Here is a 144,179-nt window from a genome sequence, read left to right as displayed (position 1 = left end):
AAAGATTTGTTACATATCAAAGCCAGAACTCTGAGTTCCCTATCATGGGATTAATGTCCCTTGCTCATGGCCTTACCCATTGTTGGCATGACTGTTGATTGATGAGAAGTCATTAGGCCAAAGCTCTTGGGGAATTTGTAGAGATTATAGTTTAATGTACATTTAGATCTGGGCCAAGAACTCAGACAACTCCTGAACTCATCTAGAGGAAACTCCCTCTGAAGGTCAGGACCAACTGATTAAAGACTGGAAGTGCTTTATCCATAGCTGAAGCCATTATCTTTCTCCCTTGCCAATGATCAGCTTGGCCTGGAGTCTGGATGTGTCAATTAGTACATACTTCAGCTTGATTGGGAGCTCTGGGATTTGCAATGGCATTATTTTGGTGTGGTAAAGGAGAAGGAAATCTTGTACCCATGGGAACTATCCACTGAAGGGGTTTGTAGATCTATAGGTGCAAAATATCACATCTCTAGTAGGAGTAGAGCAGCTCAGGACCACTAGCAATTTACACCAAGGCAAATGTAGGTCTCACTTGGTTCAGCCAAGTCATATTGAGTAAATAGGAAAAGCAAGACCTGAGAACAGAATTTCTGATAAGGAAAGATGAGAAACTGGAGCTGAAATCCAACGATTTAGACATCAAATTAATGAAAACCAGGAATTTTAATCTTAAGTGATTTGCTAGATTTGTCAGCAACAGGGATTATGAAATATTCTGGGAAATATAGACTACTCCTGCCCATCTCTGCCTCTACTAATACCCTATAGTTGTGCCAACAGTAATGCCTAGATATTCTTCAGTGGGCAGAAAATATGGTGGACCATACCATTGTGCACAGAATTTGGAACCTGAAGATTTGGCTTCTAGTCCTATCCACCTTTTACTCCTGTCTCTGTGAGGAAAGGCACTTTGCTTTCAAATCTTTAGTTTCTTTTTTTTGGTTACAATTTATTTCTCTTTTATATTTAAAACATAATATGTAACATAATATAATACATATGATTTGTTATAAATATGTGATAAAGCATAATAAAAATGCTTAATCAAGAGAAACCAATTCTCACATTAGCTATGTCTAAAAATCTAAATCTCATTTTTTTCCCTTCCTCCCACCTCTCCCTCTCCCCAAGAAGGCAGGTAATATGATACAGATTGTACATATATTATCATATAATACATATTTCAATATTTTCTCTGTTGTGAAACAAGACACATAATGCTTACACTAGAGAAACATTCATGGAGGAAATAAAGCAAAGAATGGTAAACTCCAATCTGTATTCAGACTTTGTCTATTCCTTCTATAGCAGTGGATATCCTTTTTCATCATGAGTTCCTTGGAATTGTCCTGAGTGCTTGCCTTGTTGATAATAGTTAAGTCATTCACAGTTGATCATCATCCATTATTATTGTTACTGTGTACAACATTCTACTGGTTCTGCTCACTTCACTTCTCTTCAGTTCAAAGAGTCTTTCCAGGTTTTTTTGTAATCATTTTATTTTCATTTCTTATGGCCCAAGAGTATTCTATTACAATCATATACCACAACTCATTCAGCTATTTTCCAATTAATGGGCATCCCCTTAATATCCAGATCTTTCATCACCACAATAAGAATCACTATAAATATTTCAGGATATAAAATTTCTTTTCCTTTAATTCTTAATCTGTAAAATGTAAGTGATCGTCTTTTACAGCCCATCTCAGTCTCAAGGATCAAGTGAGATGATGTATTTAAAGCACTCTGTAAATCAAATAATCCTCTATAAATACCAGTCCTTTACAGTTGTTTTCAGTAGTAGTTTCATTTTCATTTCCTAAATCAGGCTGCATGGTGTAGTGAAGAGAGAGCCAACCATGGAGTCAGGAGGACCTGGGTTCAAGTTCCACCTCTGCTCTATGACTCTGGGCAAGTCACTTAACCTTTCTGTCCCAGTTAACTCTTTTGGACTCTTAAACTGTAGAAAAAGGGCTGCTTTGATTTGGTAGAAGGTATTTCTCACTGGCCCTCCTTGCACTAACTAAATTATAGGTCCAACACTCCCTCCTCCCCACCAAAAATGTATTCCTGCTACCTATGTGAGCTTGGGTAAGTCATCAGTAGGTATTTTTATACTCATTTTACAGAGATGAAACAGCTAACAATGGATACCCTTTCTTTTCATTCACACAGTCACCATGCACTAGTACAGGTTTCCATCACCTCATGCTGACTGCTGGGCTTCTGTGAGGTCCAAACAGGTTTGATGTTTTTCCTGAAACAGTAGCTTTCAATCCGGTCTCCTTGACTCAAGTCCTTCCTCAAGCCAGTTCATCCTCTACTGATCTTTCTTACTGAACCTCTCATAAATACCAGTAGTTCCCTATTCCCTCCAGGATCAAATACAAAATCTGTTCAATTTTTAGTGTTTCCTTAGGGCAGCTAGGTGGTTCAGTAGAGAGAGAGTCAGGCCTGGAGATAGGAGGACCTGGATTCAAATGTGACCTCAGATACTTCCTAGCTGTATGACCCTGGGCAAGGTACTTAACTCCAATTGCCTAACCCTTACTGTCCTTTTTTGCCTTAGAATCTACACTTAGTATTGATTCTAAGATGGAAGATAAAAGTTTAAAAATAATAATAAAGTTTCCTTAAGAAAAAAAGAAAATGCCTTTATGCATAAAATTATGTCTGGCAATTCTTAATGTGGTGGCAAAGAATTGTAAATTGAGATGTCCACCAGTTAAGGATACTATTGTGCTGGAAGACAAAAGAGACGGGTTCAGAAAAATCTGGGATGACTTATGTGAGCTGATACAAAGTGAAGTGAGCAGAACCAGGAAAATGTTGTACATAGAAACAGCAATATCATAACGATGATCAACTATGAAAGACTTACAACTCTAATCAATATAATTATCCAAATAACCTCCAGAGAGATTACTGATAATTCTGATTGATGCATATTTTTTACACTTTTTTCTTTAATTTTTTTTGCAACAAAGATAATGTGTAAATTTTTTATTTTTTTAAATTTTTGTTTGTTTTTTAAACCCTTCTTTTAGAATCAATACTGTGTTTTGGTTCCAAGGCAGAAGAGCAGTAAGGGCTAAGCAATTGAAGTTAAGTGACTTGCCCAGGGTCACACAGTTAGGAAGTGTCTGAGTCCAGATTTGAACCCAGGAACTCCCATCTTCATACCTGGCTCTCTCTCTGCTGAGCCACCTACCTACTCCTTGGAAATGTTTTATATGACCTCATATGTATAATGGGTGTCAATTACTTGTTTTCTCAATGGATGAATGTAGAGCTGGAGAGAGGGAAAGAATCTGGAATTCAAAATGTCAAAATGAATTTCAAAAAAATAAAACATAGATAAAGCATTTTCTTGCCTTCTCCGGTCTTCTTCCCTTTTCATACTGTTTGATTTGTTGATTCATCAACATAACCTCCTTGCAAATCCTCCTATACAGCACTCTATCTCTCTACTCTTTGCCTTTTCCTGGCTATATCCCATGCCTGAAATGCTCTTCCTTCTTATCTCTGCTTTCCAGTTTCCTTCAAGACCCAGTTCAAATCCTGTCTTTTGGAGGAGATTTTTCCTAGTGCTCCCCCACTGCTAGTGCCACCCCCATAGGAGATTACATTCCATATATATTGCAGATATATTTTGTATAGACAGAATTCTTGCAGATTATCTCTCCCATTAAGGCGTGAGTTCCTTGAGGACAGGAAACATGAATTTTCTTTGCTTTGCATCCTCAGCATCTTGCATCATACATGTCATGTAGTAATTCCTTAATAAATAAATATCTATTTACTGACTGGATGCCATACCTATCTCCTAGGTCGTTGGTTCTGAAGGACCTGACATCATGTTGAGGAACATGCTTTGACTTTGTAGATGGAGATGCTCAGAGAAATATAAATTTATCATCAGTATAGTAGGGATAGGATATGACAACACACACAGAAGTCATGCTCTCTCTGGGCTCTTGTATGTTGGGTTTCTAGGGCTCCAATTACAGCCTCTGCTTGAGAAAATAACATAAAGGAGCTTCCCTCTGCCCCAAAGTGTTTTGTCTTAGGCATTTGAGTGATGACCTTTGCATCACACAACCATAGATTTAGAGGGGATCTTAGAAGTCATCTAGAAATCACTTCATTTTTTGGATAAGGAAACTGAGTCCCAGAGAGGTTCCATAACTTTCCTAGGTCACACAGCTAGCAGTTAACAGAGCCAGGTTTCAAACTCAGATGTTTCTACCCCAGATCCAGTCTTCTTTCCATATCACTATGGTGCATGGTTGATTTTAGTCTCTTTTACCTTGGGAACCTACCTGGCCATGTTGGTGGGGACTGGCTGTTGGACCTTGCCCCAGAAAGAAATGTAAATTGAAGGTGGCAGGAGGGGTAAGAATTTGTTCTCATCTAGGAAATTTGAAAACTTATGAGCATTTGCTCCAACATATCACCAAATAGGGAAGCTTGTTCAGGTAGGTAATGGTAGTATCAATCTATTTTTTTAAACCTTTATCTTCTGTCTTAGAATTAGTGCTAAGTACTTGTTTCAAGGCAGAAGAGCAATAGGGGTTAGGCAATGGGGGCTAAGTGTCTTGCCCAGGGTCACATGGCTAGGAAGTGTCTGAGACTAGGCTTGAACCCAGGACCTCCCATCTCCAGGCTTGACTCACTATCCACTGAGCCACCTTAGCTGCCTGCTGGCAGTATAGATTTTAACCCATGCTCATCTGTCTGTTCTGTATGAATCTTGTTCATATTGAGAGGCTGAGAAGAAAAACTATCTGACTGATCTTTTTTAAAACTTTATTAAAAGAAAAAAAAACTCACCAGAGTTCCCTTGCTGAAATTAATTGGAGCCCCCAGGTTATTCTGAATCTTGTCAGATTCAAAGGTCTCTCCCAGGCATTGGATTGGTCCTTATCTAAATCAATCCCCCACTGGGAAGTGGGGGCATGGTGCCTCCCTGGCATAGATAGGATTGGTCCAATTCAAGACCAATCCCATGCCAGGAAGCAGGGGGCGTGGTCCCTCCTCCAGCATGGGATTGGTCCATTCAAGACCAATCCAGCACCAGGAAGTAGTAGGGAGGAACCACTGAGGCACAGGGATGCAGTTCCCCCCCCTCCCCTCCACATTTTGAAACTCACAATATCCTCAGTGGGTTGATATTGTATAGCTACCATGAGCGCATTCAGGCTGTGCCTCATTCACCTTTACATCCTGCTACACGACTCATTCACCTTTTCTTTTCTTCTGGTCCTTCTCTGATGACATCGCTGACACCATTTCTGCATAATTTCTCATTTCTAATATGTTGCAGCCTGCTCACTGTGCACCCTTCCATTTCCTTTTGGGTCATCACCATCTTTGGAAACCATAGCATGCCATGACTCACAAGCTTGCAATTACACTAGACGAATATTGTTTCATGAAATAAGAGACTGAATTTTGTTTACTTTTTTAAAAAAACCTACCTTCCCAACAGGGGATAAGAAGAAAGAATCAGCAGAATTTCTTTCCTTTCTGGGAATGAAGCAATTTCCTCACAACACTCTGATGAGGTCAGTTGTACGATTCATAGGTTCATAGACTTGAAACTGGAAGAGACATCAAAGAGCATGTAGTCTAAACCTACCATTTTACTAAAGGGGCAATTGAGGCTAGAGAGGGATTAAGTTACTTGTCTATGGTCCTGTTAGGACTAAGTAGTAGAATCAGGATTTAAATCTATGATCTCTGCCTCTAAATCCAATAAGACTCAGAGAGGAAAAATGGCACAAGGAAGAGGGGGAGGGAGCTAAGTGGCTCAGTGGGTTGAGAGCCAGACCCAGAGATTGCAGGTCCTAGGTTCAAATCTACCCTCATATAATTCCCAGCTATGTGACCGTGGGCAAGTCACTTAACCCCCATTGCCTAGCCCTTACCACTCTTCTGCCTTGGAACCAATACACAGTATTTATTCCAAGACAAAAGATAAAGGTTTAAAAAAAAAAACAACTTTACTTGGGACCAAATCCGAAGGGGTGAGGCCCTAGAATCATAGATTTAGGGATAAAAAGAACCATAGAGTCATCAAATTCAATCACCTCATGTTACAGGAAAGGAAACCAAGTGCCAGAGAAGGAAAGCGATATAGGAAGGGACCTGAAGTCCTAGGATCTTAGATTTAGCCCTGAAGGAGACCGCAGAGGTCATATAATTCAGCCACCTCATTTTACAGATAAGGAAACCAAAGCTGAGCCAGTGGCTTGCTCAAGGTCACACAGGGGATGTCAGAACTAGGATTGAATCCCAAATCCTCTGAATTCGTATCCAGCAGTGTCCCATCCTGTCTCTAACCATCGCTGTCAGAGGAAGAGGCACTGACGATAGTGAATTCATCAACTCTATGTAAAATCACCAGTAGAGATAAATTCGACCTAAAGTTATTGATTAATGATATTATTAGTATAATTACTCTTTATCCATTTTGTCTCCTGGAATTTTACAGTAGGGAGGGATCTTAGGGAGTCTCTTGTTTTCCAGATGAAGAAGCTGAGACTCCGATAAAGGACAAAACTTTCTCCAGGTCTCAGAACTGGTAAGGGGCAAAATTGAGAATCCTTCATCTCCCACTCAACCCAGGGCTTTCTCCCATTCTCTCAGCATGCTCACGTTCCCATAGCTATTTGAGACAGATGGGGGCTCGAAGCCAGGCCTGCCTTCCAGGGTTATCCATGGCATCACAGAGGTGAACACATCTTATCCACTATAAGACATCCAAAGAAATGTGAACATTTGGTGGGTCTGGTGAAAGCAGGGCAAGGAAAAAGGAGAGAAGGGAAAGAATCAAGGAGTGTCACAGGCTGAAAAATCTGGGTTCTGAGCCAACCTCCTCCCTCCCTATCTGTGTTCCAGTGGGTGTCATTTCATCCTCCCTCCCCAAGACTCTTTCCATGACGCCATGTTGCCTCTCAGTTGAAAGTAAGTAAGAAGGTCACAATCATATTAGAGCTCTGGAGGGCACTGCCCACTTAGGAACATTCAGAGTCCAGATAATTCCATTTCTGAATGCCCCAAATATTATTTATTTGGTTTTTTACCCCAGGAACTCTTCAGCACAAAAGTCTTACCTATAATCAGAAGTCCAGTAGATTACCAGGGCTTGAAGTCTGAGTGGATCATATAAAGAAAGGTGATATGTAGTACTATTTGTCCTAGTGCTAAACTTAGCTCGGTGGTATAGTGGTCAGAGTGCTGGGCCTGGAGAACGGAAACCTTGAGTTCAAATCTGACCTTAGACATTTGCTGGTATGACTCTGGGCAAGTCACTTAACCTCCGTCTGCCTCAATCTCTTCAGCTACAAAATGGGGATAATAGTAGCACCTACCTCCCAGGGTTGTTGTCAGGATCAAATGAGATCATAGTTAGCACTGTTCCTGGCACATAGTCAGTGCTATTTAAATGCTTGCTTCCTTCCTTAGGACAGGAGAAGAGGAAAGGTCTGGAAACAAGAGGGGGGATACAGATGATTAGGGGAGGGGGGGAATGAGGGAAGCAAAGAAGAAATACCACTTACAATTAGGAGCCTGAGAACTTGGTAAAACCTGCCCAGAGAGCCAGCTTGCTTTCAGATTAATTAGTGAATGTCTGTACAGTACTTTGAACATGAAAAGCACTGTATAAATGCTAAGTATTATTATTAAAAAGTAAAAAGTTCCCTAAGTACACCAGGCTGGATAGCCCAGGGCTAGTTTAAATAAAGTGAACGAATGGAGAAAATTAAGCAATTAAAAGGTGATATTTCAGGATTTGCAAAAAGCTGAACAGATGCTGAGATTTTATTAAATTCTCTCCCCACTCCCCTTCTGCCTCTGCAGTGCCCTTTACCAAATTCTCAGCCTGGGACTGTCCCCCCCACATAGACAGTTGGCAGATGGTTTAAATGTCCCAAGAGGACTATTCTTTCCATTCAGTGGGCTTGGGAAAACTAGGTTAGGAAAACTAATAAGGAATGGGATCCAGAGGAGAAAATGGAGTATTTCCAGCCAGAAGTGAAAAGGTCTAGATTCAGGTTCTAGCACCATCCATTCCTAACTCTGTGTCCTTGAATTCTAGGTGTAGTGAAAAGAGATCCAGATGAGAAGTTGGGAGGCCTGGGTTCTGGTCCAGGTTTGGCCATCAATTTGCTTTGTGACATGTAACAGAACACTTGGAGAGGCAACACAGTACAATGGAAAGAGCTCTGACCCCTGGAACCAAAGGTCTTCAGTTCAAATTCCTTACTCTTACTCCCTATATTTTATTATCATTGAGTCTTTTTCAGGAGAGTCCAACTCTTCATGACCTCATTTGGAGTTTTCTTGGCAAAGATACTGGAGTGCTTTGCCATTTCCTTCTCCAGCTCATTTTACAGATGAGGAAACTGAGGCCAGCCAGGTTATATGACTTGCCCAGGATCACACAGTAAGTATAAGGCCAGATTTGTACCCAGAAAGAGGAGTCTTCCTGACTCCAGGCTTGGCACTCTATCCACTGGGCCACCTAATTGCCCCTTATATGACACACAGGACCTTGGGCAAGTCACTTAATCTTTCTGCACCCCACTTTTCTCATTTGTAAAACAAAGAAGTTGAACTAAATGTCTAACAGTGACATCTGAGTTCCCCTTGAGAAAGATGATCCAGTTCCCTGTCCTTGACGAAGGTATGACAACTCTTTTTCTGGGTCTTACTTTTCTCCTCTCTAAAATGAAAAGGTGGAACTGAGTCATTTCTAACGTCCTTCCCTATCTATAAGGCAGAGGAATGCCAGCAATATGACAGAGGAGTGCAAGCCGGAGCCTCTGCTGAGGACTAGAGAAAAGGCCAGTGAAGTTGTTGATGTCGATCCCAAAATGGTGGTATGTTCACAAGGTGCTCCTGGTTGGGAAATGGACAGGCAGGGGATCATTTTTTTTTAAACCCTTCCCTTTCATCTTAGAATCACTACTGTGTCTTGGTTCCAAGGCCGATGAGTGGTAAGGACTAGGCAATGGGGGTTAAGTGACTTGCCCAGGGTCACACAGCTGGGAAGTGTCTGAGGTCAGATTTGAACCCAGGACTTCCCAACTATAAGTATGGCTCTCAGTCCACTGAGCCATCTAGCTGTCCCTGAGAATAGTTTTAATAGTAATAGTTGACATTTACATGGTACCATAAGGTTTGCTAAATGCTTTATATACATGATTTCATTTGAATCTCACTATATCTTTGAGAGAAGTCCTGCCATTATTCCCATTTTACCGGTGAGAAAATGGACATTCAAGAGAGGTTAATCATCTTGTCCAGGGTCATATAGCTATTATCTTAGGGTTCCAGCCCAAGGCTTCTGATTCCAAATCAGATTTTCATCCAGTGTGCCAAATAAGAGAAACGAGGAACACAATAACAATAAACAACAACTACGAGGTCAGGTCGTGGGTAGAGCACTAGACAAGAAGTCAGGAAGAACTGAGGTCGAATCCAGCTTCTGGCACTTAGCAGCTATGTAACTCAGTAAATCACTTAGCATCGATTTGCTTCCGTTTTCTCATCTGTATAATGGGGATAATAGTCATTCCTCCCTCCCAGGGCTAGTGAGAGGATTCAACGAGATAATATTGGTAAAATAGTTTGCAATTGTTAAGATATTCTATAAATGCTGACTAGTATCAAGATCCTTTTCAGGAAGGGCATTAAGCCCATTGGGAAAGTGGTGCTTGAGCTGAGCTTTGGAAGAAACGAAGAATTCAAGGGAAGGGAAAAGGATTTATTAGACACTATGCTAAGCACTTCACAAATATTATCTTGCTTTGTCATTCTGTCCAAAAGGCAGAGAGGTCTGGAGAGAAGGGAGCTTGGCAAACAGTAAAGAGATGGACCACTTACTACACGTCTACAGGATCAAAAGCAAACTTTTTAGCATGGCATTTAAGGTCTTCCACAATCTGGCCAACTGGCTACAACCTTTCTTCCCAGCCTTATCCATGATCATTACCCTGCTTTATTGCATTCTACATTCCAGGTGAACAAGACTGATAGCTGTTTAGGAATCAAGTCCTGTTTTCTCTGGTCTGCCAGACCTAGAATACATTCTTTCTCCATTGGCACCCCTTGAAATCTTTGCTTCCTCTTCCATAAAACTTTCCCTGAGTCATCTCCACCTAAATACACACACACACACACACACTTCCCCCATCCCCACCCCTACCTGGAAAGGATCTCTTCTCCAATTTTCCAAGAGGTGGAAATCTTCATCTGAATCTCTCCTTTGACCCATTCTGTTCTAGCCAGAATTAGCTTTACTTGTATTTATGCCATATCCTGATCATCCCTACCCTGACCAGAATGGATTGTTAGCTCCTTTAGGGCAGGGCTTGCACTGTTTTTCATCTTTCCTATCTCTCCCAAAGCTTTTCATTGAATGTTATCAGTTACCCACTGAAAAGGAGAAAGAGAAGTTTTTTTTTTCAAAAAAGCACTTTCCTATCCCACCTCAGGTGGTCCCCACCAACATGACTTTGGACTTCAGTCTGTTCACCTGTAACATGAGGGGATTGGATCAGATGGCCTCCGAGGCCCCTTCCAACTCCAGAGCTATGATTTTCCCAACTACCCAGTCCTAAGACTGAGATGGCAAAAGAAGAATAACCCCTCACTTGCTTAAGGCATTTCCAAGTTTACCAAGCTTTTTGATGTCCATCATGCCCCATGATCCTTACAACAAGCCTATAAGGGAGCTAGAACAAGGCTAATCATTCCCCCCATTTTACAAAGGAGAAAACTGAGGCTGAGAGAAAGATAACTTGCCCAAGATCATGCTAGTTCTTGAAAAAGAATTCTAGAACTTTTTAGCTATTCATTCAAAAGATCAAAAACCAGAAGGAGCCGTGAAGATTATCTTGTAACTTGTCCAGGGTCACATAGTAAGTTTGACTGAGGCTGGATTTGAATTCAGATCATCCTGACTCTGGAGAAGGAAATGGCAAACCACTCTAGTATCTTTGCCAAGAAAACTCCAAAAGAGAACACAAAGAGTTGGACATGACTAAAACAAGTTAACACGATCTATACTTTGGAAAAAAGTAAGACACATTCTGAGGAACCAGTCAAGGAAGGAGACATTTTTAAGGTGTGAATCAAGAGAGGAGCCAGCTATAGAAAGAGAGTCCCAGCCCTGAGGAGGAATCCTTCCTCAACTTGGGAGGGAGGGAATTTCTCTCTTCTCATGTCACTTCCCCATCAAACACTGCTAGGAGCAGTTCTAGAGGCATTCAGCAATCACTTAAGGCAGAAAACATAAGGAAATGTGTGATTCCAGAAGGAGTGAACTGCATCTCTTAGGAGAACTGAAGAGTTACTGGTCCAGAGATCTCAGCTAAGCAAACCATCCAACAGTGCCACTGCACCGAGGGCAACATCACGAAGATTTACTAACACAAGAGACAGAGGACTACTTCAACCAATTACAAGAGGCAAAAAGGCATGGGGACTCAAAAGTCTGGGAGCTATGAATTGCTGAGCTCATTGTTGTGGTTCAGTTTTGTGACCACCCATTGGGGATTTTCTTAGCAAAGATACTGGAATGATTTGCCATTTCCTTCTCTACCTTGTTTCCAAGATGAGAAAACTGAAGCAACAGGGTTAAGTGACTTACCCAGGGTCACATAGCTAGTAAGTGGCTGAACCCAGATTTGAAATCACATCTTGATTCCAAACCTGCCTCTCTATCCACTTAGCTACCCATATGCCTTCCCTACCTGTTTGTCTCTCTTTTGGTAAAATTTTCCTATGCATCTACTCTTCTGACTGGTTCAGAACATATTTGTGGGAGATTGGACCCCAGATTTATGGAGGAGATACTTCATAGCTACGGTTCTTAAAATATCATCAAAGTAAATGTCTGCTTTGGTTTAAGCAAATCTGGCTATTAATGGATAACATGAAGGTAAATAGTTGTGAGCCATAATTTTAAGAGTGTGGAACTACAAAGCACCTTAAATCCTGGCTAGTTATGTTCCCAAAGAGATACAATCTGCGACTCTGAATTGAGTGAACAAAGATACAATATTTCCTTCCACATTCTCCATTCTGGTTTGGGAGAAAGAGAAGACTTGACCCAGAGAAATACTTTTCATCCAGAAAAGAATAAACCAAATTTCTCTTCCCCAACTGCCACCAAGTAAATGAAAATCTCTTCCTTCACCTCCTCTCTATCAACTCACCCTCTCCAGGAAGCCTTCTAGCCTCAACTTGACCAATTTCACTTCTCTATTGAGTTGGAATCATATCATTGTGCTCTTGATGACTCGCCATTCTATAACTGTCGTAAGGTCTAACCATGAAGATATTTTCTCTCTTCCTAGGAGACTGTCTCTAACACTTCTTTATCTGAGTGACCCTGTAGAAGTCCCTTAGTCTCTTGGAGTCTTAATTTCCTTGTCATTAAGATGGGTTTAGTTGTTATTATTGTTGAGTCACTTTTCATACTCTTCATGATCTCAATCAGAGTTTTCTTAGCAAAGATACTGGAGTGGTTTATCTTTTCCTTCTCCAATTCATTTTAAAGATCAAAATTTTGAGGTAAACTGGGTTAAATTAAATGACTTGCGCAGCATCAAACAGATTGCATGTTTCTGAGGCTGGATGTGAATTCAGGTCTTCCTAACTCCAGGACTCTCTCCACTGAGTCACCTAGCTGCTCTTCAAACAGATGGATCATCATACTTATCTCACAAGGTTGTTTTAAATCCTATGGTCTATGGAAATATGTATCACTACTGGTTTATTGTCATTGTCTCCATTTTTTTTAGTCTTTCCTCTTCTCTCAAATATGACAATCCCAGCAAACAGTAGGGCCTTTGGATAAATGCTTGCTAACTGCTCTGACCTTTCAAAGGCCTAGGCTGCCAGTCTTATGAATGGAATGAACATTTCAAACACACCTATCTCCTGGCTGTCTGGGTAGAACTCTTATTCGCACTAGGAGACATTCTCCAGGATCCTTGGGAGGACACAAGGTCCTACAGAGGGTAGAAGCAGTTTGCTGTCTCTGGTGTCAGCAGATCTTTCATCCCCTGTATTCAACAAACTATGAATTCCCTCTTGGTCCAGCATACAACTTCTCAAAAAATGTGTTTGGATTACTATTATTAATGCTAATGATAGGAAGGTTCACTTTCAATTTACATCATTTAAGAGGCTGTCATTTATACTCATTTGAGTGAATGCAGGGCTCCTCCCAGGAAGACATCAAAATGGACAGAAGAGGAGAATCTGGCATGTTCTATCTAGCAAAGTCAAGGGTGTTTCTGGCCTTGAACTGGGGCAGGTGACACAAAGTTGTCATTTGTTTTCCCTTCCCAAATAATCATCTATGGTCACCAAAAATGCAACTTGGCTTGTTCATTCAACAAGCTTTTATTGCCCTGGTTTATCCCTTCAGATGTCAGGACCACCCAGCTCTGGGGACCACAGGGCACACAGAGAAGGAGAAGATCCCAGCTTCTTGCTCCCAGGAACTCACAATTGTGGAACACAGGAATGAAATAAAGAGAAATATAAGACAAAATTCACTTTACTAAAATCATAGGATCCTGGATTTAGAGATGGAAGGAATCTTGGAAGACATCAAGTACCATCCTTTCTTTTTTGTTTAACAAATGAAGAAACTGAAGCCCTGAGAGACAGTAAGAAGCAGTGCAGCAGGGAAGTCTGGCAAATGTTTAGCAGCTCTCTCTCCCTTTTTCTTTTCTCCTCCTCTCTCCCTCTCTCCTTCTCTCTCTCTCCATCTCTCCTTCTCTCTCTCTCTCTCTCTCTCTCTCTCTCTCTCTCTCCCTCTCTCTCTCTCTCTCTCTCTCTCTCTCTCTCTCTCTCTCTCTCTCTCTCTCTCTCTCTCTCCTCTCTCTCTCTCTCTCTCTCTCTCTCTCTCTCTCTCTTTCTCTCTCTCTCTCTCTCTCTCTCCTTCTCTCCTTTACTCTCTCTTAGAAAAAAATTTGTTTATGATACTTTTAAATTTATTTTGCATTAATAAAAATTTTCTCATCATTTTCTTAAGTCTAAACAATCAACAAAACAATGAATCAAGCCCTAATTTGTAGTATTTTCCAATTTCTGAGGTGTAAATGTTCACAGTGAAAATGTAATAGTCAGCTGGTCCCAGCATACACACCCCTGCAGTGTGATAGCATGAATAGGGTTTTGGCTATAGAGTCATTTACTAGCTGTGCAAACCTGGGCTAACCAGTTTGTGCCTTGATTTCCTCATCTGTTAAAGGGACAGGTAAGACTTGATGGCCTATCTACCTCTAAATCTGTTGTGCTATGGCAATTAGATGGTACAGCAGATAGAGTGTCAGGCCTAAAGTCAGGAAAACTCATCTTCCTGAGTTCAAATCTGGCCTCAGACACTTAATATCTGTATAACCTTAGGCAAATCACTTAATCCTGTTTGCCCCAGTTTCCTCATCTTCGAAATGAGCTAGAGAAGGAAATGGCAACCCGCTCTAGTATCTTGACCAAGAAAACTGCAAATAAAGTCAAGAAGAGTTGGACATGACTGAAAAAACTTTAGAACAAAAATTATCATAAGATAATGTAGCCAGAGTCACACAGGTAGTGTCAGGGGTAGGATCTGAACATCTGGGTCCTCCAACTACAAAAGTGATATACTGTCCCCTGGGTTTTCTCACTGTGGCTTAAGGTGACTGGATTCTCAAAGGTTGGGCTAGCTGAGGACAAGCTCAAGATAGAAAAGACTTGAGTTTAGGCCTGGTGATGGCTAATGCCCATTGCCAAAGGACCAATCTAGCTCTATTCACAGAGGCTCCTCCCCAGATTGGCTAGGAGTGAGGGAGACAATGAAAGAGAGACTTTTTGACCACAGTGACTCTCAAAGATCATCTTAATATAGATTGACTGAAGGATAGTGGTCTATGTTGGTGAAGGAGGACCCAAGTCAATGGAACCACCAGTCACTGAAATACTTATAAGAGAGAAGAGAATTATACAGGAATAGAATTGGGGATTCCTCTTGCATTGTCATCAACAAGAAATAAAAATTCTTATCTTCAGATTAAGGGTTGGCATTGCACATTTTTATGTGTGGAAGGGTTAGAAAATGGAGGGAGTAGACAATATGGTGCAGTGGAAAGAGCATTGGACAGGAAATCAAGAGATTTGAGAATGGGTTCTACATCTGACTCACTCATTCTCTATTTGATCATACCATGGGCAAGTCACTTTCCAACCCTGGGCTTCTGGTTTTTCCTTTATAAAAGACGGTAAACAAATGAGAAAGATGAGAATATTCAGGCACAATGCTACAATAATGGTTGGCTGTGAAGTGTGCTGAGCATTCTAGAAAGCAAATTATGGGAAGAAAATAAGATTTTCATGGATCTTTTAACCCAGAGATCTCACTATTAGGCATATACCCCAAAAGAGGTCAAAGACATCAAAAATGGCTCTTTAAATGCCAAAATGTTTATAAAAGCACTGTAGATAATAGCAAAGAGCTGGGAACAAAGTAGATTCCCATCAACTGAGAAATAGCTCAAAAAATTGTGATATGTGAATGTAATGGAATGTTATTCAGTCTTGTCCAGCTCTTCATGGCCCCATGGACCATAGCTATCCATGACATTTTCTAGGCAAGGATACTGAAATGGTTTGCAATTTCTTTTTTTTTTTTAATTTTATAGTATTTTATTTGATCATTTCCATGCATTTTTCATTAAAGACAAAGATCATTTTCTTTTCCTCCCTCCCACCCCCCCGTGGCCGACGTGTGATTCCACTGGTATCATATGTGTTCTTGACTTGAACCCATTGCCATGTTGTTAGTATTTGCATCAGAGTGTTCGCTCCGAGTCTTTCCTCTGTCATGTCCCCTCAGCCATTGTAGTCAGGCAGTTGCTTTTCCTTGGTGTTTCTATTCCCTCAGTTTGTCCTCTGCTTTTGGATAGTGTTTTTTTCTCCTTGATCCCTGCAGATTGTGCAGGGACATTACACCACCACTAATGGAGAAGTCCATTACGTTCGATGATACCACAGTGTGTTTGTCTCTGTGTACAATGTTCTCCTGGTTCTGCTCCTCTCGCTCTGCATCACTTCCTGGAGGTTGTTCCAGTTCACATGGAAATCCTCCACTTTATTATTCCTTTGAGCACAATAGTATTCCATCACCAACATATACCACAATTTGTTCAGCCATTCCCCAATTGATGGGCATCCCCTCATTTTCCAATTTTTGGCCACCACAAAGAGCGCAGCTATGAATATTTTTGTACAAGTCTTTTTGTCCATTATCTCTTTGGGGTACAAACCCAGCAGTGCTATGGCTGGATCAAAGGGTAGACATTCTTTTATCGCCCTTTGTGCATAGTTCCAAATTGCCCTCCAGAATGGCTGGATCAGTTCACAACTCCACCAGCAATGAATTAATGTCCCTACTTTGCCACATCCCCTCCAGCATTCATTACTTTCCATAACTGTCATGTTAGCCAATCTGCTAGGTGTGAGGTGATACCTCAGAGTTGTTTTGATTTGCATCTCTCTGATTATAAGAGATGTGGAGCACTTCTTCATGTGCTTATTAATAGTTTTGATTTCTTTATCTGAAAACTGTCTATCCATGTCCCTTGCCCATTTATCAATTGGGGAATGGCTTGATTTTTTGTACAACTGATTTAGCTCTTTATAAATTTGAGTAATTAAACCTTTGTCAGAGGTTTTTATGAAGATTTTTTCCCAACTTGTTGTTTTCCTTCTGATTTTAGTTACATTGCTTTTGTTTGTACAAAAGCCTTTTAATTTGATGTAGTCGAAATTATTTATTTTACATTTTGTGATTCTCTCTATGTCTTGCTTGGTTTTAAAGTCTTTCCCTTCCCAAAGGTCTGACATGTATACTATTCTGTGTTTACCCAATTTACTTATGGTTTCCTTCTTTATGTTTAAGTCTTTCACCCATTTTGAATTTATCTTGGTGTAGGGTGTGAGGTGTTGATCAATTCCTAATCTCTCCCACACTGTCTTCCAATTTTCCCAGCAGTTCTTATCAAATAGTGAATTTTTGTCCCAAGACCTGGGATCTTTGGGTTTATCGTATACTATCTGGCTGAGGTCGCTTTCCCCCAGTCTATTCCACTGATCCTCCTTTCTGTCTCTTAGCCAGTACCAAATTGTTTTGATGACTGCTGCTTTGTAATATAGTTTGAGGTCTGGGACTGCTAGGCCCCCCTCATTAGTGTTTTTTTTCATTATTTCCCTGGCTATCCTTGATCTTTTGTTATTCCAAATGAACTTTGTTATGCTTTTTTCCAAATCAGTAAAGAAATTTTTTGGGAGTTCCATGGGTATGGCACTAAATAGATAAATAAGTTTGGGCAGGATAGTCATTTTTATTATGTTGGCTCGTCCTACCCATGAGCAGTTAATGTTTTTCCAATTGCTCAAGTCTAGTTTTAGTTGTGTGGAGAGTGTTTTGTAGTTGTGTTCATATAGTTCCTGTGTTTGTCTTGGGAGGTAGATTCCTAGGTATTTTATTTTGTCTAAGGTGATTTTGAATGGGATTTCTCTTTCTAGTTTTTGCTGCTGAGCTGTGTTGGAGATATATAGAAAAGCTGATGACTTATGTGGGTTTATTTTGTATCCTGCAACTTTGCTAAAGTTGTTGATTATTTCAATTAGCTTTTTGGTTGAATCTCTAGGATTCTTTAAGTAGACCATCATGTCATCTGCAAAAAGTGATAACTTGGTCTCCTCCTTGCCTATTTTGATGCCTTCAATTTCTTTTTCTTCTCTAATTGCTACTGCTAGTGTTTCTAGTACGATGTCAAATAATAGGGGTGATAATGGGCATCCTTGTTTCACTCCTGATCTTATTGGGAATGCATCTAGTTTATCCCCATTTGGTTTGCAATTTCTTTCTCTAATAGATGATGAAAATGGAGATTACAGAGAAGCATGGGGAAACTTGCATGTTGTATATGAACTGATGCAAAATGAAGTGAACAGAAGCAACCATATAATATATAATTTATATTATATACAAAGATAGAATTTATATAATACATAATTTACATTATAATAATGTAAATCGAGACAACAACAAAACAAACAACCACTGAATGCTTGAATTATTATTATAATGCCCATGATTGGTCACAGAAATGAGAAAAAGAACTTCTCTCCCTTCTTTGTAAAGATGGAGGATGGTAGGTATGCAGCACTGATTGCAGATACTCTTGAGTTTATTTGTTTTACAGAATTGCTTTTTTTCTCTTATTCTTTGTTACAAGGGTTAGCTCTTTGGATAGGGGAGGGGAAAGGATATATATATATAAATGAAAACGTCAAAACAAAAAAGCTATTAATAAAAAATAAATGATGGTGAGAGTTAGATCAGACTAATATTTCTCAATGGAACTCTACTGTAGAGGAATAAAATGACCAAATCTTCTGCAGTAAAACAGTTTATCTTTAGGAGGTCATGGAGGTGGGTTAAGGGAAGGAATGTTTGGTGGTTTAAGCAGCCTGGCATATAGAGGAACTGAATGCAGAGAGGAGAAATCATTAATAGCTCATTTTGCAGATGAGGAAACTGAGGCAAACAGGGTTAAGCAACTTGCCCAGGGTTATAGAGTTAGTCAATTGTAACTGAGGTCAGGTTTGAACTTAGGTTTTCTTGACTCCAAGTGCAAAAGGATATAAAGAAGAAAAAGAAAGATAGTCTTTACCCTAAGAAGCTTATAAATTTATAGGAGCAGGGAAAGACAACATAGGGGGGGAAACAAGCTGAAAAGAAAATGGGGGTTAAAATCAAGCTGAATTTCTGATAGAAAATGGAAAATTATCTGGAAATTTCTGAAAGTCCTAAGGGAAGGCAGAGGAAGGAGTTTACCACTCTGCCCTCCACCCCAATGAGAAGAGAAGCAACTAAAGGACCAGAGAAGGGGCGGAGAATCAAATGTTGAGCCAATGGCATGGTGGTGAGATTTCAGGTGGCCAGCTTATCCCTGATGTTCTCAAAAACTAGCTGAGATGTCAATAGGAAATTGAGGCTATTTCCCTCTGTTGTAGCCTCCTTCTTCCATTGGCAAGTTGCCTCAGGGGTCTCATATTTGGAAAATTCCCCTTCATTCCCCTCCCTGCTGTGTTTCTGGCTCCCCAGACTCGGCCACCACACTGGCACCTTCTCCACCCCCCTTTTCAGCTAGCTTTTATGTACTTGTCTTCTTCCCTCAATGGAATGTGAGATCCTTTGAGGGCAGAACTGTCTTACCTTTTGCTTATACTTGCATTTTTGAAACTCTTACTTTCTGTCCTAATAACCACTCTGAGACAGAAGGGTAAGGGTTAGACAAACAGGGTTAAGTGACTTGCCTAGGGTCACACAGCTAGTATCTGAGACTGCATTTGAACTCACATCCTCCTGACTCCATTCCATACCCCCCATCACTATTGGCAGAGGGGCTTTGTAGGATCTAAAATTAATGTCCAATACTTCAATTATTATTTTTATATAGTTTATTATCTAACAAAATAGGAACAAGTGACTTTTTTCTACCTGCTCAAAAATCCCCGCTCTACCAAAGCCACAACAGGAAGGAAAAAGAGCCAGAGACAGAACTACACCCAATTTATATCCTGTCTACGTCAGCATGTAATGACAAGAAGTGAGTAGGGTGCTGGGAATTATAGTTTTTCTGGGGATCGTAATTTTTGGGTAACAGATAATAATTGCACAACTTGAAGCCATTATACACGGAATCTGGGAAGGATCTGGGTATATTCCACCAAGAGAAAATTTAGTGGGGAAATGCTCATTGTTTTTAAGTCTGGGACAAATTTATACAGAAGAGAATGGGTGGAGGAGGGAAAGAAGGAAACAAGCATTTATTAAGCATTTCCTTCACGCCATACACTTTACAAATATTATTTTGTTTGATCCTCACAACAGCCCTGGGAAGTAGATTCTATTATTATCTCCATTTTATCATTATCCTCATTTTACAATTGAGGAAACTGAGGCAGACAGCAGCTAAGTGACTTGGTCAGGGTCATGCCTAGCATACTAACCATCTAATAGCCTTCTGCTTATCCTAAGAGAAATGAGTAAGAACAGAGGAAAATGATAGGAAAAAAAAACAGGTTTTAGCTCAATATGAGGGACAACTTCCCAATGATTATTCTCCACTCTGTGCCACTCAAGCTGGCATAATTCTGCAAAGCAGCCTGGGCAGATCAAAGTGATGATGCTGGGACTTGGGTTCTGGGCTTCAAAACTGCCTCTGAGGGTTAAAACAAGCATTCCCTGGTGGGTTGGAGATGCAGGAAGCAAAACTCCCAGAGAGACAGTCTTGCCTGGAATTAAGATGAGCATGATGCAAATAATGACTAAACTCAGGAGAAATGGAAATCCAGGGCCCAAGGCCCACCTGGACAGATTGCCTGGGGCTTAGTTTGCATTTTGCCCAGATGGGGACAGGAAAGAGGGGACAGGCAACCATCCATGCCCTTGGGGCTCCAATGGGCCTTTTCTGCTTTCAAAGCAGACAAATTCAAGTGGCATTGCCTATAGGGGCCTGATTCAGTTGGTATGACTTCAGTATCCCCATTTTCTGAATGGAGCAGATAGGTGGCATCATAGATAGATGGGGTCACTGGGGCCCAGAGAGAGAGTGACTTATTGAAGGTAAGTTGACTGGCATAAGAGGTGTTTAAGTAGAGTTATGTAATAAAAGGGGGAAAGGGGAGAGATTTATATTAAAGGAAGAAAGGGTGAAAAGGGAATGGAGTCTTCTTTCTTCTAGGCAAGGACAGAGTGAGAGGAGGTGTTGTTGTTTAGCCAGAGGAGAGGAGGATGGATTTAGTCTTTCCCCCCTCAGCCCTCTCTGACTAGACCCCCTAACTATGGCTGCCTTCAACTCCTCCTGCCAGGCTCTCTGGGATCTCTGTTGGAAGAGGCTTCAGTTGGTAAGCCTCTTTCTTCTGGAGAGAGAGAGACCACTTCTCTCCCCCCTCAATTCAGGCTGTCTTCTAATAAAGCTGGAGTCAGTTCTGGGTCCTAATGACTTAATTTATTCAAGGGAAGCAGGAAAGGGGCAGGGCTGGTGAAGGGTAAAAATTGAGATTCTGGAGGGAAAGAGGGAGACGGGGTCCCTATCTAACACTTCCCCCCAAAAGTTAGACAGCTCAGGTCTGATAACCTGAACCCCTGAAAGGTTCAGAGTAGAGAAACCCTGGTTTCTTGGCTGGAATAGCAAATGTCCCCAAGTTCAAGGTTCAAAAGGAGCTGTAGAGATCTTCTTTGTGGACTGCTTGTCTCTCAAAGTCCTTGTCCATTGGCTGGGGTTCCGGAGGATCTGGGATCAGGCATTCTGGGAGAGAAAGATCACTGCCTTTGAGATTCAGTCAGAGTCCAAAAAAACAAACCCTGCTCAGGTACTCTCTGCCAGGAGTCCTTTTCAACTGCCTGGATGAGCTTTTTCTCTCCCTCCAAGGTTCCAAGTTCCTTTTTGCTCATCCCCCTCTTTGCTGCTTGCAGGATTCTTGCAGCTCTTCCAGTCTTATTCCCAAAGTTTCCAGATTTCTCTCTTACAGTTAGCTTAGCCTAAAGTGGAACTGCTTTCATGGAGAAGATTCCTGCATGGTATGGGAGGCTCCATGGCATGACCCCAAAGTCCTTTCTGACTAACACCAAACATCTTCACTTCTAAGTATTAAAATGAAAATTAAAGAATTAAAATAAAAATGATTGCGATTTTCTCCTTTCAAAGCTCACTGGTTGACAGTTGTTGTTGTTTGTTCTCCTTTTTCTTTTTTCTTTTCTCTTAAACCTCTACTTTCTGTCTTAGAATCAAAACCAATTATTGGTTACAAGGCAGAAGAGCAGTAAGTGCTAGGTAATGGGGGTCACACAATCAGGAGGTGTCTGAGACCAGATTTGAACCCCAGATCTCCCCTCTCCAGGCTTGGCTCTCAATCCACTGAACCACCCAGCTGATCCTTTGTCCTTCATTTCCAAAGAAAACCAATGACATCATGGGGTGATGTATTGACTTGTGCATGAATTGGATTTAGGAGAGGCAGAATAATCTAAAGCCATCAACCTCATTCTCTTTTCAAGAGTCATTAGAGTCCATGGCAAGACAAAAGTCAAGAGGTGGCCCTTGCATGTGCTATAGCTTCTGGGAGCCACAGATGAGAACTGGGTGAAAGGTAGACAACAAAGGTGGATGAGCAGTCTTGAAAAGGTCTTGGCAAGCCCTGGCACCAGAGGTGCTAGTCATCCTGGAACACCCATACACCTCAGGGAAAATGTAATCATTGCCAAAGCCATTGGTTTCCAAGGGTCTTTGGGAGTCATGACAAAGTGGGGGGGTATAAGTAAAGGTTGCGGTCTGGTGGGTGGGGGAAGCAGGATGGAGAAATATAAGGAATTCCCTAAAAATGCTGGGAGAGTCTGGGAGAAAAGCAGCTTCTTTGATTGTCCTACAAGACAGAATCTGGAGTTTGGAAAAATGGAACATGGGAGAAATAGGCAATGGGAGATCTGAGAAGAATGGGAAACAGTTACTGCCAGAAAGTAAGGAAAGCTAAAATACATGTATGAGGTGGTACAGCAGGAAGAGCACAGGACTTGGAATGAGGTGGACCCAAATTCAAATCCTGTCACTTACCCAGCTGTGTGACGCTGGGTAAATTCCTTAATCTCTGTTAGCTTCAGTTTCCTCAACTGTAAAATAGGGATAATAATTGAACCTACCTGAAAAGGTTGTTATGAGAATCAAATGAGATATTTGTGAAACATTTAGTACAGTAATTAGCACACAGTAGACACTTAATAAGTGCTCATTCCTTTGAAACAACTCTGTCAGGTAGGCAGTACAACTATCATTCTTATTTTATAGATAAAAAACCAAAAGCATAGAGATTAAATGATTTGCTTGAGATCTTACAGGTTTCTTTTAAGGAAGTGAGGCTCAGGGGTAGACAAAGGATCTCAGAATCTCCCAGGGTTCAACACAGGAAGGTCTGAGATTGAGGTATTGGGAGAGATTTGTGTGTGGGCACATAGAGATAGAATTACTAGTTATTTTTGTTTTAAGTGACTTGCCCAGGGTCACTTGCTAAGTGTCTGAGGCCAGATTGGACTCAGTTCTTCCTGACTCCAGACCAGTGTTCTATCCACTGTGCCACCTACCTGTTGCCTTGAGCGGATTACTTTTTTTTAAATTGTACGCATCCATTTTTTTATCCCTAAATTGGATTTGTAAGCTTCCAAGATCTCTTGAAGTTCTAAAACTGTGATCCTCCGAGCCCATGATCCCTCTTAGCCTCAGTTTCTGGGGCGTATTGGAGAGGAGGTAATAATGATCATGCTACCTGTACTCTTCCCAGGATTGTTTTGAGGACACCGGTTGTTAGCATACAGTTCCTCTGGAAATGTGAGCTATCATGATTATCATTATTAGTCAAGTGCTTTTTCCACTCTGGTAGAATGCTGGTGTGAAATAAAAGTCATCATTTATAACTCTATTCCAAAGCTTGATACACCCTCCCTCTTCTCCACTCCCCATGGAAAACATCTGTTCTCCATAAATCATATCTTAAGAATCCACAGAGATGATGAAACCCAAGAATCCCGTCTGAAGCAGCCTCGCTGGTGGGTCTCTTCGTTACCTCAACACTAGCAAGTGAAGATGCTGAGACATCCCTCCCATCTCGAGGAATCTGCTCATCAGCATGACGTAGCTGGTACAGATGGGAAGAGATGCCAGCAGGACATCTGGGGGAAGGCAGTCACGCTCTTTGCAGCAAGGTTCCACCAGCCACACTCACCATCCATCCTGTATTTTGAATGTGTCTCTCAATTCACATTAATATTTTTCTTCTTTTATTTTTTAACCCTTATCTTCTGTCTTAGAATAAAAATTTTGAATGTTTCTCAATTCACGTTAATATTTTTCTTCCTTTTTTTTAAAAACCCTTATCTTCTGCCTTAGAATCAATATTGTGTATTGGTTCCAAGGCATTATAGCAGTAAGTGCTGGGCAATGGTGGTTAAGTGACTTAGGGTCACACAACTAGGAAGTGTCTGAGATCAGATTTGAACCCAAGACCACCAGTATCTAGGTCTGGCTCTCAATACACTGAGCCACCAACCTGTTCCCCTATGTTAATGTTTTTCTAGGGCTTTATGGTTTACAAAGCATTTAATATTCAGTATCTCATTTGATCTTCACAATAATCCTGTGAGACAAGAACTATGGCATTATTATCTCTTTTTTACAATGGGGAGGGGTGGATTGAGCTACTAGTGAAAGTCCCAACTAGTAAATCACTTGAGTCAAGACTCGAACCCAGATCTACCTGACTGCCAAGTCCAAGGTTCCTTCCAATACGCCACACCTTCCTTCTGGTAAGTAGGTCTAGGTAGTGATTTTCCATAGTGTGTAAATAGAAACCACTGGTCCGTGTGGGCACAGGATGTAGATTCACTGAAGCATGACAACTCTTTCAAACAGAGAGTCTTGCTGGGTGTTTCTCATAAATCCCTTATCTACCACACACCACCCCTACCAGCAGCTTAACAACAGTTACCGGCAACCAAAATACCTCCATAGACACAAGGTTAGATTTTCCTTTTCCCTGTCTCAAGAGATGGGAAGAAATAACAAAATAGCTTCAAATAGCTAAGCATAATAGTTTTGTTTAATCTGCGTGTGAATTGTAGAACCTGGGACAGACCTCCATTTAGGAAAAAGCCCTTTATTACCAGTGTAATAATTTTTTTAAGAATGATTTTTTTTAAGTGTATGGAATTGGCCACCTCAGTCAAGACGGTCAAGAACCTTCAATGATTCCCTATTTCCCACAGAGTAAAATTCAGACTCTTCTACCTGGATTCTTTATTTTTTTTTTTAACTGTATCTCATTTTACTCAACTCCATACACTCTTTTAGCCAAATCAATTTCATCTCTAATCATCCTCTCCCCTAAAACAGAACAAAATCCAATACCTTGAGCTTTCTCTTCTTTGAATCTTTACTCCAACTTCTCTCTGCCTAGAACATTCTCCTTTCTCCACTTCGCCTATTGCTGAGTCTTAAAGCTCAGCTTAAAAGGCACCTCTTCCATGAAGCTTCCTCTGATATGCCTAATGTGAACAGCAGCCTTGTGAAATAGAAAAACAATATATCATGATTCAGGAAAAGCATAGGTTGGAATAACACTTCTTATACTTGCTAGGTGTGTTAGCTCAAATTTAATCACTTTACATCTCTGAACACTTGCCCCCAGCTGTAAAATGGGGTTAATAATACCCATCTTCCTCAGCTGTTGACCCCAGTTCACATAGTTATTGTGAGGAGCAAATGAGATAATGTATTCAAAGGTTTTGCTATTGTTAGCCCTTACACACACACACACACACACACACACACACACACACACACACCAGTAATGACCTTTCTCTCTGCCTGTATTGCAATTAACTAATTAACCTATCCAGTAAAATTGGTGTTTTGGTTATCTTTGCTCATGTCTTCTGTTCTCTGTTGAAAGTTAGGAGGATGGCGAAGGAGAAAACATCACTCAAATTGTCAATATGGTATCACTGATGACCTGAGAGAGCAGCTCCAGTAGAAGAGTGAGAATAGAATCCAGCCTGCAAGGGTGAGTGGGGGGAGGTAACGAGTGGTGACTTTCTCAAGATGTTCAGACAGGAGGGATGGAGAGGGTTGGGGTGGGAGATGGATAGTCTAGAAGAATCAAGGCTCTTTGGGGGACCAAGAAGATCTAACACGTTTCTAGGAAGATGGAAATGAGTCAATAGAGAGGGGGAGAATTAAAATGCATAAAGTGGAGGGGAAAAGAGGAATGATGGCTAAAACAATATCCTTAGAAGATGGGGGCTCCTCAAAGGGATGATATCCAATGTACAAGTAGAAGGATTCTCATTCTCAAAGAGGAAGGATACCTCTTCTTTAGGATTTTGATTGCTTAGCTATGATGTTGAAAGCACTGTCATTGGTACCATCAATCCTCACTCCAACCCAAAAGTCCTGGGGAAGTGTGCTTAGAATTCAGCCTGCTTTGCCATTTCTGGCAATATTGTCATTAATGGCTGAAATCCAGCTTGCTATTTAGAATGGTAGAGTGGGGTATAATGTCTCGCCCTTCCAACAGTTGGCTGCAGAGGAGCTATTAATATGCCATCGTAGATAGAAAGCCCAACCTGGAGCAAGAAAGCTGTAGGAAAGATTTGGTTTTCAATCCTACCTCTGCCACTTCTCATAGACAAGTCAACCTTGGTTTAATCACTTATAAATGGGAGATAGCAAAAATTGTGGTGTTTATTTCATATGGAAGTTGTGAGGCAGTATTTTATGAACTATTTATTTATGCTATTTAAATGCCAGCTAATATTATAATTATTAGACTAACAAGAAGAACCTGGAATCCTGACTACGTTTAGGTAGCAACTTTCAGTCAAGAAGAGGGCAGGACTCCCCTTGAATCAGACCTGCCCTAACTCTTAGGAAAGCCAGGGAACACTGATCTCCAGCTCTGGAAGAGCCTGATGTGTAGGAGATATGCAGGGTTGCCTCCTTTTTTCTGAAATCATCTTTTTGATCATTTCTCATAGTATAATGGAATTCCGTCTTCAGTATGTGCCACACAAGTACCTCAGGATTGAGTGGACCAAGATCCTAGCAATAAGGAACTTGTGTAGGAACATGTAGTCTGACCATAATGGAAATACAGATGAGGAAGTTTCAGGCTCAGACTTTGGGAGGTCATCTTCCTCTTGACCTTTCTCTTTTCTCTGCTACAAGCTGAGGAACTTCAGAACAGATGCTACAGCAACCTATTTCTCCTCTTTCTGCCCATGTGGGTATCCTTCCCACCTCTCCCTCATATATTGTTTTACCCATTAGAATGGCAGATTTTTGAGGGCAGAGGCTGTCTTGTTTGCTTATATTTGTGTCCTCAGAACTTAGCATCATACCTGGCACAGAGTAAGTATTGAGTAAATTCTCTTCTGCTTGCCTGTTTATCTATACTTTCATCTAGGCAGAAGACCAAATGGGGTTCTTGCCTCTGTTCTGCCTTGCCTCTCCTTTCTCCCAAAGGAGAGATTAGAAGGGAATAGCATCTTATCTATGGGCAGGGATGGATGGAAGGCTACTCTTCTGACAGTCAAAAGAGTGATCTGAAGTCTTTTTCTTTTCATATCTTCCATTTTTCTCTACCTGTGTAGATTCATGTCAAGAGAGATCCCAGTGGGTCCAATAGAAATACCTAATGCCATTCTCATTTTAGTATATCTCATATATTTTCTGTTTTTTTGCTTCGAAACCTAGTTTCCCCTATATTGGAGCTGTTTTTTAATGTAGTTGTAGGTTTTATTAAGCTAGGAATTTCCTATTATGTTCTATTTCTCTGTCTATCTCTCCCTAGCTAGATGATGTAATGGATAGAGCACTTGGGTCTCCTGTCAGGAAGCCTTGAGTTCAAATCTGACCTCAGATACTTACTAGATATGTAACCCTGGACCCATTAATTATGCAACCCTATTAATCCTGTTTGCCTCAGTTTCCAACTATAAAATGAACTGTAGAAAGTAAAGGTAGATTTCTCCAGCCTCTTTGCCAAGAAAATTCCAAATTGGGTCATGAAAAATCAGACATGACTTAAAAAATAACAGTGGTTAAAGTAACTCTTTGGGTTCCCATGTCCTCTGGGCAGCTGAGTGATGCAGTGGATAGTGTGCTAGGCCTAGAATCAGAAAAACTCATCTTCTTGAGTACAAATCTATCTCAGACACTTACTAGCTGCGTGACCTTGGGGAAGTCACTTCATCCTTTTTGCCTCCATTTCTTCATCTGTAAAATAAGCTGGAGAAGGAAATGACAAACCACTCCTGTATCTATGCCAAAAAATCCCAAAGTGGATCACAGTCAGACACAACTGAAAAACAAAGACAATTCTCTCTTGTTCTTTTCTGCATGTGTGTGTGTGTGTTTCTCGCTTTCATTTCCCTCCCCTACATAAAATTGTTTGTGCTTAATTAGTAGGGTCTCGTCCATCTGCCACTATTTCCCAATACCCAAGAAGAACCTCAGGTTCAGAAGACTGATGATGAAGTGTGGCAGAGAGATGATGAAACAGAAGTGAAGAATGACATCCACTTTTCTGACATGGCCAATGAGTTGATTGTTTTGTTTGATTCTACTTATTTTTTCCAATGGAGGGCTTCTATTACAGGGCAGGCAGTGATAGAAAAGAAAAAAAGAAGGTAGTGTCAATAAAAAATATTTTTAAATATATAGAAGAAAAAAAGAAGTGTAGTTGGGAACAAACGGAAATCTTATTAAATTTAAAACATACCTTAAAGAATGAACTATATGTAAGTTCAGTTTCACATGCAGTTTTTTGATTCTTCTTTGAATATTAAAATGATTGTGCTTCAGGATGATGATATTCAAAAGAACAATATTTAAGAGAAAAAATAAGCATTAAAAAAAGAAAACCCCATGAGTACTGAGTGATCCTTAAGCCAGGTTGGAAGCATGAAAGAATGGAAGATAACACTAAGAATTTTGGAGAAGTGGAGGACAACTGAATGAGGGTACCTCTCCTGTAATGGTCTCCATATTCTCAATGCAACAGTGGCCTAACCCATATACTATCAGGATGTGATGGGGTCAGAGGAGAGATTGATTTGGGGATTTGAGGAGGGGGGAGAGGCTTGGGACAGTCAATGTAGGGAGTGAGATAGGGACATAATGAGAGGTGAGTAGAAGAAAGATTTGGAAGGGTCATGCTGCTATCTACATGTTATAATTTGTACAGGGTAAGAGCAACCAATACCATGACTTTCTCCACTTATGTAAAGTAGCAAAGAAATGGAAACAGAAGAATCAACTAATAAGAGTTAAAAGAATGTCAGGAATGGAGGAAATCAGGGAAGCAAGAATTTCTAGAATGGTGGCTAATACATTAATCATGTAGGGCTCATCATGGGGTCATAGGATCACAGGTTTTAGAGTTGGAAGAAGTCTTAGTAATGATCCATATCCCCTCCTTCTTTTAAGAAATGAGGAAACTGAGGCATAGGGATTAGAAGAAACTTGCCCAAGGCCATACAAATTTAGCAGAATCAGGATCCTCTGACTAAATACCATTGTCTTTCAGCTACAATATGCTGCCACTTGAAGCTATGTAATGAGTCAAGTCAACAATAATTTATTAAGTACTTTCTTCACTGAGCTCTGTAGATAAGCAAAGAGAGCTCAGAATTCAGAAGATGGACTGGAAGAATAGGTAAGAATAAAAGAAACAGAGATCGGACAAGGGTAAAGAGGAGTTTTAGTGGGAAGGAGTTGGAGAGGTAGAAGGATAAAAATTTATTGTAGAAGAGGAGAATTTCAAAGTTCAGGACTTTGGGAATGGTATAGTTAGTCTAAGATGGAAAACCTAAACTGACTTCTAGAATTCCAAGTTGGAAGACACTTCAGAAACCATCTAGTCTAACTGGGACCAAAGGAAGAGCCTACCATTTTGAACAATGTCTAGCCAAGCTCATGTGTGGCTAAAGTGTGTGTGGGGTGGGGGGGAACAAGATTGATGTTGGAGTTGAGGAATTTGAAGAATCAGGTAGTCAGAGGATCTAAGGGATGGGATGGAGAAAACTAACATGAGTCACAGAGGAATCATGGCCCTTGCCCCGCCTACTTCCCGGGGTATTTTGATCAATAAAGACACATATGGAAAAGTTCTTTTAAAAGCACTAGGTTAAATGACCAATGTGGAAATATGTTTTGCATGATCAAACAGGTATAACTTAGTTCAAATTGTTTACCATCTTAGGGAGGAGAAGAGGCAAGTGGAAGAGAAGGGAGACGGAGAGAATTTGGAATTCAAATTTTAGAAAATTAATGTTAAAAATTTTTTACATGGAATTAGGAAAAAAGAAAATATATTTTAAAAAAGAAAAAACTCTAGGTTGAACTGAATACTATGTAATTTAAACAATCATCCTTAGCTCCAAAGAAGAGACATGGGAAGGAACTTTTCCACCTCGATCTAATCCTTTGTAGAAGCAGACATCTAATGTTATGAAACATTTCATATAAATTCAGACTTTTTCAATATATTGGTTATTTATTTTGTTGTTGCTGTTGTTTTTTAACTCTTATCTTCTGTCTTGGAATTAATACTGTGAATTGGTTCCAAGGCAGAAGAGTGGTAAGGACTAAGCATTGGGGGTTAAGTGACTTGCCCAGGGTCACATAGGAAATGTCTGAAGCCAGATTTGAACCTAGGGCCTCCCATCTCTAAGGCCTGACTCTCAATCCACTGAGCCACCCAGATGCCCCCACATTGGTTAGTTGCTAAAGATTTCCCCTTTACTTTTTATTTTCTCTCATAAGGGATGGGTCTCTGGGAGAGGGAAAAGAATACATTAGGAAATTTGATGTAAAAAAAAGAGATCAATGAAAATTTACTTTTCATTTTCATTTTTAAAAATTTTTTACCAATTACATGTAATATTGATTTTCCACACAAGTTTTTCTAAGTCATATGAACAATCTTATCTCCCTCTCTGCCTTCCCTTCCCCATTCCAGTGCTAGCAGGTGATTTGTCAGATTTATACATGTATTATCACGCAAAGCATCTTTCCAAATTGTTTGTTTTTGTGAGTAATCTTGTAAAACTAAATCCCCCCCAAATAAACCCAAATAAACAATTGAAAAATGATATGCTTTGATCTGTATTCTGACTCTTACAGTTCCTTCTCTGGGGAGGATAGCATTCTTTGTCATAAATCCCTTAGAATTGTCCTGGATCATTGTATTGCCAATAATAGCTAAGTCTATCACAACTGATCAATATACAGTATTGCTCTTACTGTGTACAATGTTTTTCCAAGTTCTGCTTATTTCACTCTGCAACAGTCCATAAAGATCTTTCCAGCTCTGAAAATTTATTTTTAAAAAAGGTTAAGAAACTACAAAATTTTTTGAAGGATTATTATTATTTAGGGCAAATTTCTCATTTGTTTTTCCATATTTTTTTAACATCTCCCAGGAGGGAGATGTTTACCAAGTATGAATTAAGAGCCAAAAAATACTTTATAGGGGCCAATGTTTGAATGGCCTCACTAGACTATGCCACCTAGATGGACATGGAATCCCTATTTCTTGATTGACTATTAATTCTTTATTGGTTCCCTACTAACTTCTCCAGAAGGCAGCTGCCTTCCAGTTATCTGTGGATATCTTTTATCTTCAAGGCAAAAGACAATAGAATAAAACAATTATCTTCCCTAAGTGCAAGTACATAAATGCTCTTTCCATGTAGTCAACAGGAAAGTATTAGGACAAGTCACTAAAGTCGCGAGAGCTTTACCTCTACATCAGGCCTGGCTGCCCTGAGAAATCGGTGTTCCCCGTAGAGTGGCATTGTGAAATATCGATTTAGAAGGAAGGAAGACAAAGCTCAGAGGTAAACGATGAATCAACTGGCAAGCAGGTACATTTAGGAGACTCTGAAAGAGGGTGGGACCCTCTGACTCACTGTGGTGACCCATTTATGTATTCTTAGTGACCAATCTTAATTTTTCCATTACACGGCAATGATTCACCATTTGCTGTCAGGTCTTATGTAACCGATGTTTTGATCTGTTTGGGTGTCCACAGCTATATTTATGTATCACCTCTGTGCAACATTAAAAGATCTCCTTTCAAATGCTTTGACACTTACTAGAAAAAAAGATAGGGTCAGTCCCTCTGACCAAGAAACTATAGTTTATCATTCTCTAAAAACAGAATAGAAACCACAGCTGTATATTTTCTTTAAGGTTCCAAAGCACTCTACTTACGTTATCACACTTAATCTGCAAAACAAACCATATGAAGTAAGCAAGGAATATTCATTGTCGACATTTTGCAAATGATGAAACTGAAACTCAAAAAGGCTAACTGATATATTCAAGGTTGCAGAGGTAATAGGTGGTAGGAATCCTCCAAATTTTCTGATTCCAGGTCCAAAGTGCTTCTCTTGGCACCATGATGCTCTTTACCATAGGAAGGCCTTGATGGGTCTCTTCTTTTAAGTGGACACTCAAAAAAATTTGTCATGATTGTCCTCTCCTTACAATCTTTGGCAAAACATCATCAAGCTGGAAAGGCTTGAGTAAGGGCCTAATGATGGAAGATAGTTAAGAGGCCATGAGAAAAGAAGTTTAATTCAACTTCTAAAACTTGTTAGGATAAAACACAAAATGATCCTTCTACTTGTACAATGCCAAGAGTGAAGAATTAGAAAAGGCAGAAGATGGTTAATTATGCCCACAGTTCTTAGACAATTTACAAATACTAATTTAACTGATAGTGGCCTAAATATATAATCTTTTGTCCATTGGTCAATGAACAGATGTTTTACTGGGGGGTCTGAACCAAATCCATTTTGGTCCCATCACTACAAATCAAACTAGAAGACAAGAAGAAATCACAGCAAAATGGAAGAATGTTCAAAAGCTCTCTTTGGAATAAAACAGTTGGTGGAATTGGTTTCAAGCACCCAAAGACAACAAGAAAGAGATTTTCATGGAGGACACATGCTGGTTTCATTTTAGTGAGTTCAAGATAAGCATAAGCAAATGGACCACCAGGAAGATAACTGTAGCTTACATGACAACATCTGTTACAGAAGATGAAGGAAAAAAATTAATAAAAATTTTGAAAAGATATTTCAAATTAAATCAGCATATGCTTTGATACTTGCTGATTTCCGTGCCAAAGAAAACACAGGGGAAGATAGAACTCTCGGAAAATGTGTTTTGGGATCAAGAAATGAACATTTTCCAAGCTTTGTAGACCATTGAGAAGCCTCAAAGAATCACAGAATTGGAAGGGGCCTCAAAGACCACCATCTAGTCTGACCCTAACTTGAATGAGAACAACTTCCAACAATATCCCGTTGCTTAAAGACCTGGAGAGTGAAAAACACCAGAACTGCCTAAAGCATTCCATGCCATTTTTGCTCACTCACTATTCCAAGGTCAGGTAATACTATATCTGGATCTCTGCCCCCTTCACCACTTTAGGTGTTGGCCACCTCTGGGGACTTGTATTTCCTCTCCTGGGGTGGGATATAGTCCTGGGAGACATAACCCTCTCTTAGAGCCTGTGGTCTTCTAATGTGTAAATTTCCTCAAGATTTCCCTCTTATAAAATTCTTGTTTCTTATCATAAACATTCCCCTTTCTGACCTCCATGGAAATGTTCTTTAGTGTCAATCTTTCCCTTCTCTTTCTGGGGTGAGATTCCTCTTCCATTCTCTCCATCCCTGCCTACCCCTTGGATCATTTTTTGTGCTATTTTCCCATAATCTTCCCTCCTGTTAAAAGACGGAAGAAGTCATCTATGGACTTTGTCAAGGTACACCTTCAGCTCCCTTTTGTCTCTTACCTCCTCTCTCCTCATCCATGCATCTTCTAAATACATTATTCCTCTCATGAAAGATATTGATTCATTTATAGGAGGCTTTGAGGTTTAGTTGATGGAGTGTTAATTCAGCTCTTTCTCTTTCCCTTCTCTAAATTCATTAAGTTCTGCTTAAATCTTTGGCTTCCAGGAAATTTTTGTCCCACAATAACATTACTTTGTTTTCCTTGTACTCCTCAGTTCAGCCTTTTTTCTTTAAAAGGTAGCTAAAATATATTACTTCATGTTGACATTTCATAATTTAGTCTCTGAAATAATTATGTTTATTTACTTTTCTTTTTCCTTTTTCAAGGTGTTTACAAATTAAATCTTCAGCTCAACTGTTTTTACTCTTGTTTTGCAAATATACTTCAAATAACTTACGGAAGGTTCATCTTATATCACTGTATCTAAGATCATATTTTCAGGATGTTCTTTTGTATTGCAAATAAGCCCTTCATCTCTCTGTAATATAATATCCCATTCTCTCCTTCAGTTTCTTATGATTGTGAAATCATTCTGGATTATCAAAAATAGCTTCAATTCTTATTTAAAAGGCTTTCTCTTTACTGTTTGCAAGATTTGTTGCTTGTTATTGAAATTGCAAAATTTACTTTATAAAAGCCTTGAAGTTTCAGTGTGGGGGCTTTTTTCCTACAGTGGTTTACGGACTTGATAGACTAGTGCTTTTTCAAAAGTTTTAGATAGTTTTATCATATTATTTTCTACAGCATGGAATTCACATTTTAACAAATTTGTCATGTTCTTCTTGAATACTTTTTATCATTATGTTGTTTCTATACAGCTATTTTTTATCAGTTGTCTTCCCTTAAATAACATTCATGTGTTCTTTTATTGCCTTTCTGTTCTTTATTATTAAATTTTCTTTCACTTCTGCATTTTTGTTTCCATTTTATAACCCCTATATCTCTGGGCAGCATGTATATTGTGTCTTCTTAGTTCCTTGTTCTGCTTTCATTTTGAAAAATTCTGATGTCTAACAATTTGATTCCTATTATTTTCTTCTAACCAAAGCTATTCTCATTTGAATAACTTTGGAATTTCTTGCTGCTTTTCCATGATTTCAGGGAAGGTGGAAGAATTCTCTTTTTGATCGGAAAATTTGGGTTCATTTATCTTCAAAGTGTAAGGTCTCATCATTTTGGCCTCTTCTAGTTTTTATTCATCCTTCCCTCTGTCTTTACATTTCTCTCTGTTGGTTTGTATATTTGCAAACTTGATTTTTACTTGGGTTTTCTCCCTTGGCATTTTAGACTTTGAACCTTTACTTTATACTCTTACTCAATTTTTTTCTAGTTTCCTTCTTGCTTTTTGCTCCCACTCTATTTTACTATATGGACAGATCCACAAGTCTGAGTGTCCTCAGTTTACTCTTATTGGGGGATTTGGGGACCTAGTGATGGTCCCTGCCTAGACTAACCTCTAAGGAGAGATGCTTGAATCCAAGTGTGTTTCTAGGCTTCTTTCTCTTTGGCAGAAGGTCTTTTGTGATACTGATACCTTCTATGATATCTGTCACCTAGGCAGGTCACCTCTTGTCTCTCACTATTTCAGTTTCCTCATCTGTAAAATGAAGCAGTCAGATTAGGTGATCTTTAAGTTCAAAACTGGAAAGGCTTTGAGTGTAAATTTAAAACTCATGGCCATGAGCAAGTCTCTGAGACTCATTTTCTTCATCAGTAAAATGGAAGTTATAGTATCTGTAAAACCTACTTCACAAAGTTGTTGTAAGGATCACATAAGGTGGTATATTGTTTTTTGGCCACCTTAAAGTGGTACATAAACATTACCTACTCTCAACTGTATGTTATCTCCCTTAAACCCTCAGAACAAATTTATGAGGTAACTTGTCCATTGACATTTATGACCACCACAGAAGATGGGGTAGTCACATTGTGAAAAAGAGTAGGAGGCCTGAATATTATATTGCCATCTGCCAGATGCAAGAAATATCCGTGGATGGCTCCACCTCGATTGGTCTATATCCTGTGGGGATTTGGGAGGAAATATTACACAAAACAAAAATTTTGGAGTGGTTGTCATCTACCCCAATAATAGAAATATCCCTCCAATGAGATGATGTCTCCATCAAAGGAAAGAGTAAACATTAGTTTCTATGTGAGAGGGTGTCATTTTCATTCTATAATCACTTATTTTTATTTGACAGTCTCAAATGTGGGTGTGATCCTGTGTTCTTGAAGATTATGCCAGTAGAGAACAAGCTCTGGTAGCTTCTAACAAACTGGAAAAACTTTTGAGTATGAGTTGACAACATCTGTCATACAAGGACCAGCCTAGTTGAGTTAATGAAAGCTCATCACCAGAAATTTGGCTGCCAGGTGATGATTCTTTTTTAACTATAAAGCAAGTCAGGAAAATAATATATTCAGGTGTGGATGCATTACAACCCTTGGTAGGGAGAACATCCACAATGATGAAATCTCATGTCTCTTAAAGTTCTAGTTGTTGACATTATTAGTATAGTTTAACCTTTTCTCCAAATTCACAGAATCACTAAATGTTAAAATTGAAAGACTGGCTGTCTTAGTAACAAGATCTCTAAGGTCCTTTCTAGATAGCTCCTAAATCTGTGATCCTATTGTAAAGGAACCATAAAGCTATATTACCAAGCTCCTTTAAGAGGTCTGAAGAAGTTTCTTAACCAAATTCACAGAATTATGGCTCACCATTGACTGACTAAAGAACCAACCGTGTCTCAGGGACCATTAAAAAGTGAGGTATAGTTCTGAGGAGAGTAAGTGGTATTGTCCCTTTCTAGTGCAGAAGATAGACAGCCATGGAGAAGAACTCAGCTCTTTGTTTTTTCCCTTGAGTTTCTTCCAGAGTGCATAAGGCATGGAAAGTCTGGGAAGAGGAAAGGAATTCTCTCCCTCTGTTCCCATTTTTAGTGTTGTCTTGCAGTGACAAAACTTTCCCATTAGGATTTTCCAAACCCAATAGGGAGTCATTTGAGAGTCCACCTATAGAATTAAGTTGAGGACCGTCTACAAGGTCCATCAGAGTAACATGCACAGCAGAAACGGTGAGCTGAAAAGGAGCTGGGTCCTGGGTCTGTATCCCAGAGATAATAAAAAAGGAGAAAGGATCTCCTTGTACAAAAATATTTATAGCAACTCTTTTTGTATTGGCAAAGTACTGGAAATTGAGAATTGGAAATGGCTGAACAAAATGTGGTATATTTTGATGATGGAATATAATTGTGCAAAAAGGAATGATAAACAGGATGATTTCAGAAAAAAATTGAAAAGATCTATAAAAACTGAAGCAAAGCAAAATAAGAAGCACTGAGAGAATATTGTACACAATAACAGCAATCAATCCTATATGATGATCAACTATAAAAACTTGACTACTTTCAGCAATGCCATGATCTGCGACGATCCTGAAGGACTCTATGACAGGGAATGCTATCTACCTCCAGAGAAAGAACTATTGGAGTCGGATGGATGCAGATCAAAGCATACTAGCAATGTATTTGTGCTTTTATGTTGGGGTTTGGATTGTATATGAGTGTGTTCTTACAACAATGACCAAGATGGAAGTGTGTTTTACCTGCTAATACATGTATGGCCCAGATCAAATTGCTTACCATCTCTAGGAGGGGAGAAGGAAAGGGGTGAGGGAGAAGGTTTCGATTTTGGAAAATATATGTTGAAAATTATTATTACATGTAATTGGGAAAATAAAACATCTTTGAATTTAAATAAAGAAAGTTACTTGGCCTCCAAAAGGAGCAGTGTAAGGATGCCATGAAATGAGAAAATAAATTGGAAGCAATGCCAGAGGTGGGAGTTGCCTCGGTTATATGTTTTCTGTAAACACACACACACACACACACACACACACACACACACACACACACATATATATATATATATATATATACCTATATATGCATCTCAAGTAGTGTATAAAGACTGTCTCTTCCCACTAGTTCTTTGGTTTTGTTTTGCTTTTTAAGCCTTTACTTTGTTTTAATATCAATCATAATACAGAAGAGCAGCAAGGACAAGGCAATGGGGGTTAAGTGACTTGCCCAGGCTCACACAGCTAGGAAGTAGCTGAGGTCAGATTTGAACCCAAGACCTTTGGACTCCAAGCTTGGTGTTCTCCACTGCTTTTATGTTTAATTTTGGTAGAGTGTACACCAGGTTTAGGAGGGGAATATCTTAATGCTATGGTGCCTGCTATGCTATTTCAGTTAATATCTTTGTTTTGAGTGAATTTTGTCCTCTGGCTGCCTAGAGTAAAAGTAGTCACATCTCTGGGTGACATAAGCTATAGTTTTACAAGTATGAGCCCACAAAGAATTTTGAACCTAGGGTATTTGTCCCAAGGGATTACCTTGCATATATTCCATAATTAACATTTTTTTTAAACCCTTACCTTCCCCGTCTTGGGGTCAATACTGTGTATTGGCTCCAAGGCAGAAGAGTGGTAAGGGCTAAGCAATGGAGGTCAAGTGACTTGCCCAGAGTCACACAGCTAGGAAGTATCTGAGGCCACATTTGAACCCAGGACCTCCCGTCTCTAGGCCTGGTTCTCAATCCACTGAGCTAACCAGCTGCCCCCTCCATAATTAATCTAATTTAATTTAATACCTAAAATTTAGGTATTGTAATGGAGAAAATGGAAATACAAGATGGACCAGCTGAAAAACCAAGAGGCTTGGAACTTTGGGAACTGTCAGTCAACTGAGATGGAGTCACAGTTCCATGGAATCTTGAAGGGAGTAGTTAAGCAGCTTGAGCTGTTTTGAACCTCATTTCCTTCTCTGTTTTGAAGGGAAGGTGGAAAACAAACTCTTTGGTCATTGCTTATTTCAGGAGACTGAGTGCTGAGAAGACTTTTGGGATTTAGCTCAGAAGAAACCTGTCAGCCTCTTGCTGTCAACATCTCTCTTTAGGGAAATTAACTTTGTTTCTTAAATTTAAATTTATATCTCAAATCTTCAATCAACAGGGATAATTTATAAGATCAGGGAAACCTATTTTCCTCTCACCCTCTCCCCTTTCCTTCTACCTAAAAGAATAAAATACCTCTTAGTTAAAGATTTGAATTGATTGTGGGATCTAGTTATTAGGGGAAGTCTTTAAGTTTACCGTTTGGGGAACACTGCAAGACCATTGAGAAGGGAACAGGAAGTAGAGTAAAGGGAGGGGCTCAAAATCCAGTCTCCCCCTAGCTTCTTTCCTGGTGTTAAGGCTCCAACACTTCATTACTACCATCATTCTCCTAAGAGTGATATCTACTACAGTATAGATTGCCTCTCTCTAGAATATTAGCTCTTTGAGGGCAGGAACTGTCCCCCCCACCTTTTTTTTTGTATTCTTAGAAGCTAGCACAGTGCCTTACATGTGATAGGCATGTAATAAAGGCTCATTGAATAAAAGAAAACTATCATAAATCCCTGCCAAGTCTTCTTTCTTCCAAACTAAATATCCCCAATTCCTTCAACAAGTTTTCCAATGGTGGAAGGGTCTCCATTCCCATCATAATCTTGGTCATCTGCTAGATTTACTGTAGACTGGATTTATGGGTTAATTGATATAGTAGGGGGAAAATGAGGAACATTCTTCTACCAAGAGAACATTGGCACCTTCTTTGCAAGGTCTTATAGTCCAAGAGAGTGGCCTAGAGTAAGCACTAATAAATAATAAAAAGTGTCTTGTTGAGGGTCAGTATCTTTTGGAGGCAAGTTCTGCACACATGATGATGTCCCCCTTTGTCAAGGTCCTTCCTAAAAGTGGTTCCTGGCAGGTAAGCCTCAAGACATGGTCTGGCCAGGGTCTGGAGAAGGCCAAGAGCAGCCCTGGAGTGCTGATGGATCCATAGAGCCTGTCAACAGAAGCCTTTCTGTCAAGAAAAGAAGAGATGAATGAGCAGAGTTGTGAGGCATGGCTGTCATGAGAACCAAGCTGCTACTTTTTCTGACTCCAGACTCCCTTCAGAACAGAGTGAGTGGGGAGAAATCCTAATAAAATGTTTACTTCAGATATCAGAGTTCTCTTTTTTTCTGAAATCCATCCAGAGTAAGGACTCTTGCACAAAGTTCCCATCAAACTGTAGCAGTTCTTCCTTGGTCATCTTCACAAAGATGAAACTGAAGAATCGTCAAGGAATCCAGCAAGTTTCCAGTGTTTGACATTTTTTTTTTGTTCTTGTTATAACTGTCTTAGTAATAGGGCTAAGTAGCCTTGCCAGGGTCACACAACTAGGAAGTGTCTGAGACCAGATTTGAACCCAAATCCTCCCTACTCCAGGCCTGGTGCTCCATCCACCATGCCAGTTAGTTGCCCCAGATTTGTTCCAATTTCCAAATTTTATGGAAATATACTCTTTTTTTTTCTTTTTTAAACCCTTACCTTCCATCTTGGAGTCAATACTGTGTATTGGCTCCAAGGCAGAAGAGTGGTAAGGGTAAAACAATGTGGGGTAAGTGACTTGCCCAGGGTCACACAGGTGGGAAGTGTCTGAGGTCAGATTTACCAGCCTACATCTTTAAAACTGGCCAGATTGGGACCACACTTCATCCTGGCTACTTTTTCTTTCTGTAGACAGAGGATAAAGATCACTTTTCACTCACAGGGATGGAGCCAGGAACTGTTCTGGCTGGTTCTGAAAATGAGTCTGAGGATCTCTCTTTCTCTTCCCTTTCACTTCTTTCCCAGTTCTGGTACCTGAGTTAGTCCCCATCTGACTAGGAGTCTGAGCCATGGCCACCTTTGAGCCAGAATTGTAGGCAGAAAGGTGGAACCAGGCAGCCCAGCATGGAAGCCTTGAGAAGCCAGGATCCTTGGGATTCAAGCCCAAGGAAGGGCTAGGGAATTCTTAACAGTAACTGCTATGTAGGAACTGAGCTAAGCTATGAATTCAATTTCTTCCCTTCCCCAGAAACTGAGAATGTACAAGAGGGTAGAAGGATTAAACCCTAGATGCCCAGGGACTAATTTGTACATTTGTTATTATAGCTTTGATGTAAGTAAATATTTCTTTGTAAAAATTAATCTGAATGTTCGGTAGCAGAATGGAATTGGACCCCCTGTCATTGGTAGGGGGACTAGAGCCATTTTCAGAGAGCCTAGGTACCCCCCCACCCCCCAAATTTCCCTTAAGAGTACTAGAGAAGGGAGGAGGCAGCTATACAGCTCAGGGGAATGAGAGCCAGGCCTAGAGATGAGAGATCCTGACTTCAAATCTGAACTTAAACACTTCCTAGCTGTGTGACCCTAGGCAAGTCAGTTAACCCCCATTCCTTAGTCTTTTCTGCATTCTTCCTTAGAATTAAACCCCAGTATTGACTCTAAGGCAGAATGTAAGGGTTATTTTTTTTTCTTAAGTACTAGAGAAGGGGCAGTGAGGTGGCATAGTGGATAGAGTGCCCAGCCTAGGATGGGGAAGACTTTGGGTTCAAATATGACCTCAGACACTTCTAGCTGCATGGCCCTGGACAGGTCACTTAATCCCATTTATCTAGTCCTTGCCCTTCTGTCTTAGAGTTGTTTCTAGGACAGAAAGTAAGGGTTAAAAAAAAAAGAGTCCTGGAAAGCCCTTAGGAAAGGGCAAAAGATAACCTACCTGGTCTACAGGCAGTAGGGGCCAGTATGGTCAGGGTGACACTTGGAAGATTATCTACTCTGATGACCTCAATCCCAAGCCTCATGTTTTGATAATACATTCTTCATCCTCCCCACCTTGGACCCTGAGCTTCTTGAGAGGGGGGACAGTCTGTTCTTTAACTGTCTTCATATCCCTAGTATTTAGCAGAATTTTTAATAAATGACTATTGACCGACTGGCTGGTATTTGTAAGACACCCATCCCAACCCTGGTTTCTCTTCCCAAAGAGTTGTTACTCTGCACAGAGATCTGAGCAAATGGACGAAGAATAGATTGGCGTGACTTGGAGAGCAACAAGTAGCCTAAAGTGGGCTTTTCTTCTCTTACCATAAAGAATGATGGTCCCAAACTAATTCAGGGAGCCAAGATTCTGCTTTGTTTGTGGTGTAATGGGAAAAGGCAGGGCATTGGAGTCAGGAAATAGGTTTAACCTCAAATCTATTATTAATTAGCTGTGAGACCCTAAGCAAATCATTCTCATCTCTGAGCCTCAGTTTTCTCATCTCGGATTAGATGTTTTCTCCCCTCCCCTTTTTTTTAGCCCTTACCTTCCATCTTAGAATCAATACTAAATTTAGGATCCAAGGCAGAAAAGTAGAAAGAGGTAGGTAGCTGGGGTTAAGTGACTTGCCTAGGATTACACAGCAAAATGAAAGCATTTTTCTTTTTCTTTTAAATCATTATCTTCCATCTTAGAGTCAATACTGTGTATTGGTTCTAAGGCAGAAGAGCAGTAATGGCTAGGTAATGGGGTTAAGTGACTTACCCAGGGTCACTTAGCTAGGAAGTATCTGAGGCCATATTTAAGATCTCCCATCTCTGGGTCTAGCTCTCAGTCCACTGAGTCACCTAGATGCCCCCTTTCTCCATTTCTACTGAAGAGATTCTTTAGTGAGAGGTCCTGGACCTCCATTTCGCTGTAGCTTAGCTGTGCTACTCATTGATGGCAAATATTATTGGCAGCAGTAGGAATGGCTTCTCCACTAGAGTTTTTCCCCTGAGTGAGAGGTAGCATATAGGAAAACATGTTAGATTTGGAGTCATAGGTTCTGGATTCAAATCCCTATTCTTCCATTTAGCAACTATATGTCCTTGGACACATTATTGAGTCCCATTTCTAAATCTTTAGTTTTCCTCTTCCAAAAAATGAGGAGGTTGGATTAGATGGCCCCTCAAATCCTTGTAAGCTACACGAGTATGATACAATATTAGCAGGTAGCTGAGCAGAAGCAAGGTTGTAAGAATACTACTCCTAAGACTCTTGGGATGCCTCCACCAAGGTTCAAGAGGAATTTCCCCAGTCCACTCCTCACCTTGCTGAGTATCTGACAACAGCAGACACCTAGATAATTATTTAGGGTTTGCAATGCACATGATATACATTTTTTTTACTTGACCCTTACAATAACACTGTGGGGGCCATGTTATTGTTATTCCCGTTTTCCAGCTGAGGAAACTGAAGCTCAAAGAGGTTGGGTCAGGGGTCACATAGCTAGTAAATGCCTGTAGCAAAATCCAAACCCAGCTATTTCTGAGCAAAGAGCCAGTGCCTTCTTCCTCTGAAGCCTCAGGGTCTTTTCAAAAGTATCTGTGAAGTAAGACTTCCCTCAGAAAGTTACCACCCAAATTCCGATAAAGGAAGAATGCCTGGAAGCTGTTGTCAAGATAACTAAGATGCCTGGTTCCCAGGCTCACTGACTGGGGTGATGAAATTTTCCAATTCTCTCTGAAACAAACAGGCACAGACAGTAAAGATGTTTGTGGTCTAGAAAAAGGCTGGAACCAGTAACACTTCTTCTAGTCATGATCCTTTCAGCAAGTTGGCCCACACAGAATCATCTTTCTAAGCCTGAGCAGCAAATAGAGCAATGGTACAAATCCAACTGCCTTCCCATATTGCCTAATGGATTAGCTTTGGAGTCCTGTGACCCTAGTTTGCTTCCTTGACTTTGGCTGTCAAGATACACTAGAACAGATCAATCAATCAGTCAATCAACCAGCATCTATTCAACATTTACTTTGTTGTGTCAGGCACTGTGCTAAGCACTGGAGATGTGGAGAAAGGCAAAACTGCTCCCAAGGAGTTCACAAAATAATGGTAGAGACAACATACAAACAATGATGGATATATACAGGATGAAAGCGCAGAATTTGGAGTCGGAGTCAGTATACATGATTCAAATACTTGGTCTGCCAGTTGGTAACTAGATAGACTTGTCCAAGTCACTACTTCCAATCTCAGTTTCCTTATCTATAAAATGAGGAGATCTGGGCTAGATAATTTTAAGGTGCCTTTCCTAGCAGACTGGCTAAAATGACAGCAAAGGAAAGTAATGAATGCTGGAGGGGATGTGGCAAAGTCAGGACATTAATGCATTGCTGGTGGAGTTGTGAACTGATCAACCATTCTGTAGGGCAATTTGGAACTATGCCCAAAGGGCACTAAAAGACTGTCTGCCCTTTGATCCAGCCATAGCACTGCTGGGTTTGTACTCCAAAGAGATAATAAGGATAAAGACCTGTACAAGAATATTCATAGCTGCGCTCTTTGTGGTGGCCAAAAATTGGAAAATGAGGGGATGCCCTTCAATTGGCTGAACAAATTGTGGCATATGTTAGTGATGGAATACTATTGTGCTCAAAGGAATAATAAAGCAGAGGAATTCCATGTGAACTGGAAAGACCTACCTGAACTGATGCAGAGTGTGAGGAGCAGAACCAGGAGAACATTATACACAGAGACGGATACACTGTGGCACAATTGAATGTAATGGACTTCTCTACTAGCAGCAATGCAATGATCCAGGACAATTCTGAGGGACTTAGGAGAAAAAACACTATCCACATCCAGAGAAAGAACTATGGGAGTAGAAACACAAAAGAAAAACAACTTCTTGATCACATGGTTCGATGGGGATATGATTGGGGATGTAGACTCTAAATGATCACCCTAGTGCAAGATAGTAATAATATGTAAATAGGTCTTGATCAATGATACATGTAAAAACCCAGTGGAATTGTGCTTCAGCTATGGGGGGGGGGGGGGAGGAGGGGAGGAAAAGAATATGAATCATGTAGCCATGGAAAAATAGTCTAAATTAATTTAAATAAAAATTTTCAAGTTAAAAAATTTTACGGGGACTTTGAATTTTAAATCCTATACTCTTACTTTTAAGGATGAGACCCATTAACTGATCAGTAACAAATAATAATTCTTAGGTTTATAGCATGCTAAGGTTTTAGAAGCACTTTCTTCACCAGCAGCCTTTGAAGTTGGTCATAAGAGAACTTTTATCACTCCGTTGACAGAAAAGGAAATAAAGATTCAGGGAGTTTGTCATCTGCCCAGGGCTAGTTGTGGAACTTGAACCCTCCTCCACATATATGGCCACTTTTGCCTTCTCCACCACTCTTCTTCTTCTTCTTCTTCTTCTTCTTCTTCTTCTTCTTCTTCTTCTTCTTCTTCTTCTTCTTCTTCTTCTTCTTCTTCTTCTTCTTCTTCTTCTTCTTCTTCTTCTTCTTCTTCTTCTTCTTCTTCTTCTTCTTCTTCTTCTTCTTCTTCTTCTTCTTCTTCTTCTTCTTCTTCTTCTTCTTCTTCTTCTTCTTCTTCTTCTTCTTCTTCTTCTTCTTCTTCTTCTTCTTCTTCTTCTTCTTCTTCTTCTTCTTCTTCTTCTTCTTCTTCTTCTTCTTCTTCTTCTTCTTCTTCTTCTTCTTCTTCTTCTTCTTCTTCTTCTTCTTCTTCTTCTTCTTCTTCTTCTTCTTCTTCTTCTTCTTCTTCTTTTCTTCTTCTTCTTCTTCTTCTTCTTCTTTTCTTCTTCTTCTTCTTCTTCTTCTTCTTTTCTTCTTCTTCTTCTTCTTCTTCTTTTTTTCCCATTTTCATTGGAATCTTTTTTCTCTACATCAGGAAACTGACTGGATGGCCATGAGTACTCTGAGTAAATGGAACCTAAAATGGTATGATAAGAAACTATGGATTTAGAGTCAGAGGACCCAGGTTTCAAATCCTAGTTCTGGAATTTACTACCTATGTGACCCTGGTTAAGTCACTTTGGAAGCAGAGGTCATCGAGTTTATTGGTATAGAGTTCCCTAAACTGTATCCATAAGGATTCCTGCTGCAGCATGATGACTATGATATCTACTTCTTGATATTATTTATGTTTTATTGTAATTTTTGTTATTTCTTTTACAATTTAATCTGGCTTAGGTCTCAATAATTAGCATCTCTGATCTAGTCTAGCCCAGTGGAAACAGTTCTCTGGGTTTCAGTTTTCTTCTCTGTAAAATGAGGAGGTTCGACTGGAATTCTGAAGTCTTCTTCCAGCTTGAAATTCTATCATTTTCTTATATACTTTGATTCCAATAATGATAACATTGCAATGGTTCTTAGTCACTGCCAAGTGATGATTATAATCGATGATGTAACCTTTCTGGCAGGTCCTCCATGGTCTTCATCACTTAAAAATTTTTCTTATTGATATTTTCTTTTTTCTATATTACTATTGTGAATCTTAAAACTGCTCAGACTGTACCTTAGAAGATTTGGTTAAGCTATTCCCCATTTCAAACAATACAGGTACTTGGTCAGGAATGTATTGAGAGCTTTAAAATTACTCCACCCTGCTCAGGCAGTGCCTTAGGGGAAGATAAATGTTGTAAAATTCCTTACTGAACAACGAAAAGTCCCCAACTCATACTTATAATGAAGCAAAAACCCTAAGGTAGGTCTATTTTTAGATCTAATACAAAAGGGTGCTAAGTACCTATAAAGGTTAAATTAATCACTAAAAGATCAAGCAACTTACAAAAGGCAAGGTGAGAACAGAGAACAGAGAAGGTGATAACAAAAGAAGATGTGAATTAAGAATGGTCATTCCTGGGGAAAATGTCTACTGTGATTAGTAGATGTGAAAATTTAGGGGAGGTGACATGAGAGAAATTTCTCTTTAAAAAAGGAGCTGGCTCTCTCTGAACTTGGTTGGAGTTTGGAGTTAGTTTGGAGGAGCTGGCTCTCTGAATTTAAGTTGGAATTCCGACTAGTTGGAGTTCGTAGTTCAGTTTGGGAGTTTGCCGTTGAGGTTGGAGTGTGGAGTTAGTTGGAAGAGCTGGGTCTCTGAGCTCAGTTCAGGAGTTGAGGATTTCAGTGAAGGTCTGGAGTTTCGCTTAGGACAATCTTGTGGTGAGTGATAAAAGACTGACTTAAGGCTCTTAAGTCTTAAGACTTAACTCTTAATCTCTTAAGGCTCAGGCCTAGGCCATTTGGCCTTCCTACTATTTCCTCTTACTCTCTCTCTCTCTCCCTTCCCTTAATTCCTTCATTTGTATTAATTAAAATCTCCATAAAACCCAGCTGACTTGGGTATTTTCATATTTGGGAATTTTTCCCATGGTGACCCGTCACAGTGTTTCTTCTGGATATGGATAGTGGTTTTTCTCGTAGGTTCCTCTGAGTTGTTCAGGATCACTGCATTGCCACTAATTGAGAAGTCCATTACATTTGATTGTACAAAACTGTATCAGTCGCTGTGTACAATGTTCTCCTGGTTCTGCTTCTCTCACTCTGCATCAATTCCTGGAGGTTGTTCCAGTCCCCATGGAATTCCTCCACTTTATTATTCCTTTGAGCACAATAGTATTCCATCACCAGCATATACCGCAATTTGTTCAGCCATTCCCCAATTGAAGGGCATCCCCTTATTTTCCAATTTTGGGCCACCACAAAGAGCTCAGCTATGAATATTCTTGTACAAGTCTTTTTCCTTATTATTGTTTTGGGGTACAAACCCAGCAGTGCTATGGCTGGATCAAAGGGCAGACAGTCTTCTATCGCCCTTTGGGCATAGTTCCAAATTGCCCTCCAGAATAGTTGTCATTCAGGTACTTTGGCAATTTTTTAATTCTTTATGGTATGCTTTGGAATTGAATCCATCTATATCTTTTGTGTGTTTTGGGAAATTGAACCCCAGATATTTTGTGTACTTTGTTGATATTTGGAATGGGATTTCCCTTTCTATAATTATTTCTTGTGTTTGTTTATTATTATATAGAAATGCTGTTGACTTTTGAGTATATATTTTTAAATCTGCACTTTTCTGAATCTATCAAATTTCTTAATATCTTTGCTGATTCCCCAGGGCTTTCCAAGTAAATCATCACATTAACAAACAGGGATAGTTTTATCTCCTCTATACCTATCTTTTCCCTTTAATTCCTTTCTCTTATCTTCTGCTATTACTAATATTTCCACTATTATATCAAATAATTGTGGATAGAGTGGGAATTCTTGTTTTATTCCTGTATTGATTGGAAAAGGTTCTAGTGTGTCCACATTACATATGATTCTTGATTTGGTTTTATATAAATGCTTTTTATGATATTTTTAAAATGTCCCTCCATGACTATACTTTGTAGGGTTTTTAGCATAAAAGAATGTTGTACTTTGTCAAAGGATTTTTCTGCATCAATTGAAGTAATCAAATGGTTTGTATTATTGTTTGGGGTTTTAATATGGTTATGGTGATTGTGTTCCTAAATTTTAACCACCTTTTGTGACAAGGAAATCACTTAAAAGACTGATATATATTAATTTAAGGTCACCAAGGAATTCAGCTATGTAATTCCTTAATGAAAACTCAAGTCAGCAGTCAACCTTTTATGGAGTTTAATTACAAACAGGAGAAAGAAAGGTATTAGAGAGAGAGAGAGAGAGAGAGAGAGAGAGAGAGAGAGAAAGGGGAGAGAAGGGAATAGGGCTTAAATACCCCCTCTGTTTAGGCTGGGCCAAAAGGCCCAAGCCCTTAGATAGCTGAGGCAAAGAAAAGAGATCAGTCCCTATCACTCACGTGACCAAAATGGAGAAACAGTCTCAGGGGCCTCCACCTCTAGCTTCCTTCAGAGCAAGCTTCTCAGAGCACAACCTCTCAGAGCAAAACCTCTCCAACCAACAACCTCTAGTCCTCAGACCCCGCTATCTTTAAGGAAACCATCCAAGTTCCCTCCCTTCACTTCTCACATCTACCAATCACTGTCCATGTCTTCCCTGTGCCAATGGTGGCTCTACCTTAACCCAGGACTGCCCAGAGGTCTGTGGCTTTGCACATGTCTGTTGAAGGTCATATTCTCAAATAATTAAATCTTGATCTCTTGCTGCAGCCCTTCCTAAATCCTGTTACCCTGAGCAGGGTGGAGATTGGAAGTTCCAAGACCTGGTTCTGTCATTCCAAGTATCTCTATTGTATCAATTCTAAAATCAATCATGACTCAAAGAACTTCCTGTTCTATGCTTAAGCATAGGTCAAAGCCCTTTCCATTGTTCAGCAAAAGGTTTCTGTCCTAAAGTAATCTTAAGTAGGGAGGAGAAGGAACCTCCCATGCCAATGGGGTTCACATTCCAATAGACTATCAGTAAGAAATTTTTCAAGTATGAAATTTCCCAATGGTGAAATTTCTAACATTTATAAGTCTAAGAAATTTTAAGGTTTACACTTTGCATCACTGGCATAAATTCTACTTGATCATAATGCACAATTTCTTATATAAATTCCTGTCATATATTTAGTAGGATTTTGTTTTAAAAATCTTAGTCAATATTTATTAATGATATTGACCTATAGTTTCCTTTCTGTGTCTTATCTTTCCCTGGTTTAGATAATAGGACTATATTTATCTCATAAAAGGATTCTGGTGGCATGTTTTCTTTCTCAGTCTTTGAAATAATTTGAAAAGTATGAGTGCTAACTGTTATTTGAAAGTTTAATAAAATTTTCTTTTGAATCCATTAGGTTATGGGGGGAGGGGGTTGTCTTTTGGTAATTCCTTTTCAATTAGATTTATTTCCTTTTCTGATATTATCTATTTTTTTGTTCTAAGTTTTGTTAGTCTGTAACTATGTATAACATGCTCTGATTTGTTCTTTTTATTTATTCTAATTTTGCTATGATTTCACCTTGCTCATTTGTTGTTTTATTGATTTGACTCTCTGCTTGCTCTTTTCTTTTTAATAAGATTAGCTGAGTTCATCAATTTTGTACTTTTTTTTAACTGGCCATTAATTTTATTTGTTATTTCTAATTATTGTTATTTCTAATTATGTTATTTTCTAATTAATTTTTCCCTTCTAATTTTTAATATCACTCTTTCATGCTTATTTGGTTTGTTTTTATTTCCTAATTTTAAAAAAAAATGTATATTAAATTCATCAATCTCTTTTTCTATTTTGTTAGACTATCACTTTCCCCTGAGGATTGCTTTAGCTGCATCTCAGAAATTTTGATATATTGTTTCATCATTGCCATTCTCTTTTGTGTAATTATTGTTTCTATGACTTATTCTTTAGCCCACTCATTTAAGATTTCATTGTTAAGTCTCCATTTGAATTGGCATCTTTTCTTTGTGGTCTCTAAATCAATATCTATTATTGCATTATGCCCTATAAAAGATGTAATGATTATTACTGCCATTTGACATTTGTTTGCAATATCTCTGCTTCTTAATATACCATCAGTTCTTCTAAAAGTTCTATGTGATGCAGATAAATATTGCTATTCTTTGGTTGTCCCATTTAGAGAATGCCATAAGTCTTTTAACTCTTGTTTCTCCAGAAATTTGTTCATGTTCATGTTTTTTTCTTCTGTTTATCTTTCTCTTAGACCTATCCAAAACTGATAGAGTTATACTGAAGTCTCCTTTCCCTATTGTGCTACTATCTACATTTTCTTGAAGCACAGATAATATTTCCTTAATTAAACTGTATGCTAAGGCATTTGGAGAATATAAATTTATTATTGGCATTGGTTTGTTGTCTGTTTCCTTTCAGTATAATCTAGTTTCCCTGTTTATCTCTTTTTATAATGTTTGCTTTTGTTTTGTTTGATAGCATGATGGCAACTCCTGCTTTTTAGATTCACTTGATGCATAATAGTTTTCTATCCTCTCAGGTTTATTTTATTAATGTCATTGATTTTTAAATGTTGTTTTCTGTTTCTTGTAAGCAACAGATTGTAGAGCTTGTTTTGTTAGCCCATCTATCACTCCTTTTCATTTTATTGGATTATTTAATCCATTCATATTTAAAGTTATAAGATTTAGGTTTACATTTTCCTCCTTATAGCTCTCAAGTTGGAGGTTCTTCAAGTTATGATTTCTCTCCTTTTCTATAATATTATATTCCTTCAATTATTTCTACTTTTTACTTAAGATGATCCTGTTTTTACTGACTCTCTTCCTCTCATCCTTGATCCCCTTTTTTCATTTGTTACTCCTTTCCCTAAAGGGTTTTGTTTGTTAGCTCCTTTCTGCTGTTTTTATATGGTTGTATATTTCTACCCTCTTTTTTGTTCTTCTCAATTAGGTAGTTTTCCCCTTCCTAACCTCCCCTTTTGTATTTTAATTTCATTTTTGTTCCCCTTTTGGAAAAGGATTTTTTTCACTCTCTTCATTATGTATCTTCTCTTTCCATTTACCTAAACCCTTGTTCTCAGTTTCATGTCCTCTAAAATCATATGGTCTCTTCCTTTTCTCTGTAGTTTTCATACAATCAAAGTTTCCAGGGTATTCATTTCAGGCTCTGCTCTGTGTGTAGGTACTTTCTTCCACTGTCTGTTAGGGCTCACCTCATAAATTCCTCTTTTCTATTATGCCTCACTCTCAGGCCAATGCTAGTTATTGCAAGTGTCAGAGAGGTCACCACCCCACTCAGAGGACCTAGGAGGTATGAGGAGAAAGTTTCAGGAAAGTCATTTGGAGCTGGATGGACTGGCAGCAGCCTGGAGGTAGGTATGAGAAGGTCAGAGGTGGAGAGGGAAAGTTTCTTAACCAGCAGAGCTATTCAAAAGTGATATAGTTTGCCTCAGGAGACAGTGGCTTCACCTCTACTAGATGCTTCTGTAAAAGCTAACTGATTATTTATAGGTTATGACATAGAGGGCATTAGTGGCCAGGCATTAATTGGACTAGATGGACTCTGACATTTCTACTGACACTGATTTATGTTTTTATGGTCTAGATTCAAGACCTGTCAGCATCGCTTTCTAATTCTGTGCCCAGCAACAAATCATTTAACTTCTCTGGGCCTCAGTTTTCACCAACTGTAATAATGTTTATACTGTTATCACAAATTTGGCACTTAGCATTTTACATATATCATCCCATTTGATCTTCACAACCCTGAGGTACATATTCTTATTTGCCCCAACTTACAGTTGAGGAAACTGAGACCCAGAGATATTAAGTAATTTTCTTAGGGTTACCCAGTTAAGTAAATAATTGAGAAAGGATTTGAGCTTACATCTTTCTCATTCTAAGTCCAGCATTCTGCCCACAGAGTGGTTGTAAGGAAAGAGCTTTATAAACACTGAATCACTATAGAAATGGGAATTGTGATTTGAATTCATATCTTTGGGATGGTTGCTGTCATTTATCAAATACTGTATGTGTCTTCAATTATCTTTGTTAATCTTATCTTTGACCACAGAATTGGAGCATGTTTCACTTTTATAAATGATGGTGGATAAAATGCTGAAATTAGAATTAGAGAACCTCTATTCTAATATCAGCTCTGAGACTTACTAGCTGTATGCAAATTGAAAATCATTTCCCCTCTTGGGAAAATGAGGGAATTGGACTAGATCCAATCAAATTCTACCACAAACAATGATTAAGATTGTCTTTAGTGATCTCAGAGGTCCTCTTTGACTTAAAATCCCAAGACCTTAATTCCTGCTATTCACAGTCAAAACATTTTTAATTCCCCTACAGGTTGACAAAGCCATGAGACTTACACTTCCAAGGAACTCAGTTATTACAGCAGCCTTGGAAAGCTCATGTCATAATCTCACAACAAGGAGGAGACGTCCTTTCTGACTTAATTATAAAATCAGGGAATCAGATTCTCCTTTTAGTTCAAGATTTGCCATAGCCCATTCTCATGGTAAGGGCTAGAAGGAAAATTGGAAGTCATCTGGTCTTGCCCCCTCCTTTTACAGAAGGAGAAACTAAGGACTCTGGAAAGAAAGTGATGTGGCCAAGATGACAGTGCTGGGACCTAAGATGACCTTTATAATCCTTTCCAGTTCTAAATTTATGAATCCACGATTCTCTGAAGAATATGCAACTTCTGTCTGTTTGGTGCCCAGAGGCAGCTGGGGGATATAGTGGTTTGAGTTCTAATCCTAGAATCTGGTCAGACCTGAGTTTGAATCTGCCCTCACACACTTCCAAGTTGTGTGATCCTGGATAAATCTCTTGACCTCTTTCTGTCTTAGTTTCCTCATCTATAAAATGGAAATGACCACAGCATCTACCTTGTGGTAAGGAACAAATGAGACAATCTTATTATTAAAGTATCACACAAGTATTATTAATGTTCCCTATAAAGATATTCATAATGAATTATTATTATTATTATTACCATTATATACCAGGGATAGATAGATACACACAGCCTTTTTTTTTTGTCTTTGTATCCCCAGAATTTAGAATGAGCCTTGAATTGAAGCATAAAAAAATGAATCAATGGAAATAGCACAAGCTCAGGAGTCAGAAGTGTACAGTCCTAGGTTCAAATCCTGGCTCTACCACTCACTTCTCTGTATAATGTTGCTCAACTCACTTCATTCTTTTGGCCTTGGTTTCCTTTTTTAGTAACGTTGGGAATTAAACTAGATGATCTCTATGGAGATTTCTAGTTCATGTTATCAAAATATGCCACTAAGTAGAATGACCCTCTCCAAGTATGCGTTTGATTTGCCATATCTATTTTATTGGTCATATCTTAGAGACAAAATTGTTTTCAATTTTATTTTAAAAATTGTAGCTTTTCAAATCATTCCATTATTGACTCAGGAAGCCAATCTCTAAGGGTGTTTTTTAAACCAGATCTAATAATAGTCTTTGAGGCCACCATGACTAGACATTACTGACCTTGATTCCCTTCTTTTCCTTGGGAAGAGAAAGGGATGGATTGTTCATGGAAAAAATTGGAGAGATGCCCTTCCAATTGTTCCCTCTTATTGGCTATACTTAGCCTAAGTTTGGGTTCCGAGGTTTTCTCTTCTGTTGTGGCAACCTCACAATAAAGTAGCCACTCTATAGAACAAGAGAAACCGAAGAAGTGTTAGAACACTGGTCCTGGCTCAGCCTTGTTCTTCTCTTCTTCTCTTTCAGGATGAAGTTACCCAGCTCCTGCTAGCCTTATTGATCTCACAGCCCTATGGCTCTCCAGAAGGATTAATACAGTTGTTTCTTCTCCTTTATCCTTACCCAAGTTGCAAACACAAAGCTGTCCACTTAGTTCAAGATTCTCATGATGAGGGCTGAAAGGAGACTTTAAGACTTTGAAGCTCATGTGGTCCAATCCCCTCATTTTACAGAGGCAGAAACTGAAGGAATAAGAGGGGAAGTGTCTTAGACAAAATGGTAATGCTGGAATTTGCACCCAGGTATTCTGAATCCTGGTCTGTTCCTCTGAATTTTATAATAGAAAAACCACTAGTCTTATAGTCAGAAGAATTCAGTTGTCATCTCAGATCTGTCAGAAAAGCGATTTGTCAAAATTAAAGCACTGTGGAAATATGGGTCCTGATGTGCGCCTCTGTAGAATGAAGGATCACATTCAAGAAGTGAAAACTGAAGGAGGGAAAAAAGAATCAGAGAAATTGAGAAACAGAGAAAATACACGGAGAGAGACACACACAGACAGAGGATGAGAGATAGACAGCTAAATGTCAAAGAGAGAATTAGAATGAATAAGAAGATAAAAAAAGATTTTTTTTAAATAAGAAAGGGAACCAGAAAGATTATAGCATTATAGACTTAGAGCTGAAAGGGACCTTGGTGATATTATCTAGTTTAATTTCTTCATTTCACAGTTGAAGAAACTAAGATCCACCAAGGTAAACTGACTTGCCCAAGTTTCTATAAATAGCCTGGGGCAGAACCAGAACCAGATTTTTGAATCCAGATCCTCTGAACTCCAGTATAGTATCCAGGATAGTATCCACTGTTATCTGCCAGGAGATAGCAGGTCAATGATAACTGGAAAGGGAAGAAGACTCATATCCTGTGCAACAATTCAAAATTTCATATTAGCCCAGATTTCTACTCCCTGTGACTGGAAGTTAATGCTACTAATGTTAAGCCAGCTGTTTTCTCAAGATTTGGTGTTTTGTCAAATAGTAGGATATCTTGCCTTTTCTTAAAGTACCCCATTTTATTCTATTAATTCCTCAGGTCAAAAGTGATTTCTTATCTTGTGTGACTAAGGACATGTTGTTCCTAGAAACTAAACTCTCCTTTTCTTGTCTTTGCTAATCTTGTGGCCAATAGTAATACTGATAACTGTGCCAATTCAAGATAAAGACTATTACATCCCCTACTGGCCACTAAACTGCATAAGAAAAGGGAAGAGAAGGGAATTTGGTCTATGTGAAAAAATCCTAGAATAGGAATCGAGAAACTTGGGTTTGAGCTCTAGGTTTCAAGTTCTGCCTTATGTTAGCTCAGTTTTCCCCTCTAAAGTGAAGGAGTTGGACTGGATCTCCTAGATCTCTTCCAGTTCCAACACTGTATTCTGAATAGGAAGCCATATGTAAACCTGGGGTTGTTCTTTTACTTACAATGAAGAAATAAGGAATGGTCCCTGATGGCTGCAAAAGCCTGAGCTTGAACCCAGAAACTCTAATTCTCGAATCCAGCAGAAATACTTTACCTAAGATAATAGGATTTAAAGTTAGAAAGTACTTTAGAAATCATTTAGTCAAACTCTTTCCTTTTATGGAGGAGGAAATTGAAGTTCAGAGAAGGAAAGTCCAACTTCACACAGGAGGGGACTAATAGAGCTGAGATTTGAACGCAGGTTATCTGATCCCCAATTCAATGCTTTTTCTTCTATACCATAATTCTTTCTGTCATTTCCCCCCCAAAGTTCTAGCCTAGAACACTCATGACAAAAGTTTTCCAACCCCAGTCACTGAGGCTATGGACAGGTATGGAAATTCAGGGTAAGATCAGGTCTGATAACTTGACAAGTGCCTTGGTTTAAGTTAGCCCAGTGGAGAGGGTATTGTAGGCTGGGGGTCACCTTGAATAGAGGCCACTGCCAGGCCTCGGCAGCTCAAAGTACCAGCAAAGAGAGAAGAAGAAGTGCCCCATTGTCCACATGGAAGGGAGAATATAATATTGCATACAGTGCATGGAGAATAAAGAGAGAAAACAAACTGTTCCTCCTGCAGCCCATAAGAGGTTCCCTTGGTGTGTCCTTACCAGGTTGGGACAGCAGGAAGCCTAAATCTGGGGAGGGGGGTGGCTAGTTTGCTAATATTTGGGATGACATATTTAGAGGAGACTGAGAAGAGGAAAGGAATGTTATGTACATGTACAGTATTAAGAGGAATATAATAATGATGAATAGCATTAGTGTAGCAGAGAGACCAACCAAGAATGGGAGGCAAAGTGGCTTCATGGTTTGTTCCTAGATCTTTTTTCTCTTGTGACATCATTGGAGTAAGTGCATTCACAGGTGTCTATATCAGTTCAGGGTTGTACAGTAGATACCTCTTTTTTTTTTTATTTAAACTCTTACCTTCCATCTTGAAATCAATACAGTGGGTTGGTTTCAAGGCAGAAGAGCAATAAGGGCTAGCTAGGGAATGGGACTTAAGCAAGTTGCCCAGGGTCACATAGCTCAGAAGTATTTGAGGTCAGATTTGAACCCAGGATCTCTGTCTCTATGCCTGGCTCTCAGTTCATTGAGCCACCTACTGTATCCACATGTTGTCTCCACTTTTAGAATGTAAATGCCTTGAGATCAGGGTCCCTTTTTGTTTTTTCTTTGTATCTCCAGCACTTAGCACCCTATCTAGTATGCTCTGAATTCTTGTTGATTGATTGGCTGATGATTGGTGTAATGATGGGGCTATGTTTCAGATCCAGCCCAAGATTCCCTATCTGAATTGTACCTGCTGAGCTTTCTTTCTAAAGAGCTCCTGGAAGAAGCCTTGGACCCAGGCCATCTGCTCAAGAAGAAGATGGGACAAGAAGGTACTAAGACTAGAAACACTCAGAAACATTGTTTCTCTGCAAGATGAGAGGGCTGCACCAGAGTGGCAAAGATGATAAAAGATGGAACTAATTAATACACGATAGAGGGTTTCAGGAAAATAAGCACACTAACACAATGTTAGGGAAGCTATATGTTGATCCAGGTATTATGGAAAACAATTTGGTATTCTATGAGAAAAGTCATAAAACTCTTCATACTCTTTGACCTAATGATCCCAGTACTGGGAACATACCCTAAAAATGTCAAAGGCAGAAGGAAACATCCTATGTATACCCAAATATTCATAGGAAAATTTTTTCATTGTAGCAAAGAGAAAAAAATTGTGGTAGCTGAACACAGATAGAATATTGTTGTGCCATTAATGTGAGGAATTCAGAGAGATAAAAGAAGGCTTGAATGAATCAATGCAAAATGAAATATGTAAAATCTGGAATAATGTAAACAAAAAGAATAATTCAAAGAAGCTTGAATCTGAGTAGTTGCAATTGATCATCTCAGTCCCAAAGAATAGATAAAATCTATCTCCTTCCTCATAGCAGAGAAGTAAAGGACTTAAGGTACAGAAAGATGCTTTTACTTTCAGGCAATCATTGTTTCAGCTGGTTTTATTTTTCTAAAAGAGAGAGTTGGATTAGATGGCCTCTAATTCCAATTCCAACTTGAGATCTATGGCCCTTTCATCTTTACCTTATTATCAACTTTTTCTACCAAAGTCCTGTGTGCTTCTTCACACACCTCCCACATAGATCTTCTTTGTGGCCACCAAGAAAGAAAGAGGGCAAGTTCCTGTGGTGCTGAGATGTGACGTTGATGGGAGTGAGGTTATCCATGCCTCCTTTGACACTAGGCTTTAGGTTAAGATTCCTCAGCAAGTATTTTCATTTAAATGTAAAGGTATCATAGTAGTGGGAAAGCATTGGATTTGGGATCAGGGCCCTATGTAGCATGGTCATAAACTCTATTGACCTTATTATCTTCATCTTTTCTTTTTCCCCCCAACTTATTCCTCTTATTTTTTTCAATTATATTTAGAAACATTTTTTAAAAATAATTGCTTTCTGACTTTTTGCAGTCCGAATTCTCTCCTTCTCTCCCTCCACTCTTTCTTCTCCAGGTGGCAACCAATTCGATATAGGTTATTCCAGCATTGTCCTGCAATACAAATTTCCCTACTCCTCATGTTGTGAAAGAAGACATATATCACACATGTAAGAAAAAACTCATGAGGGAAATAAAACAAGAAATGGTGACCTTTCCTTCTGTGGCTGTAGCTATCCTCATCTTTTAAACAAGAGGTTGGCTTAGAAGATCTCTAAGATTATTTAGAGCTCTCAATTCTAAAGTATTTTAAATAACTGTGAACATAAGTATCTATCACGTGCAAAGCATTGCTTCAGCAACTGGAAGGAGAAAAAGACTGACTTCATGGAAGTTTTGAGTCTAGTAAATAAAAAAGGACATAGAAGTTACTTTTCTTCTCTGGGCTAAGGAACAATTAGTTTTGATTCTCAAATTTTCTGTGAAATCATCACACTGAATCGATGTGGTAGATCTTCATCTTGAAGCAGAAATTAACAGGGAGTCAGGAATGTCAGCTGTGATGAATAAGAGCCTTTGGAGCCTTCAGAGAGACACAGAGTAGGCATGCGAAAAATCCTAGATGAATGGAATTGAATTTCAATGTTCCTTTAATAAGTTGGTGGCTGGTTGTGGGGAGAGATGGGGCAGAAACCCCCTGCAAATGGGCTGAAACCCAGCCCAAGAGGTGGCTGCCTGCCCCATAACCTCCAGGACCTGCCGAAACAGGCATCTCTGTGCCCTGAATTATATACAGCAACCCGCTAGTGTGTTCCAGCATACAGCGGGTCGGCTTGGGCTGGAGCTCCTCCCCCCTTTTGTGGGTACAGCTCCGGCGCCCAGATTTTCCATTTGGCCATCCATGCCAAGTTTCAGCTTCGACTAAAATCATCTATGAGTTACAAACCTTTGAAGATATGGATTCATAATGAAAATGCTGAGGCAAGCCAATTACAGTGGCAAGAATGGTAATCACTATAATAAGGTTAATTGTGTTGGATTTATTAGAGCTGACGGTGGATTTTTTTTAAGTAGAGAAAGAAAATAATAAACTGATATTAAAACATGATTTAAGTTTTCCATTTAACCCATAGGAGGAAAATTCCTTAGATGGGTTTTGTGATTCTCAGAGAAAATGAGGATCAGAAAAGGACCCTTTTTTGATTCAAATATTCTTTTGAGAACTATCAATAGAGGATAGGGAAGGGAAGAACTTTAAGAAATTTTCATCCATGAAAGGGCTCAAAACTCCTCTAAAAAAAATGAAGAAAAAGACTAGGCTCACCCAGCTTGATTTTTTTTAGACCCTTACCTTTTGTCTTAGAATCGATACTGTGTATTGGTTCCAAGGCAAAAGAGCAGTAAGGGCTAGGCAATGGGGGTTAAGTGACTTGCTCTGGGTCATGCTGTCAAGAAGGGTCTGAGGCTAGATTTGAACCCATTTGAACCCAGGACCTCCCTTCTCTAGGCCTGACTCTCAATACACCAAGTTACCTAGCTGCCCTGTAACTTGATATTTTTGCTAGATGTTTATAAAAGCTGCTGGGAAAGTTGACACTTCTCTGCTCAAGCAGCAGATGGTGCCCAGGAAAGAATTCTTAACTAGGACCAGGGGGAGCAAAGGCTAATCCCCCTCTGCCAGGGTCTATCTGTGTTGAGCCTTAGCTTGTTGTCTTCCTGATCTGAGTTCTCAGTGTCTTCACTTATAAAATAATAGGTTTGGAGGAGCGAGAGAAGCAGAAAGAGTCCCTCCCTTCCAGCTCTGAATTTCCACATTGCTATTTATCCATGTCCTATCCTCTCCACAAAATATGAAGATGGTATAATGAGGGAAGCACGAGCCAGAGGCAAGAAGCTCTTTTCAAATCTTTGTCTCTAAATTTGACTACTTGGGCCTTCGGTGCTTGCATTGACTGAGAAGGAAAATAGAAATAACAGCTCACATTTCTATAACACTTGAAGGCTTATGAAGCAACTCAACAATCCTATTACAGTAACTGGGGCAGGTATTATTAAACCCATTTTCCAGATGGGGAAGTTAAGGCTCAGAGAAGTTAAATGTTATAGTCATGATCACACAGCTAATAAGTATCAGAGTCAGGACTTGAATCTATCTCCCTCAGTTTACAGAGGAGAGAGGTTAGGTGACTTTCCTTTGATCATAAAAGTAGTAAATGACAGAACTTGAATTTGAATCCAGACCCTCAGACTCTAGATTCAGTAGTCTTCCCACTGCAATAAATGGCATACTTTCAAAGTAGCTCTAATGCTTTTTTTGTTGTTTTTTGTTGTTTTGTGTGTGTGTGTGTGTGTATGTGTGTGTGTGTGTTTTAAACCTTTACTTTCTGTCTTAGAATGAATACTAAGTTTTGGTTCCAAGGCAGAAGAATGATAAGGACTAGACAACTGCAGTTACTTACCCAGGGTCAAACAGGAAGTATTTGAATCCAGATTTGAACCCAGGACCTCCTGTCTCCACAATTGGCACTCTATCCACTAAGCCACCTACCTGCCCCACTAATATTTTTATATGAATTTTTCAATTCATCTTTTCTATGTAGATGTAATTCAGAATACCTGTAAGAAGGAAGAAAGTTAGCACCCATGTGCACCAACAAGACTTCATAGCATAGATAGCATCCATTCAGAGGCAGCATGATTAGGTGGATAGAAATTCAGATTAGGAGCTAAGAGAATTGGTCCTAGTCTGAGTTCTGGTCCTAAGTAGCAGTGTGATCTTGTACAAGTCTCTTCTCTTCTCATCTTTCTTACTTGTCAAAAGAGAAAGTTATAATAGATACCCTAGTAAGTACCTACACAGATAAAATCTTGGATTCTTTAAAGTGTAAAAATAAATGATAGCTTACATTCACACTGGGGCCCTTACAGTGAGGTAGGCAGGACAAAGATTATTAACTTCATTTAATATATAAAGAAACTGAGGCCCTGAGAGTTTAAGTGACTTGCCTAAGATCACATGGTTAATTAGTAGTAAATGTGAAGGATTTTAAGACTAAGATTTGCTTTGAATTTCTGATTTACAGAATCAAATATTTGCAGTCAGAAGAAACTTCAGAAATCAATTAAGTCCAAGTCAAAACAATCTTCTAGATAGCATCTCTGATAGACAGAGGATCCCTTAAAAACTAGAATTAAAAATTTAAGCTTCTCTTAAAGATCATTTATGATTGCCATAAATATTTTCTAGAAATAAACATCATTTGGAATCAGAGATTTAGAGCTGGAAAAGACTGTTCAGGCTATCTAATCCAAATTCCTCAGTTTGAAAGGGTAAGTGGTTATCATCTGTTCACAACAGTAATAAATATTTTACGATGTGAGGGTCAATACCTTAAAATTATACCAAGAATTTGGGGACACCCCAATGAAGAATTTTAATGAAAGGGAATTTGTTACCTCACAAGGCAATGAAATTTATAGTTCTTTTTTCGGGGAAGTTTTCCCCTATATTGAGTTGAGATCTGCTTCCATATAATTCCATCCACTGATCCTTGTTCTATACTAAAAAGCCACATAGAGCAAGTTTGATTTTGCTTCCAGACAACAACCTTCAACAACCATATTTGGAGGTAGGAACATTCGCCTTGTCTTCTCCTTTCCAGGCTAAACATTTCCAATCTTCTCATTCAATTTATTATCATTTCAAGTCCTCCTCACATCCTAGTCATCTTTCTCTGGGTAGACTCAAGTTTGTCAGTCTATTTTAAAACGTGGTACCCACAACTGGAGTCTTCCAGTCTTCTAGATGTGATTTGAAGGTCTGACCCTTGCTTGCTCTGAATACTAGATTTCTGTCAATGCAACCAGAAATCAAATTTGTTTTTTGGCTGCCGTATCACACTGTTGAAAAGACTCTATCTTGTACTTTTGTAGTTATTTGTTTTTTGCAGGCCAAATTAGCTTTATCTTGTTATTCCAGACTGTCAAGATTTGTTTATGTCCTGATTTGGTCTTCCAGGATGCTCACTTCCAGCTTCATGTCATCTGTAATTTAATAAGTGTAATACTAACGCTGTTCTTCAAGTCATTGGTAAAAACGTTGAACAGACGAATTTCTGAGTTCTACTAAAAATCAGCTTTTGAGTTGATATTAATTTGTTAATGAGGTTTTAAAAGTTTTATCAACTAATTCTGAACCTATATGGTCATGGACTATAGTTCAGGTTATGTGTCTCCATCTTGCCCACAAAAACTGAGAAACACTATCAAATGTCATCAGTCTGAAATCCAGGTATATTATGCCCATAGAATTCCCCTGATATATTTGTCTAGTGACTGTCAAAAAAATATGAGATGAGTCCAACATGACTTTTTCCTTAATTATTTCATGCTTCAGGGGTGTATGGGGTGTTCAGGAGGGATAGCATCTTGGTATGGAGGGCTTGTTGTGCCCTCTTAGGGCAGCTCTCCAGCCTCTGACTCCTACCTGACACCCAGCTCTCACTTGTGGCTCCCAGTAGCTGCTAGCATGTGGCAGCGGCCACACCCCAGGCAACAGCTTCGACAGGCCGGCCAAACCTTGTGAGGGTAGCCATCAGGTCGTCGAGGACCCCTGGTGAACCAGGGCTTTGCTCACCCAGCATGCAAAGACTGTTTCGGCGAAACAGGTGGAAGAAACCAACAAGAAGGTTTAATGGCTGAGAGGGCGATGCAGCAAGGCACCATGGAGTGCTTAGGGCGTGTTGGAGCACAAAGGACAACACGGCCAACCAATGCAGCTGAGGAAGTCTCCAGGTATAATGATTTTTCGTGCCACTGGACCCAGGCTTCCAACGCCGAGAGAGTGGGACTGTCTCTGTGCATCGACTTTTCCACTTAAATCTCTTTCACGCACAAGTATCTTTGATCGTCATTTTTGGCTTCCAAGAGACTACTACTACTATTTCATGCTACATCATAATGACTACATCTTCACAAACCATCTCTTCAATGTAGTCAAGTATATAGCCTGGAATAGACACAAAGTTCATTGGCAAAGGGTCTGAAGAATCTGAAAATCAGGACAGTGTATATACTTTTATACCCTCGGGTCCCCTCCTATTCACTATGACTTGTCAAAGATCTCTCCACTAGACTGGTCCTCAAACAGGAGAAACACAGTCCACCATGAAGCCATTCTGTGAGGCCTTGAGTTCTGATAGTATAGTTTCTGAGAACCCAAGATCATCTTTGTGCCACAATAAGATATAGGAAGGAAACCTTAGAAGTGATCTAACAAGGCAGCAGAGGTTAATATGATCATAGATTTGGAGATAGAAAGGACCTAAGAGATCTTATTTCGCATTTAAATTATTTCAAAAATTGACTTCAATATACTTTTCCAGTCTTATTACTCATTATTCCCTTCTTTGAGCACTGTACTCCAACCAAATGGGCCTTCTTGTTGGTCTTTATACATGGAACTCTATCTTCACTATTTCCCATGCTTAGAATATACCTCTTCCTTCATTTTACAAATAAGGAAACAGACACAGAGAATGTACTCTCTGCTTGGTACCTCATATGTGCTTAATAGATGCTTTTTCATTTCACTAAGAGAACTAAAAGGAAGTTGCAGATTCCTGCTTGATGTAAGAAAAAATTTCCTAACAATCAGATTTCAAAATGGAATGGGCTGCTATAGGAGGTGATCTATTTCCCACTTATTAGAGGTCTTCACACAAGGTCAGGATGAATATTTATCAGGTAGGGTATAGGAGGGATTCTTATTCAAGTGTATATTATACTGGATAGTTTCTGAGGTCCTTTCAGACATGGAGATCCTATAATAATGTGATTTGAACAAAGTCATTCAATTTTCTCATCTGTAAAATGGGTTGGAGAAGGAAATGACAAACCACAAAGAAGACCCAAATGGGGTCATGAAGAGTCAGATACAACTGAAAAAAGGACTGAACAAGAAAATAGCACACCGCTTGTTAAAAGGCAAGATGCAAAAACGAAAGACCTCTTCTTTATGACTTAACAACAAACATTTGTTTAACACCTACCATATTCAGGGGAGTAGGCTCAGATTAATCTGTGATCTTATCAATGTGAGTATTCCCTTCAATAATGCAGATTGCAACTCATCCGTACCCATCCCTCATTCTCCATGATTCTTGTCCAAGTTCGGTAGAGATGGTTCATCAGATGTGCTGGGAACCTCATCTGAGTTCTGTTTGTGTGGCACAGATACCAGTGGATGATGAGAAATGGCTCTCTATTATCCCTCATTCTTGTCTCATGACCAGCCCATCTTCTTTTTTGAACATCTGTTTCTTTTCTAACATCCTTTACTCTGCTGCTCCTTCATGATGTCCTGTTTACAATGTGTTGCCATCTGCTTACATCTACCATGCCTCTCTCCTGTGTCCTTTGGAGGGTCCCCAATTCCTGTTGATGTCTGTGCCTTCCCTCCTGCCTAGAGCTTGTTTAGACAGTTGTTTGCATTTTGTCTTCCCCTTTAGATTGTAAACTCCTTAAGGGCAAGGATTGTCTTTTACCTTTCTTTGTATCCCAATGCTTGGCACAGTGCCTGGCACTTAAAAGGTGCTGAATGAAGCTTGTTTACTAACTGATTCTAGTGATCCTTAACTTCCAGCCATACATCACTGGAAACATTTTCAACCCATATGGATTGGGGAAAGAATAGATAAAGAGACAAAAATTAAAGAGCCTCAGCCTAGAAGTTTCCATTATATTAGAGGAGCTTTCATTATATTTGATGGTCGGTTTTACAACAAGATGAACTATTGTCTAATATAATAGGATGGACTTATGGTGTCAGGATTTGGCAACATATCAGGGCTGAGACAAGGACACCAACACAGATCAGGGTTGCTGATGTTTAGGAAGCAAACATCCCATCTCTTATAATTGTAGGGCTCTGTTTGAATACAATTTGGTGGGTGAATATTTGGGGGGGGTCCAGTCAGGAAATAGGGGGAGGACTGGTCTAGCAAGGGGTGACAGGAAAGAGAACTTGAAATCTGATTATTGGGAAATTTTTTCTCCCGTCAAGCAGGAATCTGCAACTTCTCTTCCTAGTAAATATGTATCAAGCCTGCATTCTAATAGAACAGAGAAGAGTGTGGTCCAGTGCCAGATACATAGTCTAATGTGCATTGAGGGATATGCATGGATATTATTTCCATATGAGAGTGAAATTTGTAATTTAGTTACTAGTGAAACAATAAGAGTTATTGCTGGGCCGGTGAAGAGTAAGACGCTCACCCTCTCCCTCTCCACTTTGAGGCCTCTCTCAATTCAGTACTCAGGAATGTGTTGGTAAATGTTAACAACCAGCTGCATGACACACTTTGAAACTTAATCTGAATTATTAACATTTTTTCCATCACTTTCCTCAGTCTAGACAATCGACAAAACAATCAAACTCTAATCTGCAGCAGTTGCCAATTTCCAAAGTTTAAATCATTTTGTTAAGTCATTTTTCAGCCTTGCCTGACTCTTTGTGACCCCCTTTGGGGTTTTCTTGGCAAAGATAATTTAAATGGTTTGCCATTTCCCTCTCTGGCTAATTTTATATATAAGGAAACCGAGGCAAACAGGGTTAAGTGACTTGCCCAGGGTCACACAGCTAGTAAGTGTCTGAGGCCAGATTTTAACTCAAGAAGATGAGTCTTCTTGCCTCCCATCTGGCACTCTATCCACTTAGGTGTCCAAGGTATAAATAATCACATTGAATTTAATAATCAGCTTTTAGGAGTAGAACCAAGGCCCAGCACATCTATGTCTGTATCCATCCGCAAGACTGAGTTCAGTCCTAGATGATCTTTGCCTTAACTCTTTGGCTTTTTATGCTCTGACCCCAGAGTCCTGGGGAGAATCATTTAAAGCTTAGCTAGAATCTCCCCAACACCAGGGAGTAGAAAAGTACTCAATATGCTATGTTCCAGGCACAGGACAGCTCTCCATTTCCTCCACACAAAAGAAGTGCTTAACACAAGACGTTCACAATGTGCATTTCCAAAGACTCAACCAAGCAGCAATCATCGTGTTCTGAGTTATCCTCTCCAGGTAGTTCATGCTTGGGATTCAGTAATCATGGGATTACTGAAGTAGTAATCCATTGCCCTCTAGCTTCTGCAGTGTCCAAACAATTGCTTCTAAGAATGCCTTGTCTTCGGGCAAACAGTCCAGAACTTAGACGCATCGCTCCCCTGTTGATGACAATTTTCTCCAATGAAGAAACTTCACCTGAAACTGGTCAGTTCCCACTGACAGAGCTCCAACCTCTCAAGCTCATAAGGTCACATCTAAAGTTAGAGATGTGTATTTCAGGATTACAGTTCAATCACCTACAGTCAGGGGAGGAAAAACCATGAAGAAAAAAGAAATCCAGGAGCCCAAGGCTCAGGCTCAGCTCATTTAACCAAGTAGTATTATTCTAGCAACCTTGAGCTTACAATTTATTATTTCTGCCATGTATCAGGAAGCACACTGACTTCCTTACTCCATGGCAAGTCCAATAGAAAGAATCTAAAGTTCTTGTACACTGGAGAGGTAGGAACAGAGACAGAAAACTGGGGAAGACAGTTTCTTTTTAAGATCCACTCCATATGACTTAGTGACCAGTACCCCTTTCCCTACTTAAGCCATCATGGAAAGGTGGACCAAGGAACTACTCAAGAGTTGATGGCATTATTCCAAAGCAAAAAACCCTTTAGAATTTAATCACATTTTTTCTCTAAAAGTAGCCAGAGTATAGACTTAGTACTCCAAAGGGGTGTGTTAAAGCAGATAAAAGAGCTTTACTCATTCTCTGATTACACTGTCTCCCACATAGCATATACAAATATATATAGAGAGAGAAAGAGATGAAAAGATCCATAAGATTAAACTATCCATTACAACTCATCTGACTTGTAGGCATGACTGAGTTTGCTTCTGGATTTTTCTGTTTCTGTTTCTGTTTTTTTTTTTATCTTTACCTTCTTTCTTAGAATTTCTACTAAGTATCAGTCCCAAGGCAGAAGAGCAGTAAGAATTAGTCAATTGAAGTTGAGCAATTTGCCCAGGGTCACCAAGCTAGGAAATTTCTGAGGTCAGATCATCTGAATCCAGAATCTCCTGTCTCCAAACCTGGCTCTCTATCCACTTAGCTACCTAGCTGCCCCAGGATTTCTATTTTCAGAAAGGACGGTCTGGTAAATTATCAGTCAATCATCAATCATTTATTAATTGCCTACTATGTTCCAGGCATTGTTAGATGCTAGGAATACAAAGATAAACACAAAATAAATCTTGCTCTCAAAGAGCTTATATTCTGTCAGAAGAGACAATATGATTGCATATAAATACTTAAGATATATCTGAAATAAATACAAGGTAATACACTAGCAAATGGTGGATCAGGAAAAATTTTATGTTGATGGTGGGTATTGAGCAGGTACTTGAAGCAAATGAGATTCTAGCAACAGTGATGAAGAGGGAGTGCATTCTAGGCAAGATGGATGGCCAGAATCTTGGTACGAAGTCAGGAGATAAAGTGGTTATTCTGAGGAGCAACAAGGAAAATTTGGCTGGACAATAGAATGTGGGAGAAGGGATAACAAGATTGAAAAAAGGAGGTTGGGGCCAAGCTGTGAAGGATTTTAAATGTCAAACAAAATTTCTATTTTATCCTTGAAGCAATAGAGAGTCATTGGAGTTTATTGCGTAGAATAGTGATATAGTCAACCTTGTGTTTTGGGAAAATTACTTTGGCAGCTCTATGGAAGATGAATTGGAGTAGAAAAATTTTAAGGCAAAGAAACAAATTAGGAAGTAATTGCAATAGCCCAGGCAAGAGGGATAAGGGGCTAAAAATAGGTCATATATACTTCCTAGTCATGTGGCCTTGGACAAGTCACTTAACCCTCATTGTCTAGCCCTTACCAGACTTCTGCCTTGAAACCAATATACTGTATTTTTTCTAAGCCTGAAGGTAAGGATTTTTTTTTTTTAAACCCTTACCTTCCGTCTTGGAGTCAATACGGTGTATTGGCTCCAAGGCAGAAGAGTGGTAAGGGCTAGGCAATGGGGGTCAAGTGACTTGCCCAGGGTCACACAGCTAGGAAGTGGCTGAGGCCAGATTTGAACTTAGGACCTCCCGTCTCTAGGGCTGACTCTTAATCCACTGAGCTACCCAGCTGCCCCCCTAGGATTTTTTTTTTTTAATAAAAAAGAAAATAGGTCAGATGAATAGAGAGTGGCAGATGGGTGTAAGAGATGGTGTGGAGATAGAAATAGCATAGGATTTCAGGCTGGAAGAGACTTTAGAAATAGTTTATTTCAGCCCCTTCATTTTATAGATCAAGAAATCTTTATCTGGGAAAGAAGGAAGAGTAAAAATCAGATGAAATGAATTCACTTGTCAAGTTCCAAGAATTTCTGAAGATTTGTGTGTGATCCTAGGCTAGTCACTTCATCTTTCTATATCTCAGTGTTCTCCTCTCTAAAATGAAAATAATAATACGAATGTTCTCTCAGGTTTGTTGTGATTGAAGCTTTATAGGTTTGAACTGTACTAGGGAGTACTATTTCATTTGGATTTCAACATATAGAAACAACAGCTTTAATCTGAAGCAAAATATAGCTGGTTTAGGCCCTACTAGTTGAAAGATTCAGAGGTAATATTAGATGTGTACTTCAGTTCTTGCCTATTTATAACCTGATTGCTTTAACAAGTATTAGTTGTTGTCCTTCATATCCAGAGAGGGTCAAAATGGCACTGGTGATTTATTTTGAGCCCCTCATAAATTAGATTTCAATGAGGCAGAGTTGCACAAAGTCATCAGCCTTATTCTTTCTACTGGAGTCATCAGAGAGAAGTGGGAAGACAAAAATCAGGATGACAGGCTCAAGATGCAGTAGATGACCCTGGCATTGTCGATGTCTGACCAAGCTCTAAGTGCTCCGCAGTGCCTGCTTCTGCCACCTTATTTGCCATCAGAACAAATTGCTTTCATCTGTCCTTTCTGCTGGTGGAAGTCTTCATATTCTTGGGGTGGACACCCCCCTAACTCATCAATGTCAGGCACCCTCAGTCTGGTTTAGCCAGCCTTCTGATTTTACCAGGATGTGGCCACTGCGAGAGCTACAGCTTTTTGGAACCTCAAGTGAGAGCTGAAAGCAGTCTTGAAAAGAGCTCTGAAAGTCCTCATACCAGAGGCACTAGTCCTCCAACTTTCAGAAGTACTTTCAAAAGCTTAATACTCTGGAAAGAGCAATACACTTTAGATCCCAGAACCTGAGTTCAAAATACAGTTTGGCCTTTTGTGAAACCTTGGAAAAGTCATTTAACTTCCTCAAGCCATGGTTTGTTTAGCTTTAAGTTAAGGAAGTTGAAGTGGCATGACTTGTAAATGCCCTTTCAGCTCTAAATCTATGATACTCGAAATCTAATTATCTTGGTAGCTAATTAGGTTTAATTCATTCAACAAACATTAAGAATTTACTCCAGCCTTGTGGGGGCTACAAAGAGAAATATAGTCCCCAACCTCAAGTTATTCACACTGATGGAGCATAAGGAAGGAAACCATCAGTCAGGACTACTACAAAAATAAGTACAATGCAATGTAGACAGTGCATAGTATAGTGGAGAGGAGAACTGAATTGGAGTTATGAGACAACACTTCTTAGCCTTGCAACCAGGAAAAAATCCCTTACCCTCCCTGATAAGTCCTTTCCCCTCAGTTTTCCCTCTTGTAAAATTTTGAGTTTGAATTAGAGAATTTCTAAGATCCAGGTTGCTCCAGCTCTATCTAGATTCTATGACTCAGAATGTGTTTTTATCTTAATTATTATCTTATTATTTATCTTATACTTCTTGCCTTTAGTCCTAGCACCCTCAAAACCTCCATCTTACCTAGTTTACTGGTACAATGTGTCCCATAAAATTTAGTTCTACCTTCCCCTTTTTTCTGGTTTTTCGTGTATCTAGAACTTTGAAACCATCTTCAGCTCCTCCCTCTTCTTCACCCTGACATCCAAGTCCTTGCCAGACATTGTCATTCCTTCTGTATAATACCTCTATTATACCTTTCTCTTTATTCTTTGTTCACAATGTGGTCATAGTGCAAAGGCTGAACTCTTCCTCTTATTCGATTTCCTTCCTCCCCCGTGTCTCTTCCCTGCGGTCTAGCCAAAAAGTTCCTGCCAGAATCTTTCTCAATTCTGCAGCCACATCAATGTGCCTCCTCCTTCTCTTCATGTCTGCTCACAGCTCCCCCAACTCAGCCTTCCCTAGCCCTTTCCTGGCTTCTTGTATCAAATCCTAATTTCCCTACTGAAATTTGAGTGCATGCAGTCATTCATTGCCCACACACTTTTTCATTTGTTCTCTTCCTCTTCCCCTCTCCCCACCAATTCTCCCTCTCTTCCCTGACCAGGTTGATGTGCAGATTGCATATGATGTTGTCTACAATTTCCAGGCTTCTAAGTTGGCTCTTTCCAATTTAGCTTCTTTAATGCCCCGAGTCCCCATATGGGTGCCCTCTTTCAATGAGGGGCCAGGGGTTCAGAGATTATACACAGCCTAGTTAGTCTTGAAGGATCCCAGCCCTATAGATAAGAATTAAGCTCTTCTTCAACTTTCCAGCTCATTATGTCTCCACTCTAGGGACCCAGCAAAAATCTCTTAAAGCCTAGATCTGAGTCATCTGTAAAATTTCCTCAAAAAGAAGTAGGGGTGGTGAGGGTGGACAGCTAGGTGGCTCAGGGGATTAAGAGCCAGGCCTATAGACCAGAGGTCCTAGGTTCAAATCTGGCCTCAGATACTTCCTACCTCTGTGGCCCTGGGCAAGTCACTTAACACTCATTGCCTAGCCCTTACCACTCTTCTGCCATAGAACCAATACACAGTATTGATTCTAAGGCTGAAGTGAAGGTAAGAGTCTAAAAAAAAGAAGAAGTAAGGGTCCCTTCTAAGAAGATTCTCAATGTAAAATGTAAACAAAGTATAGGACAGTTATTTATTTTCTCTAATAAAGAAGAAATACTTATATGCAAAAAGGTCCATAAGTATGCTTTTGACCAATACTTTCAACATGTTTTGATAAGCATCATTTCTATTCTTTGAATGTTGTAAGTATGAGCCTCTAGGAAAAGTACTTCTTTTGTGCTTTCCCCAGAGGCTAATACTTACAAGATTTAAAGACTAAACATTTTATGGGTCTGCTAAAGAGAGGAATTGTCACCTTCACCTCAACTCTGCACTGTCTAAGCAACTCACTCAAGGTCTATTTCTTCTTAGCAAAGCCAAGGTATAGCTTGCCCTTTCCTTCTTTAGACTGCTCAACTCCTCTAAGAAATTATTTAAGAAAGTATCTCCTGCCAAACAACGAGCACCTAGAACCAGGAGTTTCTGGCCTCTTGAACTTCTGAGGTTGCAACCAAGGTTAGAAACACCAATCTCAGTACAACTGAACAAGCCTAAGGAAAAAATTCTAAAACCTCACCATGAACTTTGGAAATGTGCTTTCAGAGAGATGGCAATTTTGTCTTGCGGTGCGAGCAGCAAGCCAAGGAGGCAAACTGTTCAGAGATTATGGGAAGGGAACAAAATTTAATAAGTATCTATTAGATGACTGGCACTGTATTAAGTACTTTACAAATATGATCATATTTGATTTTAACAACTCTGGGAGGAAAGTACTATTATTAATGCCATCGTACCTTTGAGGAAACCGAGGTAGGCAGAGCAGTGATTTGTCCCTACATATCTGAACCTGAAAACTGAGGGAGAACTTCTTGACTCTGGTCTCAGTTCTCTATCCATTGGACCACCTAGCTGCCTCATTAACAAAATTCCAAATGCTTAGTTATAGCATAACCACTCTCTGGTCACCCATGCTCAGGGTAACAAACACAAGGCACAAAAAGCTAGTGGGGCCCTTGGGACCAAGTCTCAGGCTCCGCTGGACAAGCCTAGGCAAACACTCACTGCCAGGTACAAGCACCTCCTATTGCTGCTGGGAGGTAGGAGAGGAAGAGATATTCTCTCCTTCACTCAAAGACCAAACCACACAATCACAAGAGAGAAGAAGAGAGAGAACATTCATTTCCCTTTTAGAGTCTAGAGAGTGGGCAACTTTTCCTCTTTAACTGCAGGCCATATCACATGGAGCAAGGATACTCAGAGAAAGCAACCAGAAACCTTCACGTGCACATATCTTTTAGCAAGGGACCCATGCAGTAGAAGGGGTCAAAGCATATATTCAGCATGGAAGGGAGAAGTCCCATGGATAACGCCCAACTAAGCTCCCTAACTGTTAAAAATGTGTTATCCTCAGAAAATCAGCAAGGGGGCATGTGGCATATTTGTCCACGTTCCCAATAATAGAAATTCCTCTAGATGCCTGGAGAGGCTCAAATATGATATTTTTTTAATACCTTCACCCAGTGCCTCATACCAAAGAGTTTCAACACAGTCCATATGTTCTTTAATGATCTACTAACTGTGACATGAAGAGTTCCAGCACTTCATTCAGTACAGTTCTTAGACAACATCACAATTAACCATCTTTTATGAGAGCTCAGGCCTACCATCTCTGGTGGACCTCGATATTATAATCCCTCCAAATGCAAATTTATTCAAAGTCAACAACTAATATTTTAGAGTTCTCATTGGTGCCTATCTAGTACTAATAAGGGCCTGTCCCAGCCTAAAACAATTAATAAAGAAAAATTTTAAATTTAAGAGACAACTAACAAAGTAAGGAGTGGGGGAGGAGAAAGAATAGGAAAAGAAAAATGAGCTTCCCTTCCCAAAAGGAAAGTATAGCCCTAGGTCAGGTCTCGGGACATGGAGCTCTCCCAACAAAAAGTGGTGTCCTGGCATCAACTGGAAGTCAATCCATTATCAATAAACATTTATGAAGCACCTGCTACATGCTGGATATTGTGCTGAGGGCCAGGGATACCAAATAAGGTAGAAGACAATCCTTCAAGGAGGGACAATGACTTTAAAAAGCTCATGATCTAATGGGGGGGGGGTCAATATGCAAACAACAATAGAAAGGTGAGCTAGATGGAAGAAATCAACAGAAAGAAGGCATTAGAATGAGGAGAGATCAGGAAAGGGTTCCGATAGAAGGTAGGATTTCAGCTTGGACTTGAAAGAATTCAGGGAATCTGATAGGGAAAATAAGGAGGGAAAGCATTCCTGGCATAGGAAATAGCCAATAAAATTCCCCAAAGTCAGGAGAGAATGTCTTGTTCAAGGAGAAGCAAGGAGGCCAGTGTCATTGGATCATAGCATATATGGTAGGAGTATAAGGTATCAGGACTGAAATGGGTGGGGGGGACATTATTAAGGGCTAGCTATGAATGTCCAACAGAGGATTTTATATAATAGGGAGCCATTGGAATTCACTGACTGGGGGGGGGGGCATGATCAGACCTGTGCTTCAGGGACATCACTTTGCTGGGGACTGAGAAAAGGTCATTTGATTTGGCAATTAAGAGAGAGAGGATTCAGTTGAATGATGAGGTCAGAAGTCAGATTATAAGGATTTAAGAAGAGAAAGTAGAAGCACTTATTGTAGATGACCTTCTCAAGAAGTTTAGCCACAAAAGACAAAAATGATATGGGATATTAACTAGCAGAAATGTCCCCTCTCTCTCAAAGAAACTGTTCTGGGTGAAAATTCCTACCATAGATCCCCTTCACATACAGAACTCAGACATTTCCCCAGTGAATTCCCTCTCAATGCATAGAATGACCCAAGAAGAAGTAAGGACAAAATCTGTCCATATGCCCTATTTTTTCCTTCATTGGATCTCTACCAATGCATTGGGAAAAATCAAATGGGGGACTGAACTCACCCCGTGATAGAACTAGAAAACCTCAATGAATCTTGAATATGTGTGGGACTCCCCAGAATAGATTTAAGCACTTGAGTGTGATTGGAATCATTCCCTCCGACCTCTCCCTCTCTATAGATTCTCAATGTCCAATAGAAGAATTAGGTATGAGACATTGGTGGAAGAGATGGAGATTGTGAGTTTAGAAGAAACATTTTTTTCCCCCAGAAAAAAATAACTTGGGAGGTCAAAGAAAAAGCTAGAGATTGGAAGAAGGATATATAGAGACAAACCCGCAGTCTGTATTTTGTTTAATTCAATGACACTGATTCTATCTTGAAGGATACCTCAACTATCTTAGAGGTTTCCTGTCCCAACTATAGTCTTCTGAAAATATTAACCTCAGAGAAATGCATTGTTTCACTGATCTTTGGTATCTCCTGAGACCTCTAAGTAAAAAAACTAACCCTAAGATCCCACATTCTCCTCCAAATCTCCTGACATCCCCTCTCTTTTACACAACCTCTAAATAAGGAAAGTGGCTGAGCAGCCTCACCTAATAGGCAGCTTTGCTACTGCCCTAGTGATGTCAGAAGCCTGGGTATCTGTGTGTATCTCCCTCTGGTCAGGGCTGTTGTCATCCACCTGGCCACTGCTTATCAACTGATCCTAATTCAACTTTTATCTTCTAGCCTGCCTGTGGATTGATTTACCTCTAATGAGAACCAAGGTAAGAGAAATTACTTTAAAGGAGGATCTTAAGAGCCTCTGAATTGAAGAACTGCCTCCTGTGTGGCACATAGTAATGCTTAATAAATATTGACTATCTGAGTGACTTATTGTTTGAATTGAACTGAATTTTTGTCTAACTGATTTGTCTAAGTGATTAGGGATATAATTTTTGAACCAGCCATAAAAAAAAATTTTAAAAACAACAACAACAAGCTGAAAAGTAAAAAAGAAAAGTTTATGGTAGTTTCTGTCAAAAGCCAGGAAATAAAACTCTTGTCTAGGACACAAAAAAAGTTGGGGACTGGGTTAGAGCAGTGTCTGGGTGTCTCTGTGCGTATGCATTGGGTGTTATTATGTCTAAACATCAGAACAGGGAGATTTATTTTCCCGTCTGGAGAGCGATACAGTTTTTCCTTTTTGATGTACTGCTGCTGTCCTTTTGAAAAAAATGTTATGGATTACGAATGTCTTCCTCCAAGGTTTTATGTAACTCTTCTCCGTGGTTTGGCTTGGTCTTCGTTTGTGTAGGCACTGCCTTGAAACATTCCCCTCAGTTCATAAAAGCCAAATTCTGGAGTGGGTTACCTCAGTCCATGTTTCCTGGCTCTTCGTTCATGGTGATCTTTTTTTCTTTCTTTCTTTCTTTTTTTTTTAAACTGTCACATCCTTGGCTTCCCTTAGACTGCCTTAGGAGGCCCTATATAGTCAGAGTCAAGCAATCAATAAACCAATGAGTATTTATTAAGCACTTTATAAAGTTCCAAACACTGTGCTAGACATTGGGGATATAGAGAAAAAAATAAAAATTATTTTTGACCTAAAGAAGTTTATAGTTAACCTAGGAAAATAATTTGTAAGGGACAGCTAGGTAGCACAGTGAGTAGAGGGTCAGGTCTAGAACTGGGAGGATGTGGGTTCAGATATGACCTCAGATACTTCCTACCTGTGTGACCTTGGGCAAGTCATTTAATACCAATTGCCTGGTCCTTGCCACTCTTCTGTTTTAAAATTGATACTAAAGCAAAAGGTAAAGAAGAGAGAGGGAGAGAGAGAGAGAAAAGAAGGAAGGAAGGAAGGAAGGAAGGAAGGAAGGAAGGAAGGAAGGAAGGAAGGAAGGAAGGAAGGAAGGAAGGAAGGAAGGAAGGAAGGAAGGAAGGAAGGAAGGAAACAGAAGAATGCAAATTCTAGGTGAATGCAAAATTGGTCAAAGGTAATTGGGAAGAAAGGGAGAGGCATTGTCAGGAAGGGGGTTCAGGAAAGGTTTCGTGTTGTAGGTAGAACGTAAGAAAGGAAATGAAGAATTCTGAGATTTAGAGGTAAGGAAGAACTGTATTTTTTTTCAACCCTATCTTCCATCTTAGAATCAATATTGATTCTAAGGCAGAAGATTGGTAAGGATTAGGCAATTGAGGTCAAGTGACTTGCCCAGAGTCACACAGCTAGGAAATTTCTGAGGTAAGATTTGAATCTAGGACCTCCTTTCTTCAGACTTGATTCTCTAGTCACTGAGCCACCTAGTTTCCCCAAGGACTGTATTTTCAACATCAGGAACAGCCCCATGTGGTAGGGAAACAGGTACTGAAGGAAATAAAGGGAGCTCCATATATGAAGAACAGGCTGGACTACCATGTGCAAGGAGAATAGTAATGAGCAATGAGACTAGAGGGGTAGGTTGAGATTAGGTGGTAAAGAACTTTAAATGTGAAACAGAAATTTGTACTTGATTTTGGAGGTATTAAGGAACCACTAGAGATTACTAAATGTTAGGAAAATGTTATGGTTAGATTAGTGATTAACCCCGGTCGATCTTTTCAGTTTTATTTTAAGCTATTCCTCTTCACATTTTTTACTCTCAAGCCAAATTAGACATGTTGCTGTTCCCCATTTATGTTTTCCCATATCCCACCTCCATGAATTTGTAAAGGTCATCCTTCATGCTTCCCTCCTCCTCTTTGACTTTTGAAATCCTTCTCTTCCTTTAAGAGTCATCTCAGGTGCCACCTCTCCTCTACTCAGCTCTATCAGTCATCCAATAAATTTTTAATAAATACCAACTATGTGTCAGGCACTGTGACAAATGCACATTGAAGTCATCTTTCCCTCCTCCAATTTTTCTAATGTGTTGAATGGATCTCTCCTTTGCCCTATTCTTTTATTCTACTTATTTATGAACATGTCTTGTCCCTCCCTGAGGACAAGGATTGTGTCATTTTCTATCTTATTTCCATAGATTCAACTAGTATCTTCTATTTATAGTCAAACATCTAGAACAGAATTAATCTAGAATTGTTTTGTAGTCAGACTTCTATTTCCCACCTCTCATTCACTTCTCAAATCCTGTAATCTGGTTTCCAATCCCTCTACTCAACTGAAACTGCTCTCTCCAAGGTTACCAGGGAGCTATGTACTATGTATATAGGGTCGATATAATGAAAATGGTATATTTTGTGTGTGTATGTGTGTGTGTATAAATTATATCCAATAGCTATCTGCTTGACCTCTCTGTGATGCTTTACACTACTAACTACTCACTCAATTCTCTCTTTGGCTTCCATGACACTTTTTTCCTTGTTCTTCTTTGTAACAAATTATGTTTTCTGGAGGTTGCATTTTTAGTTTTAAAGTATCAATTTGTTAAAAGATCGCTCAAAATTTCTAACTAGTGGGGAGATTCTCCCCACAAGCTAATCAGATACCAATAACTCAAGCTGGGCCCCCCAAACTAGAGAGAGACATGAGCATTAGCAGCCAGGCTAGGCCAGAGAAAACAGAGGCTTAAGAGAGTCCAACTAAGGAGTAAGAATTGTTGAGAAAAGAGAGCAAGTGCATGGCCAGAAGAGAGGGGCAAAAGAGCCCCCCAACTTCCTCTCAGCACATGTCTTGTGACATCATCATCGAGTCCTTCCCCTGGACATCTCTTCCTGGACATGCCATCTAAGGAAGGCAGAGTTTGTTTTATAAATTGATGCTTATTTATAATACATCCAGAACCTTGTAAAGAACCAGTAAATAAAATCCATTTAGAAGAGTCAAAAAAAAAATCTGCTGACTAATTAGAAATCTTGAGTGGTCCTTTAGTGAATTGATAGTTGAAAACTAAAAATACAGCTTCCAAAGAATTTAATTTGTTATAGAGGAGAACAAAGAGAAAAGAGTGTCCTGGAAGCCAAAGAGAGAACTGAGTGCGTAGTCAGTAGTGTAAAGCACATGGTTATTGGTTATTTCCAATCTCTGATTGGAAAATAGGCCCATAAGAAAAGGAATCAGAGACCTGAACTCCTCCCTCACCACTTCATCACAAGAAGAAATGGGTCCAAGAAGAACACCAACAGACCCCCAAAATACCAACACATGCTGCCACATGGCAATGCAAATGGCTGCCCAGAGCCTCCTGACTCCATTACTTCATCTCTCAAGAGTCAAGTGGCTACTCTGGACAGCTCGCCCTTAATCTTATTATTCCTAACAAAGACCTTAAGGAAAGAAAGGAGTCCCCAACCCAGTTTCCTAGCCTAGGGAGAGAAACTGCCTCAGTTTTCAAATCAAACCACTTCATCCTGACCATGTCCCTCCTCTATTCAATAATCTTATTGTGCAAGAATTTTTCAGGCATGTCTGACTCTTTATAACCCCATTTTGTGGTTTTCTTAGTAAAGATACTAGAGTGGTTTGCCATTTTCTTTTCTAGTTCATTTTACAGATGTGAAAACTGAGGCAAACCAGGTTAAGTGACTTGCCCATGTATAAATAGAAATTTTGCACCTTTGAACTACATCTTCCAGCATCCCTTTCCTCTTTCATCCCCACCTTCCATGCTTGCATAATATATATAGTTGTGTGTAACTCCTCTCACTCTCTTCTCTTGCAACCCTGGCTGAGTTAGCTGCCTTTTGACTCTACCTTTTTATTTTCATTATTATTAATAAATCTTATTAAATATAATACTTGAAGAACCCTCCACAGTTTGTAACTCACCTACTCAATCGCCTTCAGGCAATCCATAGTTTGGTCAAATTGATGCACTTGTTCCCCCATTCCTGACATCCCATCTCGACACTGAGCCTTTGCACAAGCCGTTCCCTCTCCCTGGAACACAGTCCCTCTTCACTTTTCCCTCTCAGAATCCCTAGCTTTCTACAAGGCTTAGTACAGAGACTCTTCTTGATCCATATAGCTGAACACTGTCTAATGTGTACAATATATGATTTCCTGGAAGGCAGGGACTGTTTGTCTTTGTATCCCCAATGATTCTCCTAGGACCTTGCACATGGTGAGCATTTAACAAATGCTAAAGTTGAATTGAATTTTGGTGGCCACAAAATAAAATATCCCATTTGGCTTTCAGTAAACCCTGAAGACCTTCATTCCTACAGCTACACAAGAAAGGCTTCTCCAGCTGCTTCTGTTTTCTAGTGAAATCACAGAGGACTGTTTCAGTTCTTTGTTTGTTTGTTTGTTTGACCTCACATATCTTGGCTCTCATCTACTGTAGGCCTGGATCAGATATCTTTAGGTCACCATCCCTTGATGTCCCTGGATGACTCTGCCTCCCTGCTAGCTCCCAGGATTTCGGGAGGTCTCTTTTAGAATGAGAAAAATCATTTTCTTCCATTTCCCCCTTCCTTATTCTCGGTCCAAAAAAATGACAGTATTACTTGTTTCTCTCTGGTGATGGCATGGTTCCTCTGTAGTCCAGGCTCCTTATATAACAATAGTGATGAAAGGAATTGGTGGTGGTTCAGTCCAGACCTTGAAGCAGAGGCTTTGGAAACAGCAGACCTGCCTCCAATCCTTTTACTACTGTGGCCTGGGGCTAATAACTTTATTTCTACTAGCTTCAGATTCCACCTATGTGAAATGAGGGGACTGGAACAAATTAATCCTCCGATCTTTTGGTCCCATTGATACTCCCATCTCAGTGGCATCTCTATATCGATCTCCTCTTTTCCTTCCCTGCTATCAGCATCCTCATGACCATTCATTTAGATTACTATGATATAGTCTCCTCCTAAAAGTTCCTCCCTTCTTCATTTTCCCCCTTCTCTAATCCATCCTTTGTATTTCCAGCAGAATAATCTTCCATGTTCAGAGATCTGATCAGGTTCATTTCACTGCTCAAAAATCTTCAGTGCCTCCCTATTGCCCACTGAATAAAGCTCAGACTCTTCTACTTAGCACTCTATGCCCTCCACTGTCTGGTGCTTTTCTATCTTTTCAGCTTCATCACATATTATGACACACAAACACACGTATGCTATAATGCCAGCTGAGGGAACTCAGGGTATTAGAACAACAAGCCGTTAACTGGGAATTGATTGAACCACACTGATGCCATCCTATGAATCAGTTCTGGAACTAGCTCTGTTCCCTTTCCAGTCAGTTATGAGCCTCAGTTAATTTTTGTCTTGTGAGAAAACTGTTCAATTGTGGGAACTGTGAGAACTTTATTGCACTGTTTGAGCCTAGTCGGCATGGCTGGGAAGCTAACCCTTAACCAAGGACCTAGGCTATGCTGACCAGAAAGGCAGGCAGATCCAAGAGACTTTCTTACAATTATACATCTCAAACAACCCATATGTCTTATCTGAAAATTGGCACTACACTAGTTAGTCGGTTATTGTTTCCATGTTCTTTTGATGGAAGACAGACACTTGAGGGAAGTAGGATACCTCTCTTTCTGATTTCAAGGAATCACACCTGTTCATTTTCCCTTCCCAACTTGGAAAGTCCCTAATCTTTCCCCTAATTAGAATTCAGATGACCTAATTTTGTATCCTGGTTAATTGTTTTCTTTTAGTTAATTAGTCTTATTTGATTAATGGTTTTTAATGCATAAAAACCTTCTTCCCCTGGACTGGGGGTCCAGCGCCAAATCTAAAGAGTCCTGGTTCCAGTTTGTTGAGTAACTGGTCTGTATTGCTTAATAAATCAATATGCTCAGGAGCTCAAACCTTTTTCTCTTCAGTCATTTCATCTTCCACCAGCCATCTGGTGACCAAGGTTCTGTTCCCTGAAGAGACCTGGCACTTTTGTGGCCACTGTTTCCTAGACCTGGAATCTTCTTCAATCACTTTCCTCCATCTATTGAATCCTTTGCCCTTTTTAGAGCTCAGTTTCAATACTACATCTTCAGAGACAGAGGCAGTGAGGTGGCTTAGTGGAAAGAGCACTGGTCTAGGAGTGAAGAATTCCTAGTTCAAATCCAGCCTCAGCCATTCACTAGCTTTGGGTCTTTGGGTGAATCACTTAACCTCTGCTGGCTTTAATCCCCTAGAGGAGGAAATGGCCAACCAATCCATTGTCTGTCAAGAAAAATCTCCTGGACAGTATGGTTCCCAAGGTTTTGAAGAATCAGGCAGGACTAAACTACAAAATAACAGCAATATTCAAGGAAATCATTCTTACTTAAGCCCCCCACCACACTGTACTCATGGCCCTTTGTCTTAGCATGCTGCTGTTCAGCTTCCTAATTTATGCATCTTGCATTACTGTGTATCACAGCTAATTAGGAAAGTGTCTTCATATTGTAAATCCCAGAAGTCAGAAACTATCTCATCTAAATGTTAGAATATTCCCCAGGAAATAAAAGCAGTAGCCACAAAGTACCTCTTTAACCAATGTTCAATTTAGGGAAAAATAATTAAATATCTATCGTGTACAAAGTTTTCTGCTGGGCATTAATGAAGCAAAAATGAATGTGAGCCAAGCGCTGTTCTCAAAGAGTTTGCAATAAAAGGGTTCAATGGACAAGTCCATAAATCAGTCCCTGGAGCACTTCAAGCAAAGGCTGGATCACAACTTTTTGGAAATGTTGTAATGGAAGGTCCTGTTTAGAATCTTACAGGTTGGACTTAATTACCTTCAAGGTGCTTTTCAATTCTGAGCTTTTGTAAAGAACAGCAATAATAACTAGCCCTACAAGTTTGCAGAAGCTATTAATTACTTCAACTAGTTTTTAGTTGATATCTGCAAAGAATGATAGTTTAGTTTCCTCATTGCCTACTTTAACTCCTTCAATTTCTTTTTCTTTTCATTACTAACATGAACATTTCTAGTACAATATTAAATAATAGAGGTGATAATGAGCATCCTTGCTTCACCCCTGATCTTCTTGGGAAGGTTTCTAACTTATCCCCCTGGCAGATGATACTTGTTGGTGATTTTAGAGAGATTACCCTTCTCGTTTTAAGGAATGACCCATTTATTCTTTCACTTTCTGGTAGTTTCAATAGGAATGGGTGTTGTAGTTTGTCAAAGGCTTTTTCTGCATCTGTTGAGATAATCATGTGATTTCTGTCAGTTTGATTATTCATATGGTCAGTTATGCGGGTGGTTTTCCTAATATTAAACCAGCCTTGCATTCCTGATATAAATCCCACCTGGTCAGAGTGAAAGATCCTTGTGATATATTACTGTAGTCTCTTTGCTAGTGTTTTATTTAAGATGTTGGCAGCAATATTTATTAAGGAAATTGGTCTGTAATTTTCTTTCTTTGTTTTTGCTCTTCCTGGATTAGTTATCAGCACCAGATTTGTGTCATAAAAAGAATTTGGTAGGACTCCTTCTTTGCCTGTCTTGCCAAAAGCTTATATAATATCGGGGTTAGTTGTTCTTTAAATGAGAGAATTCACTTGTGAACACATCTGGCTCTGGGGATTTTTCCTTAGGGAGTTCTTTGATGGTTTGTCCAACTTCTTTTTCTGAGATGGGACTATTGAAGTATTTTATTTCCTATTTTGTTAATCTGGGCAATTTATATTTTTGTAAATATTCATCTATTTCACCTAGATTGACAGATTTATTGTCATATAATTGGACAAAATAGCTCCTAATGATTGCTTAAATTTCTTCTTCATTGGTGGTGAATTCACCCTTTCATTTTTGATACTGGCAATTTGATTTTCTTTTTTCCTTTCTTAAATCAAATTAACCAATGCTCTTATTTATTTAATTTATTTTTTCTTAAAAACAACTCCAAGGGGGCAGCTGGGTAGCTCAGTGGATTGAGAACCAGGCCTAGAGAGTGGAGGTCCTAGGTTCAAATTTGGCCTCAGACACTTCCCAGCTGTGTGACCCTGGGCAAGTCACTTGACCCCCATTGCCTAGCCCTTACCACTCTTCTGTCTTGGAGCCAATACACAGTATTGACTCCAAGATGGAAGGTAAGGATTTAAAAAAAAAAAACAACTCCTAGTCATTAATTGTTTATTTTCCTGATATTTTATGCTCCAAATTCTCTCCCTTTTTTCCTCCCTCTCTCTCCCCTCCCTGAGAAGGTAAGCAATCTGATATACCTTCTACATGTGCTATCATGCAATACAGATTTCCATATTGATCATCAGAGGAAATAAGACAGAAATCTCAAATAATATCTCCATTTTACACATGAGGAAACCAGGCCATATTGCTCTTTGGGTCTCAGGTGAGTTGAATTGCTCAGGTTCACTCATCTAGTAAGTATCTGAGGCAGAATTTGAGCTCATGTCTTCCTTGTTTCATGTTGAGCATTCTGTTCACTGTACAGTGTGAGGGAAAATAAGAGGGGAAAAAAGAGATTCAGGAAAAATGGCAAAAATTCAATACTTTCATGGGGGGGGTTATGTTCTGTGGAAAGAAGGCTCTTTGGAGGAGGTGAATGAATCCGTAAAGAAAATCTGCTTCTTGCTATCTGTGTGACCTTGGGAAAGGTTAGGTTTTATTTCCTCAAAATATCTAGATTATATCTGAAGTCTCTTCCACCTTTGGTTTGTTAACGAATGATAAATAAATGAATGAGTGAATACCATGGAAACTCTCAGACAACTACTGTGACAAGCACAAACAGATGGTATCGATATAACCAGTCCCAAATGCCTTAATGAACATTTCAAACTTGATGTACTGTAGGCATCTTGATGAGCTCAAAACAGAAAGCACTATCTGCTCCCCCAAACCTTCCAGGTTCTTGTCTTCTTATGGAGGACACCAGCATCTTTTCAGTCATCCAGATTTGCAACCTTCGAGTCCTCCTCAATTCCTCACCTGTATCCAGTTTCCAAATCACACTATTCCTATTCTCATTTCTCTTGCATATATCCCTCCTCTCTACTCACATGCCACCACCATAATTGGGTCCCCCTCACTACTCAATGGACTAAGGCAACAGCTCCCCAACTGGTCTCACTGGCTCGTCTCTCCTCTTTCCAAACTTTATCCTACACAATTGCCCAAAGACTTTCCCTAAAACTTAACCATGGCATTGTCCTACTCAGTACACTCCAGGGGCTCTCTGTTACTTTGGGAATCATATATAAACTCCTTAGTCTGATATATAGAGTTTTTGATGACCTGGCCCCCCTTTTTTGATATTACTCAGCCATGGAGGCTTACTAGCTGCTCTGCACACATAGCATCCCATCTTCCTCCTTGATGCCTTTGCAGTGCAGACTGTCCCCCATGCCTGCAATGCTCTGCCTCCTTACTATGGCTTCTCCCATTCTATGGTTTCCTTCAAGGCACAACTCAAGGGCCACCTTCTTCATGAAGTCTTTCCTGATATCCCCAGATGCCAGTCTACTCTCTCCTTAGATTACTTTATATTCACTTGGTATGTCTTCTGTATATACTTATCTGGGCACTGTTGTTTCACCCAAAAAGAAGTAAGCTCTTTGAGGGCAGGGACTAATTACTTTGGGCTCTAAATCTTCAGAGCTTTGTATGAAAAGAGGGCAAGTGGGACTGGAGTACCACAAGACCTGGCTGACTTAAAAAAATTTTTTTTTAATAAAAATTTAAGCTTAAAAAAAAAGGCCCCAAGAAAAGGGCTTAATAAAAGCTTACAGACTGTTTGGCTGTCTGGAAGGATACTAATGAAACAAAGAATAAAAACTCTCAGTACTCCAAGGCATCACCGGAACCTGAGTCATCATCACCTCACCTCATTTCATGTCTTAGGCTTGTTCCCTCTGCCCCAACATCTTTATATTTTGACCTTATTCCATTTTGTTGCTACCCATCCCCTCAGCGTCATCATCCTTAATTTCTCTTCATTTGCAATAGAATAGAAAAATGTTTTTTTTTCCTTTTTTTTAAAAATTAAAACCCTTACTTTCCGTCTTGGAATCAATGGTCTGTATTGGTTCCAAGGCAGAAGAGTGGCAAGGACTAGGCAATGGGGATCAAGTGACTTGCCCAGGGTCACACAGCTAGGGAGTATCTGAGGCCAGATTTTAATCTAGGACCTCCAATCTCTAGGCCTGGCTCTCAATCCACTGAACCACCCAGCTGCCACCCAGAAAATATTTTCTTGATTTAAGCTAAAGTTGGGTTTCCATTCATTCAAGATATTCAGGATTTTTACATCTCATAGTTTCACAAAAATTAGAATTCAGAACTGAAGGAGAGCATCAAGTTGAATATCACATTTTTAAGAAGGAAACTGAGATCCAACTAGGGAAAGAGACTTGCCCAAAGTTGCGCAGCTAGTGTCAGTGACAGGATAAGTACTCAGGTCATCTGTATTATATCAATGATAAACTATGATCATAATCTTAATGATAATAGTGTACTTTTTTTAACCCTTTACCTTCTCTTTTAGAGTGAATACTAAGTATTGTTACTAAGTCAGAAAAGTGGTAAAACGATGCAATAGGGGTTGAATGATTTGCCCAGGGTACCATAACAATGTAGTATCTGAGGTCAAATTTGAACCCACAACCACCCATCTCGAGACTTGGCTTCCTATCCGCTGAACCACCTAGCTCCCATAATAGTGCCCATTTCTACGAAACCACATGTGGACAAAACAATCTTCTTACAATAATCCAAAACACAATAGGTACATAGTACAGTGATCCACATAATTCAGGTGGAAATACTGAAGCACAGAATAGTGTTAAACCAAACAGCACATGGCTAACAAGTATCAGAGCCAATTTATCTGATTTCTATAATCAAGAAAATATGCTATAAGTAAGGTGGTTTGTTGAGGTGTAAAAGGAAACGGACAGAGCTTGTAACTTCAAGAAATTTGTAATTCTACTAAAGAAACAAGGTATGTTCATATAAAGGTAACTAATAATACTAAATGCTAAATGAGGATTATAGACGAGAAAATGGATTGAGGCTTAGAGGAAAGTTATATCTCCGTCCAGGGGGGATCTTGCATTAAAAGTATCCCTTTGACAGTAAATTTTCTTTTTCTACTCTATCCAGTGTTAAAAGAATTGATTATTTCTTCCTTTCCTTTTTTATATTTAGCATTTGAAGGCTAGATTCTCTGACCCTATAAACCTAAAGTCTCAGAAAGCATAATTAACTGGACCCCAACCATTAGCAGATAAATAATAAATTAATCAACCAACAAACATTTATTAAGGATTGTATATATACCAGACACTGTGCTAACAGCTAAAGAAAGTATTTAACTTGGGGGTTAAGTGCCTTGGAGTTTAATTTTTAAGCAATCAGTTCAATTCAAGGAACATTTGTTAAGAATGTTGTACTATGTATAAGGTATCATACTCAGTACTAGAAATTCAAAAGAAAAAAAAAGCTTGCCTTCTTGTATTCTACTGGGGAAAAAAATCTAGACTGTTAGAATTGGGAGGACTTAGAGAATTACCTCATTTTACAAAGGAAGAAACTAAGGCTCAGAAATATTAAACAAACTGCTCAAGTTTCCATAGCCAGTAAACAGCAGACTGAAAATTGTATCTTTGTCATTCTTATGGAGGAGCAAATAGAATAAGCTCGTTGTACATAACCTATAACTGACTTTTTTGTGTTGGGGACTCCTTTGGCACTTGGGGAAAGCCTACAGTCCCCTTCTCAGAAATGTTTTTATTTATTTATTTAATTTAAAAACCCTTACCTTCCGTCTTGGAGTCAATACTGTGTATTGGCTCCAAGGCAGAAGAGTGGTAAGGGCTAGGCAATGGGGGTCAAGTGACTTGCCCAGGATCACACAGCTGGGAAGTGTCTGAGGCCAGATTTGAACCTAGAATTTCCCATCTCTAGGCCTGGCTCTCAATCCACTGACCTACCCAGCTGCCCCCTCAGAAATGTTTTTAAATGCATTAAATAAAATATGTAGGATTCTAGTTCTAAAAACAAAAATTTTTTTAAGTTCATGAACCCTATGTTAAGACCCATTGCTCTATGGGGAGGTGAGAGGATCATAGATTTAGAGCTAATAGACATTGTGGAGTAAACCAAATATAATCTGCCCTTTACAGATGAGGCAACTGAGGTTCTGGGGTTAAGTGACTTGCCCGGGTCACATAGTAAATATTCAAACTAAGGTGTTCCTGACTCCAACCAAGTTCAGCACTCTCCTTGACCATATCATAAAGCATACTAGCTTCTATGATAGATCCAAAGCCAGAGTCAATTCTAGGTGAATCCCAAAAGCAAATACGCTAAATTCTGGGTCATTATCTAAGGAGTTTTCTGCTGGGTTTCAGTAAGGAACAAGCTTACACCATAGAATTGACAGAATTACCTCAACAGAGATCTCATGGCTAACCTTTGTCTGTGCATGCACAGACACTTAAGCACCACACTATAGACTTGCACATCTTTCTCTTTGAGGCCTCGATGATATTTGACAAATCTTCAAATATTTGGAACCAGTTGTTCTATCACTCTACTTCTTTCTTTCCTTCTAAAACTTAACCTGAAGTTCCTTCATCCCATTCTCAAAAGGCATAGACTCAAAGCCCTTCATAATTCACTCAGTCATTCAAAGGAGCCTTTATTAATTACCTACCCTGTGGCAGGTAATTGTGCTCGGCAAAGTGGTGAAGGAGGAGGTGAGGGGGGTCATCAGAGGAACTCCTGATCTGCACAGCTGAAGCAGGAATATGTGCCTTGCTGGGAGGATACAGTTCCTAATTGGTTCCCAGTAACTGATGGGTTGCATCAAAGATGATGGGCAACTGTGATACTTCTGTTGGGCTCTAAGAGCTTTGGAGACATTTACACCCTTCCTTTATTTTGGAGTCCCGCATCTATTGTTGAACCATCTCTCCTTGAACTTACAGGAGTAGGGGAGAGAAATATTTTCCCCTTCCTCAATTGCCCTGGCTGCAATGGTGGCTCCAAGCAAATAGCAACAGAAACATGCGCTTATCTAGGAGTGCCTAAGACCTAGATGCCTTCTGCCTTTCTGGGTGTAGGTCAGCAACTAAAGATCTTGAGAAATGGCTGTTTACAGATTTTGTGGTGATCTCAGGAGTGGAGAATTCAATTCCTCATTCCAGAATCAGCCAACCAAGAGGAAGCAATTTCTGGAGCAGCACACATCTCAAAGAGGACCTCTCACCTAAAGAACTAAAGAGAGCTCTGCCCCACTGGCTAGGAGATAGGGGCCTCTAAGTTGGTTGGCACATCAAGGTTTAAGGGAATGCGAATTATTTGTCCCATTCTTGCAAAAAAAAAAAGGAGAGGAGAGAGGGACATATAATGAGTACAATGAATCATTGAATGAAAAATGATTAAATGCTTTATTATCTGCTAGGCATTGTATTAAGTGCTGAGGATACAAATACAAAAAAAAAAAAAGGAAAACAAGCCATGCCCTCAAGAAGCTTACATTCTAAGAGGGGAAGATAACACAGTAGGTGATAATAATTAGGGAGGAGAATTTCAGCATGTGTAGACAAAGGGACAATGAGAAGAGTCATTAGACAATTGATATGTCCTTTTTCCAGGACTAGTATTATGGATTTGACTCCAGCTTCTAGAACAAGAGTAGTAAATTTATTGAGGAAGAAGGATAAAAGACCGACTTGAAGATAACCAGGAAGCCAGGTAGTAACGCTGAGTGCCCATATACATGGAAAACTCTCACCAGTGAAGAACCGAAGGAGCCCAGGATGGGAAATGGAATGCTGGGTGTCGAGAGCATGGCATGAATATGGCCAGAGAGCTATCCTTTGAAACTTTTTGTTTTCTATATTTTGTTCCTGTTTGCTTTTGTTAAATTTTAGGGGTTGGGACTGAATATAATAATTCTAGGTTGCCAAGGATTTTACTTATAAAATCCTAAATGAAACACTCAAGTCAGAATGGAGTTTTTATGGTGATTTAATTACAACAGGAGAAAGAAATTATTAGAGGGAGAGAGAGAGAGGGAGAGAGAGAGAAGGAAAGGAGTTTAACTCAAAACCGCTCTGGCTCAGGCTGAGCCAAAGCAGGAATTTAAGGGCTTGGAGAGCCAAGGCAGAGAAGGGAGTCAGTCCTTATCACTCACATGACCGATCTGAAGGAAAGCTGTCTGGGGGCTCCTCCAAGCTCAAGCTCCAGGATCGAACTGGCCCTCTCCACAGGAAGTCACAAGAACTCCAAAGGCTGTTTCTCTACTTCACTTCCTGCATCTCACATGTGCCAATGGTGGCTCAAGCTTGGCTTAGGACAGCCCAGGGGGGCAGTTAGTTGTTTCTGATTTGTCATCAGCTAGCACATGCTCATGTAGTGTGGGTGTACACATTCCTGGGTGCTAGACCAAGCAAGATGGAGAGAATTTAAAAATCACACTTTCAGTCTCATCAAGTTTTGGTAGTAGAGGAATGAACCTGATATTGATATTATACATGGAGTACTTTTTTTTAATTTAAAAAATTTTTAATTTTATTTAATTAGATGATTTAAAATAATTTTCCATGGTTACAAGACTCATGTTCCTTCCCTCCCTTCCCCCAACCCCCTCCCATATATGATGCACAATTCCACTGGGTTTATTAACATGTAACATTGATCACGACCCATTTCCTTATTATTAGTATTTGCACTAGGGTGATCTTTTAGAGTCCACTTTTCCAGTCATAGCCCCATCGACCCATGTGATCAAGTGGTTGTTTTTCTTCTGTGTTTCTTTTCCCACAGTTCTTCCTCTGGATGTGGATAGTGTTCTTTCTCATATGTCCTTCCAAGTAGTTCAGGATCACTGCATTGCCACTAATGGAGAAGTCCATTACATTCAATTGTACCACAGTGTATCCATCTCTCTGTACATTGTTCTCCTGGTTCTGCTCCTTTCACTCTGCATCAATTCCTGGAGGTTGTTCCAGTCCTCATGAAATTCCTCTACTTTATTATTCCTTTGAGCACAATAGTATTCCATCACCAACATGTACCACAATTTGTTCAGCCATTCCCCAATTGAAGGGCATTCCTTCTTTTTCCAATTTTTTTGCCACCACAAAGAGCTCAGCTATGAATATTCTTGTACAAGTCTTTTCCTTATTATCTCTTTGAGGTATAAACCTAGCAGTGCTATGGCTGGATCAAAGGGCAGACAGTCTTTTAGCGCCCTTTGGGCATAGTTCCAAATTGCCCTCCAGAATGGCTGGATCATTTCACAACTACATGGAGTACTTTTTTATGGGAGGACCCTGTTGCTGCTTGAAGATGCCCTAGACACAAACTAAGTGTTAGCTCAGAGATTTTTCTGGTTTCCTCCTGTTGGTTGTCATAAGCCAAAGGAAAAGATTAATGCTTTAAGGTCAAGTCCCAGGATAGAACCCAGTTCAGGTGAGCCCAGATTTCATGGAAAACCCTGAGAAATGGGATACATTTTGAGAAATTGACCCAAAAGGGGTTAAAAAAACTTGTTATAAATCCAAGGGAAAGTATGTGTAAAGGACAGGGAATATAAAAGGAAAGAAAGCACTATTTCGACAGCTCTCATAGACTGAAGAGAATCCATCTTTCTGAATCTCTGTTACTCTGTTCACCATGAAATCTATAAACAGACATTTCTCAAGCATCTGGCCTCAGATGCTTCCAGCTGTGTGACCCTGGGCAAGTCACTTAACCCCCATTGCCTAGCCCTTACCACTCTTCTGCCTTGGAACCAATACACAGTATTCCAAGACAGAAAGTAAGGGTTAAAAAAAAAGTGATTTGCCCGAGGTCAAACAGCTACAAAATGTCTGAGGTGGGATTTAAACCCATCTTTCTGAGTCCAAGACCAACATTCTTCTTCCTATATCCTGCTGCCTCTCTTGAGATGATGGCTTTAGCTAAGCTTCGAAGGATACTAAATTCTGTGAAACAGAGATAAGAGTATGGAGTGTATTCTAGGCAGGATGGATAGCCTGTCCAAAGACATGAAGATTATATATTTAGGTAAATGCTTTTCGTCAGTGGTGGTTATTAAGCATAAAATTAAAAAAAAACACCTCAAGTTAATTAAATTTTTTTAATTAAAAAGAACAAAGGCATGATTATGGGAAATGGAATGGCATGTGTGAGGATGAACAAGCAGACAAATAAATATGGATGGTAGAATGTGTGAAGGAGAATAAGATGCAATAATCCTAGAAATAGTGGGTGCATCTGGACTGTGAAGAACTTTAATGGTCAAACTAAAGAGTTTGTATTTCATCCTAGAAGTAAAGGGGAGTCACTTATGTGAACAAGAGAACAAAATGAACAAATTATACTATTGGCTCTTTTCTAGATGGATAGTTTATATTATGTCTTTATTATGTCTTATTTATGTCTTTCCTGAAATGTGGTCTCTAGATCTAAATAGAGTATCTAGATGTGAGTTGACCAGCTAAAGAAAATAAGCATTTATTAAGCACCTGTTGTATAGCAGGTGTCATGCTTCACACTGCAAATATCTCATTTGATCTTCACAAGAATCCTGAGAGGTAGGTGCTATGATTTTCCCCATTTAATAGTTGAGGAAGGGGCAGCTGGGTGGCTCAGTGGATTGAGAGCCAGGCCTAGAGACAGGAGGTCCTAGGTTCAAATCTGGCCTCAGACACTTCCCAGCTGTGTGACCCTGGCCAAGTCACTTGACCCCCATTGCCTAGTCCTTACCACTCTTCTGCCTTGGAGCCAATACACAGTATTGACTCCAAGATGGAAGGTAAGGGTTTAAAAAATAAACAAATAAATAGTTGAGGAAACTGAGGTGGACAAAGCTCCAGTGATTTGTCCAGTGTCACACAGCAAGGAAGTATCTAAGGTTTATTATTTAGAGTCTTCTTGACACCAGGTCCAACATTCAGTCTAGTACCATCTAGCTGCCAGGGTATACCACAAATCATGCCTCATTTTGGACACCAAGCCTTTCTTCATGCATCTTGGTATAGTATTAACTTTTTTGGCTACTGGGTCATAGTGTTGATTCATATTGAGTTGATTGTCCCCTACAAGCCCTAAATCTTTTCCAAAGGGACTTTTATCTAAAAACACTCATCAGCAGAAGACTCTTTCTCCCAATTTGACATCAAACCATTAATTCTCTGGGCCTGACCATTCAACTAGTCCTAAGTCCATCTAACTGTAATTTTGTCCAGCTTGTACCTCCCCATTGTTTCCACAAGAATAGCACGAGAGACTGTCAAACACTTTGCTGAAATCTAGGCAAAATCTAAGTATAGAGAAATACTATCTTTATTTTGGTTGTAGAGAACAGATCGTTTTTATCTATTAAATAAATAATACAAATCACTGGGAACCAAATAGATGTTCTGTTCCTTTCTTTTTTAAAAAAAATTCTGTATTACAAAATCCAAACAGGACCAAAAGAAAAGGAAGAGTAATAAATTAGGAAAAAATTAGAAGTATGGAAAAATGGCAGACAAAACCTTGATACCTGAAATGTATAAGAGGAGGCAATTAGGTGTTTCAGTGGATTGAGAACCAGGCCCAGAGACTCCTTGGTTCAAATGTGGCCTCAGATACTTCTTGGCTGTGTAACCCGGGGCAAGTCATTTAACCCCCATTGCCTAGCCTTTACCATTCTTGTGCCTTAGAACCAAGACACAGTATTGATTGTAAGACTGAATAATAAGGGTTTTTAAATATTTTTAAGTATAAGAAATGATTAGAAAAAATTTAAGTCCCAGTGAATATAGTCAAAGGATATAAATAGATTATTTCTAAGTATATACAAATTACTAATAATCACTTAAAAATGTTTATGGAAAAACTGGTACACTGCTACACTGATAATGGAATTATAAACTAGTCAAATCTTTCCAGAAAGCAAATGTTAGAAAAATAATCAATAATTCCATTGTTGAAAATATACACTGAAAGTGTTATAAACAATAGGGACAACATAAGAGCTCTCTGTATAAGCATATTTGTGACATTATTCATAATTACAAAACTCTTTTGGAAACTTACATCCCAAACAATAGGAGAATAGCTGAATAAATTATGAAATAAACCTGATATTGGGGGCACAGGCTTGGAGTCTCAGGATGGGGAGAATGAGAAGACTGTTGGATCGCTTGAGTTCAGGAATTCTAAGCTACAGTGAGCTATGCTGATTAGGTGTCCAAATTAAATTCAGCATTAATATGGTGGCCTACCAGGAGAGGAGACCCCCCAGGTTGACTAAGGAAGGGCAAACTGGCTCAGGTATGTCAAAACTTCTGTACAGACCAGCAGTGGAATTGGCTGATGAATAGCCCACTTCCAGCCTGGTGGAGTTAAGGAGATCCAATCAAATGTTTGTTAAGTTTTTCATTTTAATATATTAATCTACTAAAATATTACAATTAAGGTCAATAAGTATAAGTCACATAAAGAACACTGTCAAGATCTTAATTTTTATTAAAAATTAAAATACACACAAAATAAAAAGCAGAACAAGAAAACCAAGGCACAAACTTAACTCTGGCCATATCTAAAGAAAAGTGCACAGCAGTGAATAAGCAAAGAAAGATGGTAGAGAGAATTGGAGAGAGTGATCGAAGAGGTGCTGTGAATGTTTTTAAGTGGCAAAATTCATGTATTTGAACTAAATGTTTAGACTAGATGACCTGTGATCCTGTGATCCCTCCACAGTCCCAAGGATGTGTCTCCCATCCTACTCCGCTTTGTGAACTCTGGGTCCCAGACACTGCTGGATTCCTAGCAGTCTATGGCCAGTCATTTCAGTGCTCTTTTTCTGGCACCATCATTGCAGAAGTAGAAGAGGACAAAATTGAATTGATTGTGTTCGTGTTTACCATTATGTTTATACTAAAGAATCTCTCTTTTTTTAGGTTTCTAGCATTAATTTGTCAAATATTTCCCCAAACATAATAATTACATTTTTGAGTTTGCTAAAAATATACACGAACCCATGTAAACCTATCATCTTATTCATGCTTTGGATCTAATAGAAGAGTCAGTAGAATGTACTCAGAAATTCAGAACTTGGATTCAAGAGCCATTTCATGAATCATTGGTCATGATATATAAAGAAGCTTCCACTGGATGCTTCAGTAATCCATAATTATCATAAAATAATGTTTATTTTAAGGTGAATGCCCTTCTGCTGATGATCAGTGAGGCATCTTTAAGGACATTCTCATAAAATGTCAAGGTAAGAAGGGACCTTGGATTTTCTCAGGAGGCAGAGAGATACAGTGGAAAGGAAACTTCAAAGATCTTCAAGCAAAAAACACCCAGATTTGAGTATTGAATTAGGCATTTATTGGATGTATAGCCTTGGATGGCCCAGGTAACCTTACTGAGCCTCAGTTTCTTCACCTGTAAAATGGGGATGAATTATGGCCCAAGGATGTTGTGAGACTCAAATAAAAAAATAAATCTGAAAGAGCTTTAAAAAGTGTCCTATGCTTAGGACCACTTTGGACCTCTCTGATGTACTTCTTATATCGTGTTGTACGTTCAATTATCTGGCTTGTGTCTTGTTCCTACTAAGCTTTTGTCTCCATAAGAGATAGAGACATTTTTCATCTAAACTCTGTTTTTCACCCCAGGACAATCAAAATGATGGTAACTAATAAGTTAATATTATTATGGGCTCTCAAACAATACTGCTGGCAAAAAAAACAATGTCAATCAAATATTTATTAGACACAATTTATTCTAAGTACAAGTAAGAATAGGAAAGTCTATGGTGTTGGTATTCACAGCTATGATCCAAGTGTTATAGAGGAATTATTTCAATTCAAAGTTTAATTCAATTAAATTGAAATGTGCAGAATCCTCCACGAAATCCTACGATACCCCATCCTGGTGTAGAGGAGGCTGCATTTTCAAAGTCAATGACAGTAGAGTGCAAATTCTGGAAGGCTCTACTGAGCTGGAAAGACTTTAGGTGAAGTTCAGGCATAAAAAAAATGTTTCTGTTGTCTGAGGACTAGCCTGACTAAATATAGAGAAAGTATTCTGGCCACTAAGAAATGAATTCCTTAGCCATGGCAACTAATTACATTAAAAAATAATTTTTTAATGGTCATTGGTCCTCTATTACTTCCTTCTACATCTGAAATGATGCTTCCAGAAAGGTAGCATCAAAATGGCAGGACATGGGATTACTAGGAATCCAGCTTGTCTAGGACACAATTCACATCATTGGAAAGAGAGATTGGAATCAGACTCCAGAGGGATCACAGGATCACAGTGGGAAGCTGGAAGGGTTCTTCAACACCATCTAGTCCAAGCATTTAATCCTTCCCTAGATAGATGAAAAAGCCGAAGCCCAGAGAGCTAAAATAATTTGCCCAAGTCAATAGCAGAACTGAGATTCAAATCCAGGGTGTCTGACTACAGATTAAGGGCTCTTTCTACTACCCTAAACCATCTTACTTGCAAACTGAAGTGTTTCTAGTTTGTTCTACAGGTAATAGGGAGCCTGAAGGTTTTAGAGCAAGGGAATAACATCATTTTTCTAGCCAGTGTAGACCAATGAATCTGTCTACATACCTCTTGAATTCTCTAAAAAAATGTTCAACTTAACCTCCCCTAACAGAAACATATCAACTAGCAACTCTACTCATTATTCTTGCTGGTAGAAGGGACCCCAAAAAAATTAATGACTTGGTGGGCGGAAGAGGAACTTGAGCTTTTCCACATGTAAGAAACCAGAGAGTCCAGAGAGAGCACATTTGCCTTGGAATTGGATCTCCAGGCAGCCTCAGAGCATGCCTATAAGTCGTTTAATCAGCTGTCTGGGACTGTTGTTTTATATCGAACAATGTTATGCTTGGGGACAAAGATAGCTCGGCGCCTCCTGTCTGACTACTTTTCTGCTATTAAAAACAGAACTGTCTTTTTCCCTTCCCTCCAAATCCAGCCCCCACCAGCGACCTTCTAAAAGAGTTGATCATATGCTGTCTCCTTCTGGGGAATGTTTGGTTGGCTCCGTTGTCACTGTGCCCCCTTGGAAAAAAATTTTTTTTTTTAAAAGGGCAGGGCTTTTCCCATCATATCCTCTGTAGATATAAAAACACCAAAGATGGGTTGTTTGGAAATTCCTCACGCTGGAACCTAATATTCTTTGAGCTTTTCACTTTGATCTTGTTCCTGGAAAAAAAAAATTATTCCTTGAAGTAGAGAAAGTTTTCATAAGTGTAACGGTGCATTAGGACAGATAGATCATGTAGACAAGCCAAACCAGTGCATAAAGTAATTCTCAGAGCCCATGTTCCCACTTCTCTTCTCTTTGAATCTCTACGGGGAGGGGAAGGCTATTTGGGGTTCATCATTGGGGAGGAAGAAATTGAGAGTTCTTCAAAGAGGCTTGCTCCCCCAAAGCTCTATCCCTTAACCCTTGAGGCCTCTCCTGTCCACAATCTAACCTTCAGACTGTTATTTGATAGGCCCCAAAAGCATAGAATGCCAGTGTTGGAAGGAACCTCAAAGGCAGTCTAGACCCACTCATATCTATTCAAGAATCCCCTGTCCCCTCTACAACAGGCAAGTGGTGATCCACTCTTTGCTTGAAGGCTTCTAGGGAAGAGTTATTCACCAGGAAAGTCCGTTCCACTCTTTATTACACTAACTTTTTTTCAGTATATCAATCTTCAATCTGCCTTTGGACCCCTTCCAGCCATTGGTCTTAGCTCTGCCTTCTAGGGTCTAGAATGACAAGCCAAATCCCCCTAAAAACCCTTCAAATACTAAAAGATTGCAACCATGTCTCTCCTTTAAGTCTTATTTTCTCTAGGCTAAATAGTCCCAGGAACCTCAAACCATTGTCAAATGGCACATTCTCTAATTCTCTGGTGACTTTCCTTTGGACACTCAGCCTTCCCAAAATGTGGCACCCAAAACTGAACTCAGTTCTCCATATGTGGACTGATGATATAAATAAATACAGTAGCTTCTACTACTTTGACATTTCATTTTTTCCATATTGCCAAATATCAACCAGCTGCCAGATTTATCTTCTTAAACCACTGTTTTCATCACATTGCATCCCCTGTTCAAAACTCTTTAGAGGCTCCTGTTGCCTAGAGAATAAGTTTAAATTTTTTAGCCTAGCATTCAAGGCTCCAATATAACCCTTCCTACTTTCTACCCCTTTCCCACATAAACGCTTCTGCCAAATTGGTCTCCTCAGATCCTTGCATCTACTTTTAATATTCAAACCTTTGTCCTTACTGTTCTTCTCTCTTAGAACAGTCTTCCTTCTCTTTTCCATCCATCCAAATACTATCTATCTTTCAAGGGTTGCCTCTATTCTCTCACCCTTCCCAATAAGCCTGTTCTTTAGCTTCACTCTGACTTCCTTTGCCTTAACCATTCCCAGATTTCCCAATCTAGCTCCCTGACTCTGTCCTCTCTTGCCTCTATGCTTATTATTGACCTCACATTGTCTACTTTTCCAATGATTGTCTAGGAGCTATTACTGACATTCTGCTCTTCCTGACCCATTAATCATAACCCTGATTCCTGTACTCTTCAATTCCTCTGCTCTTGATCCAAGGCTAGTCTTGTCACTAGCTGTTGTTGTTTTTCAGTCCTACCCAACTCTTTGTGACCCCATTTGGCATTTTCTTGGCAAAGATGCTGGATTAGTCTGTCATTTCCTTGTCCAGATCATTTTACAGATGAGTAAACTAAGGCAATCAGGGTTAAGTGACTTTCCCAGGGACACACAGCAAGTAAGTGTCTGAGGCTAGGTATGAATTCAGGAATATGAGTCTTCCTGACTTTATGTCCAGCACTCTGTCCACTGTGCCACCAAGCTGCCCCTCTCTGTCACTAGAAAACAATTTCAAATCAAGCTAGTTTCACTCATTGTCCATTCTTAATTGCTCATCAATCCAATTCTATTCTAATTAATCCAGCTCAACTCAATGAGACAATAAATTTTTCTTGTCCACTTACTATGGTGCATGACCCTGTGCTAGGTATTGATGGTACCAAGGGCATAAAGATGAAAAAAGACAATTCCTATCAAAGAATTTATACTGTTTCTTATATTTCTTTCTACTCAATCCCACCTTCACTCCTCACACTTACAGGAGATAACCCAGCCTCCTACTTTATTGAGAAGCTTAAAAGTATCAGAAGGGAATTCCCTCAACTCCCTTCTTCCATTCCTCCAAACTTTTTTACTCCCCATTCCTTTCTGCTTCTGAGGAAATACCTTCCCAATCCATCTTTAACAAAGCCTTGTTTCAGCCATCATCCTGAAACCTGACTTGTTATGTAGAGGAGGGAGGATTCTGAATTCCCTGGATAATATGATCTCAGCATCTAGCCTTCTAGCAGGAAATTTCTGGAGCAGCACCAACTTGGAGAGTTGTCTTGTGGGTAACTCCAAGTATAAGAGTTCCTGTTAAGAGTTCCAGGAACTGGATCTTCCAGAAAGAGATTTCCTGATGCATCCTGCTCTTTGGAAAGGGAGAAAACAGTCCACCTGGTGCCTGTATTACATCCTACTTGGACCTCAAAGTCAGAGAAAAGGTTCTTGTTCAATACCCCAGTTAATCATTTCAGCCAAGCCAGAGGACAGAGACCATGAAGACTAGAGCCAAATAGCATCCATAGGATCAGCATTCAGAGAAGCTATATGTGGCAGAGACTGGACAAAGTCTAGGGGATCAGGATGAAGGTATTTAGTAGCCATGCAGCCACAGAGGCATGAGATATCTCTCCTCACACAGACCATGGCCATACAAAAGTTTGTCTACTGTATCTATTCTCCTTCACACCCATGATCTAATCTCATGAGCTTCCTTTGCTTATACCATTACTTGTGACCTCTATGTATCACCATTGTCCTCACTGATGCTAGTCATATATGTGGGATAGTATAGGTTAGATTAATGGAGGACATGTTTCATGGCCATTTTTCCTGCTTTACTATTTTAATAAATATCTTTGCTTGAGCTTATTGTCTTTCCTGGCTATTAATTATAGGTAAATTCTTTGGTGGGGGCTGACAAGCTATTGCTTTAGGACTTTAGCTCCCCCCCCAAGAATACACTGAACCTGTAGAAGCCATTGCCAGGGGATCTAGATTTTTAATTGGGGTGTCTCCCTGATAGCCCAACAACTCCAAATCTAGCCCTCTTTCTACCATAGCACACTGCCACCACTGAAGAACAGGAATTCCTAAGTCATGAAGCTTGATTCCATCTTTAGTGGTCGAGGACATTCAGAGCATCCTATAATCTGCCTTTATCCTGATGGCTTTTTCCATAATTTCCCCTGAGTTTTCTTTCAAACAATTAGGAGGAAATACTCTCAACACCAGCTGTCCAGGATACACGTGTCAGTAACCCTTTTCCAGGGTGGGAGCTGGTCCACCAGGAATGGCAGTCATAGAAAGGAAGTGGAACTAATCCTATCCAGGAAGCAATAATCCAGCATCACTGATTTAACGGCCATCTAATTCTGTGGATCATACAAGAGATAAAGGGCATGCATCCTTCTCCAAACATCAAGTTCCCAGACAAATCCTGAAAGGGCTGCTGTCGCAATCCCGCAAACATCAAAGAGAACTAAACAGGTTTCCACATCCATCACAACTAAGTACCCTCCTTGGTGTTTCCCTTAAAATACACACACATCCTCACCCTAACACCAGTGGAACAACTATCCTGCTTCAGGATTCTGTGTGGGAATATGCTTTTACCCTTGGCACCAAATATTTTCTCTTCCTCATATGAATTTTTCTGGAGACACCAAATATTGGCTATTTGTGCCCTTTTACAGGCATACACCATAGAACAATGGGATCAAAAGATCTAAGGCTGGAAATGACCCTGAAAGACTTAACTAATCCAACCCATCCATTTTACAGAGAAGGAAACAAAGGCCCAGAGGGAGAGTAACACCCAGAATTATAGAGATAGTAAATGGCAGGGATTTTGAATCCAGGTCCTTTGATTCCAAATCTGCTGCTGAATCCATTATACTACACTTGACCAGTGTTGTTTCTGAATATATAGTAAACACTGAGGCAACTGAAAGGCACAGGAAATTGAGTGCTGGACTCAATAAGGAAAACCTGAGTTAAAATATGGCATCAAACACTTAATTTTGTGTTAAGTCATTTCATCTGTTTGCCTCAGTTTCCTCATTTGTAAAATAGGAATAATAATAGCACCTACCTCCCAGGGTTGTGAGAATCAAATGAAATAATCTTTATAAAATACTTTTTAAGCCTTAAAATATTATATAAATGCTTGCTAATAGTCATAGTAGTGGTAGTCACAGTAGAAAATATTTAGGCCCTGAATATCAAAACTCAACTCCACTATCATCTACCTAAGCACCAATTTTAATATTGTTTTTCTGTCCCTAGCTTCCCCTATAGTCTACACCAAACAATTTGTTTTTATAAAACCAAATAAATGACACCAAGAGACTTATAATCTATTTTACATAGAATGCCTGAATCTCTCTCTCCATATATACCTTTTTATGTATATGTATATATATATATATGTATATATATATATATCTTTTATTTTGGTTTTATTTTGTGACAACAGTATTCAAATATGTGTATTTCTAATAACACCAGGCCAACTGAGAACATCTACCCTTACCCAGATTAAACTGAGTTTAAGTGACTTTCCTCCTTTTAGCTAGTTTTCTCTCTGCTGGATTCTGTATCATACTCATGGATTTTATTGTTCTTTTTTGTTGTGCTTATAATTCTGTAGTTTTTAGGAACCGATACTACTACAAGGAATCAAGCAACAGTAGTAGTTCATAAGGAGTACACTTTAATTTAATGAAGTTAGAGATGTTTGCATCAACTGTTGGAGTAGGGAACTCAAATGTTTCAGGGATCATTAAAGCTCACAATGAAATGATACTGAAGTATATAAAGTATGAAGGAAAGGAGTGAAAACCTATTACTGTGAATCAGACTAATTAGTCATCAGAAAACAAGCAAAAACTTTCAGAGGGATCTAGAAGTTGGAGGAATCATTCTTTGTTTCTCTACGTTCATTGCAGACTTCTTAAAGTTGGAAAAACAATAGGAGACTGATTTAAAAAAAACACCACCACCTCCCAACAGTTTCTAAGATGAAGAAAAAATATTTATCAGCAAAGATCGACATAAGATTGGCAAAAAGTAATTTATATTGACATAACTCACCTTTTCATTTAAAGTTACATCAAAGCCATTTTGAGAAGACATTCAGGTAAAACTGTAAGGTCTATGGATCTTAGTCTATTGCATATAAAAAAGTAAAACATTCACTTCCAAAAAATATTTGGAATTTTTTTTTTACTTCTAGTAGACTTGGAAGCCTTATCCCCAAAGAGTGAATAATGAACTCAGAAAACTCCAGTGATATAAGGATAAGCATAATTGTTTCAGAATTACAGAGATTCCCAAGTAGAGATGGATATATGGCAACACAACTTTGTGCCATACCAGGAGGCACAACACTTCATCAAAAGAAATTAATCAAAAAATGTAGATGAACATGTTTCAATAGCCAGAGGATGTTCATGATTTAAAGCCCACTGAAGACGTGAGGGCTAGACTTAAAAAAAATGGGCTGGTCTGCTGAATGCTGAAAGTAGTAAGAGTGTAGTTTCATGATGAAGTTTTTAAATGTATGCCAATACCTTGTGAATTCAATGCCAAATTTTTAAAAAGTGATTGTAACAAGGGGAGAACATATTGGGTAATAAAAAAATATTGAAAGGTGTTTGCACACATTTTTTTGCATATTGTTGCTGCCATCTCCCCCATTAGACTAAAAGTTATTTGAAGGAGAGGAGTCTCTTTTGTTTGTATGCCCAATACTTAGTACATGGTACATAGTAGGTGATTAATAAATGCTTTCTGACTTGACTGGATGTGAGTTAGGTCAGGATTTTATAAGCACCAAGGCAGGTAGTAACCTATAAGATTTTTGTTATTTGTTGTTGAATTGTTTAATACATTTAGAGGTGAATCCCAATATAGTTAATGTTGATTTTCAGACTTTCCAAACAATTATGCTATGAAGACTTTGCTGAGTCTCTTTAATACAGAACACTGCAGGAGTCACTCAAGAGGATTCTTGGACCCATTCCAGCTACCAAGCTGCCATCTTGACTCTGCCCTCTGAAGGAGACACTTAAAAGGATGACGCCTAATCCTCCACCAAGTCACCAGAGAACTATTCAAAATTAGGACTATGAACAAAGATGCCCAAATCCCCACCTGCTGATTTGCAAGGATTCAGCAACTGTTTAACTGGAGGAAGCTATACTTTTGTCAAACATGAGGTTGCTATAATATTTTACAAGTGTTTGTTGTATGTTTTGTATTTAGCCAGTACCAGATGAAAATTTTATATAGCAATAGAGATATTGCTTGAAGAATGACTTGTGTATGCCCACCTCCAGAGAAAGAACTGATAAGTGGAAATAAGTAGATCTTTTTGTCAAATTATGCCTTCACTAATGGGGGAGGGAAAGGAGAGAGTTAACTGGGCATTTTAATGTAACAAACAAATAAATACCTTTTTAAAAAAAAATCAGGTTTGCTATCTGTAGAGTTCATCAAAAAAAGCTCTGAGAATGACAGTCCCTGATAGCAAAAAAGAAAGCCTCCTAAGGAGAAAACATCTAGTTCTTGAGAGGGTATTGTTCCTTTCGTGTCTCTATCAGAGGGTTGTAGGGATGGAGGAAAGGATTTCCTTTTCTTTCCTGCCCCAAATCAGCTATTATAAGTTACAGAGGAGCTACTCATCCAGTTGCTATACCAAGCAGAAAATAAATCCAAAAGGGTCAAGGCAGGAGGTAAACCAGAAGAGGAGCTACATATGTTAGACAGGACTTGAATTCAGGTCTTCTTAACTCTGATGCTGGTCTATTATCTACTCTGAAGTAGCTGTGGTTTAATGGCTAGAGTACCGGACTTGGGGTTAGAAAGACATGGATAGGGTAGGAGAAGGTTATGGGGTTATTTTGTGTTTGTTTGTTTGTTTGTTTTTAAAACCCTTACCTTCCATCTTAGCATCAATACTAAGAACTGGTTCTAAAGCAAAAAAAAAAAAAAAGCAGTACAGGCTAGACAACTGAGGTTAAGTGACTTACTGGTTAGGAAGTGTCTGAATCCAGATTTTAACTCAGAACCTCCCATCTTCAGACCTGGTTCTCTATCCACTGAGCCACCTAATTGCCCATAAGATATGAGTTTGAAAGCTGCCTCAGGCACTATCTGTTTGACCCTATATGAGTCACTTTAATCTCTAAGAATCTGTTTCCTCACCTGTAAATGCGGATGATGATGATGATGATGATGATGATGATGATGACAGTACTTGTAGAGTATCCACCTAGTTGGGTTGTTATAAAGATCAAATGAGATAATAGACATAAAATGTCTTGCAAACCTAAAGCCCTATATAAATATGAGCTGCTATTATTATACTACGATTGCTCCCCCTCACTATGTCTATAGAGCTATCAAAATAATCAAACATCTCAGAGATAGGGAAAAAGTCTGGTGGGTTTTGCCCACAGAATATTACCTGTATTGTCTGATAACTGTTCTGGCACATATGCCACTAGTTGACCTTTGTGAAGGAAATGACTGTTTGGGAATGGCATTCAGAAGAATTGGGAATAGAAAGGCTCCAAGGACTCCCTGAAATGCTTGCTAAACTGGAGTTGAAGAAAACATCGGCGATCAATCTTAGCCTTATCACCTCCAGCCACTAAACTCTCCTGAACTCCAGTCCTCCATCCCAAACTGCATGATGGGTATCTCTACTCATATCTCTCCTTGATTTCTCTTCATCTTCCCTGCTGACACACCATAGACCCACCACACAGAGCCCAGGAATGGAAGAATCAAGACACTGTTCTCTCTTCAATATCAAACCTAGTGAAAGAAATTCTCTAACTAGGGAAACAGGAGGCTAGGATTAGGTATTCACTACCATATTGGCAGTGAGAAAGCAAAGGAAGAAAAATACTACATTTCTACATCTCAGCTTTATGTAGCAACATGGGTCTTCCCTACCTATAATCCTTTCACTCTTGTGAGTATTCACAGGAATTATAGCATTATTTTATGCCTTGGAAAGCAAGATACTACAATGGAAATAGCATTGCATTGGGAATAGCATTCCTTCCCTACCCACCCACTTTCTCCATACCTTAAGTCAATTGTATACTGGAATTGCTTTGGTTAAAGCATTCATCACTTGATGGTCCACCTGACCTATCAAAATTTAGCCAATATGGTTTTTAGAAGACAGACAGATATGTGTATATATGTGTGAAAATATATATGTATATGATGTGTGAACTCTACTGAGATAGCCTTGTTTCATTCCCATCTATACCAAAAAGAGGTAAAGAATGGGACTGTGCACTGGAAAGAATTCTGGATTTGGAGTGTGAGGACCTGGGTTCAAATCCAGGCTTGAGCATATGCTGCCTTGGTGCTCTTAGGCAATTCTTTGGGCCTCAGTTTTTTCATCTATAAGATAATGGGGTAACCTTGGTGATCACATCAATTTCTTAGTCTATGATCCTACGACTTCACACTTAGCAAATTGGAAAAAATATAAACAGTCAATCCCAGCATGATGATGGGAAGACAGGCACATAGCTGTATAAAAAGTGGTGTTTTCCAACAATCCTGAAAGATATTTTGGTACTGGGCTAGGAAAGTAATTAAATTATTCCTGCCTTTTGACCCAGTGATATATTACGACTGGGCATATGTCCTAAGGATATCAAAGAAAGAGAGAAACATCCTTTATACATCAAAATATTCATGGCCACACTCTGTGTTGTTTGTTTTTAACCCTTACCTTCCCTCTTGGAATCAATATTGTGTATTTGGTATCTAAGGCGGAAGAGTGATAATGAGGGTTAAGTGACTTGCCCAGGAAGTATATGAGATCGGATCTGAACCTAGGACCTCCTGCCTCTGGACCTGGCTCTCAATCCACTGAGCCACCTCACTACCCGCAGAAATGCTCTTTGTGGCAATAAAAAACTGAAAACAAAGGGATGTCCATCAATCTGGGAGAGGTCAAACCAACTGTGATGTCTGAATGCAATGGCAAATTATTGAGTAATATATGTAAAATCCTTTATAAACCTTAAAGTACTTTGTACATTTTAGTGCTTATTAGTGTTATAATAAACAATGAATATGAGAAATTCAGAACTATGTGGGAAGACTTATATGAACTGATACAGAACCCCCAAAAAAGCAGAAGTAGGCAATTAAGCACACTGACTCCATTGATGTAGGCTGCATGTTTACTAAGGAAGACTCAAAGCCTTGGGTAGAGATGGGGACACCATTGACAATCCTTGACTGGGAAGAATAGATATGTCTCGACGCGATGAATCTTTGGTCCAGTATTCCTTATGTGACATAACATTGTTCTATCTGGAATATTTGGAGCGTGTCATGGCTGACTAAGCGGCATTGCACAAGAAGTAATTACCATGAGCAAGCAAAAAATGCTAAGGAGAACCAGGCCTGGCGCTGCTCCCTGATGGCTGAGGCTCCAGCTCAGCTCTGTAGTCATTAATAAAAAAGGAGCTGAATAAGGAGACAGGGCTGGCAAACATTCCTGGCAGCCCCAGAGACCCCGTGGAATCAGGTGGCCAATCGCAGTGTGTACATTCGGTTCCAGGAGCTCAAGCTCTCACGTTTTGGCTTGACCTTCTAATGTGACTCTGGTTTGCTACCTTCCAACTCTCCATCTGCCTGGATAAAGAGAAATAGATGCTCCCTGAAAATCCGGGGACCAAGTCACCCAAGGACAAAGGCAGCCATCTCTCCAGCCCATGCCAGGTGGTGCCTGTCTATTAGATGAGGAATAAGAACATTTACACAATTTGGGGGATCTGACGGGTAAGTTTCATTGTGTGACTCAGGGGCATTTATCCCGCAATGTTCAACCAAACTCATCCTAGTCAGAGTAATAAAAATGAAGTAAGTTTCGTTCTCCATTATTATGACTATTATCTGGTATAATCACTTATTGCAAATTGGATAATGAAATGAAACACAAAGCTTTCTAAAGGAGCACGTGCGGAAAGCCCCTGCCCCAAATCCCTTGTACAAGCTCAGCCAGACAACAATGAAGCGTACAACCCAAGAGGAAAGAGATCAGCATTTTGGAAAATGGAATGGGAGCAGAAAGTGTTAAGGGGTTTAGAAGAGAGCCTTTGATACTCAAGGAAACTTGATGCCCAGGAAACATGGAGGAAGGAAAGGAGGACCCATGCAGGAGAGAGCTGATGGAAAAAAAGATTTAGAGACACAGACACTTTAGGTGAGTTAAGCAATGAAACCAAAATCTCGTTTCTTACCTGAAATGTCTAACCACCGAACCAAACTATCCCACCCCCAACTCAGGGAAATTCCAATGGATCAAATTCTTCAAACTAGCCATGGGTAGCAGACCAAAGGGCAAAGCATTCAAGTTCTGGCCAGACAGCATAACAGAATGGAGCCTTGGCAATCTCAGGTTACAGCTTCAGGGCAAAACTCAACTGGATGAGAGTGTATACCAGCGGGCCCAGAAAAAGGAGGGGTATGGAGATGGCCTTGTGTATTAAACCCCTCAAGATCAGATTAAGCAGAACAATAAGTATAATTTAGTCCCAGTGGTCTCATGTATAGAATTAAGACCTTGGCCAAGACTCACCTCTGACAGATCCTGGCTATGTGACCCAATGCAAGTCATTCAAGCTTCTTTCTTCCTCTCATATATAATACCTCCATCTCCTAACCCAGTGACTTGGAATGCTCTCCCATCTCTCTTTGACTTTGCCTTTTTTTTTTATCTCTTGGCCCACAGTAAGCACTTGTAATTTATCCTTCATTCTCAAAGAGGACCAATGGTATCACAGTGGTGATGTCTTGACTCTTGTGTAAATTGGATTTAAGTAAGGAAGAGTTGCGCAAATCATCAGCCTCACTCTTCCAGAGCCATCCAAAGTTCAATGACAAGACAAAAGTTAGGATGATTGGCGATGGTCTGAGATGCAGTGAATGACTTTAGTGTCTTCAATTTCTTTTTTTTTTTAACCCTTATCTTCCTCCTTGGAGCTAATACTGTGTATTGATTCCAAGGCAGAAGAATGGCAAGAGCTACAAAATGGGGGTTAAGTGACTTTCCCAGGATCACACAGGTAGGAGGAAGTGTCTGAGCTCAGATTTAAACCCAGGACCTCCCTGGCTCTCCATTCACTGAGCCACCCAGCTGCTCCAAGTGTCTTCAATTTCTGATCAATCTCCAGCTTTGGTGAGCATATTTCTCCCTTTCTGGTACCCCCAAATGGGAGTTCAGCACTCTAAATGTGGTTGGACTGCTATAGAATTGTCACCTCTTCTTTTCTGGCCACCAAAGAGCTCCAGCTTTTTAGCACTTGCTTTGTAGCTGTTGAAACAAATTGTTTTCATCTGCCCATTCTGCCAGAAGGAGTCTTCACATGCTTGAGCAGACACTCCTCTAACTCACCTATGTTTTGAGGTCTATTGAGTTACTTTTGACCTGGTTTAGCCTACAATGCCAAGGAAGTTTTACTGGGTGTGGCCTCTTTACATGCTACAGCTTCTTGGAGCCACAGGTGAGAATAGAAAGCACTTAATAACATGTTGACTGACTGATTGATAACTTCTCAGTTCCCCAGGCTTCTCTACAAGACTATGAATTATAAAGCATTGGTAGAGGGAGTTTCCCAATCAGGAATTCCCTCATGTTAATTAAGTCAGGTCAGGTTCAAACAAAAAAAGACTTTTGGAACACCCTGTTAGTGAGTTAGTGAGAACCCAGTTAATCATTTAACTTCTCTGGGTCTCAGTTTCCACTTCTGTTTTTAAAAAAAAATGGCTAGTTGGACTCCAAGGCTCTTTCAAGCTCTAAATCTCAAGCTCCTCTAATCATATCCCTCAGTTCAAAAGTATACTGTCTTAGAGTTCGACTTTTTGGAGAAAGCATATGATGACAAAAAAGATCCTACCAGGGATTCTCTCCATGCTTGCCCTGACTCCATGAGTTTGACCCTGGCCACCATGGTGGCCAGAAAAGAAGAGGTGACAGTTCCACAAGCAGTCTAAACACATTTAGAGTGCTGAACTCCTATTTGGGATGCCAACAAGGGAGAAATATGCTCACCAAAGATGTTTCCCACTATGAAAAGGGGAATTCAGCATAGAATATTGGTTAAAGAAGGTGAAAGAAGGATCCTTCATGGACAGTGAGGCCCTCCAGGTGCTCCTGTTTGTGAAAGATACTGTGAGGTGGTGTTCAGTTCCCAGGACTTTACAAAGACTCTCAGAAATGAGCTGTAATCAGGTAAATGGACTTGGCCTGAACATCCACACAGGAAAGCCCAAATGGATAAAGGAATTCTGTTGCCCTGGATTTCAACATATATATTTGGATGGGCAACCTACATAACGTATGTGTATTTCATACAGAAGGTTCAGATGGCAATGAGTTGGACCCAAAGTTGAACAGGAAGAGGACAGTCCAGATTACCAAACTCCTTACAACTCTAAACTACCCAAGAAAGCAAAGGTCTATTTAAATACACACACACACACACACACACATATTTGCATTCTAATGACGTTGTTGCATGGCAGTGAGAAATTGAAAAAGAACCCATCTACCTACAAAGAGTTAAAAACGAATATCCTACAAAGGGCAAAAGGAAATCCTATGGTAGGTGTCTACAAGGCCACAACATATACTCAGGAACCATGTGAGGAACCAAAGAGAAGAGCTGGAGTAAAAGATATCTTCAAGGACCTTCATGATAAGAAGAATAGTTGGATGGACCCAGTCAAGGTGCTCCATGGACGCCCTGGTGAAGTCAGGAGAAAGTAAAGAGACCTCTAACACATTGGGCCACCCCCTGAGGCAAACTTATGGAAGACCATGTACGAGAGCCACCTAGGCTGGAAAGATGTTGAGAGCTTTTGATCTGCATTAGTGAAGGAAACTGCAAATCAGTGTCATCACAAAAACAATTGAATATTTTTAAACAGGAGAGTATCTAGGATACTCAGGATATCCAGGATGGCAAAGGAATTCCAAGTGATGCCACATGAGGATCAAGTAGAAGAATTAGGAATGCTCAGCCCACTATTCATGCAGGCAGCTAGATGATGCAGTGTATAGAACACTGGGCTTAGGATCAGGAAGATACTAAGATGTATGACCTTGGTTAGCTTGAAACATAGCTTGAAAATGTCTGAGGTCATATTTGAACCCAGGTCCTCCCAATTCCAGCCCCAGCACTCTCATTCACTGTGCTACTTTGCTGTCCCTATTCTGAGTCTTTAAGTGTCAAATCAAGTCAAGGGAATATTTACTAAGCTCCTACTATGTGCCAGACACTACAGAAGGGTTGGGGATACAAAGAAAAGCAAAGAATCCCCCAGCCTCAGCTTACAAACAGTTCACAGTCTAACGAAGGAGAAGGCGTACAAACAGTTCTATATGAACAAGCTATATGCAGGATTAACTAGAGATCATCTCAGAGAGAAGGCACTAAAATTAAAGAGAACTGGGGAAGGATCCCTGCAGAAGGCAGGACTTTAATTGATAACTGAAGTAGCCAGGGAAGACAGCAGGTAGACATAAGGAGGGAGACGGTAGCTGGTATAGGGACAGCCGAAGAAAATGTCAGGAGAGCAAGGATGCCAGTGTCCCCTGGATCATAAGGTGTGTGGGGATGGGGCAGTTATAAATTATAGGAAAAGAAGGAATATAGGAAGAGGCCAGGTTAAGAAGGGTTCTAAAAGGCAAACAGATCATTTTATACTGACCCTGGTGGCGATAGTTTGGTGTTTGATTTGGTATTTTATATTTGGTCCCAGTAGATCAGTTTGGCAGCCGAGTAAAAATGGACTCGAGTGGGGAGAGATTTGCAGCAAAGAGGTCAACCAGCTTACTATTGCAAGAGCCTAGAGTTGCTTTGGTCAGTCTAGGATAAACTTCCCCAAATTTTGCTAGGCTTAGCCATTAGCTATCCTATATTTTGGGCTCTAATACTATCTCTGCCACTGACTAGCTAAGTAACTTTAGACAAGTCATTTCCCCTTTTGGAGCCTTAATTATTCATTCAGACTAAAAAACCAGCTTCAGATTCAGTCTAAAATGTTAAGTACTCTTTGGGTAAAATAGTCTGTCTTACAAGAACTGATGCAAAGTGAAGAGAGCAGAACCAGAACACTGTATACAATGACAGCAATATTTCCTGATGAACAACTGTGAATAACCTAGTTATTCTCAGTAATGCCATGATTCAAGACAATCACAGACACTCAGGATGAAAAATACCATTTGCCCTCCGAAAAAACGAATCAAGTCTGAATGCAGACCTGAAACATACTATATTTCATCTTTGTTTCTATGTTCCTCCTGCTTCCTCCTCCTCCTTCTCCTCTTCCTCCTCTTCCTCTTCCTACTTCTCCTCCTCCTCCTTCTTCTTTCTCTTCCACAAGCTGACTAATATAGAAACATTTTATATGATAACACATGCAAAATCTATATCAAATCATATGCTGTCTCAGGGAAGGAGGAGGGTGAGAAGGGAGAGAGGGTCAGAAAAAGGGAGAGGATTTGGAACTCAAAATTATTTAAAAGTACATATTAAATTGTATTTAGATATATTTTACATATAATAGAAAATATATATGTAGAAAAATACAAAGAAATTCAAAATAATTCTGTACTTGGAAATATATTTCTATGTGGGTATTTGTGCATTTAGAAATATATGTGTATATATTTATAAATGTAAGTTGGATATTTATAAATATATGTTCATATTTATAATTATATATTTATATATCTATTAAATATATTTAGGCATACCTAAATATATTTGTAATTATATGGCTATAAATATATTTGTGTATACCTCTATTTACAATCTTATTCATATGTATATGTTTATAAGTCTATTTGTACATATATGTGCATGTATATACATGTATATTTATAGACATATTTATGTTTGTGAATATACATACTTAATTATATATACTTCTCCATGAACATATTGGTTGCTCCAAGCAGAATGAAAGCTTCTGAAGGGCAGAGGCTGGTTTAGCCTTGTCATTGCACTGTCGGTACCTAGCTCAACATCTAACATATAGCATATAGCAAGAACTTAATCAATGGGCATTGAAAGGATTAAATAGAAATGAAAATTGAATGAAAAACTATTAACCATTTACTCTGATTTTCACTAAGTGCCAGGGATACAAGTACATAAAACGGACAGTCTCTATCTTCAGAGGATTTAAATTCTAAAAGAAGGAACAATATAAATAGGGAGAGGTGGCCAGGGATGGATGAAGTTGCTGGGAGAACAAGCAAGTGGAGCCAGAGGACAACCTTTCCAGAAGCAATTGTAGGATTGGATTAATTATTATTCCCCAAGCAGCAGCTGGAAGGGGAAAGAGGTTCCTGCCCTGGGTGGTACCATGGATAGAGCGCTGGACCTGAAGTCTAGAAAACCTGAATTCAAATTCAGCCTCAGATACCTACTAGATGTGTGACTCTGGGCAATTCCTTATGTACAAAATAGGGATAATAATAGCATCCAACTCCCAAGATTGCAGACATGATCAAATGAGATAGCTATAAAGTACTTAGGACAGTTCCTAGCACATATATGAATGTTACTTAGGAAAGAGAAAGATGGGGAAGTTGAGAGGCTGGGGACAGAAAGCTGCAGTAAACTCTCACCAATCAGCACAACCTCAGAGCGGTAGATAGACATCAGGTTAGGAGAGTACATCTGAAGGAGTGATAGCAAGATCCTGTGGTCAGATCATATGGAATTGTATCGCTTGGTTTCTCCATCTGTAAAATGAGGAGGTTGCATTAGCTGATCTCTGAGGGCCCTTCTAGCTCTGACATTCTAAGATTTACCAAAATATCTCATCCTTAGAGCCTGGAATGTCATGCAATAACCAACATCATCGTGAGGTGGCCCAGATCACTGATGTAAACAAACTTTCTGTATTCCTAGTCCTCAGATATACACACACATACCCTGAGAACAACCATAGAATCTTCCTCTTCTACATGGGAGATTGGCTGGGATTCTCCACTCCAATTAATGACCTGTTTTTCCATTAAAGGAAAAAAATCTCTCATTGAATTTCTCTTTAGCCTTTGATTAGAGCCTGGAAAAATGTGAAGGTCACTGAACCTCTAGAGTGGAACTGGTTTTAAATGCACTCCTCAAGTGTATAAGTGGAATCCACTTCTGCCCACAGTTGTGAAGCAAAACAGGCTCTCCAGTCCCTTCAGGTGGATAAATTTGCGTATGGAAACCATGTCAAAGTAAAGTACCAGAAGGGAAATTCAAGTTGAGACATCTGCAGGATGTGCAAATCCATGTAGAACGTACGAACTTGGCAGCCACGTCGGAAATGAAGGATTTTTGTTGTTGTTGTTGGACACTCATATAATCTAGATATTCATCTGGGACTGTGTTTCCTATTTCAAGACGTTTCCATACTGTGTGTTTATAGGGAGCATAATAAACACATTTTTGGAGTGAGGAACCATAAAAAGCAGTGTCTGCTTTAGCCACTCCGGTCAGGCTTCTCCCAGACCTCAAATGGTCTGCCTTCATGTTTTTTGTTGAGAATGTAAAGCTAGAAAATTAGTGTTGAATGAGGCAGTGTGAAAAAAAAAGCAAAAACAACTATAATATGTACAGTAACTACAACAATGTCAAAAGATCATTATAAGGAAACAATTCTGAGTAACTGAAAAACCAATGATGATCCTCTAGTATAATGAAATGCAGCTCCCTCTTGGCAGAGAAGTGGGCAGCTTCATGCGCAGCATGTTGTATACACTGTGAGATGGGGGCTCTAAATCAGTCGTTTTTGCTTAAGTCGTTGCCTTTTTTAGAAGGCAGGGTTCAATGTGGGGACAAGGGTGGAGGGAATGGAAGAGAGAAGGAGACAGAAGTACAGCAGAACTGTCTATAATATAAAAGAAAAAAGTAGCAAATAAACATTTTGGTACATGTTAATAATCCCTGCCAACAAGACTAAAGAAGCAGGACTACAATTAATACTGCTGTCTGCATTGAGTCTCTAGCAAAGCATCAAGAAGTCACAAGAAGGTGTTTTCAGGTGTTCATTTACATATAAAAGCCTTTAGCTTCAGACACTGAGCCCCAGTTGGGATCTCCTGCTCATACGTGGAGTACAGGAAGCATAGTAGTAGGGTACAATAGAAAGAACACAAAGTTGGAATCAGAGACCAAATCCTTGGTTTCAAATCCTGACTCTGCCACTTACTATCTGTGGACCCTCAGACAAGTCACTTAACTTTTCTAACCCCTGTTTCTTCTCTTCCAAATCATAAGGATTACACTAGATAACCTTTAAGAACCCTTCCAGCTCTGAACCTATGGGTATCTTGTATGACTGGATCATTATTGCTTGACATTCCAGGCTCTAGTGGAGATATAGTTTTGGAAAAATGGGCCAAAAAAGTGACATAGAGCTAAACTTTGTGGCTTAGTAGATAGAGTACTGGAACTGGAGTCAAGAAGATCTGAGTTCAAATCTGGCCTCAGCTACTAGATGAGTGACCTTTTGCAAGTCATTTTACCTCTGTTTGCCTTAATCCTCTAGAGAAGGAAATGGCAAACTACTCCAATATCTTTGCCAAGAAAACTCCATGGACAGTAGGGGCCACAGAGTCAGATAAGACCGAATGACTAAACAAAAATCACTTGAATTACATGTTGAACCAATGATATTCTTCCTTTCGTTTCATACTTACCTCTCAAGATTGTTGTTGTGAACAGACCAAATGGGATAATATTTGTCAAGTGCTTAATATGGTGCCTGGCACATACTAGGTGCTACATAAATGTTTACTCCCTGGGACCCTTATTCCACAATAGTACCTCTTTACTTCAACCAACTTTGAATCTACTTTGAGGCTAAAAAAGAGTGAGAGTTGGAAAGAAAGCATTTTGGACATCTTACTACATAAGAGAAATGTGAATTATGATCATTATTACTGCAAGTCACACACACAAGAAAGACATGATTGAAAAAAATCATTGAAGATGTGTTCAATGGGAAAATGGGTTGGGCAAGCCAATAGTGAGTAAGATTGAGGCAAATAGTTGTACCAGTGTCCAGGATATGTTAAAAGAACTAGACGGAAGCCTCATATGTAACACTGAGTGAATCTTCAATTGAGCATTCATGGAAATACATGGGTAAAATTACACTGGATCAGAAAGTATAGAAGACCTAGGATTTGCAGCAATGAAGTGGGGGGCACATACAGTGAAAATATTGATATTTCATTTCTCTTCGACCACCCCTACCATTATTTAACATCAATCATCATCACCATTACCATTACCACTACCACCACCCCAACCACCACCACTACCATCATCACTATCATCTCAAACTTATTTTTGACTCTGTGACTTTGGTTTCACTGTTCCATTATCACCTAAATGCCTTACCTCTCTCAATCAATTCACATCAACCAACAAGCATTTATTCATCACCTACAATGTGTCAGGCACTGTGTTTTGCGCTAGTGCTACACATACAAAAGTGAGATAGTGCCTGACTTTGAGGAGCTTATATTTTTATCACTCCATCAAAGTTGTGGCACAAGACAGAAGTTCCTTGATTTATCCACTCCTGATGTAGATAATAATAGTAGCTGACATTCATGTAGAACTTTGTAGTTTATAGAGTGATTTTTGTCCAATATCTCTTGATCTTAAAATAAGAAGCAAGTAGATTTTCCCATTTTGTAGAAGAGAAAATTGAAAGAGAAAGATGAGAGAAGTTAAGCAATTTGTCCAAAGTCACACAGCTAGTTTTAGGCAGAGATAGGATTCAAACCCACTACTCAATCCAGATATAGCACTCTTTTGCCCTCTTCCACAATTTCATACAATAACAGCTTAATAATGACTTAATGAATCAGAGATATTATTATAGAGAAGAAAGAGCTAGGGCTTGGTGTCACGACATGGATTCAAATCCTTGTTCTAATACATAACAGTTCTGTGGTCCTGAGCAAATCTCCAAGCCTTGGATTTCTTACCTATGAAGTGGAGATATGTGCACTACCAACCTCACAGGCATATTGTGAAGAAAATTAATAGTGAAGCATAAAGTCCCATAAGAATCAGTGATTATTATAACGAGCCACATTTTCTCCATCTGAAAAAACAGGACTAGCAAGAGTCTCCATCTGTGAGAGAAACATCAAACAAAACAAGAGAAAAATGTCATCACATTCTTATCTTTCTGTAGAATTTCAAGTAAGATCCATTTCATTTCCTTTTCCCATCCTGTACCCTACGGAAAAAAATCAGGTCACTTGGCTAGGTCTGAATTTGAATTTTGCCCTCACCTTGAACTTGGATCTCCTGCTCTGTTGTGGGATGGACTCATGTTTGGTAAATATATTACTTGAAGCATGATGAGAGCCACACATGTGCATCAGCAGGACAACAGGTCAAGTGGGGCACAGAAAAGGAATAGCAGCTGGGAGATCCATACAGAAAGATGAGAGAGACTGAAATCCATTAAGATTTTCCAAAGCTTCTCTTCCCTGTCCCCCACAGGAGGCCTGTGAAGTCTGGGATTTCTCATCAGGATGTAAGTTGCCTTCTGAAGTCAGAGGAGTTATTAGGAACCATGTGGTTTTTTAACCATCTTTATTAATGTGCAACACAGACAAAGAACTTGTACAAGTTATCACCAAAGTCAATGAAGGGTAAGACAGCCTGATTAAAGCAGACTCCATTTAACATTAAGTGGACTACCCTAAATGGACCATGGCACTTTTGTTGTGACATCCAGTCTGTTTACTCACCTCTGTGTCTGGGAGATCCATTTTTATCTCCACATGGCTGTACCTTCCTGAGGCAGTGAACTGTAGGATGGGCAGTGTGTGGTGGTAGGAATATCCAGGGCTTATGAGACCTGGGACTAGCTCTATTGGTTATTTCCTATGTAACTTTGAACAATTCCCTTCTTTTCTCTTGACCTCAGTTTCTCCCCTGAAAAATTAAATTCAATAAACATTTATTATGCACTTATGTGCAAGCTCCTCCACTATTGTCATCTCCCAGTTTTGTACGTCATGCATGGAGGTCACTGAGTCTATGTTCTTGGAGGATCCGCCAATGAAGCACATGTCCTACCCAGATGGAAAGTCTTTGAATATGGCCATGGTAACTGTGGTAAACTGTGTTTGTGGTCCCAGAACTAGTCTAGCTAAGTTCTGAGCAGTTCATCAACAGAATGTTTACCTCCTAGGGAGGAATATTTTTGGCAGAAGCAACTCATTTGCCTACTTCTGTGTGGCAAGGTCATAATCTATGTTAGTAGGGGGAATACCCACACTTATTCAATCAAGAATCTTCAAAGTGCCAAGGTATGAGCAAGGCTCTCTGGTGGGAACTCAGGATACCTAAAGATGAAGTTCTTGTCCTCAGGATCAGAGATTTAGAGCTAGAAGGGATTTCAGAGACTATCTAGTCCAACCCTCTTATTTAGAGATGAGAAAACTTAGAACCAGAGTCACTTCTTTAATGTCATGAAGAAGGAAATAGCAGGGCTAGGATCCAATTTAGGACTGGGATTTGAACCAGGATCCTCTGACCACAAATCCAGCATGCTTTCCAAGGCACCACAGCCACAGGAGCTTAAAATACAATCCAATTAAATTCAACAAGCATTTATTAAACACCTACAATGTCCCTATCACTATACTAGGAGCTGGGGCTACTATAATGAAAACAAAACAGATTCTGTAGGTCTTTATGAAGCTTACACTCATAAGTGGGAGAGGGGTGTCTATTGAATCAGTCAAAAAATCACACCCCCTGCATTTGAAGTATATTATTCTCTAATTTTTTCATCAGAATCCTTTTTTATTATTATTAAAACCCTTACCTTCCATCTTGGAATCAATACTAAATATTGGTTCTAAAGCAAAGGAGAGTAATAAGGGCTAGGCAATGGGGTTTAAGTGAGTTGCCATAGCTAGGAAGTGTCTGAGGTCATATCTGAACCCAGGACCCACCTCTAGTCCTGGCTCTCAGTCCACTGAGCCCACTAGCTGCCCCCTTTTTGCTAGTATCTTGAGTGAATCAATCCATCAGAGGTATGAATTAAGTATGAGCAAGATTTACATACATATCTCCAATGGCTCAGTCATTCAAAGGCATCTCAACTCTGTGTAACAGGAAGTCTGTTCAGATTGGCTGAGGGAACTTTGGTCATATCTTGTGGGTTTTTCCATTGAGGCAATATTCAAATATTTGTCAGCAGAGAGGAAAGTGAGTCTTTGCAGCCAAGGAAAGAGAACCTGCCTCTCTTCCTACTACCACACACTGCCAGAGAAGGGAAGGTTCTTGGGAACTTCACTAAGTTGGGGCATTTGGGCTTTTTAATTTTTCATCCTGCCCTAGTAGCCTCCTCAGAATTGCAGTGATTAGCATCATTGTCTACGACAGGAGCCAACAACAGACTAGATAAATGGTGGAAAGGACTCAAGATTTGACAAGGAGACCCACAGAAAAACTATACTAGGTCTGAGAGGAACTTCCTGAGTAGTTCATGTAGAGGAGAAAAGGACCTTTACCAACTAACTACATGTGCTCTCTAAACAAGCCTACTTTCCCCTTTTGGGAGGATGTCTTGGATCTCCTTAGTAAATACCTATTTCAAAAAACTGATGAAGTCTGGCAGATGAAATGCTACCCATTAACAATGATCTAGAGAAAGAGTGGGGGCTCATTAGCTTAGCATAAAATCACCCCCCACCCCACCCTCACCCAGCCTCTCAGCTTCTTTTGGAATTCAGAGGCTTTGGATATCCAGTCTGTAAATTGGGAGAGTAAGTCTAGACTAGAGTCTATGCTTTTCATTATAAAGGAGCTTAAATTTTATAGTCTCTAGAAAAGGGACAGATATAGACAAAAATAACCACGTGACAATTATATTGTGCGGGCAAGATTAAAGAGAAAGTAAAGAGGGCTTTAAGGAGGGACAGATTATATCTAGGAGGGGACATAAGTGAAGGTTTTTTAAAGGAGGTGACTCTTGAGGTGGACCTTAAAGGAGAAGATTATACAAAATGAAGATGTGAACTTCAACAGAAAAGAGTCTTCAAGATGCCTTCTAGCGCTAAAACTGTTTAAGATACTACTCACATACCCAAGGCACCAGAACGTCAGTTCCATAAGGGCAGAAACTGTCTTATTTCATTTTTCCAGCTCCACCAGCACTAAGAAGAGACAATATCATAGGCTTTTAAAGCCAAAAGGCTCTTAGAGGTCATCCAGTTCAACTCCTCCACTTTTTGAACGAGGAAAATGAGAATCAGAGGGGAGAAAGTATTTGCCCAGGGACATATTGAAAGTGAGTGATATCACAGGGACTAAGTAACGTTTTGTGGAATTTATTGAATGAATCATGTAATATTACTTAAAACTTCATCATTCACTTGTAATCATTCTCTCCAAAGTGACTGATAATCTATTAATTGCCAAATCTGATGACCTTTTTTTAATCCTCATTTTTCTTTACCTCTGCTGGTTCATCATCCCTGACATGTCTAACCAGCGTGTACCCTAATCCTAACCATACTTCATGGTTCAGCAGAATCCCAAAGCTTGTTCTCTCCTTAGCTTTCAATTTTCTGTCTTTCTGACCTCATCAGTTCCCATAAGGATCAATATTCATCCCTACGAAAATGACTCTCAGATCTATGTATTCAACTCTAGCCTCTCTCCTGAACTTTAGTTCCATATGACCAATCACCTATCGGACATTTAGAACAGGATGTCCCTGTTCTAGGTATCTCAAAATCCACAAGTCTAAAATAGAAAATCCATTCTTCTTCCAAAGTTAACCTATTACTGTCAATGACACATTCTTCCAGTCACCCAGATTTACCACCTGAGCTGTGAACAAAGGTTTCATTCTTTTTTTTAATATTTCTCCATGTTTACATGATACATTTTCTTTCCCTCCCCTCTTCTCTCCCCACTCCTAAAGCCAACAAGCAATTCCACTGGGTTGTACAAATGTTGTAATTTGATACCTATTTCCTGAACCCCCAAATCATGTACCCATATAAACAAGTAATAATTCATATATTTTTCTTCTGTATTTCTACTCCCACAGTTCTTTCTCTGGATATGGATAGCATTTTTTCTCAAGACCCTTAGGATTGTCCTGGATCATGGTATTGCTACTAGTAGCAACGACCATTATATTCAATCATTCCACAGTATTTCACTTTCTGTGTACAATGTTTTCTTGGTTTTGCTCATTTCACTCTGCATCAGTTCATGGAGGTTCTTCCAGTTTATATAGAAATCCTCCATTTCAAGATTCCTTATAGAACAATAGTATTCCATCACCAACATATACCACAATTTGTTCAGCCATTCCTCAATTGAAGAACATCCCCTCATTTTCCAATTTTTTGCCACCACAAAGAGTGTGGCTACGAATATTTTTGTACAACCCTTTTTTATTATCTCTTTGGGGGGTACAAACCCAGTAGTGATATTGTTGGATCAAAGGGCATGCATTCTTTTAAAGTCCCAAGGTTTCACTCTTGACTTCTCACTTTCTCTCACTATCTGTCCCTAGTCACTTACCAAGTCTTATCACTTTGTGTCCACAACATCTCTAGCATCTATCCCTTTCTCTTCACTCATAGAGCCATGACCCTCATACATGCTCTCATCACTACTCATTTGGATTATTGCAGTAACTTCCTAATTTGTCTCCCAGTCTCAAGTCTCTTCATTCTCTAATTCATCCTCATCAATCCTGACACAGATATGACCATGTTATCTCCCTATTCAATATACTTGAGAGGCTTCCTATTACCTTTTGGGTCAAATATAGACTTTTCCATTTTGGTATTTAAAACTCTTCACAATCTCTCCCCTTCCTAATATTCCTTCCATTGTTCTTAACCATTTTTCTTCCCCTCAACATTCTTTATGCTTCAGTCATATTAGCCCTCCTTTTCTCCCTCAAATGGCATTCCATTTCCAATTCCTTTATCTTTCTACCAGTTCCCCCCCCCTCCGCCCCATGCCTAAAATCAGATTTTCCCTTTCTTCTTTTTTCCCCCTAAAGCCTTATCTTCTGTGTTAGAATTGATACTAAATATCAATACCAAGGCAGAAGAGTGATAAGAATTAGGTAATCAGAATTAAGAGACTTGTTCAAGGTCATACAGCTAGACAGTATCTGAGGTCAGATTTGAACCCTGGACCTCCCATCTCTGGGCCTGGCTCTCTATCCACTGAGCTACCTAGCTGTCCCTCTCCTTCCTTTTATATGCCTCCTGGGATCCCCAGGATTTTAAGATTCTTTAAAAATAATCTTTTAGAATTATCCAGGATAATTCTGAGGGACCTAGGTAAAAGAATGCTATCTACCTCAAGATAAAGAACTATTGGAGTTTAAATGCAGATGAAAACAAAATTTATTATTTTGTTTATTTGGGTATGTGATTTGGGATTTTGGTTTTATAAGATGATTTACTTACAAAAATGAATAATATAGAAATATGTTTTGTGTGATGATACATGTATAATCCAGGTTGAACTACTTGTCAACTCCAGGAGGGGGGAGGGAAAAAAGGAGGGAGACAACACGAATCATATAATTTTGGAAAACTTATGTGGAAATTTGTTATTAGAATAAAATAAAGATCTAATTCTCATTAAAAAAATAAAAATTAGGGAGCAGTTGGGTGGCTCAGTGGATTGAGAGAAGGTCTAGATATGGGAGGCCATGGGTTCAAATCTGGTCTCAGATACTTTCTTAGCTGTGTGACAATGGGCAAGTCATTTAACCCCCTTTGCCTAGCCCTTACCAGTTTTCTACCTTAGAACCAAAACATGGTATTGATTCTAAGTCAGAAGGTAAGGGTTTAAAAAAACAAAAATATTAAATTAAATTAAAAATTAAGAGAAAATAAAATAAAATAATGCCTTTCCTGGTCTCCCCATAAGCTAGTGCCTTCCCTCCAAGGTCATCTTGCATCTGCTTTGTGTGTGTCTTGGATATAGCTATATATGTGTGCATGATCTCACTTGTTCGGTTATAAGATCCTGGAGGGTGAGGACTAGTTCAAGATTTTCTTTGTGTCTCCAGAGCCTAGGATAGCACCTGACCCATAATAGATACTTAATAAATGTTTGCTGATTGACTGAATAATCATCTTCCTATGGAAAGATCTAGTAAGTGCCCCTCACACATCCAGACTTCTCCATTGGAAATACAGCTGTGGTTGGGCAGGAAGACAAGATCATGTGTTAAGCTAAATGACCCCTCCAGATTTACTTTCATATATGCACCCAAGTGACTGGAGAGTTTGCCACATGACCAGCTGGTCCTATGTAACTGCCCACACACAGGTCTTTGGCTTAAACCATCTGTGTAGTCCCTTTGGCCATGTCCACTGGTCTGTCTATGAGCCTGAGTTCTCCCAGACTGAACCACACCATCCGTTGGCACCGGCACATAGAAGCTCCATGCCAGGTGTCCTCTTCCAGCAAACACCAGAGACCTCTAGACCAATAATGCTCCAATGAGCAATACAGGCAATACTCAGTGTCTCAGTGCACCAAGGAGAACAGCATGACCTCGACAATGGGCCAAAGAACATCGAAGGACAATTCAGTCCATTAAAAACTAAAGCTAATCCATATGGGGCTCAGCCAAAGCCTACTTCTCATGTTTCTCTGGGCTCAAACACCATATCATTAGAAAGAATTCTTGGAGAAATCAGCAATTCTCTGGAAAACTCACTTCCTGCCCAAGAATGAGGTAGTGAGAATGGACCTGCCGAGACTAATGTCATTCTGGAGGAATTTTTCTCATGTTGTTCCCATTTAAGGGACTATAAAAGGTCTTATTTAATTTTATCTATTTGATGAGAGGGGAAATGCCACATCTCTATTGCCAAAGACCCAGGGCTCCAAGTGGGCAGACAATCAGATGAAAATGTAAAATGTAATAGGAATCCTAGAGTGAGAGTTCGGAGCCGTGTATCCTTTGGGGCCACTCAGACCTCCCGACAGATTCCAACTAAAATCTAGCCTATGTGAATAAGGCTTTGAACCAGATGGTTGAGCTAGATGTGCCTATTTTGAAAAGTGGAGTAGAAAACAGGGAAAATTGAGAAGGTTTTTTCACTCCTTTGGTAAGCAGGCCATCTAGTTAGTGAGAAAGTCACTGCTTGAAGACTTGGAGTGATGAGGAACCCACTAATATTGGAGGGCAGCTCAAAAAAGGAAACTAGGATGGATTATAAGACGTAAAAGTAGGCTGTTTTCTTATCCCTTTGCAGATGAAAACTGAGGCTCAAATGCCATCTCCACTATGAAACTTCTCCTTAGTCTCATCCTCCTACATCACTAAAATTCTTCTTCTTTTTTTTTTTAACCTTCCTTGGAGTTTTGCTCTCAAGTTTTGCTCTCAAGTTCACTCAGTAGGTATAGCATGCAAATTTGTTCCAACAGATACGAAGGTGGTGGAAGCAAGGGCTATGGTGCACTTAGCCTGGACATACATCAAAGAAGAAAAGGTCACCCACTGCGTTCTAGGCCATCTCCAGTCATACTGACTTTTGTCTTGAAGCCACTGGACTTTGATGCCTCTGGAAGACAGTGTGAGGCTGACAAATTTCGGTAATTCTCCCTCACTTAAAGCCAATTCATGCACAACCCAAGATATCACCGAGAAGTCATTAGTCCTCTTCTAAAACAAAGAATAACAACAATTATGCATGCTCTCTTTTCCCCTTCCAAAATGAATTACTCCCACAATCTACCCATTTTTGCTCTTTTTCATATGCTACTACAATATTATTATTTTTTAAATTTAACTTACCATCATAGAATCAGTATTATGTATTAGTTCCAAGGCAGAAAAGTGATGAGGGTAGGCAGTGGGGGTTAAATGACTTGCCCAGGGTCATACAGCTAGGAAATATCTGAGGACAATTTTGAACCCAGGACTTCCTGTCTCTAGTCCTGGATGGCAATCTAGCTAAGCCACCTAGCTGCCTTCCAATATTATTATTATCATTAATAGCTAACATCTATATAGCACTTGCTATGTGCTAGACACTATCCTAAGTTTTCTGCAATTATTATATTAACTGATCCTTACAATAGATATTGTTGTCCCCATTTTACAGGTGATGATGCTGAGGCAAAGGCAAATTAATCTGCCTAAGGTTACACAGTATGTTTCTGGGGCCAAATTTGAACTTGGGACTTCCCAACTCCAGGTCACTGTACCATCTAGCAGCTCTGGATGCCCCTGTCTTAAGAGGTTCAACAAATATGTAAAATTAGTAAGGAATTTAACCAGAATAGTTGAAGTTCTCAAAATCACACTGTAGGGAAAAAATTTTGAGGAAAAAAAATACAAAAAACAAAACAAAGACAAAACCTAATGCTGTATTTCTGAGAGAATAGAAAACTGATCCAGGGGTTTTGTACTTTGGATCTTTTGCCAAAAGAAGAAAGGAAACACTTCTTACCTATGATACCTTGGGGAAGTCTCTTTACTTCTCATGCCTCAGTTCCTTCATCTCTAACATGAAGAGTTTGAACCTGTGAAAAAGAAGTTCCTTGAGGACAGAAATCATTCTACCTGTGACTTAGCACAGTGAATGGCACATAGTAGGCACTTAATTAAATGTTTACGGAGTGCATAGTAGGTCAACTTCATATTCACAAGACTTAGCATAGTGCCACATATACTTAGAGACTAGAGTGGAAAGGGGGAGAAGGACCGTATCTGTGATTTCCTCAGTGTGGAATATCTAAGTGTGGAATATTTCTTTCAGCCAAGTGTCTGTAACATAAAAGTCTGTAGAATTACTACCTAGGACACTTGGAAGTTAAGTGACTTGCTAATGGACACTTGAGCAGGTATATATATCTAAGGTAGAATAGAAACCTAGAGCGGCCCTCTATCCACTGTGACACCCTCCCTCTTACCTTCCTTAATAAGTGTTTATTGTTGAACTGATAAGATCATCTCTAATATTATTTCTTTTTCTAAATCCCAGGCACCTCTGCTTGATGGTCTTCTCTCAGCATTCGAAGGGGTTATTGTGGAGGAAAAGGAGGAAAGGCCAACATCTAGGAAATAGATGGTTGAGAAAGAAGATGGGTGACTTGAATACTAAGAGCAAGGGACAAGTAGATGGACCAAATGTCATATTGGAATCCTCCAAATGTCAGAAGAAAGTGAAGAAGATCCCAAACCCATAGGGTGGACCATTCACTTGCACAGAATGGAAAGGCACAGATGAGTCATGAGTTATACTTTTGGAAGGAACAACCCAATCAGTAAGATCAGAGATCCATTGGCAGTATTTGAGTATTCTCAGGGTCTGGCCCAATGCCTAGCATAGTAGGTCCAACACATTGTATAAGGTTTTATTTGATAAAATGCTTGTTAAATTGGATTGAACTGAGCCAGATGTCCTCTAAAGTCTTGTCCCACCTTGGGATTAACCACCCTTTATTACTATGTTTAATTCAAAGATATTTTATTTTCCCAATTAACAATTGAACATAACATTTTTTAACATACATTTTCTGAAATTATAAGATCCAAATTGTCTCACTCCCTCTATTCCCTCCTCCCTCTTGGATAATAATAAGCAATTTTATCTGGGATAAACACACATTATTATGCAAAATCTCCTTCCATATTGTTTATTGTTGTAAGAGAATACTCACATAAAACCAAAACCCCCAAATAAAACCATAAATACACAAATGTGAAAAATAGTATGTTGGTCACCCTTTGAAGGAAAGACCTTTACCAAAGAAGGATTTGAGCCTTGTACCAGCAAGAGTAATATGCAAGTACATATTGAATTTCCTTTGCAAGGAGATCACTTGCTTTTGGCCTTTCAAACGATTGGCTGGCAGACTACTCCAAAGGCAGAACTAGTAGCTCCCATATTCCCTTTGACATGGAGTCAAAGCATTCACAAAGACTTCTTCAGCATAACTGAAAAGCATCGGTCCAGCTGTTTGCAGCTGGCTCCTCTGAGTTACGGAGAGCAGGTCCTCCCTTGCCGTGCAGGGCAGAGATGGTTCATGTGGCACAAGCAGAAGTGTGCTACTGTGCACCCATATTAAACCCACAGGATTTCCATCAGTTCAGACCCAGAAAAGCAGTCTCATTTGCTTTGTGGCCAGGAATGTTATAGTGTGTGCTGGAGCTTCGGTGTCTGAAGTTAATTGCTGACTTTTGGATGTGGAATGGTGCCTGGGCCCTTGAGGGCACCCCTGGGATTAAAAGTAGATTTATTAATTGGCATGCACTTTGAAATGGAAATCTTCATTCTCATGGATTTGGACACTTCAGCCTCTCACCTTGGTTGGAATTTCTCTGAAGATATTTGCGGCTAAAAGTCTTTTGGAGTGAAATAAAATAACTGGCTATTTAGTCCCTTCTTTATAGTGTGTGTGTGTGTGTGTGTGTGTGTGTGTGTGTGTGTGTGTGTGTGTGTGCGTCCCATGTTCTCATGCCTGTCTCCCTCTGAAATCTCATAATGGCATGGAAGGGAAGCTGGCTCACATAAAGAGAAGCCTATGAAATCAGGGAGAATACAAGTTCCAGGAAGCTGACTCCCAGTGTTCCTCTGTTATACAGGTAAACAAAGCTTTGCCAAGAGTAGAAAGGCGAATTACCAGTCTAGTAATGAATGGCATGGCCATGGCCACCTGTGAATACATAAATCCAGTAGCATTTCAGTCATTTCATTAGAGTCGTTACTCTGTTCATTGATACAGGTACCAATAAATGCTTTCATGAACCCTCACCTTCTGTCTTTGTATCAATTCTAGGACAGAAGAGCAGTAAGAGCTAAGCAACTGGGGTTAAATGCTATGCCCAGGGTCACACAGCTAGGAAGTATTGGAAGCTAGATTTGAACCCAGGTCGTCTCAACTCTGAGCCTGGAACTCTAAGCACTATACTGACTAGCTGCCCCTTGTATGACTATTTTTTCAAAAAATTACCCGATGGCCAACCATCTGCTGATGAGTCTTTTTGTGTTTACCTAGATTGGTTTTTAGGCGACATGTAGAGTCTTGTCACCAGGTCCTTTATTTGAAGCCTTTAGACATGGCAGAGCTTGGGCTCCACATTGCACCATTAGATTGTGAGCTCCTTGGGGGCAGGGACTGTCTCTTTTCTATCTTTGTGTCCTTGGCACCCAGTACAGTGCCTGGCACCTAGAAGACATTTAATAAATACTTGGCTTATATCAAGGATTGCCTAACATAAATTCATGTCCCAATGTCTCTTAGATATGAAAATCCAGATACTACCAGGAAAGAATGAAGAATGCTATTCTGTATCATAAAACCCTGAATAAATACAAAAACTCCCGCTGGATCTAGAAAGCATTGCTAAACATGAGTTCTCTCTCAGGGTATAACAACAGAATGGAGCCAAGGAAGCATCAAGGAAGGTAACAAGAATACAAATTTAAGCATTTTATCTTCTCTCTTTTCTTTCCTTCCTTCCTCCCTCTTCCTTCTCTCCTTTCTTTCTTTTTTCTTTCTGTATTCCTTCCTCTTCCTCTTTTTTCTGCCTTCCCTCCTCTTCTTCCCATTCTTTTCTTTTTCCTTTCCCTTTTCCTTCCTTCCCTTCTTTTTCCCCTCTTCTTTCATTCTTTCTTTTTTTCTCTATTTCTCTCTCTTCCTTCCTTCCCTCCTTTCTTAGATATAGAAGACAAAAAGTAGAGGGAAAGAAAAGAGAGAAATGGAAGAGAGGAAGACTAAATTGTTCAGACATCAAGGGACCAAGGAATCCTACAGGAACTAATGATTCAGTTGGTCCCACTGTCCAAGGATAGGAAGGAAGATAGTCAAGGTACTAAGAACTGTCCAAGGAAGGGAGAGAAGAGAAGCTGGGCAAAGAGAGTTCTCTACCCTTTCCCACTGTACTATGAAGCCCTCATGGTTAATATGAATGAATGCATTTAAAAAGTATTAAGTGCCCTTTGATCCAGCCATAGCACTGCTGGGTTTGTACCCCAAAGAGATAATAAGGGAAAAGATTTGTACAAGAATATTCATAGCTGCGCTCTTTGTGGTGGACAAAAATTGGAAAATGAGGGGATGCCCTTCAATTGGGGAATGGCTGAACAAATTGTGGTATATGTTGGTGATGGAATACTATTGTGCTAAAAGGAATAATAAAGTGGAGGAGTTCCATGGAGACTGGAACAACCTCCAGGAAGTGATGCAGAGCGAGAGGAGCAGAACCAGGAGAATATTGTACACAGAGACTAATACACTGTGGTATAATCGAAGGTAATGGACTCCTCCACTAGGGACAATGCAGTGTCCCTGAACAATCTGCAGGGATCTAAAAAACACTATCCACAAGCAGAGGATAAACTGTGGGAGTAAAAACACCGAGGAAAAGCAACTGCTTGACTACAGAGGTTGAGGGGACATGACAGAGGAGAGACTCTAAACAAACACTCTAATGCAAATACCAACAACACGGAAATGGGTTCGAGTCAAGAACACATGTGATACCCAGTGGAATCATGCACCGGCTATGAGAGAGGTGGTGGGAAGGGGGGAGGAAAAGAAAATGATTTTTGTTTCCAATGAATAATGTTTGGAAATGACCAAATAAAATAATGTTAAAAAAAGTATTAAGTGCTTTTAAAAAGAAGCCCAAGTCACTTCTATATCAGAAAGAATATAAGAGATAGGACATACATATGAAGTATCAGAGTGTATATATATATATATATATATATATATATATATATAGGTATAGATTTTCAAGTGATATCATTTTAGAATAATAGAGGGAAGGATTTCAGTGGGTGGTTACAGGTCTAAATTTGGGTGGGATCCCTTACAAACCAAAATCTCATGAAATTCCACCTGCTTTGATAAATGTTTGCCTTCCACATTACACCATACTCATTTGTCTATATATCCTATCTTGTGTACCAGAATGTAATCTCCTTGAGATCAAGAACCTTGATTTGTATAAACTTTGTATCTCCTGCTATATGCACAGGATTTTGTACATAGGCATATGAATAATTATTATGAATATTAAACTTTCTTGGCACTATTCAAGTCAGGTAACTAAGGTTTCTAACAGTTCTGGGCAGCATAAGGAAGTAGGATGAAGGGTCACTTGCCCAAGAAATAGATTTTTCATGGGAAGTAATCTAATAAACACTAATAAATCACATTTCTGCAGTGTTTTAATGTTTACAAGATACTATAGTCGCAAGAGACAGAGTAGTAAAAAGGACCAGCTTCAGCATCAAGAAGGCCTGGATTCAAACCCTGCCTTCAACACATGTTGGCCCTTTGTTCCAGAACAAGTGACTCAGCTTCTCAATGCCTCCAAGCAGCACTTTAAAACTGAGGGACATCTAGATGGCTCAGTGGATAAAGAGCAAGGTCTAGAGACAGGAGATGCTGACTTCAATTCTGGCCTCAGATACTTTCTAGCTGTGTGACCCTGGGCAAGTCACTTAACCCCCATTGCCCATCCCTTACCACTCTTGTGCCCTGGAACCAATGCTTAGTGTTGATTCTAAGTTTGAAGGTAAGGGTTTAAAAAATATTAATTGCAAAATAATGGTGCTACTGCATTGGTAAAAGGAATCTTCTCAAATATGAGCTCCCTATACCAATGAATTCACCAAGGAGAAAAATGAGGATTAGAAGTTAAATGACTCTTAACCATGATCACACTGCTAGCAACTATTAAAGATTCTACATCTGATGCAGTATTCAATTCTGCATGCCTCACTTTAGGAAGCCTCTTTGTTATAAGCTAAAGTAGTGATGGCTAACCTATGGGTTGCCAAAGATGGCATGCAGAGACCTCTCTGTGGGCATGCAGCCACCCTCCCCCCATCAAAGTTCATTACTAGAAAGGCAGAGGGACTCAGGTGGAGTTGCTCCCTTACCCCTCTCCACTGTGCCTGACAACATTTTTTCACATCCCCCGCCCCTCTGCCCCACAGCCCAATGGGAGCACACAGGGAGTAAGGTGGGTAGCTCACAGGTGGAAGAGCCAGAGGGAAGCCTAACACTCAGACCAATCCCCCCCTAACCCAGCAGCTCAATAGGAGCTCTTCCTCCCTCTCCTATGTGGGGTAAAGAGAGGCACAGCACATGGTCTTGGGGGAGACAGGGGAATGGCATAACACTTGGTCTGGGGGGGGGTGATAGGGACAGGTCCTGGCACTTCATCTCTAAAAGGTTCACCATCACTGAGCTATGGGAAAAGGTGATCAGGATGGGGAAGAGCTTTGAGTTCATGCTAAATGGTGACCAAGTGAATGAACTAGGAATGTTTAACTTGGAGAAGAAAAGACTTGGGGTAGTGGCAAGCTATGTTAAAATATTCCAAGGGTTGTCATGCAGAAGATGAATTAGATTTGTTCTGTTTGGCTCTGAGGGCAGAATTTTGTGGGAGTGAGGAGGGAGAGACCTAGGGTGGGGAGAGCAAATATAGGCTTGATGCAAGGAAATACTTCCAAACAATTACAGCTATCTAAAAATAGAATGGACTGCCCCTTGGGATACAGTGGATTCCCCATCACTGGACATCATAAACAAGAGCTGAATGACCATTTGTTAGGTGTGTTGCAAAGGGAATACTTGTTCAAGTATAGGTTGGGCTGGCTTGCCTCCAAGAATTCTCTCAATTCTGTAAGTCCAAAGAGAGTAAATTTTCTTTACAATAAGCATGATGCTTCTAATCAGGCTAAACTGGACAAGCTATATATCCTGGATATTGAGCATTCTGGAAGTCTACTTGATAGTGAAAACCAGCCATTCCCTATATATATATTTTCTTATCAATTAATTGAAAAATAATAGTATCACTGCATTGGTAGAAGGCATTTCCTCAAATATGAGCTCCCTGTTCCAAGGGAAAAGAGCTATTATTTAGAAAGAAAGGGGCAGCCAAAGTAATAGAGTGCTTCCCAATGAGATGGTCATTGAGGATTATATTGCCATTGGAGACTCCCATGGATCTCCTCCTATGGTCCTTTTCTCCAGCCTGGTAACCTTTTTGGGTGATCTGGGCATATTTCTGTTCCTCTTATCCTTTCCTTTCTGTGTGACCTATTTTCCTTGCCCCATCCCCAAATGCCCCAGCATAAAAATACTTGTGGAAGAGTACGAGTTCAAAGCAAATCCTCCAGAAATCGAAACCATCAACCCTGGTAAACAAGGACTTTCCAGATGAATGAGAGAGAAAGATGAAAGACAAGATTGTGCCCTGGAAATTTTGAAGCCTGGAAATTTTCCACAACAAAAATATTTCCAAATTGTAGACAAGATGGTCACTGTAGGGTATGTCTGTACTTCCATAACATAAAGTTATTATTCAAACCTCATTTTCAGTTATTTTTTGTTTTTGTCTTTATGTTAAAGAAGACACCTCTAATCAATTAAGCAACAGGTATCTACTAACTATTTACTATGTTGCCAGACCTGAGTAGGAGGAAAGAGAATAATAGCTATTTAGGACACACTTTAATGTTTACAGAGCCTTTATAGATACCATTTCATTTGATCTTCACAAAAATGCTTTAAGCATGGTATAGACATTATTTTTCTCATTTCATAAATGGCAAAACTGAGTATTAGAGAGATAAAGTGATGTTTAATAGATATGTGACAGGGCAAGACCAAAGACAGTGGAGCCCAGATCCTCCTGACTGGAAGTCTAACCCAACTTCCTTCCTTCCTTTCTTTTTTTTTTAATTTGGTCAATTTCAAACATTATTCCTTGGTTACAAACTGACTTCCTTTCTACAATGTGACCATCCTAAAGGCAGCAAGAAGACGGAATCACTGAATGTCTGGTATCTGAATGTAAACCAAAGGAAATCAGAGCAGGAAAGGAAAGCTACAGTGATCATATTGCCCAAATCCCTAATGACACAGAAAAGGAAACTAAGGCCCAGAGAGAAGAAGGACTTGCCTAAGGTTATAGAACAACCTTTAGAGGTAGTTAGATGGTGTAGTAATATCTGAGTTCAAACCATGCCTTAAATATTTACTAGCTGGGTGACCCTCGGAGATTCATTTAACCTCCTTCAGCCTCAGTTTCCTCATCTATAAAATGAGAATAATAGCACCTATATCCCAGGATTGTTGTGAAGATAAAATGAGTTACTATATGTAAAGTGCTTTATAAATCTTAAAGCACTATATAAATGCTACCTATTATTATAACAGAGCTGGAATTTGAACCCAGGTCTTCTGAATCCAAGCCCAGGGCTCTTGCCAGGATATCACAATGGACAAGTTAATGCACTTAAGACATTGATACAGAAATCACAGAGAAATTAACCTTTTGGAAGCAACAAGAAGGGAATAGGTAGAGTGGATTTTTTTCCCTTTCAGATGAAGGATCTTAATCTGATTCAAATGAAGGAAGAATTCCACTGACAAACAATATCTTTGGGAATGAATGGTTAATACAGGAGTTGTGGAAAAGAGACCCTAACTCATCGACCATGCTGTAAATTGTTGTAACCATACTGGAAAATAATTTGGAATTATGCAAATAAAGGGACTAACATTCACACCATTTGACTCAAGTACCTTAATGCTAGGCATACACTTCAAAAAAATCAATGACAAAAACAAAGACCTCGTAAACCCCAAATCTTCATAGCCTCACTTTTTTAGTTGGCAGAGAACTAGAAACAAAGTAGATGCATCAAATGAGGAAAAACTAAACAAACTGTGGTAGATTGATGAAATGGAATGTTACTTTTTTGTAAGAAATGGCAAGCATAAAGTCCATGAGGAAGCATGAAAAGACTTATTTGAATTGATATAAAGTGAAAGAAGAAAAACCAGAAATATGATATCTACAGTGACAACAGCAATGCAGATAGAAACAACAACCAAATAATTAATATCCCCAAATTATAATGACCAAACTTGACCCCAAAGAAGAAATACAAGGACCTTCCCTATTGCTTCTTTTCAGAAGTAGGAGATCAGGGATATGGAACACTATGTAATGTCAGGTTTTTCTGATATATTAGTTTTGCAGATCATTTTCTTTTCTCCTACCTTGTTTTGTTCTACATTTTAAGGGATAGCTCTCTGGGAAGAGGCAAGGAGAGGAATGAGTGAGAACTGTAAGGGGGCACTAGTTGCACTGTAAATTCCTTGGAGGTCCCAGCATGTGAAGACTGCTTCAGCTGAACAGACGGAAGAAACCAATAAGAAGGTTCAACGGCTGAGAGGGCAATGCAGCAAGGCACTGTGGAGTGCTTAGGGCTTGTTGGAGCACAAAGGACAACACGGCCATCCAATGCAGCTGAGGAAGTCTCCAGGTGTAACAACTTTTCGTGCCACTGGACCCAGGCTTCCAACGCCGAGAGAGTGGGACTGTCTCTGTGCATCGACTTTTCCACTTAAATCTCCTTCACGCACAAGTGTCTTTGTCCACACTCACCTATCATAGATGAAAATGCACAAAGACAATCGTCATCCTCAGTTACCAAGAGACTACTACTATAGCAGTATTATTATTGCTTCCTATATCATGGATAAATTTAATATGACAAAAGTTCTGAAATAATATCATACATCATATCATAATAAAATAGTAATACTGACTAAATATCTAATAGGAATATTATATAGGAAGCTAGGTGGTACAATAGAGAGAGTGTTGGGTATGGAGTCCAGAAGATCCATCTTCCTGAGAGCAAGTCAGTCCCAGACACTTCCTAGTTGTGTGATCTGGGCAAGTCACTGATTCTAATTTGCCTCAATTTCCTCATCTAGAGAAGGAAATGGCAAACCTTTGCCAAGAAAACCCCAAATCAGGTCATGAAGAGTCAGATATAACTAAAAACCACTGAACAACAATAAAAATATTATATATTAATCTAATCAGATAGTTGTGACTTTTAGTGGAGTTTTAAAATTTGTTTTCTATGTGATGCAAGTCATTGAAATAATAGGGATATTTGACTCAATAATTCCATTACTGGAAATATTCCCTAATAACCTACTCTCTCTGGAGTTCTTACTCTGTATTTCTAACTGCCTATGGGATATTTCAGCTGACTGAATCTCAAACATAATATATTGAAGATAGAACTCATTGTCTTTTCCCCAAAATCCAGTCCATTTCTAAAATTCCTAATGTTGTTGAGGTTTGGTTTTTGTTTTTGTTTTTAATGCTTACCTTCTTAGAATCAACACTATATATTGGTTCAAAAGCAGAAGAGCAGTAAGGGCTAGGGAATGGGATAAAACTAGTGACTTGCGTCACACAGTTAGAAAGTTTCTGAGGGCATATTTGTACCCAGGACCTCCCATCTCTAGACCTGGCTCTCAATTCACTAAACCATCAAGCTGTTCCCAATTATGTTTTTAAAAAGGAAGCCTTTTGGGAAATGTATGTAGAAAATTGTTATTACATATAATTGGGAAAATAAAATCTCTGAATCAAAAGGAAATCATTATCAGTAGATGAAAAAATTTCCAGTCTGATAAACTTCTGGTAATCTTATGGCATAATATAATAGAAAATAGCTCTGTATGTGGAAACAGATAACACAGGTTTGAGTCCCAAATCTTTAACACAGCCCCATGTGTCCATCAGTAAATTATTTCACCTCTCTGAGCCTCAGACTTGTTTCCTCCATCAAACAAGGGGTTGGATTAGATGATCTAAGGTCCTTTGCCGCTCTGACAGTTTATGAACTTGTGGATTTTCAATTCCAGTTTCTCTCATCCCATTTGCACTGAGTGATGCAACTAGGACTGAAGTGGTTTGTTTGAAGTTAGAAGTTAAAGCCTCTTAGCCTAAAACTCAAATTAAACAATAGCAGCAGCAGCAGCAGCAGCAGCAAAGAAAATGGCTAGAGCATTCTACATCTAAAGAGTAGTTATCATTAAAAACAAAGAGGAGACCCACGAAAAAGCTAACAAGGGGGCAAAGAGAAGCAAAGTAACTGATATAATTATGATAAGTTTAAGATGCAGTGGTTCACAGGTTCATATATAATCCTCTTATGTTCTTTGAAAGTGTTTTTATTAAATTAGTAATTGAAAAAGAAAATAGGTATTAACATATTAAGATGATTTAGGTACTAAAAAGCAAATTTTAATATTTCTTTAAAATCATTCCTATTTAGAACAAAAAGTTACAGACACATTCAAAATGAAGTAAAAGCTGTTTTATACATGAAAGAACTCAATTATAAATTGAGGTTTTTCATAATAAAAAAACATTTAATTTGTGAAATACTTTGTTTAAATCTATAAATCTGAACCCTAACTCTGCAACTTTTTGCAAAATAAAGATCTTTGGAAAAATCTATTAAAAACATTAAAAAATAAATAAAATTAAAAAATTTTCAACCACAGTACAACTGGATTTGTAAGGAGGCTGATTATCCATCTGTCCTACATTGGCAGTTGTAAAGTTGGAAGGACTTGGGGAGCCAATCAGTTAAAAGTCCTGGGTCCTTTAATCTGGTTACTCCTGACATCTACTATTCATCCTTGGGGGGGAGGAAGAGAAAATATTGGAGTTTTTTCTTCACAGGATGTTCAACTTAGCTACATGAAGGCAATGGCCTTGTGTGGTAGGCCAACCCCTGAGGGAAAACACAATTATTTTCCAGCAGAATTTTCTTAAATGAGGCTTCAAAGATTCCCACCCCCCCTCCTCACTTCACTGCCCTTCTGGCAAAAGGAATGTCAACTAATGGGTATTGAGAAGCCCACAGGTCTGGAACACAACTCTAGCTATTAAAAAGAAAGAGTATCAACGTGACCTTATAATAACCAAAAACTCTAATTAAAAAGGAGGGGCTCTCTCAAGCAAACTTTCCTTGAACATCAACCTGTAGGTGCAGAACCATAAAACAACTCAGTGCTGGAAGAGAACTTAGAGGTCAGTTCATCTAACTTCCATCTGAGCAACAATCTTCTCTAGGAAGTTCTTGATAAATGGCCATTCCACCTTTACTGGAAGACCACCAGTGATGGGAAACATGCTGCTTCCTAAGAAAGCCCACTGCACTTTTGAAGAGCCATTTTTTCATTCTATGAAACCAAAATGCAACTTTGCATGGGTTCTACTCTTTGTTACTAATCCTCCCCTATGGATGCAGGAAAAACAAGTTTAATTCTTCCAAGATAGCTGTTCAAACTCTTGAAACAGGTATAATGTCCTCCCATGATAGAGGTCTTCTCTATTCCAAACTAAATGTCTCCACTTCCCACACCTGAAACTTTCTATTGATTGGATATAGAGCAAAAGGGAAAGCCTCTAATAATAACCCCAGTTGTTAGAGCTCTCTTCCTCTGCCAGATTACTTTTTAAATTTGTTTATCTGTGTATATATTGTCCACAGAATGAAAGTTTTTTGAGGGCAGACACTTGTTCATTTTTATCTTTGAAGCCCCAGTGGGAAACATATTGTCTAGCCCATAATAGGCACTTAGTAAATATGGAAATAGTCACTGTCCAATTCACTGTGAAAAGACAGGCACATTAATATGTTGTTGTTGGGGTTGGGGATTGGTCTGATCATTCTGGAAAGCAATTTAGAATTATGCTGAGAAAGGAGCTAGAATAACCAGATCCTTGATTAAATAACCTAAAGACCCTACTGCTGACCACATACCCCAAGGAGGTAAATGATAAAAAGAAAAGTCCCAGGTACAACAAAATATCTATAGCAGAATTCTTTGTAATAGCAAAGAACTGGAAATAAAGTAGATGTCCATCAAATGGAGAATGGTTAAGCAAACTGTAGTACTATTTTGGTGATGGAATATTTGCTGTGCTATAATAAATGATAAATATAGTAAAGTTTATTAAAGACATATGCCCGTGTAAGTAAGGAGATATATATATATATATATGTGTGTGTGTGTGTGTGTGTGTGTGTGTATATATATCTATGTATGTATATATCTACCAATACAAAATTACACAAGCAGACCAGGAAAACAAAAAGCCCAGGAAATACAATAATATAAATAGTACAATGACAATAACAAAACGATTAAAATTGAAAGCTGTGACATCGTGAGTGGGGAAGGGAACAAATATTTATGTAATACCTACTATTTGCCAAACACTATTCTGAGCACTTTTGTATAAATATCTTGTTTGAGTCTCCTAGTAAAATTAGTTCCTTATATATTGGGCAGCCAGGTGGCACAGTGGATAGAGGGCTGGACCTGGAGTCAGGAAGACTCATCTTCTCTGTTCAAATCCAGCCTTAGACATTGACCAGCTGTGTGATCCTGGACAAGTCATCTAACCCTGTTTCTCTCAGTTTCCTCATCTGTAAAATGATCTGGAGATATAGATGGCAAACCACTGCCAAGAAAACTCCAATTGGGGTCACGGAGAATCAGATGCCACCAAACAACCAGTCACAACCACTCTACCTATTGTTCCTAGTTTTGCCTCCTAGGACCAAACAGAAAATCTAATCCCTCTTCCATAAGATAGCCTTTCTACTATTTAAACACAATTCTCTTCAGTCTCACTTGGGCTTTTCTTCTCCAGGCTAACCATCTGTAGTTCCTTCAAGCAATCTATATCTAACTTAAGCCTGAGGTCCCTTTGCCATTCTGGTAGCCTTGCTCTAGGCTTATTGTAGCTTATCAATGCCTTTCCCAAACTGTGCTGTTCAAAATGGAGTCTAATACTCCAGCTGTGGTCTAAACCAAAGCTGAATACAAAGGGAATTATAAGCTTATTCCCAGAAGCCATGCCCCTCTCAATGTAGCTCAAGTTCAAATTAGCTTTTTTGAATGTCACATCATAACATTCATTAATTGTAATCCCAGCTTTTTTTTCAGACAAATTTCTGTGTAATTATGCTGTTCCAATCTTATATCACAGTTTAATTTTTTAGTCCAACCATAAAATATCACATTTATCCTTATTAATTTTCATCTTGTTAGATTTAGTCTAATGCTCTAGATCTTCAACATTTTGGGGGATCCTGATTATCCCTCCCAGTATTGTATCATCTGTAAATTTAATATGGATGTCACTAATACCTTTACTGAAGTCATCAATTTGAAAGAAATAAAAAGTGATAAACAACACTAGACGAAACCCACATTCTTGGGGTACTCCACTGGAAACCTCCTTTCAAGTTGACTTTGGAACATTAATGACTACTTTTGGAGTCTGACCACTAAACCAGCTACGAATTCATCTAATTCTTCTAACATCTAGTCAATATCTCTATGTCTTTTGCACAAAAGTAACATGAGGAACTTCATCAAATACTTTGCTAATATTTATATAAATAATATCCAGCATTTGCCCAATCAAGAAGGAAATAAGGGGGGAGCTAGGTGGCTCAGCAGATAGTGAGCCAGGTATAGAGATAGGAGGTCCTGGGTTCAAATATGGATTCAGACACTTCCAAGTGATCCTGGGCAAGTCACTTAACCCCCATCACCTAGCCACTGCTCTTCTGTCTTGGAATTGATACTTAGTATTGATTCTAAGACAGAAGGTAAAGGTTAAAAAAAAAAGGAAATAAGATTAGTCTATAATGACCAACCTGATAATCATTTCCATTTCTAGATGTTTCACTGTCTTATAAATAATACATTCTAATAATTTACCAGTAATCTACATCATATGTCAACTCTTTGTAAACCTTCAAGTGTTATATAAATATTAGTGATGACAATGCCAATTTCATTGGCCTCTAGCTTATAGGTTCCAGTCTATTCTCTTTTTTTTTTAAAGAAATTAGGATATTTTCCCTTTTCCAGTCTTGTGGCACCCCTCCCAGTCTTCAATATCCTTAAGTCTTCATAGATAATGATTCAGCAATTTTAGCTACCAGTTTTTAGGATCCAAGAATGGAGTTCATTTGGGCCAGGTGACTTGAATTCATCAAGGATGCAGATGTGTTTTCTTACTATCTCCTTACTTATCTTGGGTATCAAATCCTTAATTGGTGGTTCTTGCTCTGTCCTTTCTATTGCAGGCAGAGAGAACAGCATCAAAACAGAAGAGAACAAGTCTGCCTTCCCTCTATCTGTAGGTTATCATCCATCCTGACCAACAGTCTTGTCCCTTCTTTAAACTTGGATTTTCCCACAATTTAGCCTTTTTAAATAACACCTTTTTTTGTTGTCCCTGGCTTTCTCTGTCAGTCTGAGCTCAGTTGGAACTTTTTCCTGACATTATGTTTACAGTAGCATGTCAGAAATACTTTCATATTCTTCCTGTTCTCAGCTCTTATCTGAATAATTTTTCATCTACATTGGTTGCTGGATTCTAGTGAAGTACTAAAACACAGATACAGATCACTAAAATACAAGAAAGGATAAGACTCTCTTGGGCTGACTGTATCTGCATATGAGACAGTCAGGAATGAAGCTAGGTTGGTCTGAGAACTAAGAGACTTTCTCCCCTTGGACTTTGCTACCTCAGGGCCATGACAGAAGGACCCAGTCTTTTGAAATGGAGTGGTAGGGAGAGATTCTTTAAGAAGATGAAACTTGAGGATATTAGATATTTGGAAAGACGCTAATCTTTGTTCTAAAGGGCTTGGTGCTATGTTGAGAATCAATCTCCTGTTGGGGATGAGAGGCTTATTGACTGACTGATTCATATTCAGCTTAAATTGACCTCTTTGCAATTTCTCATTAATCCTTGTCTTGTTCCCTAGGACCAAACAGGTCATGGCTAATCCCTCTGGTAGTCTTTCAATTATTTGAAGAGAGCAAAAATTCTCTCCTGGGTCTTCTCCAAGCTAAACATTTCCAATTCCTTCCATGACTGAATGAAAAGCATTCTGGAAGCACTTACTCTGTGCCAAGCAAAAATGATTACTTCCCCCCTCCCTTCCTCCCCAAAAAAGGCAGTACCTACTCTTTAAGGAGCTCATAATCCAAGTGGGGAAGCCAACACATAGGGGAGTCCAGCGAGAAGCAGATGGAAAGTCCCTGAGGTCCTAAGGGTGTAGCTACAAGGCTGTTAACAAAGCCTGGGTATCTCTGACCTCAGTGCTAACCAAGTTTTTGAGTTATCTCTCTATTTTCTCTTTTCAATCCTGTCCCATCACCATGCCTTATCAAAGACCCACAGGTTCATAAAAGGAGTTGAACCAGTTCTGCAGGAAGAGTGAGTGACACCTGACAGATAACTGAATGCTGCGCTGCTAGCCCCAAATTATTACCAGAAAAAGAAAACACTGTAAATCCGGAGTGGGTGATTCACCGAAAGATTGGAGAAAGATTTGCCCAGAATGAAAAGGCATGGAGGAATTGAGACCTATGCCTTTGGAGAAAGTACCCACATGCATGAGATCGTTGTTCTACTGAACTATTAAATAATAACTATAATATTTCTACAGTGCTTTTAATGGATGTCAAGTGCCTTCTTCCCAACACTTCTGGGTTCTAGGAAGAAAAGAGAACTATTTCACTTAGCTGGAGTGTGTAAGAATATATGAAGATGGAAAAAGAGGAGGGTGGAATGAACATCATATGGATTTTGCTTTCATCTAAAATGGACAAAAGAGGGTTAAACATTCACATACAAACACACGAATTTGATGCAAAATGCACTAAATACAATATAGAAAAGTATACAGTCAAGACGAAGGGGAAAACAGAGTTTTCATAATAATAATAATGAAGAAAGGAGATGGAGATAGGGCTGGGCAACAATTGAACCTCACTCTCATCTGAACTGGTTCAAGGAGGAAACCATATACATGCTACACAGCTAAGTACAAGAAATGTACCTTATCTAATAGGGAAGTAGGAAGGAAAGGGGTTGAGAGAAAGTGGTGGGGGATAAGAGAAAGGGTAATTTAAAGAAGGAAGTGTTCAGAAGTAAAAGAGACTCTTGATCACAGATAAAGTAAAAGTTTTGTTCTCTGGCCTAGATAATCAGGGAAACTCAATTTTGCTAAAAGGTACCATAGAAAATGTATTAATATTAATATTGAAAATATAGAGCATAATAATATCTCAATTCTTGAAGGAAAAGTTAAATGAGTTACAGGAGGAATTAGTAGAACTATAAGAGTCAGGAATTGATAACTATCAGATCCAGATAACTCTAACTGTAAAGTAAACAAGAAAGAAGTTAAGGAGATGAATCCAATTTTAGAAAAGTGAGATGTAACAGAACTCTTGAGAAGACTGAATAACAATAGAAAGAAGTATATCTACATGTTTCTCAGCTGTGCATTGCACTTTTCACAAACATTGACAATGTTTCAAGGCACAAAAATCTCACAAACAAATGTAGAAATATTAAATATGTCCTCTGTGCCATAAAAATTACATTCAATAAAGGGTCCTTGAAGCATAGTGTAATAAGGGAGGGAGCAAGGAGATTAACAGCCTGATCTGAAGTTATGAATTATAATTTAAATAGTCCCTTATTACAATAGTTTGAAAATCAATTGGAGAGGACATGTAGGTGACTCAACAGATTAAGAGCCAGACCAAGAGACAAAAAGTCTTCAGTTCAAATCTGGACTCAGATACTTTCTAGCTTTGTGACCCTGGGCAAGTCATTTAATCCCCATTCCTTAGCCCTTATCACTATTCTTCCTTAGAAACAATACTCGGTATTGACTCCAAAATGGAAGGGAAAAGGCTTTTTAAAAAATCAACTGGAAACTAAATAACTTATTCCTAAAGAATGAGGGGGTCAAAGGACAAACCAAAGAATCAATAAGTTCATTAAAGATAAAGACAACAATGAAACAACATATTAAAATTTGGGGAATACAAAGTAGTAATTATGAGACAGTCTCTATATCTAAATTGGGAATGCATTTAAAAAACTAGAAAAACAAGTTGATTCCTTTTTAATTAAACTCCAAAATAGAAATCCCAAAAGTTGATGATGAAATTAATAAAATTGAAAGAAAAAATAGTAAACTAGTAAGTAAAAATAGGAGTTAGATTGTTTTTTCATTAACCCTTAACTCATGTCTTAGAATTAATATTGTATTTTGGTTCCAAAGCAGAAGAATGCTATGGTCTAGGCAATGGGAGTTAAGTGATTTGCCCTGGGTCTCACAGCAGGAAGTGTCTGAGGTCAAATTTGAACTCAAGATATCTTGTCTCCAAGCCTGGCTCTCTATCCACTGAGCTGTCTGGCTGCCCTTAGGAGCTAGAGTTGGGGGAGGGGCGGATAAACAATTAAAAAAAAATAACTAATTTGACTTTTAAAAACTCTTACCTTCTGTCTTAGAATCAATACTAAGTATTGGTTTCAAGGCAGAAGAGAGGTAAGGGCTAGGTAACGGGGTTAAGTGACATGCCCTGTACCCCACAACTAAAAAGTGTCTCAAGTCAGATTTGAACCTAGGATTTCCCATGTCTCTAGGTCTGGCTCTTAATCCACTAAGCCATCTAGTGGCCCCTGGCTAATTTGGCTTTTAAAAAGAAAGAATGAAAGCAACAATACTAGTATAAAAAATGAAAAGGGGGAATTCATAATCAATGAAGATGAAATAAAAGCTATTATCAGGAACTATTTTGTACAATGCCAATAAATCTGACAATCTCATTGAAATGGATACATACTTACAAAAATATAAATTGTTCAGATTAAAGGAATAGGAAATAGAATACTTAAATAACCTCATATTTGGAAAAGAAATGGAACAAGTCATAAAGTGAACTCCCTAGGGGGAAAAAGTCCCTGAGGACTAAGTGGACTTAGAAATTAGTTTCACATTCTGGATAGTAGTTCAATGTTAGGAAAACTATAAGCATAACTGACTATACTAAAAAACAAAAACAAAATTATTGCAATAGATGCAGAAAAATTTAAATAATTAGAGATTTAAATAGATTAGAAAATTAAAGATTAGAGATTTAAATAATTAGAGAAATATTCATTGTTCTTAGAGAGGCTGAGCCAATATAATAAAAATGACAATATTATCTAAGTTGATTTACTTAGTGACATACCAAGCTACCAAATATTTACTTTGAAAGCTAGGGGGAAAATTAAATTATTCTGGAGGAACAAAATGTCAAGAACATCAAGGGAATCAATATTTTTTTAAATGAAAAAGGAGACCTAAAAGTACCAGATTGCAAACTATACTACAAAGTTGTAATCATTCAAACTATTTGGCAATGGATAAGAAATAGAAATCAAAGGAACATATTAGGTCCACAATAAAATGTAACCTAATGTTTGACAGACCTATAGATCCCAGCTATTGGGACAAGAACTCACTATTTGATAAAAAACAGAAGGGAAAACTGGAAAGTAGTCTGTTAGAAAGTAGGTATAAATCAACATCTCACATGATATACCACGATAAACCCCAAATGGGTACATGTTTTAGACATAAAGGGCAATACCATAAGCAAATTAGCAGAACAAGGAAGAAATTACCTGTCATCTCATCAAAGAAAAAGAGAAGAGTTTATTACCAAACAAGAGAAAGGGAGATTCATGGGAGGCAAAATAGATCATTTTGATTACATAGAATTTAAAACATTTTGTACAAATAGAACCAGTGCTGCTAAAATTAGAAGAAAAACAGAAAACTGAAGGAAAAAATCTTTGCAGAGAAATGCAGTAATTTCTCAATTGATAAATAGTCAAAGGCACATAAGTTTTCAGAAGAAGAAATTAAAGTTCAATAGTCATATTTTAAAGTGTTCTAAATCACTAATAATTAGAAAAATACAAATTAAAACTCTAAGATACCACCTTAAACTCATCAGATTAGCTAAAATGATGGGGGAAAAAGACAAATGGTGGAAGAGATGTGGGAAATTAGGTACACTAATGTGCTAACAGTGATGCTCTGAACTAGTCCAACCAGAAAGTGATGGAATACTATTGTGCTGTAAGAAATGCAAAGGGGACAGTTTCATAAAATCCTGAGAAAGCTTTTGGTGGTGGTTGTCTTTCATACTAAAAGAGGACTAAAATAATAAATATACTGAAAAGGATGGGAAAGGGAGGGGAAAAAGAGAGAGAAGGGAGAGGGGAGGAAGACATATGAGGTAACCTAGCAGGCAGGAAGCATTGGCACCCGATTTTTCCACTAACAGGAAAATCATAATTCCTAAGAAACTTTTTTTTAGACTAGTTTTTTCTCAATAACTAGCAACCATGGTTTTCCCCTTCATTCCAGATATACCTTTTTTTATTCCAGATATATCTTGTTTTTACATAGTTATCTGAATGGCATCTTTTTCTCAAAATTAGGGTTGGTTTGTTTGGGAAGTGGTTTTTTTTGAGGGGGTTCCTTTATATCCCCTGTGCACAGTTCTTAGCACATGGTAGAAATTAATAAATTTTAACAAAAGATTTTAATAACAAATATTAACAAATGCTTGCTGTTTTGACTTGACTGCTTTTGGGTCCCATAGGATCATTTTTACTTTATAGGCTGCTTATTTCCCTTGTTGTTCCAGTCATCCTGCAACTTATATTCATAGGAGTCCATGGGGCAGTAAGAAATAGAATGACTTCACTAGGACCAAACAGTATGTGTCAGAGGCAGAACACAGTCCAGATTCATAACCAAGGCCAGCAATCTAGGCACTGTGCCAAGCTCCCTCTCCAATGATAATCATGATGATGGATGTGTGTGCACTGGGCCTGGTGAGGCATAGGTATATGTATATGTATGTGGGGATTGGGGAACACTGTGAACTAAGGAACAAGTTTTGAACTAATGTTGTGCAGATTAACGTAGTTTGGTGGAGGTTTGGGATTCCAAAATGAAGTACGAGGAAAGGTAGATCATCAAAAGTCACAATTCTAGTAGGGAATCAGCAGAAAGTAAAGCAATCCACTTTTATTGAAGGGAAATGGTCATAATCATTGAAGCAGTTACAGAAGATGGAAACAGGTCAGGTCCTATTGGATTCCTGGGGGAAAAGGTCTATCCCAAATCACTAAAATCTCATAGGTTTTTATAGGGTACTTAACTGGGTCCAGTAATACCACTCATTAAGGGAAGGGCTGAGAGAGTAGGGAGCCAGGAATTGGTGTGCAGATCAAGGTTTGGGGACTGGCACCAATTCATGCTGGGGGATTGGAGGTTATTTGATAGTCATACCTCTCCATTGGCCAAAAAAAGAGAGAGAGACGTTTGAGCTTCCCTAAGGCTTCTTCATTTAGTGTGGTGGAAAATGTTACTGAGGTCCTTGCACCTTAGATTTAAAGAGACTCCCACCTTGGTCTTATGACACCACAGGATGTCTCCATTGCTCGAAGACACCACAATAACCTTTTAAAAAAACTACCCAAAATAAAACATATGATAATATTAGCTTATAGGGGCAAGAAGGAAACACATATCCATCAATGACAGCTTGGTACAACTTCCAAAAACTGGAGAACTGATCTAAAGGGATGCATCTGTGGTGGGCCAAGGCAAACACACAGCCTCACAGGAAGTAGATTCTAGAAAGGAACTTCAAAAACTTCAATGCATTTGTGACCTCACCAGTGTGAGTTCATCCTCCACTACACAGATCACAACTCATTCATGTCTTCTCATTCTGTGAAACCCATGTGTCTTTTGGTCTGTTCTCCAGAGGACCTAGCCATTAGGCTAGATGTCCTCCTCTAAGGCTCTTTTAACATTTCAGCACTCCACTGTTATCCTTCACTTATGCTATATGATCTTCCTGTTAGGTGGGTCCTCCATGTTGTATTTTATGCCCACTTCTTTTCTGTAAGTTATTTTTGGAGATGTGTTGTGAATTTTCAAGCGTCTCTTGATTGCCAAAAATTGTGTTTTATTCTTGATATTCCACAATTTATAGTCATGTAACATCAATGGAAGAATATTAGTATTGAGGGGAGGAAATGAGGTTTTATAGGGGAAAGGGGAAAAGGGAAAGGGAATAAGCATTTATATTGCACCTACTAGATGGAACATAGTAAACTCTACATAAATGTTAGTTGTTGTTATTATCATTATTATGTGCCAGGCACTATATAAATATTTTCTCATTTGATCCATACAAAAACCATGTGAAGAAGCTGCTATTATCCCCATTTAACAATTAAGG

Source organism: Monodelphis domestica, chromosome 1 (genome assembly GCF_027887165.1).
Source record: "Monodelphis domestica isolate mMonDom1 chromosome 1, mMonDom1.pri, whole genome shotgun sequence".
NCBI lineage: Eukaryota > Metazoa > Chordata > Mammalia > Didelphimorphia > Didelphidae > Monodelphis > Monodelphis domestica.
Note: the sequence above shows the minus strand (reverse complement) of the source record.